Source organism: Eleutherodactylus coqui, chromosome 6, assembly GCF_035609145.1.
Source record: "Eleutherodactylus coqui strain aEleCoq1 chromosome 6, aEleCoq1.hap1, whole genome shotgun sequence".
Classification (NCBI taxonomy): Eukaryota; Metazoa; Chordata; class Amphibia; order Anura; family Eleutherodactylidae; genus Eleutherodactylus; species Eleutherodactylus coqui.
The window spans coordinates 144,851,276-144,995,454 of NC_089842.1; the positions used below are offsets into that span (position 1 = coordinate 144,851,276).

Sequence of the window (144,179 nt, forward strand, 5' to 3'; positions counted from 1 at the left end):
AAAAGGAATAATACGAGCATAAATAAGCGCGAGCTTATGGGTACCCTTGCATGGGATGAATGTTGGGCATTTAAGCACCTGACAGCCATCCCAATGATCATTGCTCCTGGACTTCGACACAGAAGCGATAATTGCTCACTGAGCGGAGGCAGAGTGCAATGCAAATCTCTTCCAGCCGCCCGCCTCCATTCACAGTAAACAGGCAGTCATTCATAGATGAACAACTGCCTGTTTAAATGGGCTCACGGTCGTTTGATCTGAAAAACTTTTCACTCACTTGTCCTGTCTGTTACCATGTTTACATGGAACTACAGTTGCCCGTAATCGGTCTTTTGAGAGATTACTCAGGTGACTATTGGCCCATGTAAAGGTACCTTAAGACTTTGTGCTAAAAAGTATTACCAATAAGCTCTTTAGACTGAGGCTAGGTGCACACTTCTATTTAAAAAAAGTATCTAAAAAATTATTTGTTTTTCATCCTTGTGCAGCTCAATGTGGCCTCTATATTTGGTCCTTATTCGGTCTGTGTGCCCATTTTTTGTGATTTTCGTTTTTTCCTGTGTGCCACCCGTTTTTCACGTCAGCAAAAAAATAAATAAACTGAAACATGTCCAATGCTTTTTTTCTACATCTTCAAAAAAGAACGGACTTCAAGTGTACTGCACACAGATGGCATCTGAGTGCGACCCATTTTTTAATTTTTTTCTATCCCCATTGACTTCAACGGGTGAGTCTCATCCATAAATCAGATCGAAATAGTGTATGCAATGATTTTTTTCACACAGTCTGTATCTACGTGAATAAACTGGGTCGTGCATGTTGCACCACAGAATATTATGGGTCTGTATATTTTCCATGTGTAGGCTGTTTTTTTTTAATGGACTCCACCCAGACTTAAAGAAACACTAGTGTGCCAGAGGCCTAAATGAGTAAAGACAAAGACATTATTGTAGTGATACATTGTCAAAGAGAAATACAACAACCACCATGCTCTGAATCGGAATATCATTTATTATGTACAATTACTGCACATGTTTAAGCCATTTTATCTTCAAAACCATCACCCCTCCCAGAACACCTATCCTTCCGCAGTTCCAGTTCTCCCTTCTGCTGCAAGCTTAATATGTACAATGCATTAGGTTTGGTTGATGACATAGCGGATACCAGTATAAAGATCACCCTATTGCTCTGATCACATGATCTGCACTGAAGACATAAGATATCATAGCTGTTATACTGCTGGAGTTAAATGCTTTGTCTGAGAACTGGAGAAACCTACAGCGCTTAACAGGTTAACATCTGTCATCTTTGGATAAGGTCTGAAAAGTCCAGAAAGGGCTTTGGCATGTGAGTCCAAAATGCTTGGTATTCATTAAAACTGAAACAATGAATTGTTTTGGTGAGGGCACAAGTTACGCCAAATTTACTGCAATGTACAATGAGGCCACACAGAAGACTCTAATGTAATGCACTTATCATTCTCTGGACAAGTGGACGCTGACTTGAACCTTAGAAGTTAGATGAAAAAGCAACAAAATATAGTTGACAAGTAACGTAAATGGTTTGGATTTTTTGCCATCATGTTGGTCCAAGAGAGAACATAGCATGCCATGAGTTGACTCACCATTGCCAATCACACAACAACACACATGTGCCTTATCAATTTCACCAATCACAAAATAAGCCCCACGGCTGGGAAATGACAATACCCACCACAATGGCAAATATACACCACTCATCCCCCACCCAAATGGACATTTACCCATACAGTGACCCATAAGACCTTAGGGGTAAAGAAACAGAGGGATTTTCTTGATATTCAACATGGGATGATATCATATATTGCTCCTTATTCGGAGACGTTTTTCATATACATATACATTTCTCTAGAATTTTTCATATATATCTTTAAATTATATTATATCTTTAAATAATATTTTTTTCTTTATATTTTTTGAAAATAAATAGAAGAAACAAAGAAATGTTCAAAGGTATTTTGGTGCCCAGCCTTGTCAGGAGATGTGTGCACTGAGGGTAGTGCCCATCTTTTTATTTCTGGTTCACGAATACTTATCAGCGACTAACAACCCACAAAAAGTGTACATTAATGTAAGTCAGTGTTCATGTCAATGATAAGCCTCACGCATTCATTTGTTATTGCTTCCACACTTAAACGAGTGACAGACATTTGGAGACATGTGCCTTGTGGCAATCTACACAAGAAACAAGCAAATCACTGATACCAGAAACAGAATGGGCCCTTGGACACCACAAAAAATTATGAGGGTGGTTGTGGGGCACTGAAGGAGGCACTGCCTTTAACCCTTTATGGTAAATAATAATGCAGTAAAACAATAGAAAGGAAGCCACGGTGATCATGTAAAGGGGGGAGGCTTGGCAACACTGGTTACCGTTACAAAATTCTTGCTCACCCTCAGTTGGAGTTGAGACATTGCTATTGTTTTACTTAGACATCTGTATGGGTGTATTTTCATGATAAGTCCCTTTCTGTTGCTGTCCCATATAGGTAGGGGTCTTTGCCCTGGTCCTGAATGAACTCTTCCTTCTTCTCCCACTCTGCTGGCCAACCGCCATTGGCGAAGCTTGTGCTTTTGGTGGCGCCATAGCTGCCGTATCCACCGTAGCCCTGAGGCTGATCTTCACTCTCCTCAGCAAGCTCATCTTCATGAATAAACCCACATTTCTCATCAGTGGTTTCTTCTGGTTCTGCCCATGGCTGCTTTTCTCCCGAAGCAAATAGGCCGTAGAAGATTACTCCACCGTAGTGAACAAGAGAAGCAATAAGGAAGACATACTGCCACTCCTCTCGAGTCTACATTGGATAGGGAGTTGAATTGCAGATAAAAGACAAAAAATTAATGCTGTTCATATTAACTAATCTAATGTTCTCTTTCAGAATATATCTAAAACAATTGAATTTCATGGTCTTCACATCTTTCATTAGATAAATAAGTATAAATTTAGCCAGTTAACAAGTACTAATTACACCTTGAAATGATGCTCTACAAGCTCTAATAAGGATGTGCCAACCAGTGATGGAGGGATAGAGCAACATTACAGTGATGGAGCCAAATGAATGGGAATACCAGTGTAATTATAGACTGGTGGCAAAATGTCAAACTCCATCCATTATTCATAGTCAGAGAGTGTGATTAAGAATTCATGAATTTTTTGCCCTTATTTCCATACCTTGTGCTTTGTCATGGCTCCTACAATCAAGGGACAAACCATTCCAGAAAGGGTTCCCACACCATTAGAAATACCCATGAGAATACTGGCGTAGCGAGGTGCAATGTCCAGGTGATTTACATTAAAGCCTAAGGTATGAATAGAATAAAAGAATGACCACTATGAGTAACATCCTGCTTAGGTTTTTAACTCTCAGTGTTTAACTGCCTCGTTTGTATCACAGTTGTTTCTCAATAGTGCATTCCCTTTTGGATAACCTTACAGAGGCTTCAGAGGACAAATATATAAAAAAAACTAAATGGTCTCTAAAAGTGTATTTTCCAAAAATATGCATGAGATAATTAATGTTTTTGACTCGGAAGTCTACTAACAAGAGATTAAATGGATGTTGCATTGAAGAATATGCATCAAAGGAAAACTCCATCCAGTACAAAAGGCATTCATGCACTCTAAACAGAGCTGCAGTCCCTTTGTATGTAGAAAGCGTGGGGGTTCATAGTTTATGTGTCCCACTTATGTTATCCTCTGATATGCCTGTTTCATATAACATCTGGATGTTGTTGGGTGGGTTTTTCATTTATAGTCTGCCAAATGGGAAGACAGAATACTGCCTCTGCAGAGCCACCTATTGATGGCAGTATTCCTGCAAATCAATTTCAGACCTTATAGCAAGCCTTGTAACAATGACTGGGAATATAAGCCCAAACTTTTATATTTTAGTAGAGAATATAGAGTCTATGTGATGACAGTAATACCTCCACTGGTAAAGAGGTAGGTCCAGACAGGGGCGTAACTATAGAGGATGCGGTTGCGCCCGAGCCCAGGAGCCTTAGGGGGCCCATAAGGCCTCTCTTCTCCATATAGGGAGCCCAGTACTATGAATAAAGCATTATAGTTGGGGGCCCTGTTACAGGTTTTGCATTGGGGCCCAGAAGCTTCAAGTTACGCCTCTAGGTCCAGCTATAGCTACTGAACCATGGCACAGGAGCTTCTAGCTACTTCTTTGTTGGTAGAAGAAGTTGCTTATCTGTTATAGGCTGCTCATAGATCGTTAGGATCTAGATTGTAGTTGGGAAACTGCTATACCAATCAATGGAATACTTGCTTTGATTGTTGGAATATCTGTTTTTCAGCAATAGAGGACTTGGATAGAGTAGGTCTATCATCATTTTTCAGAAGGTGGGCCATTAGAGGGGTTCTTCCAGCTAGACAACCCCTTCCCATAAATATAAATATCACGGAGTGAGGCTCTCTGCTCAGGAGCATCTGTACAAAACAGAGCAGAGGGCTGTGGCAGAGTGCCACGTAATATCTCACTAGCGACCACCTGCAGCTTCCCAAAGGGTGATAACAACTAATCATTGAGGTTCAGAGTTTTAGTCCAATGTATAGGAAAATATAATGAGGTATCTTGTTACAGTATGTGATGCTAAATAATCTTGTACAAAAAGACAGAAGTATCATAGAAGTGATACCTTTGTCTTTTTTATAGAAGAGTATTTAATATCACATAGTTTTAGCCCAAGAAATTAGTAGTCTAGTTACTAGTCCCATACACACTTTCTGAACTTTATAACTAGGGTTGGTGGTTGTGATTGGCTGGGGTAAAATCGGACTGATTTTCACAGAATCAGATCGGGTACGCAAGGCCCAATTTATGATGAAAATTAGCTTTTCCATAATGCATTCTGAATTACAGTAGTGGTGGCTCAGTTGTTAGCATTGCTGCCTTGCAGTGCTAAAGTTCTAGGTTCAAATCTGACCCAGGGCAACATCTGCATGAAGTTTTTCAAGGTCCATGCAGATGTTGTTCTTAATGAGATTTCAACCAAGGACACCAACAATGCAAGGCAACAGTGCCAACCACTGAGCTACCAACACCAATTTCCATGCAATTTGAGGGCATTTGGCTGCATTAGGGAGGCCAAATTAGTGAACTCAACATTTTCTCCTATTGACTTTAATGGGTATCAGATCATTCTGGTACCTGAGTATTTTTGGAAAATCGGGCTGATCACTCTCAACCCGATTATTCCAGTAATTGTTCATCACTATTCATGACTCACCTGATATAGCAAAGCCACTGAATCCTACTGCTAGAACAAGGAAGGAGATAGCTACTCCACGGGTGTGTGAATAGCCAACAACTAGAAGTAGAGTAGCTTCCATGCCAAAGCCTATGGAAAATACAAAGAGATATCAACACACTTATTGCCCCATCTAGCTCACTTGGTTTCTGGAGAACACATAGAGAAAATGGAAATATTCAAAAAATACTTTTTTTCAAAGCCCAAAATGTACATTGATCCCCAGTTATTAGCAAAATGGACTGCATAGGATACAAATAATGGCCTACAACTAGGTGATGCCAGATTTGAGTCATACAAGAAAACATTAGAGCTGCCAATGGGTGCTCCAGTGGTGTGATAGCCTATCACTTATTACAATATGATATCAGGCTAGACAGGTTGGCTTATGCATTGAGGTCCAGAAGCTACTGACTGGGTTACTAGGCATATGTACCTATATTGGCATAGTAAAGAATTTGACATACCTCCACAGTTCATCATCTTACGGACATTGGTTGTAGACATAATTCTCTTGCTACGCAAAAAGTCAGCAATCTGTCCTCCAATGGGCACTATGATTGTCATAACCAAGTGTGGGAGCGCAGAGAGAAGTCCGACCTGCAGGACATATACACTTTAAAAAACAATACTATTCTGTATGATTCAATATATATATAGATTGCCTTCATACCTTTGAAAGTAATGTCCTAATAAGTGATGTACACAGAATTTATAAGGAATACATATAGTGAATTGAGAACTGTGCAACTCCATCTGCAGCCACTGTCATCACCCCACCTTCCTGCATGCATGAAAGTCAGAGGTCACAGGTAATCAGGAAAAAGCCAGGAAAACATCAACCAAGGAATCATTGGATCTGTAAACTCTGGGGCAAAAATCCTGTGGACCCAGTCAGAGGCTGGCCATTGATCTGGGTGCAGACTCTGCATCTAAAACCAGGGCAAAATCTGCTGTGTGAATGAGGACTTAACCTGTTTACCTCTGCCTGCTGTACCAGAACCAAACTCATAACATAATTGCAATACCAAAACCAAGCTCATGATGTAAACACAGCCTCGAACAAAGCTCATAGCATAAATACAGAACCAGAACCAAGCTCATAATGTGAATACAGCTCCAGAACCAAGCTCATAACATATGTACAGTATCATAAACATGCAGATAGCATAAATACAGCCCGAGAACAAAAATAGTTGTGGCCACTATTATCACTTGAAGGGCTTTTCAAGGCATTTGTATTGATAACCTATCCTGAGGATAATTATCAATAGTTGATTGGCAGGAGTCCACCATTTAAGACCCCGGCCAATCAGGTATTCGGGTGCCCACTGTCACCGGCAAAACACACAGGATGCAGAGCAGAAAGCTTTTACCCCTGTGTAGTGAGTGCTGCTGGTAACTGCAGGCACAGAGACCATTAAAAACCATGACAGCTGCACCTGCAATAATGAGCACTGGACACTACACAGGGGTCAGAGCATTCTGCTTCGTACCCTATGATTGAACAGCTGATCAGTCAGGGTCCCAAGGTGCGGACCCCAGCTGATCAACTATTGATGATCCTGAGGATAGAGGAAAGATCCAATTTCCCCAGCAGCACTCCTCAGTTCCAGGTAACTGGCCGGACCAGCATGATGCAGAAGCCACAGTGGAACATGAACCGGTTCCCAGAGAAAGACCAAGATATAATTAAATGTGTCAGCATCAGAGTTACAAAATTGTAGAAAAACCTTTATTTACCCATGACAAACACAAGACAGCGACGTTTCGACCTATTGGTCTTTTTCAAGCTTGAGAAAGACCAATACGTCACAACGTTGCTATCTTGAGGATAGGTCATCAATAAAAAAAATGCCTGGAAAACTTCTTCAAGCGATGATGGGGGCCACAAAGCGGACCCACTATCACTTAATGGTGGCCACAGAGGGGACCCACTATCACTTAATGGTGGCCACAGAGGGGACTCACTATTACTTAATGATTGCCACAAAGGGGATACACTAAGGTGGAGGACTGCAGAGCTGAGGATCGATTGAGGGGTGCAAGAGTGCTGAATGAGAGGCCATAGAAGAGGATGTTACGGTAGTCTAGCTGGGAGATGATAGCATATAATAGTATTTTTTTTTTACTCAGGGTTGAGGAAAGATCATATTGGAGAGATGTCTATGAGATGGAGGTGGCTAGAGCTTGTATGGTTTGAAGTAGAGGGCAGAATCAAATGTTGCATTGAGACAGCAGCTTAATTGGACTGGTGAAAGTATGGAGTTATTAATTGTGATTGATGTCTTATGAGGGTGTTGAGACAGACTGGTGAAAGATGATGAGTTCACTTTTGTCCATGTTGAGTTTTAGAAAGCAATAAGAGAAGAAGGAGGATATAGTTGATAGACACTTTAGGAATCTGAATGGTAGAGCAGTAACATCTGGGCCAGAGAGGTAGATTTAAATGTCATCAGTGTAAAGGTGGTACTGAAAGCCATGGGATTCAATGAATTGTCTTAGATCAAATGTGTAGATAAAAAAGAGTAGGGGGTCATAGGACAGAGCCTAGAGGGACACCAACAGGGAGAGAGTAAAGTAAGTGTGATGGTCTCACATTTAAAGGACAAGGGGAAAATGCCAGTTGACACTGGAGAGTAAAAAAGACGGGTTAGGGTCACGATGTGCACAATGGTAGGGTTGGGGATAAGGTGTGATGGGATTGGGTCAAGTGCAAAGGTGGTGTGGTGCGATTTGGAGAGTAGGGTGGAGAGCTTTTCCTCAGTAATGGTGGAAAAGCAGGTTAAGGGCAAAGAGAACAGAGTAGCTGTATAGAAGAGTTGCAGGGACTGTAGGTTGAAGTTTTCACTGAGGTCAATTTAGTGTAATAATAATGAGGCTTTCACTAAATGATTACCGGTGGCAGAAGTCCTGAAAACTGTAATGAACTGATATGCAAATTAGATTTAAAAATGATTAAACTTTTCAATATTACTGGAAGTGGAATACCTCTTTAACATTAACATTTAGTCTTAGTACTTTAATACCACAAAGAGATGTAGCCGAGAGCTGAAGAGTAAATTAGGGTTGGTAGAAGGTTGTTTAAGAAAAAGCCACAGTATGATTAAAGAGCAAATAGCTACAGAGAATAACAAATCATAGAGTTTATGGTTTTGTTATTTTCCACTATCAATGTAAAAAAAAAATCCAGCACCAGATGATGAAAAGGCACAAGAGGGTTAGATTGCTTCTTTCATCAGATTACATGAGCTGTTGACAGAAGTTGTATCAATCCTGCCCTGAAATAACCCTGTTAAACTGGCTTTTAGGCTGGGTTTTATGACTTTAATGGTTCTCTCTAAGGGTTTAATCAAAACCGCATGATGCTAAAATTATTTATTTAAATAGACTATTGATCTCAGCTAGATTTAGCAAGTCAATAACACATTGTCTACCACAGAATATACATACCTTACTGATTTCAAAGCCAAACACTTCTTCAAAGTAAGCTGGCTGGCTAATCAGAAGAAGATAGAATGTCCAACTGCGGCAAAAGTTGGCGACAATGATTGCATACACTGGCATTGAGGTAAAGAACTTTCGCCAGGGTGCCTTAAATTTCTGCAATTAAGCACAATAATTATAAATAAATAAATAATAACAGCTATAGAACCAGTGAAACTATACGAATGCTTAAAAAATGTACTTTGTTGTAAAAACACTGTGAAGGATAATTTAAAAATTGCCCCATTCATAGACATATGTGCCGTAGAAGAAAAGTATGCAACTCCTATGGGGCCCTTGAAACAGTGACCCCCAGCTTAGGTTGACTTCGTTTCTCCTCTCAATGAGCAATATTAAAGTTTTTTTCCATTGATGGCCTATTCTTAAGGTAGGCTATCAATGACTGATCCATAAGAATCTGACCTCCAGGACTCCCTCCAATTAGCAAAATTGAGGGACTACTTGCTGAAGTAGGGCTTTGCTACAATACCATATGCAGCCACACAGATAAATTACTGTGCTGGAATAAATAATTTTGGGAAACTACCCATCCCTTTACCCAAAGGATAGGATGGGGGAACAATTTGAGCATCATGCTATAAAAAAGATTTAAGCAAAAGTGGGGTTCAAAAGTGGGTAGATCGGTTAGAAACAAATGAGGATCTCTCTTAAAATGGGCTAGTTCAGGTAAAAAAGACCAGAAAGATCCTCTGGTGGATCCTCATTCTGACATATGAACCATAAACTCACTATATGAGATCCAGTAATGGCACATAGTCAGGTATTACAAAGACACAACCTCTGGTAACTTATATTGTAGAATTATATACCAAAACCATGCTATTCCCTACTTGAGCTGCTCTATACTTTACTTATCAGCCTTTAATACTTTAGACTCTTGTCTACTCAATTCGTTACAGTCTATATCATTACATACAGCTACTGTATACATGGTATCTCTTTTTTTCCTCTGTTATTAGTGAACAATAATTGACTCACCACTAATGGGTTCATGAAACCTGTGGATTCTCCAATGCTTTCTTCTATGTATTTCCTTTCCTCCTCTGAAATAGTGGGATGCTGTGCAGGACTTTCATAGGACACAATAATCCAGAACATGTACCAGAAAATCCCAAAGCTCCCTGGCAGCAAGGAGAATATAATTTACTGTACAATTTTAAAAAATGATAAAATGTCTATTCTGACATAATTAGTCTTATTTACATATATTTGTATTTTAAATACATTTTTGTTAATTTATTTGCCCTTTTATTAAGAATTGAATGACTTGTTTGGTGTTATTGTTAAATTAATTCTGAACTTTGGACAATCTCATTTTGTTAGAAAGATCCCTTGATTTGAAGTTGACCATGTCCTACTGGTGGGACCCCCAGCAGTTAGCTCTAATCTGTAGAGGGGACCTGGCAACAAGTGTTCATTTCCTCTGTAGCACCACCACAGAAGAAATAAGGCATTACATCATACTCAGTGTGCTGTTTGTGTAAATCATGTAATTGCTCCTCTTTCTCGCTAAGTGATCAGGGCCTAAATGAGAGACTTTCCTCTATTAAGATCGTATGCACACAGCAGAGCCATGTGCGGAATCCAACCCCAGCGGCAATGGCCTCCGCGAGTACCTGCTTTCTGAATCTTGAATCTGTACTGCGGATGGTCCGCACGGCTCGCCGTCGGGCATGCGCAGTACAGATTTTTTTAAAAAAGACTCCAGCTTTTTCCGCAGAATCTGCGGCCAATCAGCAATGTCAATTGCAGATGGCACGCGGGTCGTACGGCTTCCATTTACTTCAATGGAAACCGTCTGTGCGGACATCGCAGAAAAATGGAGCATGCTGCGATTTTACATCCGCGAGTGTAAACTGCAATTGGTTTCCGCTCGTGTGCGTGAGGAATTACTTTTGCATAGCATGTTGTAAGCAGTATTTGCTGCAGTATCTGGAGGTAGTCGCCCGCCCCTGATTCTGCAATTCAAATCTGCCCGTGTGCATTCGGCCTAACTCAGAATTCCTGACAGAATATTAAAAAATATGTTTTATAAAGCCAGGAAATGCCTTTAGATGTTAACTTACCATAGACATAGAAGACTGAGCTCCATCCAGTATACTGGACTAATACCCCAGCCAATGGCATGGCCACCACTGCTCCAGCATAGGAACCTATAAAATACTGACATTACCAACCTGGAAACATTTTGCCAATGTACAGGATTATTTAGTTATAGCCTTCTTTATACAGTAACAGTAAATGTTAATTAAATATCATTAGCAGGTCCAGCTTTAGCTTTACATGGGTCCGTGGGCAATAAAGTCATAATAGATTACGTCTCAACTTCTTTCATCCATGCAGTATAATATACGCCAATAATGGCATAAACAACATTTGTATCACTTTTTTTGTTGCATTTTGTATGTGTGTTTTTTAAAATGGTAAATACATGTTTCTGTCATATCTAGCAAAGAACGTCAAAACAACCACCAAGTCTGAACCTAGCCTACAAAGGAGAGTAGCAGCCCAGTGCTACGAAGTTTGTAACTTATTCTTTTTACTGCCGTAAATTTGACTGCTGTGCTTGTACAGATGGCCAGAAAAATGTCTTGTTTTCAACTTCCCAAATTCATAGCTTTAAAATTCATAACTTTTTCTATTTTTATGTGAACATCATTGTATGAGATTAGAGATGAGCGAACGTACTCGTCCGAGCTTGATACTCGTTCGAGTATTAGCGTGTTCGAGATGCTCGTTACTCGAGGCGAGTACCACGCGATGTTCGGGTTACTTTCACTTTCATCTCTGAGGTGTTAGCGCACTTTTCTGGCCAATAGAAAGACAGGGAAGGCATTACAACTTCCCCTGCGACGTTCAAGCCCTATACCACCCCCCTGCAGTGAGTGGCTGGGGAGATCAGATGTCACCCGAGTATATAAATCGGCCCCTCCCGCGGCTCGCCACAGATTAATTCTGACATAGTTCTGGGAAAGTGCTGCTGATGCCGGAGCTGCTATAGGGAGAGCGTTAGGAGTGATGTTAGGCTTCAAGAACCCCAACGGTCCTTCTTAGGGCCACATCTGACCGTGTGCAGTACTGTTGAGGCTGCTTTTTGCAGTGTTGCACTTTTTTTTTTTTTTTGTATATCGCCCGTGCAGAGCATTGCGTCCTCAGTCTGCAGTAATTTTACATAGTATAGGGCCAGTAGTGGTGAGGCAGGGACAGTGAAAAAGGTGAAAGAGATATACTGTCTATATAGGCAGTGGGCTTTTTCCAAAAAATTTGGGGAAAAAAATTCTATTTGGGCTGCCTGTGACCATCCTCAGTGTACTGCGTCTCTGCTGGGGGTAGTAGTCCTAATTAATACGCAGCTAAGTGTTACAGCAGGCTTGCGCAAAAGTGTTTCCTGGCTCTGCGTTGCCCGTTACATCACCGCTGTCATCCTGTCCAGAGGGAAACAGTCTGCAGTAATTTTACATAGTATAGGGCCAGTAGTGGTGAGGCAGGGACAGTGAAAAAGGTGAAAGAGATTTACTGTCTATATAGGCAGTGGGCTTTTTCCAAAAAATTTGGGGAAAAAAAATCTATTTAGGCTGCCTGTGACCGTCCTCAGTGTACTGCGTCTCTGCTGGGGGTAGTAGTCCTAATTAATACGCAGCTAAGTGTTACAGCAGGCTTGCGCAAAAGTGTTTCCTGGCTCTGCGTTGCCCCTTACATCACCGCTGTCATCCTGTCCAGAGGGAAACAGTCTGCAGTAATTTTACATAGTATAGGGCCAGTAATGGTGAGGCAGGGACAGTGAAAAAGGTGAAAGAGATATACTGTCTATGTAGGCAGTGGGCTTTTTCCAAAAAATTTGGGGAAAAAAAATCTATTTGGGCTGCCTGTGACCGTCCTCAGTGTACTGCGTCTCTGCTGGGGGTAGTAGTCCTAATTAATACGCAGCTAAGTGTTACAGCAGGCTTGCGCAAAAATGTTTCCTGGCTCTGCGTTGCCCGTTACATCACTGCTGTCATCCTGTCCAGAGGGAAACAGTCTGCAGTAATTTTACATAGTATAGGGCCAGTAGTGGTGAGGCAGGGACAGTGAAAAAGGTGAAAGAGATATACTGTCTACATAGGCAGTGGGCTTTTTCCCAAAAATTTGGGAAAAAAAAATCTATTTGGGCTGCCTGTGACCGTGCTCAGTGTACTGCGTCTCTGCTGGGGGTAGTAGTCCTAATTAATACGCAGCTAAGTGTTACAGCAGGCTTGCGCAAAATTCTTTCTTGGCTCTGCGTTGCCTGTTACATCACCGCTGTCATCCCGTCCAAAGGGAAACAGTATACATATATACGCTGCCTACAGTATCTGTCTGCTGTCTCAGCTCAGCCTTTAAAAAAATAGAAGCAAAACACTTAAGGACTACTAGTGGCCTTCCCATGGAATTCCCATTGCGGAGTTGTACCTGCCTGTGACTATTTATAAAAAAACGTGGTCTGACTGGGGCATGCAGACACCTTGACAGAATGAATAGTGTGTGGCACATAGGTTCCCCATTGCTATGCCCACGTGTGCAGCTCCTGATGGAGGTGGCACAGGATTGGATTTCTCATTGCTTCTGTACAGCATTGTGGGCTATCGCCTCGCCCCTTTTAAAGAGGGTCGCTGCCTAGCCATGCCAACCCTCTGCAGTGTGTGCCTGTGGTTCTTCCTCATGGCAGACGCACTTATAAATAGACATAAGGGTGGTGTGGCATGAGGGCAGCTGAAGGCTGTGCAGGGACAATTTGGTGTGCGCTGTGGACACTGGGTCGTGCAGGGGGGGGGGGTTGGGCAGCATGTAACCCAGGAGAAGTGGCAGCGGAGTGTCATGCAGGCAGTGATTGTGCTTTGTTGGAGATAGTGTGGGGCTTAGCTAATGAGGGCTTTTTAGAAGTAAAAATTGTTGGGAGGGGGGGCCCACTCTTGCCGCTATTGTGGCTTAATAGTGGGACCTGGGAACTTGAGATGCAGCCCAACATGTAGCCCCTCGCCTGCCCTATCCGTTGCTGTGTCGTTCCCATCACTTTCTTGAATTGCCCAGATTTTCACAAATGGAAACCTTAGCGAGCATCGGTGAAATACAAAAATGCTCGAGTTGCCCATTGACTTCAATGGGGTTCGTTACTCGAAACGAACCCTCGAGCATCGCAAAATTTTCGTCCCGAGTAACGAGCACCCGAGCATTTTGGTGCTCGCTCATCTCTATATGAGATCTTTTTTGCAAGACCAGTAAATAGCCCACCTGCCTGCTCTATTAAATTCTTTGTTGCAAGGTGACGCTTTTTATTCTTCCTTTAGCTCTCCTGGCAGCCAATATGAAGGAAGTCTTGGAAGGCAGTTATTATGGAGGAATCTTGGGGTCAATCGGAGGTACAACAACCCCTCTGGGAATGATCAATGGCTCGTGATTGTTCCTGTGAGCACTACTTCAGGGACAGGTGCAAAAGTCAGTGGGGAGTACAGTACTATAGACAGATTGGGATGATTGCTGGGTTTAGCCTCATCTAGTGGCTCGGAGGACATCGCTAGACCAGGGATTGGAGCTTCAGTAAAAAAATTTGCATATTCCCGGTGCATTCTGGGAAGAGTGAAGAGTCGCTGTGAGTGGGACAATTGCTGGGTTTAACCGGGTCTTGCTTGTCGAAGGACATCAGCAGACCAGAGATTGGAGCTCCAAGATGATAATTGGCATATTCCAAGTGCATTCTGGGAAGAGTAAAGAGTCACTGTGAGTGGGACAATGGCTGGGTTTAGCCAGGTCTAGCTGGTTGGAGTACATCATCAGGTGTGCAAAGTTTTGCACTTAGTAGCGTCTTATAGGTTGTATATCCTCAAGAGAATTCTTGAATTTTACAAGTTTGGAAGTGGACATTAACATGGAAGGGGAGAGTAGCTATATGTTTACAGATCTACCAGAGGAAAAGTCAAACTTCACCTCCCAGAAATGCAAGCTTGTGTCTCTATTGGAGGGAAAGGTGAAGAGTCTTCAGGAGAGAATACCTACATTAAAACGCATTAAAGAAGATGAGGATTTCCTTGACAGACTAGAAGAAAGTCTCCAGAATGTTGAAGAAAAATTAATTTTCAGTGTGCCTGCAGAAGCAGAGGAATGGAAGCATGTGACCCAAAGAATCAGGAGGATCAGGAGTCATCAGCACTCATAATGTTCAGGAACCAGTACCAGGCTCTCACGCAGGAGAGCAGAACAGGTACATCAAGAAATGACTTTGCCCACAAAGAACAGTCTAGTAAGCATTCAGAATCCTTTTGGATGCAGAAAAAGAAGTATTGTGAAGAAAAGGAGAGTGGTGGTTGTGGGGGATTCCCTATTGAGAGGAACAGAGGCCGCTGTCTGCAGACCTGACATAACCTCACAAGAGGTGTGCTGTCTTCCAGGTGCACAAATCAAAGATGTTTCAGATTTTTACAGGCTACTGCCTATTCCTACTGATACACGTAGGGACAAATGGCACAGCAAAAAAGGACCTTGTAACTATCTGCAGAGACTTTGAAGACCTTGTCAGGAAAGAAACTAGGAGCACAGGTGGTCTTCTCATCCATCCTTCCAGTGGATGGCCATGGAATAAAGAGATGGAATTGGATTCTGAGGTGAACAACTGGCTACGTTAACGATGCCATCAGCAAAGATTTCGATTTCTAGACCATGTAGTGAATTACCTATAAGGCCTTAGTCACACGGGCATTTTTTCGCGCGATTTGCGGATCGCATGACGGATGTGCATCCGCAAATCATGTGACCGGGGCCCAAAAATCGCCCGAAAAATCTGCTCCTAGCCGCGTTTCATTAGAAACGGGCCGGAGCTGTCCAGCGTATTGAATTCAATGGAGCCGGCAATACAGCCGGCTCCATTGAAAGCAATGCGCTGCGGGCGAGCGCGGGATGAATTGTCGGGAAGGGCTTAAATATATAAGCCCTTCCCTGCAATTCATCCAGAAATGTGTAAAATGTGTACACATTTCTGGATGAATTGCAGGGAAGGGCTTATATATTTAAGCCCTTCCCGACAATTCATCCCGCGATCGCCGGCAGCCCATTGCTTTCAATGGAGCTGGCTGTATTGCCGGCTCCATTGAATTCAATGAGCAAACATCGTTCTTCTCTGCCACAGCTGTTACAGCTGTGGCAGAGAAGAATGATTTGTCTTCTATATGTTCTCAATGGGGTCGGCGCTGCTGCCGCCGGCCCCATTGAGCGCATATAGAGAAGAGAACAGGAATCGCAGATCGCAGATAGGTGCGATCTGCGATTTCTGTTCTATAATTTATCGGACGAGCGCATAAAAAGCGCTCATGTGTCCGATACCATTGCTAAGCAATGGTTTTAAAAAATCGCCGGACGAATGCGCATGCGCAAATCGCGCGAAAAAATGCCCGTCTGACTAAGGCCTATGATGGTGATGGACTCTTTGCTAGAGATTGGTTGCACCTTACAAAAACTGGTAAGCATATATTTGGCAGGTGCCTTGCTACACTCATCAGGAGAGCTTTAATCTAGAACAATATGGGGAAAAAATTTTTCCCCATTGGTGCCCTAAGGATAAAGAGGTTGGGAAACATTGGTGTAAACAAACATAATCTAACTATACGAGAGAAAGAAAAAATACTTCTGGGAAAATGCTGTATGAACACATTAAACAAATGCAGAATGTTTTAGCATGAATGCACAACGCTATGTTTGGAGGAAAAAGAACACTGCACTCCAACACCCATCCCAACTGTGAAGCAAGGTAGAGGGAACATCATAGTTTGCTGCCTTAGGCCCTGAACGCCTTGCGATTATTGATGGAACAATGTTTTTTAAGATGGATCAAAGCATTTTACAGGAGAATGTAAGAGCAGCTATCCCTGACCTCTAGCTGAAGACATATCGGGTGATGCAACAAGACAATTTCCCAAAGCACACAAGTAAATCATGCAAAGAATGGTTAAAAAATAAGTTGTGCACTTTAGAATGCTCCAGTGAGAGACCTGAGCTTAACCCTGTCAAGATGCTATGACATGACCTGAAGAAGGCTGTGTACACAAGGCATTCCAGAAATATTGATTAGCTAAAAAAACATTTGCAGGGAGTAAAGATCCAAAATTCCTTCTCAACGTTGTGTAAATCTTATTTGCTGCAGGAAACATTTCGTAGTGGGGATTGCTCCAAAGGCCAGGCTATTACGTAACCATAAAATGCCGCGGAACCTGTGAGCTACTGCGTAATACGCAATTCCAATATGGCCGTGTGAGCCCAGCCTTAGGGTACAACTGTTTGCATGGTATTAGTTTAGCTATATTATGTTTGTGTGTAATTATGGCTCAAATAGCAAGCAAACCATTCCAATGGGTTCATTTATCTTTTCTTGCAACTATAGTTGCAGTATGTTTGTAGTATGTTGTAGTATATTTATAAAATGTGTGTATGCAGTGTGTGTATATATAATCTTTATAACTTGTGTATGTAAGGAGTTTGTAGTAACTGCAAATGTGTATATATTGATTGCTAAGGCCTTATGCCAACGGTCGTGGCGCACTCCGCTAGCGGAATATTGCAGCAGAGTCCGACATGGCGACCCACAAAGATCCCATATTCACCTCTCCGGATCCCCTGCACGAGTCCCACCTGGCGAGCTAGCGTGCATGCGCAGTAGAGTACATGACACCCCGGCAGTGGGTGATGACGCGGCCGGTCGGTGGGCGGTGATGCGTAATCACGCGATACTTCCGCTGTGCTCATAGCGGAAGTATCGCCTGATGGACGGCTTCCATTGACTACAATGGAAGACGGCCGTGCATTTTTCCATGCCAATTAGAACATCGTTTCTTTCACTCTGCGGAATTCTGCAAGAGAATTCCACAGCGTGAACATTGAGCTATTAGGTCCAATAGAATCTAATAGCTGCGGGATAACGCCGCGGATTTCCGCCGCGTAAAATATGGCAGAAATCCATCCGTGGGCATTAGGCCTAAGGCTTAAACAGACAAGCGTATTACACAATACGCTCGCTTCTGTGCAATTTTTTAATGAGCGTATTTCTGCAGACACTGCTCGTTAACGGATATGTATGTTTGCACACCTCCCAAAGACCTATTTGGGTCTCTTTGGTGCATAAACACACACAAGGTAGAGCAGGTCCTATTTTCTGCGCCCACAAAAGCAGCGAGAACAAAAAAAAATTAAGTGAGAATGAACCCATTGAAATCCATGGGTTCTATTTTCCATGTTTTGCGGGTGGAATTTTCATCTGTTTAAGCCCTTCATAAACTCTTTGTAAAAGTGTGGCATTTATGTATGTACTGTATTAATGTGTGTACATACTGTAGTTTGTAGAGTGGTATGTACATGCAGTATGTAGCGTTTTTAGTGTGTGTGCATATCTAGTGATTGTAGTGTACACATACGTAGTGTTTGTAATTTCTAGATATGTTTCTTAGGGCTCCTTCACATGGGCATATGCGTTCTTGCACATGCCTCAGCGCAACGGATTCGCACTATGAATGCATGTGTATTTTAGCATGCGTATTTTACTGTACTTTTTGTACTCGCAGGGTGTGTTTTTTAGCGCACAGGACACAACCATGCCCGGATTTAAATGGCTATTTAGCCTAATGTGTTCCAGATGTGTTATTTTTCCCATGGAATTGCGCAGAGTATTTTGCCTCCCGTTGCATATGCAAATGTGCACAAAAGTAGAGCACGCTGCATTTTTTTTCTTACGTGTGAAAAGGAAATGTGAGCGAGTACATTGAAATCAATGGATTATATTTTCTGTGTATTGCATGCACCAAATTTTTCACAAGCAAATACACCCATGTGAAGGAGCCCTCAGTGTGGCTCATACATGTGAGTCTGCATCTTCATTAAGGGGAGCATTACTTTTCACACTCTTTAAAAGCCCCTGAGGCAGCCATAATGTGCTCTTTCCAATCAATGCCTGTGCATTATTAATGTATTTATTTTTAGAAGGCTGAAAGGATTTTTCTGCCTTTAACAAAATCATTTTACACAGCCTATTTCCTGGCATCCAGTATGTCCAAATGTCATTCATGGAAACATCGGGAGCCCATTTTAACGAAAGTATAGAAAATGAATTCTGCAAGGCACTAGAACATTTCCCCATAAATATAAAATACATAACTATTTGAAAAGCTAAAATTCTATTCAGTCATTAGCTATACATAGCTATACATTTTTCTGGAAATCTAGGTGAGAGCAGTATGGCTGGCAGTAGAATGCCTGTAGAGGTTGATACCCAACTTTTCTAGAGTCTTGTATAGCAGTGTTGTCTTCATACATAGCGAAAATTAAAGTCCCTGGGTTTCAATACAATATTTGTAAGATGCATCTACCTTGTGCCATTTACAATATCTATCCTATATGCAGAGGAGCTTTGGACCCTCTCATGCCCGAGGCCCAGATGTAAATACTATATATGAACCCCTTTAGCTATGTGTAGTGGCCCAAAGTTAACGGGGCCCCTCCATAATGTTGAATGTGTTTGTCTTGTGCAATCGTATTGTCAGAGTCTTCTGTGTTGTATGCATTTGATGTGTATTGCACCTCTGCAGCACTGAATGGGTTAATGTCTGGGTTATGTCTGGAAAATATATCTTGTTATGTATGTGTCATGTGACTATGTTAGATATATGTGGTTGCAAGGTGAATGCAAGAGAGTCAAGTCAAGGAGCCACTTAGTCCTGAAAGAGTTAGTCAGCAAGAGGGTCTAAGAGCAAGCAAATGAATCCACAGATAAAGATTGGTCTGTGTGTGGACAGAATGGAAAAAGCTGAGCGATTTCCTTCTGCTTGGACTGGGATTATGCCACCTGGGATGTGCCAGTGCTAAGTACTGAGTGAGGCAGGAGTTGTTGCTCGGTGAAGGAAGGCACATGAAGCATGAGTGCGTACCGGTAGAGAGTTGGAGAGAGAGAAAGAGAGTCACCGGGAGTGGGATCACACAGATAATTATGATTGTGGATTGTCCAAATTGCCCCAAACATCCTCCCTGTCACACCACCTTCTCTTGTTGTATCTGTGCTAATCTACTCTTGAACCGTTATCAAGTTACAGTAAATGGACATTACTGACCGTTCGCAGTTTGTCCAGAAAGTTATCCCTGTGTGTGGACTAAGTTATTCCCTACAACAAGTTTCAGCACAGAAGACGGAACGTTGGTCTCACGAGTGACAAGAAGACTGATGGTAACCTCTAGTTGCCCTTTCCCTATGACCTTCCCCAGAAGTAAGTTGGACGGGTCCCGAGCCAACCCCAGGGGAGGAGATGGTAGAGTCACCCGTGACAGAAATCCCTTATCTACCCATCTCCTCGGCTGTGGGCCCGCTCCTCGGACGCTGCATATATCCCTGAAGACATGTATAATTTGGGAGTCTGGCAAAGTTGGTTAGAGAATGTTAATGGCATCTATGTCGAAATCCTTAGCAATTCCATGGCAGATTTGGCAGTGATGTTAAATTACACCCCGTGTGAGTCCACCCTAGAAGTGTTGAAATGTGACCATTTTCCAGTAGTAAAATAGAAGTCATTAGGCTTTTTACCTATGAACAGATTTATGTGGTGTATCTTGATTTCCTGTCACTCTTCACATATGCTGTACATCTTTCATGGGTGCCACAGACTTTTTATAGGGAGTATTAAAGAGGTAGAATGTAAACTTAAAGAAATGACGTTACCACAGAAAGCTGTTGTAGCCAGTCTACTGCGTTCCAGGGGTGGTGCCCACTTGCTCCAGATCCCATGACATGCTGGGTACGTTACTCCCTTCATCATAAAGAAAAAACACAAGTGGCATATGGTTATCAAAGCTGCTAAAATCTAAATTAAATGTTAATATGTTGATGGAACAAGAGGATTAAAATTTTTGAAAGGGCCTATTAATTAGCTGCAATATAGTTAAACATGTGTGCCCCTAGAAATAGGTGAAAGAAGACTGCATGATAGGATAAACTGGGGATCAGAGACATTTGCATGTATTTGCATACTTCCCCCTCAAATACTTGGTCCTTATGTACCTTCCAATTACTGACTTTTCAATCTAACACCCCTTAGAAGAGTTTTCCAATATATTATAAAGAAATGTGCAATGTTTTTGTACAATTTTCCTATTGGATGTTGCTGGTAAGTAATAGGAATGTAACGCACATAACACAATTCTAAGTTGGTCTTGCTTTTGGTTCTGGTTAACACTGCAATATTTCATTGTGCCTGGTTAGGAAGGCTTCTCTGCTTATTTTATTTACCCTCGTGGTGTTTTGTCTGCATGAAGGAAATCGCTACATTTCGTATTTTCGGCCATTTTCACAAATGAGAACTGCACAGAGCAATGAATATTGGACAGCACATGGACGACAATTGGAGTTGTACCCAAGCTTTCCAGACATACAACTCATATACTCCGTCTGAATACAACTTTGAAGTCATACTTTATGGCTGAAAACTTTGGATTTAAGCCTTCGACAGATGGGCGTGTTACACAATACGCTCGCTCCTGAGCAATTTTTTGCGCAGTGAACGAGTGTATTTTGATTTGATTATATTGCTCATGAGTGTATTTGCACAGGCACTGCTCATTAACATGGGCGGGGGAATCACCCTGCCCTGATTAAAATGGCTAATTAGGTTAACGCAGTGCTAATGGTCATAGGTATGTGCAGCGTTTAGCGCATACCCGTGTGTGCGGATGTGCATGTCTGCCCATTTCATATAGACCTCTATAAGGCTCTTTAGTGCGCAAACACACACAAGATAGGGCAGGTCTTATATTTTTACGCCCATGAAAACAACAAAAAAAAGAAGTGATAATGAACCCATTGAAATCAATGGGTTATATTATACAGAATCGCGACGTAAAAGACTTTTTAGTCGGAGCCCTAAAGGAAACTTTTAATGATGTCATATTTACCTCTACTAATCCCTGTAAGATCCTGACGAAGATAACACACCCGTAATGCACCCTGGCAGCTGACGGGATTAACATGTTTAACGTTGACGTAGCAACTATAGCAAATCCAAACACCCTAAAAAGAGAAGAGAAAACCATATAAAGCAGTTTTCTAATATGTGCATCTTAACATATGGACTGTTTTAGTATCAGATCACTTCTAGTAATGCAGACCATATTTGTACATACACAATATATTAAACTATTAGTCAGGTTTTATATATATATATGGACCATAAAATACAAAGTAAATCATTGTAATTCATAATACTAGCTTTGTTCAATGCAGTGGTAATGTTCTGACAGCGGCATTTAAACCCCGTACGGGTGTCATGGCAGCCGGGGGCCTTCTGAAAGACCCCAGGGCTGCCTTAGCAGACTGTCTATCAAGCTGTCCCTATGGGGTGGCTGGCATTACATAATACTGCAGGAGCAATCAAAGCATTGCTAGTTGTGTTCCCCAAGGGAGGCTAAAAAAAGTAAAAATAAGATCAATAAAGTTTTGCTAATTGTGAAGAAAAAAAGTATTAAAAGTTTAAGTCACCCCCCTCCCTTTTTTCTGTAGATGGGTTAAAATCTGGCTTCTCTTGGCTGGATTATTTAGGCCCCTGGAGTTGTATGTACAAAAAGTAAAGTTGTCCATTTCACCAGTCCTGACCACTGAGCCCCTGTCCCCACAAGTAAAACAGTAAGAAGAGGGAAAGAAATATAGGGGAAATAGATAGTTAGGGTATATGTAGCTGGGATAAAACCTGTAGTATTTAGGTTACCTACTAACCGTTGGCTAGCACGCAGACAACCCATAATGTTGTTCATCCTAAATTGGGGGATAGGAGGGAAACAATGAAGGAGCCTCCCATATGGCCCTAGATTATGAACTTAAACCTTTAGGGTAATGATTTAAACATCAGGTGATATTGAGAAGTAATAACATCAACTGGTACAAAAATTACTAATAAGGGAAAGATGGCAGAATGGAGACTCAACGTAGCAGATATAACTCAGGTTAGTGATATTCTTTGTTCAATTAAGATATGTGGCAGCATGACTATATGTTAGACTACAATCTTAGTCCCCAGAACTGCCTCTAACTCAGCTAATGTGAAGGTAGAAGTCATTGTGGAGATCCTCATTTTAGGCTGGTTGATCTTGAGGGTGTCAACGTTCCCTTTGGTGTACCGAGCCCACAGCACACCATTGCTCATTACGTATGGGGACTTGGAGTGATGGAAGAGTCTGCCAATCTGGTAAAGAAATCAGGGGAAACTCGAAAGAGCCTAGGAAATTAGGTAGATTTCCCAAGGACCGAAAGACAGCTGACTTTCCTTCCTTTCTCACTGAGAGCTGGAAAGGGTACCCCCATCTGTAAGGGATGTCCCTCTTACGTAGGCTGTCTAGCAGGGGCCTTAGGGCTCTGCGAAGTTGGAGGGTACATCTCGCTAAATCAGGCATGATGGCAATTGTGGTACCACAATAGGTCAGATTGTCTGAGTCCATGGCTCCTTTCAGGATGGCTGCCTTTTCTTTATAAAAGTGGGTGCTGCAAATGACATCTGTAGGTAGTTTTGGGTTGGGTGATTTGGGGCCTAAGTGTTAGGTTGTGCGTCGGGTACCTGTAGTACTATGGGTTTCCAAGAGCACATTTCCACAGGCATGGCATGTTTGTGCTGCCTGGGTGTGATGTTCTCCAGCCTGCCAATCACCACTGGTCTGCTACACATATAACCCCCCTCTGGCTGGAGGGAGTTGGTTTCCTCATTCCCTCTTGTGTTTGCATTCATGCTTGTTGTTCTGTGGGTATGAGCTGCGATATGTTCTGTAGGTCTGAGTTGGTTGCAGACATGTGGTGTGAACTGTTTTGTTCCATTTTGCATGCATTCTGTACTGTGTTGGTGTGAAGTGTATCCTGTCCTGCTTTGGATCATTTACCATCTCTGGGCTAGTTTGGTCCTTAGGTCCCAGCACGGGGCGATTCTTTATCAGGATCATCGCCTTGCATTCAGGCAGCATCCATGGGGTTAGTTGTCTCTTTAGAGTAGGAACCCGCAAGACAACGAGGACCCTTGAAGTGAACTCGAGGGCTTAAGTATCTTGGCCAAAATATGAACTAATACCTCGTATTGCATCTATTTATATCTGTTTATGCGTGCAGGTATGCTTGGTCATGTTTTAGGCATTTGTCAGTCATTGTGTTATGTCTGCCCGTGAGTCCAGTTTGCAGCTTTCCTGTATTTAGTCTGTGTTCCCTAGGTCATGAGTCAACATAGATGTAACAGAATGTACACATACTTAGGTAAGAGTGACTAGACGTAACAGAATTGTACCCAAACTCACGAACTGGCAAAACTCAGGCGGAACTCGGAAATTGTGGATAAAAATAAGAAGCAGACATAAATCAAGACTAACTTATGCTCAAAACACTCATCTGACACCTGCAAACATAGCCGGATGGAATAACTATACAATGTACAAGGTATTAGTTCGTATTTTGGCCAAGATGCTTAAGCACATGAGACAGTGGGAAGCCGTCCGCGTAGGATCCGCTCATAAATGAAGCATGCTGCAATCTTTCCTCCATGAGCAGGAAGAATCAATTTTACATAGCATTCTATGGACAGTATTTTCTGCGGAACCCACAGGCAGACACCTGCTCCTGATTCTGCAGTGCAAATCCGCCTGTGTGCAGGCAGCCTTACTCTAAGAACGAGAAATAGATTTAACGCTGCCAGATAGCGTGACACATTAACTGCTGTGAACTAAAAGTGCACAACACTTGGATGACTTACAAACATCTTGCCTTGGTTTTGTTTACTCTACTGCATACATGAGTAATTAAACTATATAGGAAAGTAAAGCAATTAATCTACAATTTTATCTAGTTCAGTATAAACATCTCTCAACTGGCAGATGACCAACAGGTCTATGGTGGCAGCTGACAGTAATGACACATCAATTTTGCCTTCTTGGGTTTCTTTTATCTGTACATTTCTGCTATATGTCATGTTTGCAAAATTTTGTGTGTATTCTGGGGAAGTCACTGCAGCTCAGATTTTTAAAAACCTTTCTGAGTACTGCAGTCCAGCAATTCCATATATTACTTTGGCTGTCACCCCTGAACCCATCCCAGCTCTGCTATGTCTTTCTTCTACACTACTGCCCCAAACTGTACACAGTATTCCATCTGTGGTCTGTTTAGTGATTTGTGTAGACAGAGCTACAGAATTGTTCTCAACATGTGCATCTATACTGCTTTTGACATGCTCTTATTTGCCTTGGCAGCAGCTGCCTGGCATTGGTTACTACATTTCAATTATCCGTCTGTAAAATGCCTTTCAGAATTTTACTTTTGCATTTGGATCCTAAACATAATTTAGAGTTTTCAAGACATTTTTGGATGAGTAGGGATTCCTGATTTTGTGTTGGACTAACAAAATTGTGCTTTATCACTCGCATATTTAAAATAAAGGTTTCCATTTAGAAAGTTGTACAGAAAGATGAGATGAAGGTCTTTGACACAGTTGGTAAATGATGGCCACTTGGAAAAAACATTTTTGAAAAACATCTGCTTGTCTTTCAAAAATAGGTCCACACCTCTTTGTGGGTTGTATGTGATATTGTAGCTAAGCCTTATTCACTTCAATAATATCTAAAACAGCACATAACCTATAGAGAGTTGTTGCCCAATTTCTAGATGAAAGTAGCCATTTTATTTAATGCTTTATAATGTTTTTAATCAAAATTGAACATTGTTGTCCAAGCATCTGATGCTACATTTATACCCACTTTTTAATCTAGGTGACCCTGAGGCAAGTACCAAGAGGGTTAGGGACTGTTGGGGGTTGATGTATGGTTTTAATAGGGAAGGGAAATTTTAGAAAGTAGTGGGTTTTAAGAGGGATAAGATGGAGCAGTTAAGGGCTAATAAAAAGGAGAAGTGAGGCATTGGAGTTTGTGTTCCAGGAGTGTAAAGTACACCTACCCACCCTCTTTTGTTCAGGGGATGGTATTATGGGTTTTTGTTGTGGTTTGTCTTTTTTCTATTTACAGATGTCACAGCTGGTGCAGTCCATGCCATGGGAGAAATGGTAATTCAGTCTATCAGCCTGCTATACACCAGACGATTTACTTCAAGTTGAGACGGAAGGATACGAGTTAATGTTTTGTAACAATGCTTAATGTTTTATTAAAACTCTGGCTAACCCCATTTAACCAAACTTGATGGTGTAGTGTGCTTTGCTATAAGGTTTTGTATGTTTTAGGGTGGGTTCCCACGAGCGTGTTTTTGTGCGTGCGTACGCACACATAAAAACACGCTTGTATTTAAAACAATGCATTCCCTATGGTGTGTTCACATGTCTGTACTTTGTAGGTGCGTGCCTGCAAAGATAGGACATGCGTGCACCATTGAGAATGCACGCATTATTCTCAATGGAGCTGCAGCTGCTGCCGGCGACTCCATTGAAAACAATGGTCTGCCGGCACCCCTGCATTGTTTTTCAGGGAAGGGCTTTGATATAAGCTCTTCCCTGAAAAGGAAAAATTTTTGTGTAAAAAAAAACAACTTACCTCTCCACCGCTGCTGTGACTCCCGCGGGCATGAAGAACAGATGTTTCCTTCACCCCCGCTAGTTAAAAGAATTCCCTGCTGCTACATCTGCTACATCTGTGGCAGATGCAGCAGAGGAATTCTTCAATTCTCAACCGCAGCCGGCATCCCCGTCAATGGCTTTTCAGGGAAGGGCTTCAAAAAAGTGTATAAAAAAAAGAAATCAGTACTTACCTCCCTTAAGCTGCCGGGGCTCAGCCGCGACTTCTGGCGCTGTCCCCGGCTCTGTAGTTCTGAGCTACCAGCAGGCGGGGATTTTAAATCCCCGCATGCTGCTAGCTGAGAACTATAGAGCTGGGGACAGCGGCAGAAGTCGCCGCTGAGCCCCGGCAGTCGTCAATGGCTTTTCAGGGAAGGGCTTCATAAGCCCTTCCCTGAAAAGCCATTTAAAATAGTGTACAAGACAAAAAAAAATACTCACCTGTCAGGGCTCAGCCGCGGCTTCTGCAGCTGTCCCCGACTCTGTAGTTCTCAGCTAGCAGCAGCCGGGGATTTAAAATCCCTGCCTGCTGGTAACTCTAATTGTGATTGGCTGAGCGCTTCAGCCAATCACAATCAGAGCTACCAGCAGGTGGGGATTTTAAATCCCCAGCTGCTGATAGCTCAGCAGTGCTACAGAGCCAGGGACAGCGCCAGAAGTCACGGCTGAGCCCCGGCAGCTGAAGGGAGGTGAGTAATGATTTTTTTTTTTTTATGCACTTTTTTAAATGGCTTTTTAAGCCATTGACGGGGATGCCGGCAGCAGCATTCTCTACCACAGTTGTCATGCGTGACAGCTGCGGTTGAGAATTGAAGAATTCCTCTGCTGCATCTGTCACAGATGTGGCAGATGTAGCAGCAGGAAATTCTTTTAACTAGCGGGGATGAAGGAAACATCTGCCGCATGCGGCAGATGTGTTCTTCATGCCCGCGGGGGTCACGGCAGCGGTGGAGAGATAAGTTGTTTTGTTTTTTTTTAACTAAATTGTTTCTTTTTCAGGGAAGGGCTTATATGTAAAGCCCTTCCCTGAAAAAGAATGCAAGGGGCCGGCAGAGCATTGTTTTCAATGGAACATTGACAACAAGCACGCAGCTGTGTTCACGTGTGTTTTTGCTCGTACCTCGGTGAGCACGTATCTACGCACCTAAGTATGCACAAAAACACGCTTGTGTGAACTCCACCCTTAGGGTAAAGAAAAATGTATTTCATTTATTACTTTAGTTGCCCACCTTTGTACCCGCTCAAGCTCTGATATATCCTCCTTGAGTACCGGTGCCCAAAACTGTACACAATATTCCATGTGTGGTCTGACCGATGACTTGTAAAGAGGAAGAACCATGTGCTTGTCATGTGCCCCTAAACCTCTTTTTAGATGCTTACTTTTTGTTGTTTATTGCCCCCTTTATGTCTTTATTGAGCCCCATTGGTTTTCTTCTACTCCTAACCCTTTTATTCCTATAAGGTATGAATCTCTCACAGTAAGTAATTAAGATGTTTTTAAACATTTCCCATTTATTGTACTTAGTGTTCCTACAGTTTAGTATTTTAGTAGCTCCCTGATAAAACTCCCTTTTGAAAGACAAGTGGAAATTATGGTCATATATCTTCCCATAGTGTGGGACTTATACAGGATTTTATATCAAGACAAACCCCTCCCCCTTTGTGGTTTTTACAATTCATTCTGAACAGAATGTAACTCTGTAGCTTCACAGCTTTCATCCAACCAGGTCTCTGTTACTCCCACTATGTCGCATTTTTTCATTAACCTTATTGGTCAGACTTCTAGCATTAGTCACCATACAGTTTGGATGGTTTTGGTTATTTTTTATTTTAAGTGTATCCCTACTAACTGCTCTGCCAGTTCTAACTGTACTAATCCCTCTTACCACTGCACCTCCATCTGATATGTTCCTACACACATTTCATAGTGGTCAATTGGTTCCTTGTACTGCATGTGCTGTTTACTTCAGGGCCATTATGAAGAATAATAGGCAAAATATGAAATAACTGGCCAACTTCATAGTTATTAATTGTAAATTGTATCAGCCAAAGCATGGCACACATTTGCAGAAACCAATCACCTGCCACAAGATAGCTATACTAGAATCCAGTCTGGATTTTGTCTATCTTTTTTTTGCCATTTATTTATCAATGCATTTATTTGGTATTCTTTTTTCTTTGATTATTTTGAAGACTGAAATTCTTTCTTTTCTTGAGTGAGCAGCCAATTGTTCTTTAAATTTTTTGTGCAGTTGTCATTTTTTCTTTATATATCATGAAAGTAGTTTTCTAACAAGTAAGGTTTGTGCAGAGCCTCCTAAATTAAGTGTTCGGTGCCCAGTAAACTGTAATGAGTAAGAAAAAAGGAGAAAATTGCTGTAAGGTACTGCACTGTTGAGTATTATTGATTGAACTTGGTTTTCATTCTACTGCCTTATTAATGCACTGTTCTTGAATTGGCTGAGAGAAAAGGGAAGGAATTCTAAATAGGTAATTAACATACATCAATACCCTCTTGGCCCCATATTATGCGTGGCATGTACCGAAGTGAACAACCACATGGCAGGTCTCATTAACTTGTGCCTTAGAGCCAGTGTATCAACAAACCTATACATAGCATGATCCTTATTCTCCAGGATGACTTCTTACTGTGCCTAGTTCTGAAGCTCAAAAACACAGATGGCTCAAAGGAAAACAAGTGTTAATGGAAGCCTAGTGCCTTGTATGAGATAAACCATATGTACAAGGCAGTCTTACAAGACTCAGCGTTTGCATATCTCAGTGTCAAGATAGTACCATATTCTAGGGATCTGCTGACATCTTATGTCTATAGGGGAATCAGGCAGATATAGTTGCAAGAAAAGTTAGTGAACCCTTAGGATTTACCTGAATTTTTGCACTGATTACTAATAAAATGTGGTCTAATTGTTGTCTAAGTCACAGTAATAGACAAACACAGTCTAACTACGCTAGTAACACACAAACAGTTGTACCATTCACGTCTTTTATTGAGCACATTGAGTAAACATCCATAGTGCACTGAAAAAAAGTGATTGAATCCTTGAATTTAATAATCCATAGATCCCCTTTTAGCAACAACTACCTCCACCAAACATTTCCTTTAGCTGTAAATTAGATTTGCACAAAGTTGAGGAGGAATTCTGAACCATTCTTCCATGGAAATATGTTTCAGTTCATCAATATTTCTGGGATGCCTTGTATGAACAGCCCTTATTAGGTTATCCCACAGCATTTCAATAGGTTTATGGTCAGAACTCTGAGACATTCCAAAACACAAATTTTGATATTTTCTACAATTTTTAGGTTGATTTACTTGTGTGCTTTTGGTTATTGCCTTGCTGTATCACTCAACGTGTCTTGAGCTTGTGTTCATGGACTTCTGCCCTTACATTCTGCTGTAAAATGTTTTCATACACCTTCGATAGTTCATTGTTCCCTTAACGATCCCAAGGCATCCAAGCCCTGAGGAAGCAAAGCAGTGATGATGCTCCATCCACAGTTAGGATGCATTTTTCATGTTGGTGTGCAGATGTTTTCCCCCTCTAAACATAGTGTTGCGCATTTACGTGAAAAGTTCCACTTTTGTTTCATCTGTTCATAGACTTCATTTTCCCAGAAGCATTGTAAAACATTTAGCTAGTCTTGGGCAAACATGGAACAGGCCACAATGTTTGTTTCTTTTGGACAGCATCGTCTTCCTTTACAGAATCCTTCTACAAGCACTATTCTTCTTCAGTGTCTTTCTAACAGTGGACACATAAACAGAGGCTTTTGCCATTTGTAGAGTCTTCTGTATGCCTTTTGTTGTCACCCTTGAGTTCTTTCTCATCGCTTTCAGGATTTCAAAATTCAAATGCTTCTTGCCAATTAGCTTGTGGTCAAGTCATTAACACAATGGTTCACTTATATTTTTTTCTCCCTCCACTGGATATTTACTCAATGGCTCAATAAAAGACATGAATGGCACAAGTGTTTGGGTGTTATTAGTTTAGTTAGATTGCATTTGTAGCTAATTCTGACAATCAGGTTGCACTCTGGAATCAGTGCAGAAGTCCAGGTAATTCAAAGGTGTTCACTTACTTTTTCTTGCAATGGTATTTCTTGGAAAACAATTAGAGAGTGTTCCGATTTGGCCTTTAGGTTTATATCCTGCAATAAATGGTATTTCAGGTGTTTAGCAACGCTTCATCACACTCACCTTCTTGGAGGTTGCTAAATGATGTGTAATAACAGGATTGGCAGGCTGAAGTGCTAGGTATAAGTTATCAGTGATTCTACTGTATGTTGGATTAGAGTGGTTTTACATTGCTTTCTTAATAAAAAAAGAATCCATGAGCCTAGATATAGCTTTATATACATTGCCTGCTCACTTCAGCACTGTACTCCCACAGATCTGCTCTAAGTAGCATAATGTGATTGCTGTATGTTAGAAAGTACACACACATTATACACACACACACACACATACAGTATATATATATATATATATATATATATATATATATACAGGGGGTGAACAAAAATATGACAACACCATACAAAATGCATGGGATTTTAACCATTAGCACTGAGCTGCCCTTGTGACCCCTGCTTGGCTGAGAGCTTTCCAGCCAAATTTGTATTTACTTCACCTCTTGCCCTGCTCTGGGTGGTTTTGAGAGCAGCTGGTAACAGCAGATGAGAAGCTCAAACCCCTGACTAACTGAATCTTTTTGCTCGGGCACATGTATTTATAGGAGCTGCATGCCCTCTTTTTCACTGATGACCTATCCGCTGATTGGATGTGACCAAGTGTGGTCAGATCCACTTACATCCCTTGTAAACCCAGAGTATTCCAACACAATAGTTATTATTCTGCATGAATATGTACTGTATAATACTGGGAAAAATCCCACCCAGTTTTGCATTTTTTTGTCTAGTAAGTGTGCGCATAGATTACGTATAAATAGCAAAACCGAAATCTTCACAATGTAAAATTGTGAAAGAAACAATCGTCTGCAGCTGGAGATCATTGTGGATGTACAAAGGTAAAGTATATGGACTCTGGAGAGTTTGCTGATACCTCAGAATTTAATATCTCACTGCTGATTTTCACCTCATCACCCCTCCAACACCTCCACCAGCATACTGTGCGGAAAAATAAATTAGGTTCTGTATGACGAGACTTCAACTCAGTCTTTTTTTGATTAGGAAATGTGTCAAGAATACTTTACTGTCTGAGGGATTCAGGAAGATCCAGTGTCATGTGTTTCACTGGTAAAGCTTAATGAAATGACTCACCTGGCATCAGTCTGCTATTATTAACTTAGTAGCCATTTTGGGTCCAATAATACTTATTATTAGATAATGAATATAAATATAATATAAATGCGCAAGAGAAGTAATTGTTTGTTGTATAATACGCGCAGATAATTAGTAATAATGAACAGGTCCGTTCAAGGTTAAATAGGAATTATCACCCTAGCGAGCTTACATGTTGGTATAACAGAAATAGTGGGCATCTGCCCCAGTAGATAAACTGGCCGTGTAGTAGCTGACAATTAGAGATGAGCGAGTAGTGCCTTATTCGAGTATCTGCGCGCTCGTGTCTAAAGATTCGGCTGCCGGCGCGGGTGACAGGTGAGTTGCGGCGGTGAGCAGGGGGGAGCATGGGGGCGCAGGGGGTAGAGAGGGAGAGAGGGATCTCCCCTCCGTTCATCCCCGCTCTCCCCCGCCGGCACCCGAATCTTTAGACACGAGCGCGCAGATACTCGAATAAGGCACTACTCGCTCGAGTAGTTAGCCTTAGTGAGTATGCTCGCTCATCTCTACTGACAATATTTAATGCACTCATGAATTACTCCTGCCACTTGTAATACAAAAAGAAAGAAAAAGAACACACAATAGAACTGCATATCCTGCAATGAACATCATTGAAAGCAATCCCCCGCCCCTGGACAAGCAAAGATGGCCGCACAGCTCCTCTGACTACCTGATGCATTAGTATGTATGAGTAGTCTAAGACACTACATGCTGCCCCTACCCGCCAGCACTGCTTATGTGGGCAGCATTGGTCAATCAAAGCAGGTGTAATGTCTTGGACTAATGATGCATACTATACACAGTGTGCATCAGGTAGTTGGAGAAACGGTGCGGCCATCTTTGTTTGTCCAGGACCAGACAATAACTTACTGAAACCACAATTAAAAAGTTTTAAAACAGTTTTAAAGAGAGAAAGACCTATGTGGTGGTCCATGATGAAATCACCAACAAGTTGTAGAACTCGTAAAAGTATCCGAGCCAGACTTTTATTAGAATAGAATGAATTTTGCATTTCTATAAACATTCGGTGCCAATGATAATAATACAGAATTCTAAATAGTTATAAAATTACAATAATTTATCTGCATCAAACCATAAAGTGATAGCAAAATATAAGAAAAGGTGACCAAGCACAAAAAGTTTGAAAGCTCCATCCAGCAAAGGGGTGTACTGACCCTACTGTGCCCAAATGTATCACCAGAACAACTGCCTTCCTTAAGACCAATCTCACACAACCGGATTTGAATTGCGGATTCCGCAATCGCCCTCTGTGGTAAAACGCGGGCATAGAAAGGCATGTAGTTTTGAATTTATCTTCACACCCACTTGTACAGATTGTGTAAACATCACAGCATGCTCTATATTGCTCAGCCTAAGGCCTCATGTCCAATAACATTTAAAATCCGCAGCGTGATCCGCGCCCCATAGGGATGCATTGGACACCCGATGGTAGTTAAATACCTGCGGATGTCATTTTCCCCTGAGGAGCGGATTGTGTGTGCGGGAAAACACCCGCAGCATGCTCTATTTTAGTGCGGGTCTCCCGCAGGCTTCTATTGAAGCCTATGGAAGCTTTCCGGCACACCCGCAGCTGAATTTCTGCTGTCCGGCGTGGGAGAGCAGGAGTTACGGACAGGTAAGTAATTCTTCTTCGTAGGCCTCACGTCCGTGGGAAAGGAGGGACCCGCTGCGGGATTCTGCATCGAGAATCCGCGGCGGGCCTGATTTTCCCCGTGGACATGAAGCCTAAGGGTCTCAAATCAAATGGAGTCACCCTAAAAAGGCTTGTGGCACAAGTGTAATAGAAATAGTGGGTATCTATCCCAGTGTTTCCTGGTAAATACTCCATTGAGTTCTATCATACTCCTCCTGTCTCTGTCAAAGGGTGCTTTCACATGAAATGATTATCACTCAAAAAATCTCTGGATCGTTTAAGTTTGAACAATAATCGCTCAGTGTAAACATGGACATTGATTGAATGATGAATGCTATTCGTTCGGTTATCGTTCATCATTCATTTTATGCAAGCATAAAAATCACAATTAGCTCATTCACTTATCATTCGGTTTAAACACTGACCGTTCAGTCATTCTCATTCACTGGTAGAGTCAACTGAGCGATCCTGTAGGAAAAAAGCTAACAATTTATGTTTGTCTTTAAACTGACCGCCCAACCAAACGAGCAAACTGTGTCATCGTTTGCTTAAGCGAACAATTTCTCGCTATGTGTAAAAGTACCCATACAGTTGATGTGGCCTCTCTTGTCTCTGTAATACCCACCACCCTAAAAACCAGGAGATGAGATAGCGTCCATAATGTCGGTGTCCTATAATTAGCAGTAGAGTTTTGAGATTCTAGCACTGCCCTTCACCCCGTCCACATATCAAAAAAATGTTCATTGGTTTTTGGCAGGATTGGGTATGGCTTCTTCTGTGATCAATCAGCACACACTTTAAACTCAATATTTGGGCATTTAATGGATTAGATATAGACAGTTTCTAGCAGGGGAGGCACACTCTCATATGGTGCCTAAGGCAGGGGCTTCAGAGTGTAGCCCACTACATTTGCTGACATTCAGTATGTTAGCTGTCAGCTGGACAGTCATTCATTTTTTGCCCCATACCATCCGATTTTACCAACAATCCCTAGTAATCTTCTTTATGCTACATAATCGTCATTTCCCTCCAGCTCCATCCTCTGCACACCATATACCAATGTGCAGTTCGCAATGACAAAGAGTCTACCTGTTGTCCTGCAGGTCTACCCCTCATATATATATGTACTCTTACCTAATGCTTGTTCTCTTCATTCAGCTGCTACTCTCTAAAAGAAACTCATATACAGTGGCTAGTTGGTTGACCAAGACATTTAAGTCTGGCTCCCTCTCTCCAAAGGGTCCCATACAGGTGCATAACTAAAGGCTCAAGGGCCCAGGTGCAAAAGCTCAGCTGCCCCCCTCCCCCCCCCCCCTCCATCTGTACAGATACATATATGCCTCATTCTAATAGGATATGGATACTCTCGTCTGTGTTCTTTTTAGTGAACTGTAGGTGCATCGCCCTTACACTGCATCTATATATTCACATCATCCACAACCTTCTGCTTCCCACAACCATATACTGATTGGCCACTTCATGAGAGACATCTGTCTTTTGACAATTGGAGCTTCCCTATATGCAAATTATACTTGTGATTGTTGAGTGCAGCAGGAAATAAAATTGAGCAAGTTTTCCGTAGTTTCAGTGCGAATCTACAACAGAATGGGAAAACCAAGTGAACTAGGCAACTTCCGAAAAAGCCTGGTCATCGGTGCTAGACTAGCTGGGGGCAGTATTTGCCAAAATTGTGGTGTCTTCTCCTGCAATGCTGTTGAGAGTATACCGAAAATGGTGGGATCAAGAAAAAGCATCTGGAGAAAAGGGATCCTGTGGACATAATTAACAGAATCATTCTGATGAATAGGTGGTACACAGTCAAGCATATTGCAGCTAAATACAATGCTGATACTCCAACTAATGTGTCCACATGAAGAACCCATTTCTCCATAGCACAGATGGCTATAACAGCAAAAGACTAGTTTGAGAGCTATTACTGTTTAAGGGCTTCTTTAGATGGGCGTGATTTTGTTCCATTATGCAGCCATGATAATCATGGCCGCATGACGGGACAAAACCACTGATTTCAATGGTTTCGGTTTGATTTGCGGTATTCTCGCTCGTTATTAGTATGGGAAAGAAATGATAGGTCTTGCCCTGTCATTCTCGCACATAGTTAATACTACATGTGGGAAAGATAGGGCGGGACCTACCTTTCCGCAGTTTTTTTCAAACTCGCATGCTGTAGCGGTGAGTTTGAATACTCCGAGAAAAAAAACAAAAAACTCAGTTCATGTGCAACTACGCTCCAGCCATGTGAAGAAGCCCTAAGAGAAGCAGAAAGACCAGACTCCAGTAGGCAAATATTGGATCACTGAGCAGCGGAAATACATTGCCTGGTCAGAAGTAACCAGATTTCTGTTGCACTTGGTTGATGCGAGGGTCAGAATTTGGTGCAAAGCCCTCCCTACTGGCACGCGCCACTGTCGGCCACTTACCACGTTAGTAAATACCGTCAGGGGCCGCGGCTCCCCTGCCGGCATTCACTCAGCAGCGCTGCTAGGGGGCTTGATCCTGATGCACACTGTGATGTCAGTGTGCAGCCGAGATCCTCCTCCCCCCTCCCCTGATGTCTCCTCTTAGGTTCCGCAAGAGCAGGGGAGGAGGTGTCCGGCAGCACACTGACATCAGTGTGCACCTGGGATCAGAGCTGCTAGCAGCACCGAGAAGAGGAGCAGTGGCGCTTCCATGAGGAGGAGGGGGTAAGTATATGGGTCTCCGGGGGGCACAATTACTAGCTGTGGGGTGTCACTTTTACTAGCCACTGTGGGATGTCACTATTACTACTGGGGGCTGCTATGGGATGGCACTATTACCACTGGGGCTGCTGTGGGATGTCACTATTACTACTGGGGGCCACTGTAGGGTGTCACTATTACTATTGAGGGCCGCTGTAGAGTGTCACTCTTACTAGCCACTGTGGGATGTCACTATTACTACTGGGGGCTGCTGTGGGATGTCACTGTTAAACTGGGTGCCGCTGTGGGATGACACTTTTACCACTTGAGCTGCTGTGGGATGTCACTATTACTACTGGGGCTGCAGTGGGATGTCACTATTATGCTGGGGGCCGCTGTGGGGGGGCACTATTACTGCTGGGGCCACTGTGGTATGTCACCATTAACGCTGGGAACTCTGTGGGGGGTCACCATTACAGCTGGGGCCACTGTGGGGGGTCACTATTACCGCTGGGGCCACTGTAGGGGTCACTATTAATAGCCACTGTGGGATGTCATTATTACTACTGGGGGCTGCTGTGGGATGGCACTATTACCACTGGGGCTGCTGTGGGATGTCACTATTACTACTGGGGCTGCTTTGGGATGTCACTATTATACTGGGGGACACTGTGGGGGGGGGGGGCACTATTACTGCTGGGGCCGCTGTGGTATGTCACTAATACAGCTAGGGCCCCTGGGGGGGTCACTATTACAGCTGGGGCCGCTGTCGGGGGGGTCACTATTACCGCTGGGGCCGCTGTGGGGGGTCACTATTACTGTTGGGGCTGCGGTGGGAGGGTCGCTATCACCACTGGGGCCGTCGTGGGGGGGGTCACCGTTACCACTGGGGCTGCTGTGGGGGGGTCACTATTGCTTCTGGGGTTTGTCTACAAGTGGCGGAAATGCTGCAGAATGTCCTCAGCTGAAATTTTCATGGAAAATTCTGCAGCATTTCCTCATTCCAAAAAGCAGTCAAAATCTGCACCCGGTCCATCTTGAAGCAGCCCAGTCCTTTTTATAACGATGGAGGTGAAAATCATACGTTGTGATAAGCCCCGCCCCCTAACATGTTGGCACTTTGCATTAAATAAGTGGGGTTTGAGTTGCAGCTTGGGCACTCGGTCTCTAAAAGGTTTGCCATCACTGACCTAGTGGAATCTAATCCACAATAACTGCTGAAGTTCTGAATGCCAAAGGAGGTGGGTGTCCCTAATAAAGTGGCCATTCAGCTGTCATGTTGTTTTATTGCAATTTGTTCTTAGAAATGAGAAATGTGGTGATAATTTATTTCTGTGAGTTCAATTCGTCGACAAACGCTAATAAAAGCTGGTGGTGAACCTTGACACAGTACACTCGTTTACTGTAATAGATGAAGTTGCCAAAATAATTAAAACCTGCACACAGAACATAGGCCTCCAGACAAGGAGTAAATAAAATGGCTAAATCAATTTCTGTAACATTGCTGCTTAGGGAACATGTGGCAGAGCAACAGTAAAGATAAAATATGAGATGTTCAGTCAACAATGGCCAAAATAAAACTATATTATATAGGGAGGAGCTGGACATAGCTATAGCTAAAAAATTTAGAAAGGTATGGCTGAAAATGAATTATTCATAAGTATAATTAACCAACAACATATATATCGAATTACTTAGGATTAGAGATGAGCGAATATACTCGTATCGAGTAATTACTCGATCGAGCACCGCGATTTTCGAGTACTTCCATAGTCGGGTGAAAAGATTCGGGGGGCGGGGGGAGGCGTGGCGGAGGTGGGGGTAGCAGCGGGGAACAGGGGGGAGCCCTCTCTCTCTCCCTCTCCCCCCACTCCCCGCTGCAACCCCCCACTCACCCACGGCGCCCCCCAAATCTTTTCACCCGAGTACGGAAGTACTCGAAAATCGCGGCGCTTGGGCAAAAAGGGCGTGGCCGAGTAGGTTCGCTCATCTCTACTTAGGATAAGTCATCAATAGTAGATTAGTGGGGGTCTGTCACCTGGGACTCCCTGCTGATTAGCTGTTTACCAGGTCAACGTGCTTGTGCACAGAGCTGGTTTTTGAAGGAAGCAGACAGCTCTGTTCTCACTGCAATGGCCAGGCTTGGTATTACACAAAAAGTTCCAATGGAGTGAATGGGTGTAATACCAAGTCTAGCCAATGCAGTGGAAACAGAGCTGTCTGCTTCTTGCAAAAATCAGCTCTGTGCGCAAACAGGTTGACCTAGTAAACAGCTAATCAGCAGGGAGTCTTAGGTGGCAGACCCCAGTTGATCTACTGTTTATGGCATAGCCTGCAGATAAGCCATGAATAGTTCACAACTTAAAAACCCCTTTAACAACATACGGAAGTTGTCTATGATTTCAACTTCCTGAGCTTATTTAGAAAAGGAAGAGCAGCTCTGCAGCACAAACTGCTACCCAAGTAAGTGAAACATTTTTTTTAGATCTGAACAATGTATATATTCTTATTTGTCGTGAAAATGTATATGATTACAAAATATATCTATTTTGAGCTTTTTTGTTGTTATTATAACCCTACATAAATATGTATATATCAAATGCATAGACATTTTAGGAATGAATACAAAATACTAAATAGTATAACAAAAGGGGTTAAAAGATGTTCTTCATAGCCCAAAATTCCCATTATTCTCAGCCAACGGTGGAAGCTTTCACCTTTGCACACAGCCTTATTAGCTGGCACAGCAGCACTGTCATATGCCTTTGTGCTAGCGGCTAGCGCTGTTCTATGTATAAAGGTGTCAGTAACAGCATGACATCTCCTTATTGTACCTGGATTCCTCACTGATGAAAGTGCATGTTCACAACTTGCTGGAACCTCTTCTCGTGTTGGGAACAGATAATGGTCGGAGACAAGTTATTGTTCTGTGTGGTACTTTGTACATTAATAGGGCTTGTTAAATGTATCTATAACACGTATCACCCACAATCTGTAGAGCTCACTCGCTCATTCTATTAGATTTTTTTAAACATTTATTTTTTTATATATATTTTAACTCCTAAAATCGTTTTATTCACTGGTCTGATGGTACAAATGCTGCCCAGGAACAAAACTACCTAACGAGGGTCAGTCAGTCAGGAATAGACAGGGGCATGTAACTTTGGGGTCCTATAGCAAAGCTTAAAATGATGCCCTGTTCCACCACGATCTCCAGAACATCGACTATCTGATATATGTCTCCTCTTAATATAAGGCTTCTTTTGGATATCGGCCAGCCGATATACGCTATGTTGGGAGTGAATAATCTGGTGAATGGGCGCACAAATCAAACGTTTGTGCGCCTGTTCATATGGCCTGATGAGCTCGGAGAATTTGTGCTGGCCTCATATGACCTGGTGAGGCCGGCGCAAATGTGCCAAGCTCACCAGGCCATCGTCCATTTCCCCTCCCTCCCCATCGCAGGCTCACCTCTCGTTCCTCCCCGCTCGTTCTGTGCAATAGGAGGGGGCGGGATGGGTGGTGGAGCTAATCACCAGTCTGCCCCGCCTCCTCCCCTTGATGGCTATAGACAAGGGGCGGAGAGAGGGCGACTGCTTAGCTCCACCCACATCCCACCCCTTGTCCATAGCCATCAGTGGGAGGAGGTGGGGCAGACCGGTGATTAGCTCTGCCCCACCCCGCCCCCTCCTATTGCACGGAACAAACGGGGAGGAATGAGAGGTGAGCCTGCATGGGGGGGAAGGAGGAGAACAGAGGGAGGGAGTTTAGCAGCCATGCTGCTAAACTCCCTTCCACCTACGGCTGCTGCCCGACGTATTCCGGCCCAAAAGATAGTTCCAGGACTATCTTTTGGGCCCAACGTAAAAACGCCTCGTGCCATATTGGCTTGGCCTGGCATTTTTACGTCTCAGAAATACGCCCATGTGATCTGATGCATTGGAATACAATGCATCAGATCACAGCGCATATCAGCCGGCCGATATGCGCTCATGTGAAAGAAGCCTTGCAAAGTAATGTGGTGATGCCACAGGACAAGTATAAAGTGCACACAGCATGAGTTTCAAAATAAATGGATAATTAGTATAATTAAAGGGCCACTCCGGCAAAAGCACATTTTTCCATACTTGCCCCCTTCTTGGCTGTCTGTCACACTCTGGAGGTCTCCTCTGTATATTACAGCCACTTCCATGCAGTGCAACCTTCTTTCTGATGACTATCAGCCACCATCTTGATGGTGAAATTTTTTTTTACCTTTACTTTTAAATCAATCCCATGATGCATCAGTACAGCATTAGCCAGAGCGCAACTATACTATTTCTGCCTGCTAGGGGAACCGTTTAATTATCATTACCTTCTATATTGACCTAAATAAGCTACAGACCATAAGTATACAGTCAAGAGGATGAGCTGTGATCTCCTCTATTATAACTCTGTGAAGGAGATGTGTGGTCCTCAACAGTAAATCTGAGTGCTTGTGTCCTCCTCTAGATATTTTATGTAGCAGGTTCCATGTAACATCATCACATAGACTAAGAAAGTGACTAGAAACTGAATACATAACCCCCAAGCAGATCTGAGCTGGTCAGAGTTGAGATAACATGACCATCTGAGGAAAAAGAAGCTGGGAGCTTACTGTACCCCTAAGGCCGGCTTCACACGAGCATGACGGGCTCCGCCGCGTAATATTCCGCAGTGAAGCCCGTCACGGCGCCCCCCAGAGACCCCATACTTACCAGCGGAAGATAGCATGAAGACGCTTCCCCGCCCACCGCCGTCGCGTCATGTGACACGCCCATCGCGTCACATGACGCGGCCGGCCGTGTCACGTGACGCGCCGGCCGCGTCATATGACGTGCGGCGGTAGGCGGGGAAGCGTTTTTTCACGCTATCTTCCGCTGGTTGCAGCGGGAGATAGCGTGAACGGACAGCTTCCATTGACTGCAATGGAAGCCGTCAGCGCGTACACCCGCGGCAAATAGAGCATGCCGCGGGTGAGGACAGGAGATTTCACGGTGCGAAATTCCGCGGTGGAATTCCGCACCGTGAGCATTGTGCTATTAGGTTCAATAGAACCTAATAGCAGGGGGCACCGCAGCGGATTTTTGCCGCTAATTTACGCGGCGTAAATCCGTTCATGGGAAGGAGGCCTTACAGTGAAGAGGAGACTGAATGAAGCCATAGTCCAACCCCATAGACATCGAATGTAGTGTCAGGGACCACTGCTCCATACAACCTCTTTCAAGCTTTGGCCTAGTCTAGTCTGAAATATATTACCTATCCAGTGGATAGACGATAAATGTTTCAGGCTAGAATAACCCTTTAAATCTTATTCACAGACCCAATAAAAACTTCAGAACTCTGCTTACATGTATTCACTGATTACATTTCTACAAACAGTAAGATTCTTCTACCAGGGAGAAAGTATAAAGACGCTGATAGGTGATAAACACCGTTTCTGTTTTTCCATTTCGATGCAACATGTATTTAAAAGTAATCAGCCTTCAAGCATATAGCCAGTGAATCCCATGAACTGGTGACTATTGACCAGAATACCAAGGACCATAGATTAATCCACTGAGTCTGCAGTTATCTACGGACTGCATCTTGCTCTATGACCAACAGGGCAGCAGAGTACATAGAGGTAATTTAGCCCCATAGCAGAAGACTTTATAAGGCCATTTCCAAACAATTTGGAGTCCATCATTGTATATGGAGAAATTATTTACATTCAAGACAGTTGACAATCTTCCCAGGAGTGGACCAAGGAGTGGACTTCCCAGGAGTGGACCTCAGTTCACCTCAAGGTCAAACAATGCAACGCTCAGAGAAATTGCCAAAAACCCAAGAGCAATATCTCAGACCCTTAAGGCTTCAGTTAGCATGCTAAATGTTGAATTTCACTACAGTACAATTAGAAAAACACGTAACGAGTATGGATTGTTTGGAAGGGTTGCCTAAAAAAAGCCTCTTCTTTCTAAAAAGTACATGGCAGAATGACAAAACTTACAGGGAGCTAGATGATGTGTTTTTTACAACAAAACCCCATCCACCTGCTTGGCCAAGCCTAAAGTAAAAAGTGAGGGTATACTCGCCTGTCCTAGAGCCCCAGGAAGTAGCTGAGAGCCGCCAGTGGTATCACCGGGAACTTCCGGGTAGACGGCCGACAGAAGTCAGGTGTCATCTGCGGCCAATCAGAACCCCTTTAAATGCAGCAGTGAATGCTGACCACCATGTCTAAGCAGCTAGCCACAGGTGGGTAGCCTATCCCATCGACTCCTCCACAACACAATCATGGGGTGCCAATGTGTTGCCATGGCAGACTGGGGCTTTGTCAAGGCCCCCAGACTTCCATGGATTTTAGTCTATTAAGCCTTGCCTCTGGGGTGGGATGCCTACCTCATCCTGTATATGCCTTTAGGGGAAATAACCCTTTAAACCTTAAAAAAACCTCTCTAAGATGTAAGGGGTTTGTCAAGAAAAGTCTACACTGTCTACAACTGCAATCAGCAGAATTGTAAATGCAGATATGAACTAAAATATAGTATATGCGACCCGAACAATAAAAGTAATGTATGCAGTTAATATTACCCAAACCTTTTTGTGGATTACATCCATATAAAATTGTGTCTCATATAGACAATACAATTACATTACGATACACATATAAACAGAATAGAGCATAACAATAAAAACCACAGATTACCTATTAGCTGCAAATTTTTGCGAAATATATCCTCCCGGAATCTGCGTCACTATATAGCCCCAAAAGAAGGATCCATGTATCATGCCGACTGTTTCAGGGTCCCAAGAAAATTGTGCTTGCTGATAAAATACATTTAGAGATATATTAGATATAGTATAAAACTAAAGTAAAAATGTTTGTAAATGCATAAAGGCTAACATGACACAACGTCTGTTTTCACGGTTATGGGGCAGATAAATTACCATGAAAGTCAAAAGGATGATAAAAAATAACAACATAAGTTATTCAAGAAGTTTGAAAGTTTCCGGTTATAGTTGGGCTGGTGTCACAAAATTGCTTTGCCGGTTTGCATTTTCACCGTTTACATGCTCCCTGCAAAATGACCTTGGAAGCCCCACAAGCATCAGCAATTCCCAATCCCTTCATACACTTTAATGATAAAAGTTCTTACCTCCATGACAAGTTTGTTTCCTCTGTACACTGTATTATTATTCACCATACTGACGATGGCCACACCCAGGTTACATCTGATGCCAAAAGAGATACAGAACCCAAGTCCACTCATAATGGCAATAATGTAACGTCGGGGCAATCCAAAGCATGTACAGTCTACAACAGGCTGATATTTCTCAGTCGTAATCACAGGCCTTCCTTCTTCTGTCAGCTCGATTGTTTCCGCATTTGTCTGCCGTTTTTCCAATATCCTGCAAATATGTATATATTTTAGTTAAATTGACATTAAATCAATATAACATTTCTCTTAAAAATGTACTTTTTTATTTAAAAAAAAAAATGTAACTGATAGGGAAATAATCATTCATATAGATTTCACTGATAACTACTAATACCCTGTTTCCCTGAAAATAAGACATACCCTGAAAATAAGACTTAGCATGATTTTCCAGAATTTTTGAGGATGCAAAATGATTTTTCAGGCTTTTTGAGGATGCTTGAAATATAAGCCCTACTCCAAAATTAAGCCCTGCTAACAGTTAATTAAAAAAAGTCAATTTAAATAGTGTCCAGGCAACTATACATGTAAAAAAGTTAAACCTTTTTGAACAAAAATTAATATAAGACACTGTCTTATTTTCGGGGAAACACGGTATATGTAGGCAAGTTTAGCATGACTCTAAAAAGTGTAAAGATAACTTTTTTTGGAACTATTTATTTGCCCTTTTATTAGCTTTACGATTAGAGTTGAGCGAACGTACTCTGCCGAACTTGATGCTCATTCGAGTATTAGCGTACTCCATGGTGCTCGTTACTCGAACGAGCATCAAGGCGTGTTCGACCCCGCCTCAGTTTTTTGCCCCTCCCCGCTACAACGCATAGAGAGAGAGACGGACGAACCTAGAACAAAAAGAAAAAAGCTCGGGGACCCGGCGTCCCACATGCAAAAATGCTCGAGTCTCCCATTGTAGTCAATGGGGTTCGTTACTCGAGTAGAGCTCTCGAATTTTACGAAACGCTTGACTAGAATAACGCGGACCTGAGCATTTGGGTGCTCGCTCATCTCTATTTACGATGTGTTTCCCTTTATTTTTATTCAAATTTAGCATTTTACCATAAGGAGAAAAAGACATTGACCGAAGCATAGAAAATGGGAAAACCACACTGAAAAGGAACAAGACAAGAATCAGGGGACTATCAAGTGTATTGACTGTTTGAGCTGTAGTAAGCAGAATTGTACACCGGATCTAGTGATCACAAGTGTATTGAATAATAGTGCAAGTTCAAAAATTGAAGAGGGTCACAAGAGAAACCAACCAGTAGGGCCATACAGATAATCAGGGAAATAATAGGTAAAAAGGGGCAAAAAGGGGAGGTGAAGGAAAGGGGACCTTTTATTGCGAGATTAAGGGCAAAGAGAAATTATGTGGCCAGGGTCAAAACTAAAGCTCCTCTAAATGAAAAGTAAAGATGTGTTTTATGGAAAGGGAGTGCACAGTCCACTCATAAAGTCTGGACTACAATGGGTTTTGTTGTGATAAGATTACAATAACTTTTTAATGGCTCAAGAAAACTTTTCACAGATAGATATTAGAGTCATTCTACATTATGCATGTAATCCTAATGTAAACAGATTGTGCTAGGTTTTGGGGAATATTTTCCCCCATGTACATACATAACTCAAGGTTTTGTCTAGCATGAGGGTCCGAGTGTTTAATGAAAATAATCCAATGGGACTAAGAATGTGTCAATTATATTAACTCATCCGTGGTGGGCCAGTAACATGTAAAGTGGTTATTGTGGGCAGTAAGCCCTTTCCCGCATGGGGTGAAAGGCAGATTTCTCGCTACCTCTCGCAAGAATCTTCAAAGCCATAAAATGTACGTAAAAGCTTTTAAAAAATTCTAAGTGAGGTGGAATGTCAAACAAAAGGTAATTGCATTATTTTAGAGGAAGCGGGATGGGGAGTTGCTTTTACAGCATACACAATGCAGCAAAAATTTTAACTTTGCCTCATGTGGTGCAGAGTGTTAAAGGGGTTGTCCCGCGCCGAAACGGGTTTTTTTTTTTTCAACCCCCCCCCCCCCCCCCCGTTCGGCGCGAGACAACCCCGATGCAGGGACTTAAAAAAAAAACAGCACAGCGCTTACCTGAATCCCCGTGCTCCGGTGACTTCTATACTTACCGGTGAAGATGGCCGCCGGGATCTTCTTCCTCCGTGGACCGCAGCTCTTCTGTGCGGTCCATTGCCGATTCCAGCCTCCTGATTGGCTGGAATCGGCACGTGACGGGGCGGAGCTACACGGAGCCGGCATCCTGCACGAGAGGCTCCATTGAAGAAAGCAGAAGACCCGGACTGCGCAAGTGCGGCTAATTTGGCCATCGGAGGCCGAAAATTAGTCGGCACCATGGAGACGAGGACGCCAGCAACGGAGCAGGTAAGTATAAAACTTTTGATAACTTCTGTATGGCTCATAATTAATGCACAATGTACATTACAAAGTGCATTAATATAGCCATACAGAAGTGTATAGACCCGCTTGCTGCCGCGGGACAACCCCTTTAAGGCAGCAGAAATGCAGTCCTAAGATCTCACTTATGACCTAAATGTTGGAAGTTCAATCCCCGCTTGGTTCAGGTAGCCGGCTCAAGGTTGACTCAGCCTTCCAAGCGCCCCAATTACTTTATGTCCTCTATATCCTGCACAATTTCCTGGTCTGGCAGCCACTTAAAGGGAACCTGTCATGACCTTTGAGCCCCATTCTAGAGATGAATGACAGCATGCGCACAGAGCTGGCTTAAAAGAATCACAGTGTGTGCACATGGCAACTTCGCGAGGACACAATGTAGGAACAGATTGTCTGATGAGTATAAAATAACATTCATCTGGGCTTCACGTTTCATGACCTTTGAGTCCCATAACATATTTTGTATGGGTCAAAGATCATGGCAGGTTCCCTTTAACAGGATCTACCAATTCAATTCCCTCTTTAGAGACTTGGTTTGAAAAAATTAACAACTGCAAATTAAATTAGAATATCTATCTATCTATCTATCTATCTATCTATCTATCTATCTATCTATCTACAGCTGGTATAAGTTATACTGTATAGAATTGCACACTTTACATACAATTAAAAACACACGCAGGTTTTAGTAGTGTATACAGTTTCTTAAAAATTTACAAGGTCTTTGAATACCGCATGCAATTTTTTAAAATGTGTTTTTCTTAATTGTGTTTCAAAAGTACAACAAAAAACATGAACACAGCCTAAGGCCACTCTCACACATGCATTCAGAAAATGCAGCTCGAAATCGTGGCATTTTTACCGCAATTTTGAACTGCGTTTTTGAATGCATGATACAGCATTTGACAGTGCTTTTATTGCACCCTATCTTTGTGATGGGTGAGGAGGTGCATTAAAAAATGCAAAAAACGCAAAAATAGAACAGACAGCTCTCGAAAATTGCGGCGTTAGAAACACCGCATTCAAGCTCAGGTCTGAGTAACCCAATTAAACTCAATGATAGCCTTATACCGTGGTTAGAACAGCGCGTGGAACACCTCACTTATAGTAGTGAAAAGCTGTGTGTGTGTGTGTGTGTGTGTGTGTGTGTGACAGTGGCGTAAGGGGTTACAAACAAATTTTCATGTAGTCCTGGAAATTAGTTATGTTTGGAAAGATTACGCCAAGGGGCTAGATCATGTATGGAAATTCGTTTTGCAGCTGTATGCAGCATGATTTATGTATGGGTACAGGGTTACTATTGGGGTGAGTTTGAGGGGTGGCAACCTGCAGGTGTTTCTTTTGTCCATCAGATGATCAGCGGGTATCTTTAAAACATATGAGTAAATTCCAATCAGAATTTAATTTGCCACACAGGTACTTCTTTCAGCTGTGAAACACTTATATTGCACAAAGTAGGAGGATGGATATATGAATACAGAAGAATGCGAGATGGATTTATTGGTGTTGAAAGGTTTTATCTAGGGCATTAGTTCTTTTATAACAGCTGCAGAGGGTGCAGTTGCACCTGAGCCCAGGAGCCTAGGCTACCTGTCCATGGCGTTGCGAGCTGCCGCCCCGGGAGCAGGAGCCAGCAGATGGATCTCTGCGGTGAGCCGATCTGACAGATAGGCTCACTGTGGAGAATTGCAGCAATTCACAGCATGCTGCGATTTGCCGGCCGTGAGCGGAGAATCACTATGATTCTCTGCTTGTAGACAGGGGGGCTGCGCTTTCCATAGCAACGCTATGGAAAGTGTTCACTGCATTCCCCGCAGCTGGATTATCGCCATGGGGAATGCAATGCAAAAATGCCCGTGGACAGGCAGCCTTAGGGGGCCCATAAGTTTTTTCTCCCTCATATGAAATGAACAGTACTATGAATGAAGCATTATAGCTGTTGCAGATTATTCATTGGGGTCCTGCAGCTACAAGTTATGCCACTGATCATCACCAACTACTCCCCTTAAAGGGGTTGTCCCACGAAAGCAAGTGGGGTTAAGCACTTCTGTATGGCCATATTAATGCACTTTGTAATATACATCGTGCATTAAATATTGGCCATACAGAAGTTATACACTTACCCCCTCCGGTGTTGGCGTTCCCGTCTCCATGGCGCCGACCGAAGCCTTCTTCTCCCTCGATTAGACGCGCTTGCGCAGTCTGCTCTTCTGTTGAATGGGGCCGCTCCGGCGTGCTCGCGCCGCACAGGTCTTCTACGCATGCGCAGAAGTATGATAAACAGTGGATTGCAAATGTGCTGGAAAGGTGGCAGCAACTTCAAACTTCATTTTTAGATTTTCAAAAAAAATTCCTAATGCAAGTATATTATAAGATTGATGCTACACATAGGCTGCTAAATGAGCATGAATTATGTAAAAAAAGTTTGTGTTCGTTTAAATTAACTCTTTGGTTCATTCTCTTTTTTATTTTTGATTATGTTTTTTGCATTCTGCATTTTCTTTTATTTACAAGCATTGTGTTCCCAGCTACTACGGTAAGTCCTCCCTCACACAGACGTTTGCAGAAGTATTTTTCAGTGCTGCGTTTACTGCGGTTTCAGCAGCGTTGAGATCCGTTATGCTAGCATTTTGGCTGTGTTTTCAGCTGTGCTGAAAAAAAAAGCAATACTCATCTTGCAGGTGCTTTCAGCGTCCCTCCCACTGCTCTCCCGCACTGCTCCAGGCTTCCCCTGCACTGACAGATCATCTGTAGCAAGCTTTGAGAACCCCGCTTCCAGCAAAAGATTGCTGTGATTGGTTCTTGGCACTGGCTCAGCCAATCAGAGCCGGCGAGATCTGATTCGCTGAGCTAGTCAAAGAATGGCTGTGATTGGTGCCTGAAGCGGCAGCTCTGATTGGCTGAACCAACACTGAGAACCAATCACAGCAATCTCTTACTGGAGGCGGGGTTCTCAAACCTCGCTACCATTAATAGATGATCTGTCAGTGCAGGGGAAGCCTGGAGCAGCTGCTAGGTGAGTATTGCTTTTATTTTCCCATCTAGTGTAGCTAGGACTGATTTTAGGGGTAGGGTTTATACGTCAAGGACCACGCCTCCTCGGTTAACACTGACAAAAACAAACTACCAAGATAGAACACGGATTGAACAAGATAGAACATACATTGCTGTCAAAGCGCGGCGTTGAAGACTCTAGGGGACACTAGAGGAACAGCCCTAAACACTGTACAAAAAAGTCTCTGTGAGGGAGGCTTAAGGCCCAATGTCCACTGGCAAAATAGAATTATTAAATCGGCGCAGGTCTCCCGCAACGCATGATCCCCCCATAGGGAATCATTGGGAACCTGCAGGTAATTAAATACCTGTGGATGTCATTTTTCCCTGGTGCGTGGATCGCATGTGCGGGAAACCACCCGCAGCATGCTTTACTTCGTGTGGTTTTCCCACATGGACGGCTCCCATGGCTTCCATTGAAGCATATGGAAGCCGTCCGTAGGACTGCAGGAAAGCAGGAGTTAAAAAAAAAAGTATGCATGGCGGGCCCAAATTTCCCCATGGACATGAGGCTTAAGACGGTAACAAAATTTTGTTTAACAATTGTGCTTATATAACAAACAAAAGAGGGGAGTTGATAGGTAAATAATTATTCATATAGCTTTTTGCTGAAATCAATTGTTAATATTTAGGCTGCCTGTCCACGGGCGATTTATCGCCCGCGGATCACGCTCTACTAAGCTTTCCAGCGCTTCTCCACTTGCGGGATTTAAATCGTGGCATGCTGCAATTGTCACGATTCTCCGCGGTGCTAGATAGGCTCACGGAGAAGACCTGTCAGCTCTCCCCCCTCATCCTCCGTGGCGATATTCGGCCTCGGCCGTGGACAGGGGGCCTTATTCTCCTTATAATATGGATATGCCATTGCACTGTACTACCTGCAGTAAGAAATGTCATGCAATTCTAATGTACATGAATTTTACTAGGCCTTGGGAAATGTTCTTTCTCCTCCTCTCTCTACATACGTATTTCAAGCTTTTGTCTAGCATGAACATCAAAATGTTCAACATATTCTTATTCTTACTACTTATTTATATTTCTAATACTTTTATTTGCAGCCGTCATTCTAAAAAACTTGACTGCTTTAATTCTTCACTGTGCGACTTTGTTGAATGAATTTCCTTAACAAAAGGTTTTACACCTTTTGTATTTTGGTTTTGATAATAATTTTAAAGCTAAGTAAGGCTGCCTGTCCACAGGCGGGTTTTCATTGCGTTCCCCGTGGCAATAATCTGGCCGCGGGGAACACAGTGAAAAGCTCTCCATAGCATTGCTATGGAGAGCGCTTCCCCCCTGTCCACGAGCGGAGAATCATTGCGATTCTCTGCTCGCGGGCGGCAATTCACAGCATGCTGCATTTTCCCGCGATTCTCTGCGGTCAGCCTATCTGTCAGATAGGATGACAGCGGAGATCCGTCTGCAGGCTCCTGCAACCGGGCGGCAGTATCCTGCGGCGGATCTCCGCCGCGGGATATCGCGACGCCCATGGACAGGCAGCTTAAGTGTGACTTCATCACAGATCAGGCTGTACAAGTGAGTTGTAAGGTTCTTTTCAAATTCTGTTATAAGACTAGTGTGCTGATTCCATCTCGGTTTCTGTCTTTTAAGCAACAGAACTGCACATAGATGAAGAGCACGATGGAACCATACGGTTCAATATGTCAGACAGAGGTGTCTTTGGTTCTTGTCGGTCTTTTAAGCTAGATAGAAAAGCACCGTCCTTGGGGCATTTCTATCCAATGTAGAAAACTGACAGGGACGGAAACTATGTATGAATAATCAGAGACCAAAGAGTCCTCTCTCACATATTGAACACTATGGCTCCATCCTGGTTTCTGTCACTATGCAATACTCTGCATAAAAGATGGAAGTCAGGAAGGAACCAAGGCTAAGGTGTTAAAGCGTAATATGAAAAGGGCCTAAGACTGCATCTTTACATAATGTACTGATTAGTGGATTTCTTACTACAGAAAGAACTTCACAGTGCACAAGGATGAGCTATCTTATTAATATAAAGGGTTGGTTATTTGGTTAGTTGGCTGTTTGATTGAATTACATTAACATAGTAACTTAGTAGCATAGTATATTAGGCTGAAAGAAGATGTCCATCTGATTCAGCCTGTTTCCACCCCCCCCCCCCCCTTCCATGTTGATCCAGAGGAAGGCAAAAAAAACCAATGAGGCAAAAGCCAATTTAGGCCATTTGGGGGACAAAAATCAACAGTTGAAAGTTCCTACTTGATTCTAGGACCTGGATCAACAACCCCGCTGGTTATTTAATGTCTATATCCTGTAATATTATAGCGCTCTAAAAAGACGTCTAGTCCCCTCTTAAACTCCTCTATGGATTTTGCCATCACCACGTCCTCAGGCAGAGAGTTCCACAGTCTAGCCTCTTCTATGTTGGTGATTAAACCTGCTTTCTTCTAGACGTAGCGGATGTCCTCTTGTTACTGTCACAGTCCTGGGTATAAACAGATTATGGGAGAGATCCTTGTATTGTCCCCTCATGTATTTATACATAGTTACAACTGTGAATGGCTTTGATAGACTAAATGTTTTCAAATGCATAGTATAAATAGTCATAATAAGTATACAAAAAAGTTACAAGTAAACTGTCAAATCCTTTGGTGCCCCATTTGGATCACCGCTTGCAGAATTTAATATCAGTTATTTCTGGAGCTCTTAATTGACCTGCATGGGTAATAACATTACCTGAATTAAAAAATATGGGATCGTAAGAAAAATTACATGTTATTCAATTCAGGATTCTATGATATATTATTCTAAACATTAGTGTTTTCGTAGGGCTCGTTCACATGGGTGTATTTACGCTCAGTACTACAAACACACTTTCTGTGTATGTAATATGCAGTGAATAGAACCCATTAATTTCAATGGGCTCATTCACATAAGCATACTTTTTCACGTGATATGGCATTTCCTATTTTGGTACAGATTACGCACCACAATAGGCCATTGAAGTAAATGGGTCAGCGCAAGTATGAAATGAAACCTGTGTATTCACTGCGTATTTGCACAGCATATCAATGGACCTAACTGCATTATTTTTTTGTGACATATTCCAGTTTCCATACCAGGCACTACAGCAGTAGGCTGATGCTTCCTATCCTTGCAGCTGACTTATGAACTTTGCAGTGTAGACCGAGACAGGGTCTGCAGAGGTATACAGATAATACTGGAAGGAAGTGAAGGCTACCAACATGGCCAGCCTAAGGATAGTTTTTAAAATAAAAACAAATTGCTGCAACATTTGAAAGACTCTTACATTATTTCTACATCGGTATCCTGAGGAAACTAAAATTAAGTACATGTTATTTCCTTTAATATATGCTCTATGGTTTTCCAGAAATTGTAAATTGTCCTCTATACAGATGAGCGAGCGTACTCATTAAGGCAAAATACTCGAGCGAGTATTGCCATTTTCAAGTACATGCCCACTTGTGAGAAAAGATTCAGGGGCCGGCGGGAGTGAGCAGTGAGTTGCGGGGGCGAGCATGGATGAGCTGGGGGGAGAGGGAGAGAGAGAGATCTCCCCCCCCCCCCCCCCGTTCCTCCCCGCTCCCCCCCCCCCCCGAATCTTTTGGCGCGAGCAGGCATGTACTTGAAAATGGCAATACTCGCTCGAGTATTTTGCCTTAACGAGTACGCTCGCTCATCTCTAGTCCTCTACTTTTTCTTTACCTAGGAAAAGAATATTAATATGAAGTAGGGGACAGATGAAGGCAGCATGACTGCACGGTGTCTGTAGTCTGTAACCATGGAAACATAGAGATCTGCAGAGGGGCTATAGACACCAAAATGTATCATATTTATTATCAAATTGCTTACTTTTCTTTATTCTAGAGGCATTGGAGGAATAAAAAATGTATTACAAAGCTTGGCATAATATTTAAGGAGTGTTATTAAGAGGAAACAGCGTGCTTTTTAAAAAAAATAGTGGGATAAAAATGGAATACATAACAACCAGCATAGCAAAGGATACACGTCTCATCAGCCATTTTCTGACTCTCTCACTATGAAGCACAAAATGGTTCTCTGATCAATTCCGAATGACAAGTTTGGAAATGTTAACTTTTTTTGCTGTGTTTCAGTGTTTAAAAATGGCTCATTAACAGCTGTGAAATTTTGCACTTCCACATTATAGCTGAGAAAGAAACCTGAAAGACATTATCACTTCTCCAGCTCAACTATTTATAAAGCTGATTAAATGGGCAGAATGAAAACATCCACCAGTCTATCTGGAGATAGTTTCTATATTTAATCATGGTTCATTGGCCATAGCAAAATCATCTATATTTCTTTAATTCACTGTCCCGTTCATTCATATCTTTACATTTCAAATTATGTAAAAAGTTCTAAATATACTGATCTATATAGCCTGGTCGTATACAAATAGATAAAGGGTGCTGTAAAGCCTGCAGATGATCCACTGTAACTGCATTTATGTCACAGCTAATTGCTGGGTGGCACCAGGATTTGCAGTTATGCAACCCAGCAATGAGTGGTGATCTGCATGCAATTACATTGGGATCAACCATATTGTGTATCGGCACCAAAATCAGCAAAAGAAAGTTAATAAAATATTTAATTATCCCAAATCTATCTATCTGTCTGTCTAAAAATTACTTTAAAGTGCTGGTCACTACAAATCCATTTTCCTTTTTACTTCAAGTGAGTAACAGAGATGAAAAGAAAGATTACAGGAAGTGGAGGAGTGATATCTCATGCTGCTCATAGAAATCTATGGAGTGAGGAGGGTGGGAAGACGAAAAGAGAGGCAGAAGCAGAGACGCATGCAGACATGGCTGCTAGAGCTAATAGTGACTTATTTTATGTGATATGGTTACTGGAATCTACACATCTACACTGCTCAGTACTGCTGTACACTGCCTCCATGATGCAGTAATTTTTTTTTTGTTTTACAGAGAGTTGAAGAAAACATCAGATTCTGTTACCTATGTGTAGTGTATAAAAGACATGATAACAGCAGTCTCCTCCCACCAGCTCAGAGAAAGCTGAAAATTGCATGGAGTCGGCAAATGGGGAAACTGGTGATAAATGCAGGATACAAGTTATATAATGGCCAGAAATAGCATCAGACTAGGGCTACATGATCACCCCTGTCATAAACGAAGATTGCAGTGCAGCACTGTGACATAGCATTATCATTGAACTCAGTGGACTAGCAAGGTGGGGGGTAGATTGCTGCAGGCTGCCAGAGTCACCACGGTCACTAAAAAGTTCCAAACTTTATCGCACTTATTAGGCAAGTATCGTTGCAGCCAAAATTGCCATATGTCCCTAGCCTTATTCCTGAGGGACACACATAGCAGATTACTCTGAAGATTCACCAGACAAGTTAGGTACACTTTTGGCCCCTTTCACATTATTTGGTTCTGTATTTGAAGTCAAACAATAAAAATATTGGAACCACCAGATCTGGCACATGCCAGACCTAAATGGCAACAGAAAGATCTCAAATGACTATATTTGGTTTCTGGCATACTGGCCAAAATCTTCTCAGTACAGTATTTTGTCTGGGATTTCATGCTGGAGCAACACCAGAGGCTCCTAATGGAGCTCCAAGTACAGAGATAACTATGGCCTAAGTTGTATTTGACAGAACCAGTGTTTGCAGAGTAACCTTTTTGCAACTTGCAGATAAGACAAAATCCTTTTGGAATGAGATGGTCTCTTAGATCCAATAAAAAATTAGCTCTAATAATATTTAACCCCTTAAGGACATGGCTTAGTTTGATACATAAGGAGGATGCAGCAATTGTTAGAGTTTTTACATCTCCGATTTCAGAAGTTTTTAGTTGCCTGTTGACATAGCCATGAGGACTTTTTCACTCGGTGCGCTGTAGTTTTTATTGCCAGTATTTTTGGGGTCCATAGAATGCATTGTTTAACTTTTATCTGTTTTTCCGCAGGTGATAGGGAAAAAAACAAACATCAAAACTGTCATTGCTTTTTTTTGGGGGGGGGGGGGGTCAACACCATTCACTATGCAATTTAAGTGACACACATTTAAGTGGTCACAGTGCTCAGCCAATCAGAGGCAGCACTCACTCAGCCATTCATAAATTCATGAATGGGTGAGTGAGTGCTGCCTCTGATTGGCTGAGGGCTGGGACCAATCAGAGGCAGCCCATTCAGCAGGCAGGGATTTTAAATCCCGCCTGCTGAATACTACAGAAAGCAGTTCAGAAGAAGAGCCGGCTGGACGTGGCTGATCCCCGGCAGCTGCAAAAAGGTGAGTACATATATATTTTTTTGTTTTTACACTTTTTTGGGATGATTTTCAGGGAAGGGCTTATATTTGAAGCCCTTCCCCAGAAATTACTACAGTGCTTGAATTCAATGGGAGAAAATCGTTCTCCTCTGCCACAGCTGTGGAAGAGGATAGCGGGCATCGCTCTTTTTGAGCGTAAAACACCCGTGTGACCGAGCCCTTTGGGCTGATAAACGCTGCTAGCAGCATTTTTTTCAGTCGTGACGCCGGCTTCGGTCACGTGATTTTTTTGTGCCCATCAGGTTTGCACACAAAAAAATCGCGCGAAGAAACGCCCGTGTGACTAAGCCCTCATTGTGGCTTTTGGGAGGCGGAATAAACAAAAACAGCATTTTGGCTTTGTGTAAAAAATATGTTAAATTTATTGTACGGATTGATACCAATTATGTATTTTTCTTTCTCATTTCTTAACAAAATGTGCACAAAATAGAGGAGTTCATTATTTTCTTTATTTGGATATTTTTTCCCCATTTTTTTTCTTAGTATTTGGTTTCTATGTTGCTGTAGGGGACTTGAAGATGCAATCCTATAAGCACTCAGGTAATACACTGCAATACTTAGGTATTGCAACGTTTGATTTGTATTCTTTTATACTACCAACCATGGCAGACATGGAGGTCTCTCTTTGGCCTCTAGTTCTCTTGGCAACCCCTTCAGTAATTGCATTGCAGGGGGTCGATGATGTGACAGAAAGAGCATTTTCCCTCTGTTAACCTCTCACATGCCTAGGTCAACTTTGAGTCATCTCTGAACTGGTTATAACAGCAGGACCCTGGCTGTCAGTTATAGTTAGACCATTGCATCCTAATACGTCAAATCGTGTAATAGCAGCTCATGGGGTGGGAAGCAGTTATCTGATAAACTTATTGAACTATGCACTTGTGTCAATTGGACATGGTTGAGACAGACACTCGGCCACTATAAACAGTAATGTTTCCATTCACAGACAACAAGTAGAGATTTTGATAATGATGGGGAATTGAAACACCAAGTATATTAGAAAATTTAAAAATCTTATATTTTACTTCAAATAAGCACTGTCAACATAAAACTAGTAGACCTTTTGTATCTTGCATTTGTTAGCATTTCCCCTCTTCAGGCTGTGAGAGGAGCTTGATGCTGTGCTGTACTTATAGACTATGCACAGAGAAAACTGCAGATTCTGTTCACTAACTGTTTGTAAGATAGTATTGAGACATAACATCATTATGCAGTACAGTGTACAGCAGTACTGAGCAGTGAAGATGTGAATAAATAGACTTTACTTTATATTCTGCCATCATGCTGTCTCCAGTAACACACCTGACAGCAGGTGGTGGACAGCAAGTTAGAAGGAAGAGAGACCCCTATTTTTTTGCACAAAAAGGTTATTTTAGGTAAATAAAGTAAATTGCACTTTTGTCAGTTATCACATTGGCAAGCATATACAGTAAGCAGAAGCTGTGTGAATGGTTAGCAGCTATTTAATCCAATAATGTGATCACCAGAAGGCCAGGCTTCATATGAAATATGCATAGACCCAGGCCTAATCTGACATGGGATCATTTTAGAATATTTTGCAGTATATAATCAGAATTATTTACAATTTTCAGACATGCAATCACAAACTTACTTGCAGTAACTATGAGAACTATGTAGACATATAAGTTAATAGAAAACAATGGACTATGGGAGCTTAAAATGTACATCCTACCATTGTCATAAGCATTCAACCATTACAACTACCATGTGCATGAATTTAGCCAATTAAGCCCACTGGTGCTTATCAACAAGAATCACTCCTCACAGTTTGTACAGAATTAAATACCATCTGTCAATAATTACAGTTAATTAGCAAATAATCCACATAATTTACAGAATTTATAATGTCCCAAAAAACCTGAATGTCTGGGCTACAAGTTCTAATGGTAAAAGAGGAGCATAAATGAAAATTGGTAGATTTGGTTTTCAAGCTGTAATAACCGTATGCTACCAAAAGCTTACCCTCCCATGACAGCCAATATCTGCATGATTATGCCAGTAATACTGTTTTACCAGCCAAATTATAAGGCCATTGGCCACCACAGGTAGGTGGAGTTTTAGCCACATGCAGTTATTTCAGTAAGGAAACCCAAATTTAAGGCTGGGATCGCACTGAGACTTTTTGCATTGTGGATGATTCATTTTAACTATAGAGCTACAGCTGCAGTTCAAAGGCATATTGCTAGTAGAATTTAGGAAGGGCTTTACATTAGTATTGTGGTGTTAAAAAAAACATAAATCATAAATGCTTAGTGGCCTCATACAACGCGAGGAACCGTGAAGTGGTTAGTGGGCTCATGTATCTTGGCCAACATCCAACCAATGCCTTGCATTTATTATCTATCATTCACATGCAGTGTGGCATTAAGACTCCAGGGGGAGCCCAGGGTGGCAGTGCCAATGTGGATCACTGATGGGTATGCAGGGCAACCCGCCGAATTATCATGGCGTCATTAATAGGTTGCTGGTCTGCAAGGTGAACTACATATATCAGAATGGTCTGGCACCCTGTATCCACTATGTGTGGGATTGTACACCAAGCAGCCACCCCCCTCATTATCAAGAGGCAGTGTGAGTGGCTGTCTTATTGGTGTCCTGCACAGGTGTTATTGGCTCCTCCATTTGGTAGTCAGCTACCTGCATGGTGAGAGGAGGATGCATCTATATGCACTCCTCAGTCAGGAAGTAACGCCCGTTTTCTGTGATTGTTTTTAATTCTTGATTTCCCCTTCTGTGATGCATTTATATTAGTGTAGGAACCCACTACAACGCAAGGAACCGTGAAGTGGTTAGTGGGCTCATGTTTCTTGGCCAACATCCAACCAATGCCTTGCATTTATTATCTATCACTTACATGCAGTGTGGCATTAAGACTCCAGGGGGAGCCCAGGGTGGCAGTACCAATGTGGTTCACTGATGGAAGTGCAGGGCAACCCGCCGAATTATCATGGCGTCATTAATAGGTTGCTGGTCTGCATGGTGAACTACATATATCAGAATAGTCTGGCACCCTGTATCCACTATGTGTGGGAGTATACACCAAGCAGCCACCCCCCTCATTATCAGGAGGCAGTGTGAGTGGTTGTCTTATTGGTGTCCCGCACAGGTGTTATTCGCTCCTCCATTTGGTAGTCAGCTACCTGCATGGTGAGAGGAGGATGCATCTATATGCACTCCTCAGTCAGTAAGTAATGGCCATTTTCTGTGATTGGTTTTAAATATTAGATTTTGGAGCATACTGACTAAAGCGTAAAATGTCACACAATTGTTGCCTGCGAACTTTTTGATGGCTACATCTGGTCTGGGCTGTCTGAAAGACAGTTTGGTGTTAATAACACTGTCGGACATGCGCGGAGACTTTCAAAAATTGGCAAGCAGTGTTATAAATCGTGAAAGTGAGTATGCTATTTTCAATACCAGATCTACTTCAATAAACTGTTTTTATACATGTGCCTCACTTTGTTTAATACATTGATTTTTACAACATGGTCAGGTACTGGCACAGCATATGCCATGGGCACTGAATAGTGGGGTGGTGGGATTTAGATACAGGCTAGAGCAACAGACTGAATGTTTGCTTCAGGTAAAAGAAGGCCTAGCTAGGTCCATGTGTTGAGAAAGCTGTGTGTGATACTATATCAGGAGAGAATATCTTCCATCTAAAACTCCCAATTTTTATATAGTGACTGAAAACAACAATGCTTGGTACTGTGTTAGCCAGTAGAACAAAATGTTACTGATCTATTTATTAAGTTTTTTAGAATTTTTATGGTAGCTTATAGAAAGTAAATTTCCGTAGTTCAAGGTCGGGTTTATGGTGGGGTAAAATTCATTGAATCTTTTAAGGAATTTCATTAGTTCTTGTTCAGAGCAAGATATAGCTATTCATGAATGAATAGCTAAGGGCAGTGTGTCATTGGCTGAGTGCTCAGCCAATAGCTAAGCAGTAGCTGCTATTGGCTGAGCCCTCAGCCAATCTGCACAGCCCTTTCAGGAGGTGGGGATTTTTAAATCCCCGCCTACTGAAAGAGCTTAATAGCAGTGCAGGGGAGCCACCAGGAGGATGCGTCTGAGCACTGGAGAGGTAAGTAAAAATTTTTTAAATTTTTTTACACACTTTTTACTGATTATCGGGGAAGGGCTTATATTTCAAGCCCTTCCCCGATAATCTTACTGCGGGGCTTGGCAGAAACCATTGCTTTCAATGGGATCGGCAGCAGTGCCGATCCCATTGAAAGCAATGGGATAGAATGCCGGGGACTTCTGCCACAGCTGTGACAGCTGTGACAGCTGTGGCAGAGGATTCCTTCATCCCCGCGGTTCCTGCGGGGATGAAGTAAACTCTTGCCACAGCTGTCACAGCTGTCACAGCTGTGGCAGAAGTCCGTGGCATTCTCCCTATGTTTTCAATGGGGCTAGCGCTGCTGCCGCTGGCCCCATTGAAACCACTAGCGAGATGCCGGTTCTATACTGGCGTCTTTCTTGCACTGCGTGGTGAGAGTTTTTTCATGCTCTCGCAGCGCAAGAGAGAAAATATCGCTAGTGAGTGTCCACCCTTAGTCCAGATGATTATGATGTCATCACTGTTGCAAAAGTAGACCAATAGTTGGATGGAGCAGGATGCCAAATAGTCACTTTCCATTTCTGAGAAACAACAAAAGGAACTTATCCCTATAATGTAAGGAGCTGTAAGACCTGCTGTAATGTACGGACTGTAGACAGGGTACAAATCTCCAATATACAGCAGGGCTATAAGATCCCGGGACATGCACATGTTCCATGTCTGATGTTGTGTACCTGATCCAGTGCATTAAATGTCTTATTGGTGGTCTTGATTTTGGAGAAACGGGACAAAAAATAAAGCAAGGATGAGGTCTCATCGCCACACAATTAAAGACAAAACTATTCATTTACCTGTGGCTAAATATTTTGTAGCCAAGGACACAACATAGAACATATGAGACTTGTCACATTAAAAAACGTCAAATCCCAAAGAGACAGGAAGGCGCGGAAATGTGAATTTATATGGATCTGCGATACTCTCAACACAGGACTGATTCTGTCACAAGGACGTATTGCAGGCTGCAGCATCTAGTCCGGGGATAGTGGGGGCACCAGACCTCTGATCCTACAGCTATTTAGAGACAATAAAACTCTTACAATCTTATCTGTAGATTAATGAATGATTTAGGGCTTAAACCGACAAACGTGTTCGCACACGTGTTCGCTTGTGTGAAACTCACGCCCGCAAAATGTGATGAATTGAATTAATTGATTTCAATGGGTTCGTTCCCATGAGTGTGTTTTTTGTGCGCAATTCTTGCATGCGAGAAAAGATAGGATTCGCCCTATCTTTCTGGGTTTTACACAGAAAGCTGCCATAGAAGTCTATGCTAAAAGGATCAAGGGGAAGGGTGTGACACTGCACAAAACGCAGGGAAAAGAAGGCAGCTGGCCATTATTAGACTTTAAATAGACATTCAATTCCATGGAAAGGGAATATCACACAAGTGTGAACTGATATTTCAAGTGCAAAAATTGCATTACTATGCACTGGCACGCGCGTATCTACCTAATTATTGCCATTTCAAAACCTTGTTCATGCACAAATATAAAAATTAATGAATAAATCTTGCTATTTGTATAGTGCCAACTTATTGCACAGCGCTTTCAAGTAATTTATTATTTATTACCCTCCACCATTTTACCGACCTCGGAAGGATGGAAGACTGAGTAAACCTTGAACCAGCTACCTGAACAATGTGGGGATAGAACTTGCAACCTTCAGGTCATGAGCAAGGACCTAGGACTGCATTTCTGTTGCCTTAACACTCTGCACCACATGAGGCAGTGAGCATGTTGGCATGCATGCATGCTTGCCTGTCGATGTTCTTACTCTCTAAGCTCAGTCAATGGAAACCTGTAGTGAGGGGAGGGCAAAGTGGATTCAATCAAGTATCAGGAAATCCTAGAAGAAAGTCTGATGTTTGGGCGTCACTGGATCTTCCAACAGGACATTGATCCCAAGCATAGCCCACAGTCCACAGATACTTCATTTCAAAAGAGTTTTGCTTGAAAAAGGGGCTACGCAGCTCAGAAATACGTTGTGTATACTGAGTTCAATAAATCTTGTGCGCTCCCTATTGAGTTTCTCCATTCGGATGCGCCACAGATGTCTTTTTCATCCATGTGGGATTTTGCTGTTCAAGTGGTTTCAGAAGAAGTTCTGGAAGACTTTGGAGTGGCTGTCACAGTTAACTGAGTTGAACCTTATAGAAAATCATTGTGATTTGAAGAAAGCGGTTGTAGCAAAAGGAATATTAGTGAACTGGTGGCCATTGACCATAAGAAATGGGCTAAGACTCCTCAGGAGTGCTGTCAGAGGCTGACGTCTGGCTATCCATCACATTTGCAGCAGGTCATAGCAGTAAAAGATGCTCTACAAAGTACTAAAGACGCTCGTCATGAATAATTCTGGAATAATTCTGAGACTGCAATACTCATTAAAAGTAGTATTTTGTATTGAATTTGGAGAAATCACTTGTTATATTGGTGGAATTGAGCTATTTAAATTGCTCTTGTTTGATTGGTTTCTTGCAAACAGCTGAAAGTTTGTAAATTCAGCAAATTTGCCTAATTTGCAAAGGGGGTTAAATATAAATAATCTTGATTGTAGCTGTATGTGTTTCTTTGGGTAATTTGTAAAATCGTATCTGATGAAGAGACCTAATTATTCTTGAACTTGCTATGTAACACCACTTCTTTTTGTTAGCCATTAAAAGCCATCATATCTGCAAGATTACGTTGCTGCTTTTACTAAAAGCAATAGCATTTGAAAGTGATTGGATTGGACTAAAGCAAGAAGCAGATGTCCAGCAAAAGCATCACTAAAGCTAAAAGCAATTTGGGGCAAAAAGGGTTTCCAATTCTAAAAAAAAATGAATTACACGTATCAATTTTGTTTCCTATTAAGATAAGTTTTAGGGTGGTTTCACATCTGCGTTGGAACTTCCAGTTGGAGATTCCACTTCAGGTTAAGCTCAAAATACCAGAAGCAAAAGCACTGCATGCAGGACTTTTTCTTCCGTCTATAAGCCGGACAGCTGAGGGGAAACCGAACGGACCCCATTATAGTCAATGAAGTCCATCCGGTGCTGGTCACATCCATCCTGAGATGGAGCTGTTTGGCAGCAGGGATTCCCTTTCCGAGTCCCCTAACCAAGCAGGAAATCGGAACCATGGGTGCAGGTGTGAAACCACCCATATTTAACTATCTTTCTGCATTAGGGACACAGTCGTTATGCCACTCTGATGGGTCATCTACTAAAATCCTTACACATGCATGTCATCAATTTATACTGGGCAACCTTATGGTACTCCAGCTTCACACTACACATACAGTAGCTTCTGACTATGTTGTCCTGTGTTTCAATTATCGTATTAGTGCATTCTGAGTAGAGATGAGAGAGCGTACTCACTAAGGCAAACTACTCGAGCGAGTAGTGCCTTATGCAAGTACCTGCCCGCTCATCTCTAAAGATTCGGGTGTCGGCAGGGCGCGGGGAGCGGCCGGGGAGAGTGGGGAGGAACGGGGGGAGATCTCTCTTTCACTCTCTTTCCCCCGCTCCTCCCTGCTCACTCCCTGCTCACCGCTCTCCCCCGCCGACACCCGAATCTTTAGAGACGAGCAGGCAGGTACTCGCATAAGGCACTACTCGCTCGAGTAGTTTGCCTTAGCGAGTACGCTCGCTCGTCTGTAATTCTGAGTTAATAAATGGGCCATATTCAGGATTCCCATCTATTAGTCACTGCGAAGAGCATCTACAAAGAGCATCTCTCACTCTAGGATCCAGCCCTTCCATGCATTACATTGATGTTTGTGAGAAATGTGTAATAACTTGTATTTTGCTTGGTGGAAAACTAAGACTTTTTCCCACACCTATTATGTACCCTTTGATCAGGTTATGGGTAGGACACCCTTCTAACTATCCAAAGTGGACAGCTCCTTTAAGTAATATAGGAGGTGCTGAACTGATGACCCCAAGAGGCTGTATGGTAAGGGAGTAGTTGTCAGCTGACAACCCCTTTAAGAATGAGAGGCTGGTTACAGCTCCTAAATACCCATAAATATCTGAAGATGTTCTACTGATATGTGGCTCCACTTCCCTGTGAATTGGTGACATTTCTTGTCTTGTTTAGTCAGCAGCTCTCAGATGGAGTTGTTAATTGAGTGTTTCATTATTTTTCCTCTTGCAGGGGTCCTGCCTTGCAGGGAGTGTGAACATATGGTGCTGGCACCGAGATCTTTAGGAAGTGGAGAAGAAGTGTAGCAGGCCCCCAATCTCATAAAATATGCATCAGTACAGCCAGCAAGCCCCTACCCATCCTATAAATAAATAATCTTACATGAAGGCGGGGGGCTTCTCTTACACATTGGAGCCAAACTCTCTCTCTGTAAGGTTTCAGTGTAGGAAGGAACATTTTCAGTGGACCTCAGATGTCCAGTCTAACCTAACCACAGCCTGCACTTATATCCCAGAGGTTATTACACAGTAAGGCTAATGTACCGTACATTGAACTGTAATGAGAGGAGCAGCAAACTGGCACCACAATCTGTGTTGCCAAACAGTGACGGGGAAAACCAAAGGGAGATGAACACTAAGTGGAAGCAGGACTGTAGACAGCAGCTCCCAAGTCACCCTTTTCTCTGCTTGATGAAAGAATTCATAATTGTCTATAATACAAGGTTCTCCAATCTGTGGCTCTTCAGTGCTCGGAGACATTCTGTGGCTCTTAGTGCATAATGGGAGTTGGAGATTTGCAAAAGCTGGAGAATTAACTGTTGCCATAATGTAATATAGTTAAAGGGATATTCCAAGCTTTTATTATAATAGTGGATGGCGGTGGTCCCCCATTCAGCTGATCCTTTGGCCCACTGTATCACAGCAGGGCCGGACATCATCATCAGGGGTCAGGGTCGGAAATGTAATAGACATCTTAATTGAAATCAATGGGAGCAATGCCTTCCGTTACACTTCTGGTTCCACTAAGGTTGGATTCGGAGGTGTAATAGAAGGCAACACTTATTTCAGTGAGAGTGAAGCTGTTTATTATACGTCTGGTTCTGACCGCTGATAACGATGTCTGGCCTCACTGTACTGACAGTGGACTTGAGGATCAGTCATTGGCGACGATCCAGAGCAACCATAGTAAAGGCCCAGAACACCCCCCCAATCCTATTTTTACTTCCAGGCACTGGCGTAACTATAGACGATGTGGTAGCACCCGGGCCCAGGAGCCGGGCCTATAAGGCCTCTCTTCTCCATATAGGGGGTCCAGTACTATGAATAAAGCATTATAGTTGGGAGCCCTGTTACAGGTTTTGCATTGAGGCCCAGGAGCTTCAAGTTACGCCTCTGCTTCCGGGTATTGCTTTGCAGCATTGAAGTTTGGATCCAAGGACAACATCTGCATGGAGCTTGTATATTCTCCCCATGTTGATGCGGGTGTTTCTCAGGGGCTCTGGCTTACTCCCACACTCCAAAAACATACTGATAAGTCCATTGGCTTGCTATGATATTAGTGTTAGTATGTCTGTCAGATAGGATTGCAAACCCCATTGTGGGAAAGTCAGATGTAATGACAATCTCTGTACAGAATATGCTGCCACTATAGAAGCAACAGGAAATAAATACATTCTATAAACTCATTCATGATTATAGATACGAGGACATCATGGATAATCTAATGCAGACGTACATAATAGTCTAGTATATTTATGAACTCAAAGGTTGAGTAGTTTCTTTATTATAATCTCTTATAATTAAATATAATCTCAACACAAGCTTATAGCAATGGTGGACTGGTAGGACATTTGCTAATGTGCTGGTTGTGGAGGCTCCACTAGTACCAGCAGCAAGAGCTAGGACTGGATCACAAATACGCATCCATCCAGTCTTCTTCAATCTAACATAGTACAATAATGCTAGAAGCTGATGCCATAGTTTCTTCCTATGGGTATAGTTTTGCATCTGTCACCATGGGTTTTTCTACTGGACATTTTGATGAGTCAGACAAAGAAACATTGTGAAACATTTGTCCTGCAATACCAAGCCTGGCCACTGCAGTAATGGTGAAGCTGTCTGCTACCTGCCAAAATAAGCTCAGTGCACCAGCCCGACAAACTGCTGTACAGCAGCACCCCTGCTGATCTACTTTTGCTTAAATGTCTTGAGGATAGGCCATCTATAGTTTCCAACTGGACAACCTCTTTAAGGCCTTGGTCAGACGAGTGTTTTGTTTTTTTTTGCGTACCTATGTGCGCAAAAAAAATAAATGTGCTCCACAGATGTGCAAAAAGCGTGTGACCGAAGCTCCATACTACTGGAGCAGCTGTGCTTGTAGAAGCACAGCTGCTCCACAAAGGTTCCCCCATGAATGAACACCGTGACAGTACTGTCACAGTATTCAGCAATGATGGGAGTCCCCACGGGGGTTAAAGAATCCCCTGCCACTGCTGTGACAGCTGTGGCACAGGACGGCAATGCTATCCCATTGCTTTCAATTGGGCCAGTGCTGCTGCTGCCCCATTGAAAGCAATGGGATGAAGGCAACCCCTGCAGCAATGATTTTCAGTGTGGGGGGAGTGGGGGGTGGGGCTGAAATATAAGTGTTCAATGAACAGCTGAGTGCTTCCTCTGATTGGTCACAGTGCCAAAAAGAGGCAGCGCTTTCTGGAGGAGGGAGTTCTCAATCCCTGGCCACCAGAATACAGGGAGAAGATCCGGACAGTGCTTCTAGATGAGTTAAAAATATATATTTTTTACAGCTAGGGATCATTTTCAGGGTAGGGCTTATATTTCAAGCCCCCTTCCCCCTGAAAATCATTGCTAGAGGGGTTGCCTTCACCCCATCGCTTTCAATGCAGCAGTAGCAGCACTGGCCCCATTGAAAGTAATGTGGCAGGGGATTCTTTCATCCCCGTTGGGAGCCCGAACATCACTGAACACTGGGACAGTGCTGTCACAGTGTTCAGTGATGTGGGGACTCCCCACGAGGATTAACGGAACATTAAACAATGTCTTTACACGCAGCACGGACCTTACCGGCGCACATTACAGGAGCGCATGTCCTATCTTTTGCAGGTGCGAATATTTTGTGCCTCAAAAAAATGGACATGTGAACACTGCATAGGAAACCAATGGTTCTAATAGACACGATTTTTTTGTGCACATAGGCGCGCAAAAAAAATTGCTCGTCTGACCACGGCATAAAGATGTTGAAGAGGTGCACAAAGTACACATCAGTTGGGTCTGATTCTGGCAGAAAAACAACTAGCTGGACACAGCTCTAATATGTTGGCCTAACCTTATGTGTGATTGTTCTTAGTGAGAGAAACCAAGTAATCTTGTAGATATGATACCTTTTAATGGCTAACAAAAATACATGATGTTACAGCAAGCTTTCGGGGATATTGCCCCCTTCGTCAGGCTAACGAATGAAACTAGTTTGGATGGCACATAATTATAACATACAGATGCTGAGGGGAGGAGAACACACTCCTCTTGATCTAAATAAATGTTCACACACAGAAATTTGAGACTGTTTTGCACTCAAAACTTAAAACAACAAACAAACTGAGCCGAGACATAAATCGTAAATCAGTCCACTGAGCTCAGGACAGTTTTATGATGTGTCTTATCTCTCCCAACCTTAGTTACTGCTTTACTGTACATCAGCATAGGAGATTTATACACAGAAGTAAAGGTAAGATTGTTTTTATATCAAAACTAAATGCAAAGTTTCTCCATTTTTTTATTTTCTAGGAATAACAAAATGGCTGCAGAAGTGCATATATCTTGTCCTAACTAGCTACAGTATATGAAATATTAAAAAGGGGTAAACTGCACAAACATGCCGCAATGATTTAATGATTTTGCTGCTGACACCATTTAAACATTGTGTACCATGAATCATTTTGCTATCTTGAAAATCTAGGTATGAGCAAAATATCCCTTTATCTCACCCTCTCAAGTCTTGAAATCCATTTACTCTAAAATGTTATCAATAAACTATTAATCAGGAGGAAAGACAAAAATATATTATTAGTAACTGAAATTGTACATTATTACTATCAGTTCAGATCCTGAAACTATCATTTGAAAGTTATTAAATTGTTAAATATTGTTACAATTCATCTAATAGTTGAAGGGGAGCTTTCGGATAAAATATATTAAGGCATATGGGTTACGTTTTGATCTCAGATTTCTGTCATAGAATAGTTGTAAATTATGGTACACATCAAAATTTGCGACTTTTTGCCTTTTTGTGTGAGCATCTGCCACTTTTCTGACAGTAGATGGGACTACACTAAAAAGGGACGTGGCCTAATGGGCCGTCAGATTTATTTTAACTTATACCAGGAACTGGCTCGTAGCTGGCATAGGTTTTAGGGCTTAAGTAGATGGCCATGACTTTGTCCCATTATGCGGCTGTGATAATCATGGTCTTGTATTAACGGGCGAGAAAAGTTAGGACTTGCCCTATTGTTAATTGTACATCCAAGAAAGACAGTGCAGGACCTATCTTCCTGCTTTTTTTTTTTTTTTGAATAGTCCGAGTTAAAAAAAACCTGGTTCAACTGCAACTACGTTCCGTAGCAGCGAGTGTATTTGCTCATACGCTCATCTGAAGAAGCCCTTAGGCTGATGCACGGAGATGCTGCTGACACAGTTTGACCATTGTGAACCATAAATTATGCCAGTTACAACAAATGTATTAATAGACGTGTGCCTGTTACTACAGAAACATTTGCTACAATTATGCCGGGACATATTTTACTTAGACCGTCGTATGTAATGCTGCTTTAAGTAAGGGCCCATTTACTAGGAGTGATGATCGCTCAAAGATTGCTCAAACGACAGTTTGAGCGATCATTTCGATAAACTATTAAGTAGTTACTCAGCTACTTAATAGCTATTTAGTGTGCAAATGAAGCCTTAGCTGAAAGCAGTTAATAGCTGGAGGGCTCTTATCTGCTTTCAGTTCCTTTGTTCTCCGACAGTAAAACAATACCATCAGCACTCCCCGTGAAGAACTGCTGATAAGGCTAAATGACGATTTTTAGGTTGGCCTGAATTTAACGAACAGCTAGCAGTGTACAAAAAGTGCACGATGGCCGCACATTTAGCCACATTGATGATTGCTCAAACGATCACTTTCGAGCGATTTTTGAGCGATCCTCGTTTTGTGTAAATGGACCTTTAATATGGGCTATTGTGTATGTAGTCTTCAAATGACAAAGCAATAGGCATTTATAATGCATGCTTATCCAAGGATATGGGAATATCTGTAGAAATGTATGTCCAAACCCATCCATATGGATGAGACATAATGTAAGCATACAGCTGAATCATTGTCCCTCATGTGCAACACTGGAAGCTGTGATATACACTGTAGATACTGTATGTCTTATTTATATTGTTTTCCTGTAAGGTGTCTGGAGGGACTTAGACCTGTGACCCAGCCTTTCCAGCAGCGGAGCCTTCATCCACCAGATATTAGTTAGCTGCTGTGAAATTTCTTGTCTTTGTCTTTTGCTGTGTCCTGATGTTTTCTGCCTTTGTGACTTCTTTCTTATTTTTCTCCCACCTATAGATATAGGGTCCACTACAAAAGATACTAGCTATATAACCCAGAACTCATAGCAATGCTACTACAAATGAGCCATGACCATGTGTCCAACCCGAGCTCTGTATATCTATAGATGTTGTAGAAGCTTTGTGTTCCTGGATATGGGCAATCTTTGGTCTTTGCAGTACTGTCTATTTATCCACTATCACAGAAAACCTTATAGTGCCCAAATAATACAAATATATATATAAAAAAGCAAACCAGACATTAAAATGATACTTCCCAACAGCTGTCTAAATGATACTGCCCGATCAATAAACTAGGGAATATAGCCTGATCCAGCAGAGCTGCCTTTCCATAGATTCTGGCACCAAGTGTGGGTTCAGGGGCATATGCCCAAAGTTCTCAGACCATTAAGACCAGCTCCCACCCCAATTGGACAGAACTGCATTAAGAGCAAGGGCTGGGATCAGCTGATCGTCGGTGGTCCTGAGCGTCTGACCTCCGCCGATCAACTTTTGATGACCTGTCCTAAGGATAGGTCATCAATACTGCAAGTGGTTAAGTGCCCGGAATACCCCTTAAGTGCTCCTTCAGACAAGCATATTTTAGCACACTTTTGCTCGTGAAAAAAATCCCACAAAACGCATAGAATAGAACCCATTGATTTCAATGAGTTTATTCTCATTTCTTTTTTTTTGTCCACACAGTTCTCGTAGGCACAAAAAAATAGGACCTGCTCTACTTTGTGCACATTTGCGCACCAAAAAGGTCCATGAGGTGTATGGGACGTGGACAAATGCGCACGTGTGGGTATGCACAAAATGCTGCGCATACTCGCGAACACCGACACCTCTTTTGGCTTCATAGCCATTTAAATCAGGGCAGGGTGATTCCCCCATCCATGTGGACTAGCGGTGCCTGTGCAAATACACACAGTATTTGTGCAGGTACGCACGCAAAGTACACTTGTTCACTGTGCAAAAGAGTTGCGCAGGAGCGAGCGCATTTAGCAATACGCTCGTGTGTCTCTGTCTTTAACGCTAGCCATGTTTCAATAGCTCCATCTTGAAGCTCTGCGTATGTGAAGCTCTATGTTGTTGAAGGCCTGTTTTACTGAGGCTCTGTACTTCTAAGGCTCTGTGCTTCCTGTTGTGCTGGAACCTATAGGTTTCTTGTATCAGCAGTCTTTTGTCCACCCCAAACTTATTGATCCTGAGGCTACAAGATCTTGATTCTATGTGCTTCTTCCTTAAAAGCTTTCCTGTTGTTTGTATCCAGCCATGTTGTAAGCTTCTCCTTGGTCTTGGCCCTAACATTCCTATCTGGTATCATCATACCTCCACCTGTTATTGCACTCAATGTTCAGTTTCCAGGATTTTTCCTGCTGATTCATATAAGAACCATGCCCTAATTTTAAGCTTTATTCATCATATGGCACCACCAGCACTTCATAGAATGGTAGAGTTGTAAGGGACCTCCAGGGTCATCGGGTCCAACCACCTGCTCAGTGCAGGATTCACTAAATCATCCCAGACAGATATTTGTCCACCTCTGTTTGAACACTTCCATTGAAGGAGAACTCACCACCTCCCGTGGTAACCTGTTCCACTCATTGATCACCTTCACTGTCTAATATCTAATCTCTTTCTTCTCCCTTTCAGTTTCATCTCATTGCTTCTAGTCTTTCCTTCGTGTCTCTAGAGTTCATTACACTTCTGGGCAGTTTTATCTTCTTTAATTTTTTTGCTATAGAAATATTAGCAGATCCACAACCATTGTGTATCTATTGATGTATTAAGATTGGAAATCATTAGAGAGACACCAGTCTAATGCCGCTTTCACACCGGCCTCTTTTTACAGTGATTAAAGCGGCATCCCAAGCACCGCATTAATCGCGGTACAGTGCTCTCTTTGATTTCAATGGGGCCTCGCAAACCTCGTTAGAAACGCCACAATTTTAGAGTGCTGTCTATTCTATTTTTCTGCGTTTTTGCATTTTTTAATGCACCTCATCACCCATCACAATGATGGAGTGCGTTAAAAAACGCTGTCAAATTCTGTGATGTGCGTTCAAAACCGCCGCTCACAATCGTGCACAATGCCGTGTTTAACTGAATGCATGTGTGAGAGTCGCTGTATGGAAGAACCCTAAAATATGGATTTCTTACTATATTCTATTTGAAATCATTCACTAAAAGTGAAGACAACAGCATTTTGATTGCTGCATATAATAATCAGCTGCATTATTTCAAGTACAGGTAATGTCATTTATTGCATAATATAAAGATAAGCAGCTTATGTACATCTCTGCTTGCATTCTGTGAATTGAAACAGCGCTTTAAGGCCTCTTTCACATGGGTGACAGCACCGCACGTCTCCTCTGCATCTCCGGCACTTGTTTGAAGTGTTACGGCAGAGCTTCCTGATCACTTCCAGGAAGTGCTGCCTTGATTGGTTCTCGAGCACTGCGGCTCAGCTAATCAGAGCCAGCGCTCGATCAACCAATCACAGCCATTCAATGAATAGCTGTGATTGGTTCATTGAGCGCTGCAGTGATTTACTGAGTTGCGGTGCTCGAAAAGCAATCACAGCCAGCGCTCCCTGGAGGCTGGGATTTTGAACCTCCAATCAAGGAAGCACTGACAAAAGATTTCAAACAAGTGACAGGGACCTGCGAGCAGAAGTGCGGCGGACCTGACAGCAGCGGTTGAGTGATGTATTTATTTTTTATGCACATGGGGCTTATTTTAGGGCTTTTACAGTAGAATTTCCTACTGTAAAAGTTGCATTGCACCGTACGAAAACCGCTTTTTCGTGCGATACAACAGAAAGGAAGGCTCTGTACGGAAGTAGGGGCTATAAAACCTTGCAAATCACGGCAATATTTAGCAACGCACGATTTTTTTTTTCTCGTAATGTAGCGGGCTACAAAATTGCCTTAGCGGGCTACTACATCGTTAGTGTGAAGGAACCCATTGGAAAGCAAGGGCTTCTACCCACTAGCGTTATTTTTAACGCTGCGATATCGCTACGTTTTTTTTTCAATGGGACTTTCGAATGTTAAAATCGCATCACACAAAAATTGTAAAAGCACAAACTTACGAATTTTGTGCAATGTGATTCTAACATTAGAAAGACCCATTGAAAAAAACTGCAGCGGTATCGCAGCGTTAAAAAAACGCTAGTGGGTAAAAGCCCTAAGAGCAGTCATATTGGTTGTCACTTTTAGGCCTTAGTCACACGGGCGTTTTTTCACGCGATTTGCGGATCGCATGACGGATGCGCATCCGCAAATCGCGTGACCGGTGCGCGCAAGTCGCCCGCAAATCACCCGAAAATCTTCTCCTAGCCGCGTTTCATTAGAAACGGGCCGGAGCTGTCCAGCGCATTGCATTCAATGGAGACGGCAATAGAGCCGGCTCCATTTAAAGCAATGCACTGCGGGCGAGCCCGGGATGAATTGTCGGGAAGGGCTTAAATATATAAGCCCTTACCTGCAATTCATCCTAAAATGTGTAAAAATAAAATATATATATGTATACTCACCTTCTCCCGGCAGCCGGAGCTCCGCGTGGCCGTCCTGCAGTGGGTGTGAAGGGGGTGTGAGTCAGACCTGCCCCCTGATTGGCTCAGCGCTGAGCCATTCAGAGGCATGTCTCACTCACACCCATTCATGAATTCATGAATGGATGTGAGTCAGACCTGCCCCTGATTGGCTCAGCGCTGAGAGGCAGCAGTCACTCACCCATTCATGAATTCATGAATGGGTGTGTGAGTGAAATCTGCCTCTGATTGGTCAGGGCTGTGACCAATCAGAGGCAGATCATTCAGCAGGCGGGGATTTTAAAGCCCCGCCGGCTGAATATTGCCGAGAAGCAGTTCAGGAGAACTGACAGCGGCCGCGGCTGGACTCCGGCTGCAGCGGAAAGGTGAGTATACAATTTTTTTTTATTTTAACACATTTTAGGATGAATTGCAGGGAAGGGCTTATATATTTAAGCCCTTCCCGACAATTCACCCCGCGCACGCTGGCAGCCCATTGCTTTCAATGGAGCGGCTGTATTGCCGGCTCCATTGAATTCAATGGGCAAACATCGTTCTTCTCTGCCACAGCTGTTACAGCTGTGGCAGAGGAGAATGATTTGTCTTCTATATGTTCTCAATGGGGTCGGCGCTGCTGCCGCCGGCCCCATTGAGCGCATATAGAGAAGAGAACAGGAATCGCAGATCGCAGATAGGTGCGATCTGCGATTTCTGTTCTATAATTTATCGGACGAGCGCATAAAAAGCGCTCATGTGTCCGATACCATTGCAAAGCAATGGTTTTATAAAATCGCCGGACGCATGCGCATGTGCAAATCGCGGCTAAAAATGCCCGTCTGACTAAGGCCTAAGGGTGCATTTACATGGGCGAGTCTCATGCGCGAGTTTCCTCTGACTGTGATATGGAAGGAACTTGCAGCTAATGATTTGTATCCGGTTATTTACATGAACAGTTTTTCTCTTGGACTAATGTCCTACTTTTGGGTGATTCTCGCTTAAGAATCAACTATTAATTCCTACGTGAACAAAAAAAAAAATCGCATTACTTTTACAACCTCATCAACCTCATTCATGCACAAATACGTTGCGCTTATTTTGTCAGACCTATATTGCACTCGCCTGTGTGAATGCACCCTACATTTACTACTAATTGATGATTGTGTCTGAGAAGCTAATTTAACCCTTTCCAATCCACTGTCTGACATCTAAAGACATTCTGATTGAAGGCTGTACAGCTACAATGTCGAAAGATGTCCGGCAGGGTATTCTTACTGTAGATTACTGGCCGTTCTGTTGTTGGTGGCTTCTCCAGCATGTCACATACCACAGTACTGGCTCTAGCCAGCAGATGGGGCCATTGTATAATGGTAGAAGGAGAAAGAGCCCCTAGGAAACCCTGAATGCAAAATTGGATTGCAAGGGGTTAAGATCGACAAACCTTGTACTTCCTATTCTTGTCGTCACTTTTGCAAAAATAGGCCGCCATAACTGAAGAGGAAAATGTGAATTTACGTAAAGCTTTATGAAACAATTAACTCTTAACAATGGCTTTCAGTTTTATGTAAATGAAGCTAAATCATGGTGTAAGGGTATGAAGTCCTGCAACTTACTGGGTTTCAATTCCTCAGAAGTTTGCGTTAGTAAATGGAAAAATACATCAATTATATATGTAACCTATGGAACTTCTGAAACCCTTTCCAGACGGCAGTCACAGCTGGGAGGTCGGTACAGTTGCATACACTCTAGGAAATCCAGAACAATCTGGACCACGAGCTAATACATTATATAAAACTGATATCCTGTAGCAAACGTTCAGCACCGAAGAAAGCTTTGTACTTCTGTATTCAGCTCACTATTTCTTGGATTGGATATAATTGAATCAAGTATTAGACCTGTACCAGCTTTTAGCCTCTAGTTGCAGACAAGTTCCATTTACTGACAGCAAATAGGAGAATAAAAGAACAGACAAAACTTAGAAATTGCATTCCTTCAATATAGGATCATAGCAATGCGTTTACTGATGGTGAAAGCTATTAGAAGCCACTCTGTAAGCATTAAAACGGTTGTCTCATGAAGACCACCCCTGCCCATATACCTTATCAGGTCATATGGATGTCATAAAGGGTGTCCCCTCAGCCCAGGACCGTCCTCTGTGAGCTACAATTGAGAGTCATCCTCTAAGAGTATCTCCTGTTCTGGTGTATTTAGGCTGTTCTTGTATTACACAGATGGTAGTTCATTGCAATGGCCAAAATGCAATTCTGCATTCTCCTACAACAGCTGCTGGTGGGAGAACGTCTAGCTGGCTGCAGCTTTCTGGACGTTCTTGAACGTACTGAAATGGACTGTCTTACATAATGTGCTTTTGGACCTTGTGTGCCTTAATTAGTATTAAAATGTTGCCTTTTTTAAACTACACAGTCATTGAAGGGAATGTGTCATCAGAAAATGACTTGCTGTTTTGAATAAGTTTTTATGTTAAAAAATTTTTATTAATTCTTGGTGATTAATTTTTCTTTTAATTTTGCATATTTGTATATTTTAAAAAAGTCTTTGATGATAAATACTGTTGCATAAAAAATTCAAAAGTAGTATAGATGTGATATCTATCTATCTATCTCCTATCTATCTATCTCATATTTATCTATCTATCTATCTATCTATCTATCTATCTATCTATCTATCTATCTATCTATCTATCTCATATCTATCTATCCATCTAATATCTATCTATCTCTCTCATATCTATCTATCTATCTATCTACCTCATATCTATCTATCTATCTCATATCTATCTATCTCATATCTATCTATCTAATATCTATCTATCTATCTATCTATCTATCTCATATCGTTCTATCTAGCTATCTCATATCTATCTATCTCCTATCTATCTATTTATCTCATATCTATCTATGTATCTATCTATCTATCTATCTATCTCTCTCATATCTATCTATCTATCTACCTCATATCTATCTATCTATCTCATATCTATCTATCTCATATCTATCTATCTAATATCTATCTATCTATCTATCTATCTCATATCGTTCTATCTAGCTATCTCATATCTATCTATCTCCTATCTATCTATTTATCTCATATCTATCTATGTATCTATCTATCTATCTCATATCTATCTATCATCTATCTATCTATCTCATATCTATCTATCTATCATCTATCTATCTCTCTCATGTCTATCTCTCTCATACCTATCTATCTATCTATCTATCTATCATATCTATCTATCTATCTATCTATCTATCTATCTATCTATCATCTATCTATCTTCTATCTATCTATCATCTATCTATCTATCTCATATCTATCTATCTATCTATCTATCTATCTATCTTCTATCTATCTATCTATGAATCTCCAGCAGTTTTCACTCTGACCACTAATAGTCTGACACTTCCTGTTCTGTAGAGGAAACATTACAGCAGTCATCTCATCATCCTCACAGACAGGCTTATGTACAATAGGTAACATCTATGTATAGATACCACTGAATCAACCATTCACAATAGGTGGTGGTCATGACTCACTGTACTGTATGACTTCAGACAGGTTTCCATATGCTCAGTGTCCAGCTATTTTTTTTTCATTCAGCTTAGTAGTGGAACACAAGAGGGAAACAGATGCCAGAATTGATCCCATAGTTTTCTATAGGACAGTTCATGGCATCTGGCACATCATTTTTTATTCTGGATGCCTTCCTGCCTCAGAGAAAAACACACATTGCATGCAGCATTCTTCTGTCTGGCTATGGACCTCAGACCAGTGCAAAAAGTGCACCAAAATGGTATCCATTGTTTCTGTCTCTGGTAGGAAACAAGGAGCTTGACCCAACTAATGAATGGAAACCTAGCCTAAGACAACATCTCCCATGGAGGGGCTGCTGTTGGGCATTCAGTGGCCAGTTAATCCAAGGCCGGACCGAGTTCACTAAAGCAGGATTGGACAGACTATTATACTGGAGTTCCGGAACACATTTACTGCAGCACTCTTTTTCTTACACAGGTTTTACTCTACCGTCTGTATTCTGTATTGTACACTCTTAGATTTTAGATAGCTACAGCTGGTGTTTTTACAATATCTATATTAAATTGAATGTTTGCCGACTCCTTAAAGTTGAGTAGGGACAGATCATCTTTCCATGTCCTATATTGATCACACAAATTCCATGATCATTAAGTTCATCTAATAATTATCCTAAATAGTAATTTGCTCAAGGTCAGAAGAATAGCCACCTGGGGGACTGGTTTTAAATGTCATTCAGAGTTATATCTATTTCCCAGTCATATTAAGAGACCTGAAGAAAATATTATAGTACGTGAAGATTTACTATGAGAAGGTCTTATCTTTACAGTATATTCATAAAGTGAAAATGATATCCAAAATATGGGTGAGCAGGACAAGAATACGCACACAAGCACTTGTTTAACACACAGATTTTGGGGGGCACTTTTCATAAAGTTTTTAAACCAAAACCAGAAATAGATTAAAATAGAATGGAAAATATGAAGGAAATCCTTATAATTAGAGATGAGCGAGCATACTCGCTAAGGCAAACTACTCGAGCGAGTAGTGCCTTATGCGAGTACCTGCCCGCTCGTCTCAAAAGATTCGGGTGCCGTCGGGGGGGTAGGAGCGGTGGGGGAGAGCGGGGAGGACCCGGGGGGAGATCTCTTTCTCACTCTCTCCCCCCCCCCCCCACTCCCCCCTACTCACTCCCGCAACTCACCGCTCTCCCCCGCCGGCACCCGAATCTTTTGAGACGAGCGGGCAGGTATCCACATAAGGCACTACTCGTTTGAGTAGTTTGCCTTAACGAGTATGCTCGCTCATCTCTGCTTATAATCCTTCCTGCTCCATCCACTTCTGGGTCTGACTCAAAAACTACCTCAAAAACACCACACAAAAAAAACTTGTATGTGAAACAACCCAAAATCTGTCTTTATTCTGAAGTAAATAAGTGAACTAGAAGCATTAAACCACAAAAGTTATATCCACCTTTGCAACCATTTTATTGCACTATTACACCTACAATAAAAATGAAGCAACCTTGCCCCTGTACAGCGCCATATGTTTCCATGGTTACAGACTACAAAGAATTCCTGTGTAGTCAGATCCTGTAGTTATACTTTTCTTTGATCCCCTATTTCTTGCTGACTTTTTTACATTAGAATGGAATATGACTGCAGGATCAGACAGTTCATGGTCCGTTTGACTAAAGATGTAGCAAACATTAACTTGATACTTAATACATTAAATGCACAGCTTCGATAAACTTTAAATTGACACTTAACACAACGAAAACCATTGAAAATGTCAAGTTAGTATTTGCTACATCTTTATCCAAGATCATTTGCAAAGCTGCTTCTATTTTGGATGCATGGGAGCAAACAAGCATATATGAGAGAACTATACAGATGTGCAATAATGGTGGCCTGTTCTTATACTAATTCAAAGAAGATTAAAGAATTACTCCGTATCTGAACTCATTTAGGCTGTGTGAGGAAGCTCAATGTTTGTCCTTAGTGATTGGAGGCTCAGAGTTGTGCAACCAATAGTTTCATGACCATTATTGTCTTACATTCAATGATTGCTGATGACACATACATGGAGTCCTGCGTTATACTGTAGCAGCTTTCTTGCATTGTATATGCTCATATATAGCAGTAAACAATATCCTTCATATACAATGCATCATAACATGGCGGCCTATCAATGATAGTCTATCTATACCATTTTCTGTACTCAAAGCTTGATTATTTTCAGTATGTGTACTACACCTCCCATTACTGCAGGAGTATAATATTATATGAAATCCCTTTTGGTGCAACCCCTGACGTCAGAACTGCTCTCTAGTAATCGAATCGTGTGCTTATTCTGCCAACAGACTGACACTCATCAAAGTGAGGAGGGAATTGGGCACTAACCAGATTTGAAAGTAGATTTAAAGGTGACATCTATGAAAGAAGCTTTAACTGCTTGATTCCATTAAAATATCATAGTCATTCACTAACATGCCTCTGCTAAACTCCACAACCACCTCATACAGCTACAATGGACATGAGGAATATCATTACAAGGCCTTATCATTGGTTATATGAAGAATTCCTATGTCTATGACCATGGGGGAAACTTTGAGAAGTCACACGCAAGGCATAGAGCCTTAGTCTATATTGACATGGCGTATTTTACTATGGATCTGATGCGGAATTCACGTGAAATCTTGATGATTCCATGTGGATTTCACATCAAATCTATGGTGAAATCTACATCCAAAGTGACCCATTGTTTTAAACTGGAATCCCTGTTATAGTTTACAAGGAACAGTTGTGGAAATAAAACTGACATATCACATTTTTTTTAAACAAAGTTTTTATTACGTTTTTGAAAGTATATACACGGAATTCGAAAAGAGAATGCATACAGGTGCAAGCAATGTCAGAATGTATAAATGGAATAAAGAACTCATACTCAATTTTTATGCATACGCTCTGTATAGATGGATTAAAGTAAATGTTTAAAAAACATCCAACAAGAAAAAAACAACCATAAGGATTTTCTAAATTCACATTTTTGACATATAATACTAGTAATCTTTATTTGTATAGCACCAACTTATTCCTCAGCGCTTATCGCTTGTTGACATGGAATCTATGTCTGAAAATCCACATGTGACTTTGTCTCAATAACTAGTCTATATCCATGTTGGATCCACAGCTGCAAAAAAAGAAAACCCACGTCAGAAATCTGCAGAAACTACGTAGATTTCTAATGCGGCTTTTCATCGATCTGTCTGTCAGAAAAATCCAACATGTATTAGTACTGGGTGAGCATGGCCTTAGGGCCCAAAAAGTCCCTATGCCCCACATGAGGAGAACAATACTGTACTGTATATGATATAAGGTAGTTTGCAGCCATGTTACAGATAAGGGGGCCTGGGAGTTTTCATATTACTTATCTATGGTCAGCAGGTGATGAAAGGAGGATGTTGTAAGACTTTACAAAGTAACATAGTATGTAAGGCTAAAAAAAGATGCATGTTCATCCACTTCAGTGTATTATCCTGCAGTGTTGATCCAGACGAAGGTGGGGAAAAAAATACCTGAAGTAAAGGACAACATTCTTCATTTTAGGGAAAAAAAAACTCCTTCCTGCCTCCAATCTGGCAATAAGAATGACTCCCTGGATCAGCAACTCCAGTAATTAGTAACTATATTATGTAATATTGTTACACTTAAGAAAGACATCCATGCCCCTCTTGAACTCTTTTAGTAAGTTCATCATCACCACATCCTCAGGCAGAGAGTTCCATAGTCTCACTGCTCTTACAGTAAAGAACCCTCTTCTATGTCGGTGTAGAGAGCTTCTTTCCTCTAGATGTCGAGGATGCCCCCTTGTTACAGTCACAGTCCTGGGTATAAATAGATGATGGGAGAGATCTCTGTATTGTCCCCTGATATATGTATACATATAGTTATTAGGTTGCCCCTCAGAGGTCTTCTTATCTAAACTAAATAATCCCAATTTCGAAATCCTCTCAGGGTTTTGTAGTCCGCCCATTCCATTTATTACTTTAGTTGCCCGCCTTTGTACCTGCTCAAAGCTCTGATATGTCCTACTTAAGTACCGGCGCCTAAAACTGTACACAATGTTCCATGTGTGGTCTGACTAGAAGAAGAACGATGTTCCTGTCACGTGCCCCTAGACCTCTTTCTATGCACCCCATGATCCTATTTGAGGCCAGATTGTAATTGCTGGATAATAATACCATGACTAACTGTCACTGACCATCTTTCTTATAATCAGCAGTTATTATGAAACGTACAGGCTAGAATCAGCCATATTTACAAAACCTTCATTTCCTCTTTTTAATCTTTCCTGCTTTTCTGGATTTCAAAGATAATTCCCTAACAGTGAAATGCTTTTCCCATTGGATTACACGACTCACATGGTAATCTGTAGAACAGGGCAGTACAGATCCAACAAAATCTTGACCCTTACTATTATCCATGAACATGAAGACCAGTTTTATTATAAATGCTATGTACTTAGATTAGAACTCACCTTTACATACATATAATAGCATTATATAGATTCACATGGCAGTGGCCACAGTGTGTGTACATCTCAAATAGGGATATTAGATTGAGTGACTTCTCCAGACAGGAGCGGTAATGATTGATATGTACACAGCACTTCAATATATTTGTATAAGTATATAGGTAGATATGGCTGCTGGCAGTGATATTTGAGTCAATGTGTCTCTTTGCAGTGATACTTTTGTAAATGTTAGTGTAGGGACTCACAATATAGTAAGGACCCTTGTTGTGGGCTTGCGAGTTTACATATCTTAGCCAAAATATTAACTAATACCTCATATTTATTGGTATATATCATTGTTTTTTGCAGCATGCTGAGGGAGCCTGGAGTGTCGATCCAGTGTGGTTCACTTTGAGGTGCAGGGCAACCCACTGAGCTGAATCATATGGGGCATCATTAATAGGTTGTAAGCCTGCATGGCACTCTACACATATCAGTGGGACTTGACACTGTTTGTATGTTTTATCCATGTTCAGGTATAACACTAAGCAGCCCCCCCACCCCCCAATATACGGTGTGTGAGGTGGTTGTTCATCAGTATTTCGTACATGTGCAATGCTCCTCCAAATAGCAATATGCCTGTCTGCATCGGAATGGGTGTTTGTACCTGCCCTTATGTATCATTGTATTAGTATATTGGTTAATATGGCGGCTGGCAGTGATATTTTATGCTTTAACAAAGGTCTAGTAAGGCTAACACATTACAAATTTGAGAAAAGGTAATTAATAGTCAAACAGTCCTTGCCTTTGGTGTACTTTTGCTACATATGCGGAGGTTGGAGGTTGTAGATGAATTTCAGAATGAAGCGGATGGTGATGTTGGACGATGATCAGAATTAACCAACAAAGATTTACATTAACTTTTAATAAGAAACTTTTTCATATTTCTGGATTGTGACATGAATTGATGTTTTAGAATATATATTTTCCTAGGAAATCAATAAAAATGTAATATTTTTCTTGCTTCTTTGCAGTAAACAAATTCAGATTTTTAGACTGTTGGGGTTCTAATTCCACATCCTTTGCAGCACATTAGAAGACCAATGCAAATGGGCATAAGGATCTATTGTGCTATAAGTGCGGTTCAGAATACGGACAGCTAAACACATGATACAATACACCCATCTGAATGAGGCCCGAGGTAGCACAAGTGTATTTATCTGATTTTACATTTCATTCTACCAAATACTTTTTCCACAGGTTTTCCTGGGCCTATAATGATATTTCTGTACATATGGTAAATGTATCACATCTTATTACAAAGTGCCTTATAAAATATCTCATGTTTCCTACAATACATCAAAACTGGAAGTAAAGCCAATGATAAACAAATGTGAAGATGGGTGAAACACTGTGGGAAATGACTGCTATACTTTTAATTATACTGTCTTAAAGAAGGCATTACACAGTTGGAGGGTGGAGGTGACAGCGGAGACCTGAGCCATAGACTGAGCTTTCTCTCTCTTTTTTTGTGACTCTCTATTTTCTTTTCTCTTCCTCTCTCTTTTCTTCTCTATGTCTCCATCAGTTTGACCTTTTTCTGTCTTCCTCTTTCTCAGTTTTGCTTCTCTTTTTTTTCCATTTGTCTCTTACCACATCATTTTACAATTGACAATACAACAATCTCTCTAATTATCTTTTTATATCTACAAATTTAGTAACTTTACACTTAATGGGTTAGGATAATTTAGCTACAATTTGCTACAAATACTACAAATGAAGTTATCAAAGTGTGTCCATCATGTTAACAATTGCTACATCTGTAAGCCTGTAAACATGACAAAAGGGCATACTCTAAATCTAGAGGAAAGAAGGTTTCACCATACAGGATTCTTTACTGTTAAAGCAGTGAGACTATGGACTCCTCTGCCACAGGATTTTGTAATGGTTGATTCATTGAAAGATATATAAGACAGGTTTTGTGTGCGAGAAGCTTGAGATGTGGGTTCCGAAATAAGAGAGAGTGGAACAATCCAGTAGCATAAATAGGGCCTAAACATTATCTGGAGGTCATGACAAGAGCAAGAGCTAAAAGGATGATATGGATGATGTGGAGGTGCCACCCACCATGTGGACGCTTCAATAAATGGTGCGAGTCAGTACAGGAGGATAGGCAAAAAAAAAAAACTAGTATAAAGGCACAACTTTCCAAAAAAGACCTTAGGACACAAAGGAGTGAAATCCAACTTCTCTTTTATTTAAGTCGTTGTCAACCAGCAATAAAACGCATGTCGGGGCATAAAGTCCCTTCTGCAGTTAAGCTGGGGTATGTTCTACAGCAAGTGAACTTAAAATACAAATACGGGGAATAAAATACAAAATGCAATGTGTGAGGAGAAGAAGAAGAACTGCACAACTGATTCATTGAAGAAGGGGCCTTGTGCCCTAAACTTTGTTTTATTGCTGCTTGATAACTACTTAAATAAATTTCTCCAGAAGCTGGACCGGGGCTTATTCTGACTCGCTATTTGTAATCTGGAAGGAATTTTTATCCCTAATATAACAAAATTTTGTAGCTAGTTCATGGGGGGTTTGCCTTTTTCTGTATCAACACAACAGTAGGTTGAACTTGATGGACATGTGTCTTCTGCCCACCTTATAATGTTACTGACTTTCCATTGCTTATTCTCTGTCTTCTTCTGTCTCTTCTTGTCTTCCACCCTCTATGGTACTCACATTTTGTTTTGCTGATTCTTTCTGTTCTTTTTATTCTCCCAGTCTCTTCCTCATAATCCTATTTTTTCATCACTCTTTCCCTCTCTCTTTCCATACCTAGCCCCTCCTCTCTCTCCACTTTCTCTCTCTTCCATCTCTATATCTATCATTCTGTTTATAGCTGGTTTATGGATGGAATCCTATGGGAGTACAGAGAAATACAATTTTAATTATAATTCCCAGCATGCCCAGGTCAGTCTGGGCCCTAGACTGAAAGGCGGGATCACCTGTGATGTCTTCATAATGTAGGCTAACATGAAAAATAACCGCTCTCCACTAACAGGCACTGCTGAGCTGAATGCCAAATGCTGAACCCCTTTTATGTCTGAGGGGTCTGAGCTTCATTCAGAGCAATGAGAAAGACGTAAACCCTAGAGCAGCTTCTAATGATGCAGTGGATGCTGCTCATGTATTATTTATTGTAGCCATCTGCAAAGTAAATCAAATCAATCTTAGAGATTATAGAACAATGCAGACACAGAAAGATACTGCAGATATGGAGGATTAGAATATAGCTAAAAGTGGGATGGTCTTGAAGCAAGTCGCGACATTTAGGCCCCATAGAAATATCTATAGCCTGCGCACAGAATAAAGTACCGTATACCGCATCTGTTCCCTACATAAATGCTACTGCTATCATGGCAACACTCTGTGTCCCTCTCTTTCATAACCACATACACAAGCACTATGTACAGAGGAGTGAACTGTTAGGGCGGCTTCAGATATTCCAACATATTTGCGCACCAAGGGTCCAATAGAAATCTATGTGCATGCAAATGCGCAATACAATGCGCAATTCTGTAGGAAAAAGAACACATCTGTACCTCATTAGGCTAAATAGCCTTTTAAATCATTGAAGTGGCATCCATGTGAACTGGCCTGTGTGCGCAAAAAGTGCAGTACTATGCACCGATACACACGCAAATCTGCGCAAAACAAACTTTGTTGACAGCGCAAATATTTTGTGCTGAAGCATGCTCAATTGCGCATATGGTCGTCTGAAACCGCCCTTAGAATGTATTTACACTGGTGTTTTTCATGCACAGAACTCATACATGAATAGAAACCATTATTTTCAATGGGTTAATTTACACAAGTGATTTTATACTCGCACCAATAGTGTAAGAATGGAAAAATTGCAGCAGGTCCTATTTTGGAGTGATTTTATTCAAGAATCGCCCATTATTTCCTATGGGAGCCAAAAAAATGGCATCACACTCGCATGTAAATACAATTTTCGTATGAGTGTGATGCGCTTTTTCTATTTTTGCTACTGTAACAACATGTGATTTTCATATGTGAAGATGCTATGCCATCTACTTTTCTAACAAAATGCATTGCAATCACGTGTAAAATCGCAGGTTTATGAGTGCGATATCGCACTCATCCGCATAAATACAGCCTCAGAGGAGCGTAAAAAACACATCCATAATAAGGATCTAGATTACAGACGTGTTGTAAAACATTTTACATCCGAATGTCAACAATTTTTCAGCCGTATTTGCCCCTTTTTTTTATTATTTTTTATTTGGCAAATACTGAACTGCATTTACTCAATAGAAATGAATACAAATACAGAGACAAATATGCAAAAAATAGATTATGTTGTGTTTTTTGAAAAATAAAATTTAGAACTACAGTCATGTGATTAGTCCTACAGATTTATATTTACACCATATTACAGTCCCCTCAACATGGACCAAATATGGAGCATAAATACACTTTTCTGTAAATGGCTTTAAGCTGTAGAATGGATAAATATGAAATAGATAGATATGAGATAGATAGATGCATATAAGATAGATAGATATATAGATAGATATATAGATAGATAGATAGATGTGAAATAGACAGATAGATAGATAGGAGATAGATAGATGGATAGATATGAGATAGATAGATGCATATAAGATAGATAGATAGATGTGAAATAGACAGATAGATAGGAGATAGATAGATAGATAGATAGATAGATAGATATGAGATAGATGGATGCATATAAGATAGATAGATAGATATGAAATAGACAGATAGATAGATAGATAGATAGATAGATAGATATGAGATAGATAGATAGATGCATATAAGATAGATAGATAGATGTGAAATAGACAGATAGATAGATAGATAGATAGATAGATAGATAGATAGATAGATATGAGATAGATAGATAGATGCATATAAGATAGATAGATAGATGTGAAATAGACAGATAGATAGATAGATAGATAGATAGATAGATATGAGATAGATAGAAGCATATAAGATAGATAGATAGATAGATAGATAGATAGATAGATAGATAGATAGATAGATAGATAGATAGATAGATATGAAATAGACAGACAGATAGATAGATAGATAGATAGATAGATAGATGGATAGATATGAAATAGACAGACAGATAGATAGATAGATAGATAGATAGATAGATAGATAGATAGATAGATATTATCTCACACAAGCCAGAAGGATGAGTCTATGATTGAATCAGTAATGAACATAAGGTATCAAACATGCATAAGTAAGATATGAAGCATGAATAATATTCCTTAATATTAGCTACTTGGATCTTTTTGAGTTGCAGATGGACTGAAAAAAACAACTTACAAAATGTTTGCCAGTGACATGAAACCTACTTTCTCAACGCTGGCATAAAAAGTCCCTGATATTTCTGAAGAACATTAAGCACATTGGGGCTTATTTACTAATACTGCCTAAAAGTTAGTCAGTGCAAACTTGGACTACAAGGTCTTCAGGCCAGCTGCACACAATTGGGTTGGATTCTGCATGCGGGAGCCAGCAGTGGAATCTGACCCTGTGCCCAGCTGGCATCAGTGTGTACCGGCTTCTCTTCATCTTCTTCGCCCGCTGTACTGCGAATGGTGCATGAGCTGTTGGACATGCGCAGTACAGTGTTCTTTTTTTTTTTGTTTAAATCCCAGATTTTCCTGTGTCGTCGCTAGGCAATGAATCAGAATCCGCAACCTTTCCGCAACGTTACTGTGGAAGAGCCGCTGGTCGGATGGCTTACATTGACTTCAATGGAAGCTGTCAGTGCAGAATCCACACAGAAATAGAGCATGCTGCGATTTTTTCTCTACAAGCAGAAAATTACAATTGATTTCCGCTTGTGTAGAAGAAAAAGCGTTTTGCCATAGCATGCTATGGGCAATATTTGCTGCTGAATCCGGGGGCAGACGCCAGTGCCGGATTCTGCAATGCAAATCTACCCCTGTACAGCTGGCCTAAAATGCACCAGATTTATCACAGTGGCTTTGCTGGATGATAAACCTGTTACATTTTAAGACTGTCTACTCTAAATTTAGACCATCTATTAGTTGGCTTAGTTTATGCTATACATTCTGTCAAACTTTTGGTGCAATTCAGTAAAATTTGCCCCAATTTCTGTCAAAATTTAGGCCACGCCCCTTTTCTGGACAATCCGACAGTGCCTAACAACACATGGTAAATGTGGTGCAAGTGGAAAACGGTTTTCTGGCATAATTTAGACCAGAAAACTGTCATATTTTGAATAATAAATAAACCCCATTGCTGGTAGATAGATAGATAGATAGATAGATAGATAGATAGATAGATAGATAGATAGATAGATAGATAGATAGATAGATAGATAGATATGAGATAGATAGATAAATAGATAGAAATAAGATAGATAGATAGTAGAGATGAGCGAGCACCCAAATGCTCGGGTCCGCGTTTTTCTAGTCGAGCTTTTCGTAAAATTCAAGAGCTCTACTCAAATAACGAACCCCATGACTACAATGGGAGACTCTAGAATTTTTGTATGTGGGACGCCAGGTCCCGAGCTTTCTCTCTCTCTCTCTCTCTCTCTCTCTCTCTCTCTCTCTCTCTCTCTCTCTCCCTGCCAGCCAGCCAGCCAGCCAAAAATTTTGCCATTGACGCGCGCTGCGTCGCGGCGGGGAGGGGCCAAAGCAGGCATGTCACAGTGGGGAGGAGCCAAAAACTGGGGTGGGGTCGAACACGGCGTGCTGCTCGTTTGAGCAATGAGCGCCATAGAGTATGCTAATACTTGAATGAGCATCGTGCTCGTCAGAGTACGTTCACTCAACTTTAATAGATAGATATGAGATAGATAGATAGATAGATAGATAGATAGATAGATAGATAGATATGAGATAGATATAAGATAGATAGATGTATAAATAGATAGATAAATAGGAAATAGATGATAGATAGATAGATAGATAGATAGATGATAGATAGATAGATAGATAGATAGATAGATGATAGATAGATAGATAGATAGATAGATAGATAGATAGATAGATAGATGATAGATAGATAAATAGGAGATAGATAGATAGATAGATAGATAGATAGATAGATAGATAGATAGATAGATAGATAGATAGATATGAGATAGATAGATAAATAGATAGAAATAAGATAGATAAATAGATAGTAGAGATGAGCGAGCACCCAAATGCTCGGGTCCGCGTTTTTCTAGTCGAGCTTTTCGTAAAGTTCGAGAGCTCTACTCAAGAAACGAACCCCATGACTACAATGGGAGACTCTAGAATTTTTGTATGTTGGACGCCAGGTCCAGAGCTTTTTCTCTCTCTGTCTCTCTCTCTCTTTCTCTCCCTGCCAGCCAGCCAAAGATTTTGCCATTGACGCGCGCGGCGTCGCGGCGGGGAGGGGCCAAAAGAGGCACGTCACAGTGGGGAGGAGCCAAAAACTGGGGTGGGGTCGAACACGGAGTGCTGCTCGTTCGAGTAACAAGCGCCATCGAGTACGCTAATACTTGAACGAGCAACGTGCTCGTCAGAGTACGTTCACTCAACTTTAATAGATATGAGATAGATAGATAGATAGATAGATAGATAGATAGATAGATAGATAGATAGATAAATAGGAGACAGATAGATAAATAGGAGATAGATAGCTAGATAGATAGATATGAGATAGATAGATATGAGATAGATAGATAGATAGATAGATAGATAGATAGATAGATAGATAGATAGATAGATAGATAGATATGAGATAGATAGATAAATAGATAGATGTGAGATAGATAGATATGAAATAGATAGATAGATAGGAGATAGATAGATGATAGATAGATAGATAGATAGATAGATAGATAGATAGATAGATGAGATAAATAGGAGATAGATATGAGATAGATATTAGATAGATAGATAGATAAATAGATAGAAATAAGATAAATAGATAGATAGAGAGATAGTAGAGATGAGTGAGCACCCAAATGCTCAGGTCTGCGTTTTTCTAGTCGAGCTTTTTGTAAAATTCGAGAGCTCTACTCGAGAAACGAACCCCATGACTACAATGGGAGACTCTAGAATTTTTGTATGTGGGACGCCAGGTCCAGAGCTTTTTCTCTCTCTGTCTCTCTCTCTTTCTCTCCCTGCCAGCCAGCCAAAGATTTTGCCATTGACGCGCGCTGCGTCACGGCGGGGAGGGGCCAAAACAGGCACGTCACAGTGGGGAGGAGCCAAAAACTGGGGTGGGGTCGAACAGGGCATGCTGCTCGTTCGAGTAACGAGCGCCATCGAGTAGGCTAATACTTGAACGAGCATCGTGCTCGTCAGAGTACGTTCACTCAACTTTAATAGATAGATATGAGATAGATAGATAGATGTATAGATAGATAAATAGGAGATAGATAGATTATAGATAGATAGATGATAGATAGATAGATAGATGATAGATAGATAGATAGATATGAGATAGATAGATAGATAGATAGATAGATAGATAGATAGATAGATAGATATGAGATAGCTAGATAGATAGATAGATAGATAGATATTAGATAGATAGATAGATAGATAGATAGATAGATAGATAGATAGATAGATGAGATAAATAGATAAATAGGAGATAGATAGATGAGATAAATAGATAAATTGGAGATAGATAGATAGATATTAGATAGATAGATAGATAGATACATATTTTTTGCAGTACAGTTTGCAGCAGGAATGACTATAAACCGAGCTCTCTTCTTTTCTTCTTTGTGTATTTCTCACTCTAGAATTAATCTAATAATTTTGAGCAGCATCGGTGTTTAGTGGACAGTATACAGCTCGTCGTTTTATTCATACTGTGTACCGTCTCTTGGCTATATAACGTTGTCTAGAACGGGAGTATGAAAGAATCACATATACAGCCATGGTGCCGATAGATTTAGGCTGCAGCACATTGCACTGGTAATCTGGCTGTGAGAGGTGGGTGAGATAATCTGCTTACAATGTGTTCTGCAGAAGTGTCCCAGGTAATTAGTGGTTTATTGTAGACTTGTTTCATTTCCACGAGATGATTGAATCATGTGCCATACACATATTAGTATTCACAGGACCGAAAGTAAAGATCACTGACAGAAGAGAGAAATATCAATATACCCATGTAACACCCATATACATTACTGTTCAATCCTGGGTTAACGTGCCGGTAATTGATCCCGCTAATTATACAGGTACTAGTTAAATAACATACGCAATGCTAAAATTAATCTGTTTGTACAGGAATATCTAGAAAATGTCCAATGTCCTTAACCCCAACCAATTCGTTAAATTGGAGGAGATTGGACATTGGGCATATATTACAGATGTGTGTGCTGTATACTGTGTATGTGTGTGTTAAATAGAAAATCCATGCTGGTGATAACACGATTACTAAGTACATACTGTACATGCAGTGTATGTAATGTGTGCATATTGTATAGTGTATGCAGTGTGTGCATAATATGTAGTATATGTAATGTGTGCATATTATGTGGTGTATGCAGTGTATGTAGTGAGTGCATAATATGCAGTATATGTAATGTGTGCATATTTTGTAGTGTATACGGTGTATGTAGTGTGTACAGAATGTGTAGTGTATGTAATGTGTGCATATTATGTAGTGTATGCAGTGTATGTGATGTGGGCATATTATGTAGTGTATGCAGTGTATGTGATGTGGGCATATTAGTTCGTGTATGCAGTGTATGTAATGTGTGGGTAATATGTAGCATATGTAATGTGAGCATATTGTATAGTGTATGCAGTGTGTGCATAATATGTAGTATATGTAATGTGTGCATATTATGTGGTGTATGCAGTGTATGTAGTGAGTGCATATTTTGTAGTGTATACAGTGTTTGTAGTGTGTGCAGAATGTGTAGTGTATGTAATGTGTGCATATTATGTAGTGTATGCAGTGTATGTGATGTGGGCATATTATGTAGTGTATGCAGTGTATGTAATGTGTGCATATTAGTTCGTGTATGCAGTATATGTAATGTGTGCGTAATATGTAGCGTATGTAATGTGAGCATATTATGTGTATGCAGAGTATGTAATGTGTGCATAATATACAGTGTATGCAATGTGTGCATAATATGTTATGTGTAGTGTATGCAGTGTGTGTAATGTGTGCATATTAAGTAGTGTATGCAGTGTATGAAGTGTGTGCATAATATGTAATGTGTGCATATTATGTAGGGTATGCAGTGTATCTAATGTGTGTATATTATGTAGTGTATGCACTCTGTGACATTAATGTATGCAGTATGTGTAATGTGTGCAGTACATATAACGTGTATGATATGTCTGATGTCATACATGTACTGTATAACGAGTGATTTGGTGTAACATTGAGTGTCTAGGAGATAGAATATTATGCAGTTTTCCTATTTCTTGTATTCGGCTACTGTATATTTTCAGAATCATTAATGTATCGCATATGATATTATCTTATTATCGTGACGTTTTTATTTTACTGTTGCCTTTATTCCGGTTGTTTCATGCTGTATAAGACAATATAGATCTGCCCTGTGTCTGTAGAGTCTGAGCTTTTTCCTGATACAGAATATTTTACTTGCTTTGTCGTCAGTCCTATGTGAGTAAACTGGTTTATGCACAGATTGTGAGCTAGCAATGGCAAAGGCGATGTTTAATTGTATGAAATATAAATGAAGAGTCTCCATCTATCTGCTGCACTGATCAATTATTCAATCTGTTCTCAGCAAGATTTCGTTCAAAAGTCAACTGAGCAATGACATACTGGACTACCCGGACTACTCGGACTGCCCAGACTATCCGGACCAGTCTACCAATGCAGAACTAAGAGAACGTGGAAGAATGAAATTATATAGAGAAAGCAGGGTTATAAGAATGGCTATATATATATATATATATATATATATATATATATATATATATATATATATATGGCTACAGTATTCCTAAGTGCATTTGTGTGTTTAAAACTCGTGTGCCTGCGTGTAAAAGTGAGTGTGCGTCCTGCACGTACAGGACATATATGTATTCATGTATGCGTGTGTCTATTCTGTATGTATCCATATATATAGTGTGTGTGTGTGTGTGTTTAAAGAGAAATGAGTATATAAGAAATTCAGTAATACAGCAAAAGCTGAAGTGGGTTAGTGTAAGCTCTCAACAGAATTGTATGGTACATTTCAGCCTTATAGCGTACCATTTTGAACACTTATTATAATATATCGGAAATATATAAATATCGTAAAATATATAACATTAATTTTTCGGAAGCTTCATGTTATGGTTTATGTGAAAAAAATCTTTAAAAATATAAATAAATTGGTTCTGAATTCCCTCTTATTTTACAAGTTTAAATGAGTTATAATAAGTATTATGCCATACAGTAATCCATAGGCTAGTAAGGGAATGTATGCATTTAGAAGTGCAGGGGTTAAGGGGGAGGGGTGTGGTTGGAGATGTCTGGGCCACCACACCTTCTGATCAGTCATCATCCTGATTCAGCAATCAATGGGACAAGGTTATGTACAAGGTGACTTTGGGAACAAGGAAAAATGACTGCAGTATGGTGAAGTGGAGTTATAAGGGGGAAATGCAGAGAACAGAACTGCCTGACTACCCTGTGAGGAGGAAGTAGTCCCTGCACCCTTATACTCCATTTATACATACAACCAGTGCATAAGGGGCTAACATATAAAATCCATGACAGACAGATAGACAGACAGACAGATAGATATGAGATAGATAGATAGCAGACATATATTTAGTAAGTCAATACATACATATAAGCAAATATAATAGAGGTATAAAATATGAGATAGATATGAGATAGTAGATAGATAGGTAGATAGATAGATAGATAGATAGATAGATAGATAGATAGATAGATAGATAGATAGATAGATAGATAGAATGCACGGGTCTTTCCCTTGGTCGGTTCGCATTTTTCTATAGCTCATGTGTCCTTTTTTAGTCAGGTCTAGAATAGGGGATTGAAAAAACCCCTCCATCAAATTATCCCTAACCTCACAGTGGGATTACAGGATAATATACTTTGCAGGCCATCAACGTAATCACTTCTCCCAGTATTTCACCCTCCTAAACCTATAAGCACATTAAGATCCTCTGTGCCCACTCATAGGACAAGCAATAGAAATTAATCAAGATAAAAAAGAAAAAATACCAGGCCTGTGAATGGAAAATCCGCTTTGATTTTGCTCGGATTAATGTTGTTGGAGGAAATGAATGAATGAGTAGAGAGGCATTAAGAGGAATGTTTCTGCAGCCCTCACCTACCTCCTGGGGTTACCACACTGCACAGGGGCATCCAAATGCAGTGATGAATGGCACAATGAGATTTTGATTAAATTTTAGGTTACAACCATAAATCAAGATTTCTAGATTCTAAATAATTCAGGGACGCCGAGCAGATCTGCGATGTATTACTATGTAAGGACAATAGAGAACTGAGGACTGTTCTGTCCCCTCGTCCTGCTACGAAAGTCACATTAATCAACGAAAATATACTGTGAAAATGTTATATAATATGTTATAATGAATATTAACGCTATTAATTAAAGGGACATTGCCGCTATTGTCTGTGCATGAAACAAATGCCGGCTATACTGTACGCTGTATATCTCTATACGGGGATGCAGCTAAGCTGAATTTACTTGTTGTAAGGGAAGATAATGCAATATAATAACCTGCAATGCTGTATAAAACTACATATAACATAGTATTATCATGAGCATGATTTTTTTTGCAAGCGCGACTCTATTATGGTCTATAGATATTGCCAGTAATTTGGTGCATTGGTGTAGCAGTTCTGTACATACCTGTGCAGTTGTCCCAGGGTATTACCCGCCAGCTTCTTGAATTCCTCTTTTCTAAACTCCATCTCGATCCTTCAATAAGTCCAGTTATTGAATTTGTGCTTTCAAGAAAAAGTTCTCATTACGAATTTTAAGGTCAAAGGAAATAATCGCTGGTTGACTATTATCACTTGTCCTCTTAATCCGGATACATGGAGCATTTAATGAAAGAAATAAGAAGGTAGAATGTCTATGGCGTGGCCTTGGAAGAGACAGACATAAGTAGGCATCGGCTTATGTAGTAATGAGGAAAGCCATAGGAGTGATAGCAGTGCAGCTCAGGCTGTGCTATGCAGTATAATATCCAATAAATATCCTGCTTTCTTGCGTGGGATGGCCATGGACCAGAGAGGAAAAAAGCTTTAGAGTCAGAGTTATGCTGAGAAGATTCTAGTAGTAGTCAGGGCTCTTCTGTCATTTAACCATTAGGGGGGATGTCTTGCAGGACCATGGACAGCTATGAATCTTATTTCAGCACGGAGGACAGCAGAGACTGTGCAGCCAGGTAATCAGGACTATGGGCAGCAATGACAATCAGCACTATGGGCAGCAATGACTGTGCAGTCAGGACTATGGACAGCAGTGACTGTGCAGCCAGGTAATCAGCACTATGTACAGCAATGACTGTGCAGCCAGGTAATCGGCAATATGGGCAGTAGAGACTGTGCAATCAGGTAGTCAGGACTATAGACATCAATGACTGTGCAGCCAGGTAATCAGGTCTATGGACAGCAATGACTGTACAATCAGGTATTCTGCACCATGGGCAGTATTGACTGTATAGCCAGATTCAGGACCATTGATAGCAGTGACGTTGTGATCAGGTTCAGGGTGGGCAGCAGCTACTCCTTGCTCAGGTCCTTCTGCACCATAAACAATACTTCTTAGCTAAGCACAGCAGTATGCAGTAAGGATATACAGCTCCAGGAACAGCCTCAATATTGTAGACAGGATAGCCAAATCCACAAGCCTCAACGTCTTTCTTCTCCATTCATGCCATTGTTTTCTAAATCCTTATCACACACCTAGAAGCACAAGGTGTAAAGAAGATGAGTCCTGTAGACTCCTGTAGACTCTTCACCCCACCTCTTCCTCCCAGTCTTTAGCACCATAGACAGCTCCACTCCAATTGCTATATTTGGAGGTGGATTAGAAGACGTTTTCCTGTTAGTCCCAACAGAGTTCTAGTGAGGTAGGGGATGAGGAGATGGGGGAGGGGGAGTTAGAAGCAGGAGACATTGCTTATAATAATCTGTAAAGGTACTTAGTAAGGGGGATGGGTGCAGGTTGAATTGTTTAGGAGTGTGGTGTATGGAGGGTGGTAGTGTACAGCTCAGGAATTTACAGTATATTATCAGTTCATTGGGTTGTGTTTAACACTTTCAGTATCAATTAAAAGTAAATAAGAGGAATGAATGGTGAAGGATTTGAATGAATATTATTCTATTTACAAGAATATTTTCAGGCAACATTTATAAAAAGAATATATTTTCAGAACTGCATATTTCAGCAACTGCAGCCATGAATTCTAATTTATTTTAGTGATTAAAAATTTAGTTTAGGGATATTCCAGGTAAGGACTAAAATTTTAAAATCTAATGTACATCACCACAATAAGTCATTCTGTAATGGGTTCACTGTACCTGGTCTAACTACTTTTTTCATTCTCTATCTGTCACGTGATTCTCCACCCGAACAATATTTCCACTTCCTCTGACATCTTATCCACATTTGCTACTTTCTCCTCTGCCCGTACCCTCCGACATCCTGTGAGCAGTGCATGATGGGAGGACAGGAGTGGAAGTGCTGTACTAGTCATGTGCAGCCCAGAGTGCTGGAGGGTCCGGTCTGCCTCCATAAACAGGCTTTCTCTGGCACTCTGAGTGAGAGGGAGGTTGGTGCTGGTAAGTTTTAGGACCTGTGAGCTGTGGGCGGAGCTACAATGCTCTATGCATGCTGGAAGTTGTAGGTAGCAGTCTGTTGTGTTTACTGTAGAAGGGATGCATGTAAACATATTGGCAGATCGGCAGGTGCAAGGGGCAAAGAGGAGGGTCTAGAGTGGAACATAAAAGGTTCAGGTTGCCGCTAATTAGCTGTACCTCCTAGATTTCAGCATCTTCAGAATTTCCAATTTTTGCCTAGAAAATTCCTTTAATTATATTCCAAATGGGGTACAGATATTAAGCATGTATTTTAAGTTTTGTCTTACTACATGTGATAAAAATATAGATTAATCACATTTTTGTTAAAGGGACTTTTCTGAGCAGTAAACATAATTCCCCATCTGAATCACATGAGTACAGTAGCTATCACTACTGATGTATAATACCATTCAGCTCTGGTTGCAACAAACTTGTGAATTGCTGTACAATATTTTCATAAATATGTTGCAAATTTTGAGACATTATAATTAAAACAACAAAGTCAATATTAATATTAATTACCCTCATATTAAATTTTCATCAGTCAGAACACATCCCTGAATACACAGCAGAGCATTCACTTTTTATGCATAGATTTGAAGTCGCTTAAAAAAGGCTAACTTACATAAGAATAAGACAGCTCACCTACAAAAGAAGAGTAACCTGTCAATTGCTTGCCTCAAAGACTATGGCATTAAACAGCGAAGACCACAACATCCAGATGTTACATGAATACAATTTTCAAAAATTTGAAAGCCAGCATACTGTATTTGTTTCAGTTTTTCAGCATTTTACCCATTGAGTTGGAGAAACCAGCAGCATAGAAAGCCATGATCACATTTTACAAGTGGTACCAAAATTATGTTTTTTTAATAAAAGTAGTTCTAGGAAAATTTCAGTAGCACAAGAGCAAATTGAGGTAGAACTTTAACAAAAAACACAGTCACATTAACAACAACATTTTAATAGCATCATATGTACTACCACACCATAATTGTCACAAAATTGTAACAAAAACTTCTATATTTTGCATGCATTTTAGCAATTGTATTTGCAATGCAGCAATGGGGCTGCACTCTTCCCTACTATTAGCGCTGATTATCATATGCAGGTATGTCCTGGTTTCACACATTTCTTGAGCATGGCTTATCAGAAAAAGGGGTATGATGTAAATGCGACATCATGCACCCAAAAATGCACAACATTTTTGGTGCAAAAACTGTGTGAACTAAAATGGAGCATGCTGCGGGTGTTTTCCCGCACACACAATCTGCGCCTTAGGGAAAAATGATATCCGCAGGTATTTATTTACCTGCGTGTGTCCAATGCATCCCTATGGGGCGCGGATCATGAGTGCGGGTGATCCTCTCTGGATTCTAAATGTTATTTTAACAGTGGACATGAGGCCTAGGGCTGAGCCCACATGGGCAGAGTCCAGTTGTAGAATCCGCGATCAGCATCAGCACGGAGGATTCATGGCAAAACAGGGGCATTGAAAAGCATGTAAACTCACTTTTTCGCTCATACTCGCGTATACGAACTGCATATTCCGCAAGTGGAGTAAAAATTGCAGCATGCTCTATTTTGCCATGGATTCCATGGAGACGGCCTCCATTAAAGTCAATGGAGGCCGTCCATATCACAGCCCATACGCAATTAACATTACATATGGGCTGCAGGTACCCACGTCATCGCTTAGCATGTGGGTACCGAAATACAAGCATTAAAAAAAACTTGTACTGTGCATGGCCTACGGCGAGCCGCAGCAGTCATCCCCATCACAGTAAATTCAGGTATGCAGGGTTGCCCATGTGAGCCCAGCCTAATGATTTTTCCATGGTTTCTGATATGCAGTGTGAATCTGGCCTTAAGGTATATGAGATATAATGCTCTTAGGGCTCAGTCATTTTTTTGTGCACCTATGAAATATATAATTTAAATTCAATAATTGGCTGAGCGCTGCCTCTGATTGGATGAGCGCTGTGACCAATCACAGGCAGTGATCAGCTGTCATTCAATGAATGGCTGAGCACTGCCTATGATTGGCTGAGTGCTTAGCCAATCAGACACAGCGCTTTAAGGAGGCGGGGATTTTTAAATCCCCGGCCAGGAGAAAGTGCTTCAGAACAGTGTCGGGGAGCCTGGGAGAAGATGCGCCGGAGCTGCATAGTGGCGGAGAGGTGATGAAATATATATATATATATATATATACACACATACATACACATTTTTTTTTACAGCAGCTAGGGATGATTTTCAGGGAAGGACTTATATTTCAAGCCCTTCCCTGAAAATCACTATGGGGTTTGCCTGCATCCCATTGCTTTCAATGGGGCAGCAGTAGTGCTGGCCCGATTGAAAGCAATGGGAGAACATCACAATCCTCTGCAACAGCTGTGGCAGGGGATTCTTTCATCCCCGCTGCAGTCCCCTCATCACTGAACACTGTAACAGTGAGAAAAACGGGTGAAAAAACGGGAGATTTAGCCACGACTTGGTCCTGCGTTTTTTAGCCGTGATGCGGGCGGCCTAGAATCGCTATGCTTGTGTGAAAGAGGCCTCAATAGAAGATCAGGATAGAGAACAGTTATGTCTATGTTCAGCATTCTGCATTTCAAAGACAGTGTCATATCACCATTAAATCAGAGTTGGGGAAGCTATTGTACTTCTGTATATGGAATGTAGTTGCCATCAATAATAGTGAAAAGTGCTAGGGCAAGTTGCAGGGTTGACTGTGAATGTCACTAAATTAAAAGGCACTTCATTTATTTCCTGTGACTTGTACAGCACCAGCACTGTGCAGTCATGCGTATCAGTCACTGTCCCAAAGTTTTACTATTCTATCCCAAATTGTAGGCTCACAGGTACAGGAACCCGCAGCAGTCTATGCCCACCACATTGCAGATACAAGTACATACACAAGAAGTACGGACTTCAAAGTATCATGTATGGAACTACTATATTTATACTGCATTTTGTATTCAACACATCTGCTTTATCCCACAATGGTTCAGACATGTGCAATATCATATTTACTTCCCTGTGCATTAAACAGGGATAATACAATTGTAGAATGATCCGCTGACAGAATATCCATTCCAATTTAATTAGGAGCCATTACAGAAGTCCTGCACATTTCAGACGCACATGCTTCTGATCCGAGTATGTTAACACTGCCAAGTGGAGATAATGAGATTTGCACACTACATGTTATTGTGACTCAGATGGATCCCTGACAAAAAGAGGAAGATAGTTACAAATTAAATTGCCAATTCCTGGAATCGAGCCAAGTGGTTTGCATTGGTAGTAGTATGGATATTTGCTTATTGTAATATTTAATTAGCAGGTCCGGAAGACTGAGATGATTTGTCAACTAAATCCTGTTACACTAGAAAGCACCAATTGGAAACTAGCAATTCAGCAGGGAATTATGGGACACAATGGACAAGCTTTTAAGGTGGTATAGTTCTTATTTTAAGTAATTTAGTCCATATATAGGCTTTTACAAAATTTATTTTGTCCAATAAGACAAATAAAGAAGCCAATTCCATTTTACGCTGTAACAACACTTATTTGTGTTCTAGGTGCCTAATTGTGCTATGACCATGAACAACACTTTCTGTCACTGCCTCTTTAAGAAGACTTGAACCATGCAGACCCTGACAATTTTTATGTAGCTGAACACAGAGAGCAAGGGTCTTGGTGACAACTGCGATCTCTGTCATGGTTCAGCTACATCTGAGACTCAATTAAAGTGTACTGATAGAAAAGAGGCAGATGCAGCATGCCTTACCTTCTGTCCCCTTTAACCCCTTAAGGATGCTGCCCTTTTTTCACGATTTTTGGTTTATCCTTCCCACTTTAAAAAAAGTTATAACTCTCCTACTTTTACATCATTTAGGCTTGTTTTTGACAGGACAAGTTTTATTTTACTATTCAATGTAAAAACTTTTAAATATTTCTAAGTGGAGAAAAATAGGAAAAAAACACATTTTCAACATCTTTAGGGCGTATTCACAGGAGCGTATATCAGCCGATGTTTTCACAGTCGGCCGATATATGCTACCATCTGATGCATTGGATTCCAATGCATCAGGCGACAGAGACGTATCCCCGCGGTGTAAAAGCGCCCGGTTGGCCAATATAGCGCAGGGTGCTTTTATGCCGGGCAGAAAAGATAGTCCTGGAACTATTTTTAAACCGGAATACATCGGCCGCTGCATGGGCTCCTATGGGAGCCAATGACAGTGACCGGAGAAGGGAGGTGGGAGGGAGTTTAGCAGCATGATTGCTAAACTCCCTCTTCTCTCCTCCTCTCCGGCTGTTTGCAATGGGAGGGAACGGGGTGGGGGCAGAGCTAAGCTCCGCCCCCTCCCATTGCTGGCTGCGGACAAGGGGTGGGATGGGAGCTTAGCTCCACCCCTGTCCCACCCCATCCCATTGCAAACAGCCGGAGGGAAGGAGAGGGGAGGTGAGCCGGCGAGGGGGAGGGAAGGGGGAGACAGCTTAGCAGTGTTAAGCTGTCTCCCTTGCCCAATGGCATTGAGGCCTCGGCATTTATGCGCCAGGCCTAGGCTGTCTGAACAGGCGCACAAGCCTTAGATTTGTGCACCCGTTCACAAATTTTTTCAGCGCTGGCGGGTGTACGCACAACTGCTTACGGCCGTGTGAAAGAGCCCTTAGGAGGATGTAATGTTTTTACAGAATACACACTACAGCAAAAATGACATAAGAACTTTATTCTGTGGATTAATGTGATTCTAGCGACACCAAATGTAGTTTCTTTTTTGCTGTACTGCGTTTAAAAAATAAAGTGTTTAAGAAAAAATATTTTCTGTCGCTATCTTCTGACCGCCATAATTTTTAAATTTCTATTCACAGGGTTGGGTGAGATGGCATGTGGTCTCGAATGGTACCATTTTGATCACTTTCTTTTAACATTTTTTTTTTATTGGAGACAGCGTGACCAAAAAAAAACGCAATTCTGGCATTGTGTATTTTTTCTGATGACATTCAATGTGTGGGATAAATAATGCATTATTCTAATAAATCACACTTTTACCAATGCGACTGCATCAAATATGCTTTGGAGTTTTTTTTCTTCAGTTTTTTTTAAAATTTTAAATAAGGGAAGGGAGATGGGGTGGGGACTTTACTATTCTTTATTTTTTACAATAATTAAAACATTTATTTTACACTTATTCTTACTTTTTTTCTAGTTCCCACAGGGGACTTGAAGTTGTGCTCATATACTGCAATATTAAAGTATTTCTGCCAGTATTCTACTAGGACAGGTGACAGGCCCTTTTTAGGGTGCCTGTCCACGAGCATTGCTATGGAAAGCGCCGGCACCTGTCCACGAGCGGAGAATCATTGCAATTCTCTGCTCGCGACGTGCAATTTCCCTGATTCTCTGTGGCCAGCCTATCTATCAGATAGGGCTGACCAGCGGAGAATCGGCGGCGGCTCCTGCTCCCGGGCGGTGACTACCGCGGCGGATCTCCGCCCGTGGACAGGGGGCCTAAATAGACAGAAATACATGGCAGCTTTGGAGGCCTTTAAAAGATATGCTTTTTTAAACACACATACCAAAATAACTTTGCAAAAGACAGGATGTTCATACTTCTAGCTCTGTTCTTTGCTTAGTTTGGTAAAGACCGATAGCAGGTTCCCCTTTAATGTCAGTTGAACTTACATACTAAATGAATATATGCATGATGTAAGTCTACATAAAGCATGCTAATATCATCACTATTGACAGCTGCTGCAGACATCACAACTTGGCTTCTATGACTAGAAACCATAAATAAGTGATGATGCAAAAACTATGAGAAATAAGAATATTTATGACTGCTTTATCTGCACTCTGCTGGTAACAGAGTTTCAGCAGGATATATTGATTATCCGATGCAAGGGCATCATCCCAAGAAATGTGGCCCCGTACATCCTGGAGAGCAAGGTCCCAATGGTAGTAATGGCTCATCTCTGTGGTGAGTCTAAGCAGAAGATATCCAGAATAGCAATTTCCACATAGAGACGTATTACTGCATTAACTAAAGCACAAGGTTGACCTTGGCAGAGGTTACACAAAGTAAGAATTTTTTAATAATTAAAACCGGATACCAATACCTATTCATTTTTCTAATCGATTGTTTCCTGTACATAATTATTTGGGCTGCCATCTTGTCTGAGCAGCTGCGCTGCTTTATGAACAACAGTTAAGAGATTTCCTTTACATTAAGCAAATGGACATAGATTTTTGTTAACTCATTGACTTTAATGGGAAAGTGTTGCAATCCTACTCTGTGACCTGTGCAGAGGTTATTGTGCAGGGAGGAGGGGGAGGAGGTAACCTGTGACCATCACCTACTGTGAGTCACCTTTCAGTGTAATCCTGCCTGTGATGATAATGAGATAGCTACTGAAAAGTGATTTTTGCTGAACAGGATGTGCCTATTATGAGGCTCCGTGTAAACTGCAAAATTTCAGGATTGTTTTTAGTAAATATAGTGACATGACAAATTATAAACTTAAAAAAAAACACCACCGTCTAGAACAAAAAACATACAGGCAAAAGTCTGGACACACCCATTGAACTGGTATAATAATGAGAACATTGACTTCCTATGTGTAAAAGTATAAATTGGGAAGGAGGAGATGTTTTCGGCTGCCATTTTGAATTCAGCTCAGTTTTTTCAAATAGGAAGGGGGTCATGTGATATATCAGCCTTTAATACAATATACTCAGAAATACACTGGAAGTGCCCCTTTTGCTCTATCTTCACTTGTTTAGGGCTAATGCCCATGGCTGGATTTCCGCTGCGTAAAACGCTTCTAAAACGGTTCTATTGAGCCTAATAGCTTAATGTACATGCTGCGGAATTCCACCACGGAATTCGGCAGCGTGAAATTACCCGCAGCATGTCCTATTTGCCGCGGGCATACGCGCAGACAGCTTCCATTGTAGTCAATGGAACCCGCTCGTCACGCTATACTTCCGCTGTAGCACAGTGGAAATATAACAGGAATACGCGCCCTGGCCACTGCCAGCCACATCATGTGACACCGCCGGTGAGTTATGCGCTGTACTGCGCATGCGCGCCGGCAGTGTCATGCGGGAGCTATGCAGTGGATCTGGAGGTGAGTATGGGGTCTTTGGGGGGCCGACGTGACAGACTCCGCTGCGGCATTCTGCTTGCGAAGCCCGTCACAGCCCTAGGCTTTAGGCCTTAGAAGTGAAGTGAGGGCAAAGTTTCACAAAGTGCTTTACATATGACACATGACGTATTGATGTGTTCCCCATTCTGCTGGATGCACATAGTTAAATATTTTATCCAGTTTTCATGAACACACTGAAGAACTGCAGGTGATATTTCTTCACAGCTCAGTAGGGTTCTCTATTTCAGGTGAACCAAATAGCATATTTTTCCCCATACACAAGGAACTTTAAATGGCTCCAGAGATAAAAGTCCAGTGCCCAGGAAATTGCACATCCAGCCATCTGTGTACAGCCACAGCAGAGTGTAGAGATGCATCATCCTGTTGAAAGTAGTGTGGGAACTCACTGTTCTCATTAAGCACAGATGTGAATTTGATCCTGTAACATCTGAACGTACTGCTCACTGTTAAACGATCTGTCCAACTGCCGTAAGTTTATGGCGCTTGCAATGTAGCAGGAGCAGGTCTGGTTCTCGGCTATTACTCACAGCTGAGGCCCCAGAGGAGAAGGCAGAAGCAGTTGTTAACCGCTTCAGCCTTTTCTCTTGCAGGCTACATAGCTCTCAATAAAAGCTATATAGTGATTTGAGAAAGAGGAAGTGTCGACCCAGCGATCACGTTATCACTGGGTGCCCACTGGAATGGCAGAGCTACAGGGTATTAGAAGACCCAGATCAGCTCTGCTAGTGACTACTGTCACTACAGGGGTATGTTTTCCCCTGTAACTGGGGCTCCCATGGATGCTCCAGTTACAGTGGTGATATGTTAAATTAAAAAAAAAATATAATCTTGATGACCCCCAGAGGTTTTATACGATGTCATGAGGGACATGGATGTTAAAAACTGAGTTACAAATATAAGTAAAAAAAATGACAGAAAAAAAAAAATACATATATATATATATATATATATATATATATATATATATATAATTTACAGGAAACGACCGACCACTGACGCCAACCAAGGCACCCTGTAATACGAGACTATACAAATTATATATCAAAACGCCCACTGCAGAATGAGGAACCCATTCCTGTACTTTATTTTAGAGTGAATATGCTAATCTAAAAAAATAAACAACTATAAATAAAAAAAATCTTTTTTTTATCTTTTAGCCCTAATAAAACAAAAAGGAAAAAAGAATAATAAAAAAAAAATATATATAACAATAGCCTTATATGTCATGTTAAAAAATGCAGCAAAAATAACTTTGGTAGCTGAAAAAAAAGTAGGGCAGTAAAACCACCACATGGGTAAAATCTCTAAAAAGAGTCTTCTCCTTTAGGACCAAAACACCCAGGTTCCCTAAGGGGTTAAGAAATAGGATAATCTAGCTGATTTGAGTTAAAATTCTATCCATATTTTTTGGGCTGGGTTTTATTACAGGTAGTTGATTTATGTGTATATCTACAGTACACCTTATGCACAATATGTGAGTTCTTTATACCAAAGTTAGTAGCGTTTTTCACAAACATCTGCTGATCAATGCTGCTGGCCAAAGATAACATCTCTTATGGCACGGTGGCTCGTGCTCTGCATGTTTTATGCCAGTGCTGGCGAACCTATGGCACTCGTGCCAGAGGCGGCATTCAGAGCCCTCCCTACTGGCACGCGCCGCCATCGCTGCTCACCACTAGTAAATAATGGCAGGGGCCGTGGCTCCCCTGCCAGTATTCACACACTGCGCTGCTAGCCGTGCTGATCCTGGAGCACACTGTGACGTCAGTGTGCAGCCGGGATCCTCCTCCCCCCTTCCCCGACGTCTCTTCTTAGGTTCCGCGAGAGCAGGGGGAGGAGGCGTCCGGCAGCACACTGACATCACAGTGTGTGCCTGGATCAGCAACACCGAGCAGAGGAGGAGCGGAGCTTCCAGAAGGAGGAGGGGGTAAGTATGTTGGTCTTGGGGGGCCGCTGTGGGGTGTCACTAATACATTGGGGGCCGCTGTAGAGTGTCACTAATACATTGGGGGCCGCTGGGGGGTGTCACTAATACATTGGGGGCCGCTATAGGGTGTCACTAATACATTGGGGGCCTCTGGGGGGTGTCACTAATACACTGTAGGCCGCTTTGTGGTCTCACTCTTACACTGGGGGCCACTGGGGGATGTTACTAATACATTGGGGGCCGCTGGGGGGTATCACTAATACATTGGGGGCCGCTGTGGGGTGTCACTAATACACTGGGGGCCGCTGTGGGGTGTCACTAATATACTGGGGGCCGCTATATTATAGCGGGGGGAGGTGGTCACTTTTATACTGGGGCCGTGTCCCTACTATACATGGGGTGGTGTCACTATTTTCGCTGGGGGGGTGTCACTATTATCGCTGGGGTGGGGGTCACTATTATCGCTGGGGTATGTTTACATGTGGCAGAAGTGGGCAGGGCTGTTTCAAAATAGGCAGCATGCTGATTTTGACTGCTTTTTAGATGCGGAAATGCTGCAGAATTTTCCACAGAAATTTCGGCTGAGGACATTCTGCAGCATTTCCGCATCCAAAAAGCAGTCAAAATCTGCACCCTGTCTATTTTGAAGCGGCCCTGTCCTTTTTAGAACGACGGGGGGGGGGGGGGGGGGGGATCGTGCATCGTGATAAGCCCCGCCCCCCTGAAATGTTGGCACTTTGTGATAAATAAGTGGGTTTTGGGTTGCAGTTTGGGCACCTGGTCTCTAAAAGGTTCGCCATCACTGTTTTATGTTATTCAGTTCCTTTCTTCTGAGCACACCAAGACTGATAGCAAAAAGCAAAGTTGCTTAGTTGCCTTTTCAGAATGGATATCTTTTTCCAAATGCAAATAAATGGATGATGCAATGCAAAACACAATCCCTAAGTTTACTGACATATACATAAAAGGCGAATGGGCATTCACCCATCAAACAAGGTAAATTTCACCTTTACATATTTTGAATCTACATCACTTTCATCAGCTACAATCTTCATTGTTGACCTGTCCTTAAGGTGACTCTTCCAATAAATAAATGATTGTGGCTATTTGAAGTGTGTCAGATGTTCAATCTGAGTTCATGCATGCCTAGTTTCTAAAAAGAATATAGGTTCTAGCTGTTCCTAGAAAAACAGTTAGAAGCACAGTTCCCAAGCACTACATGGACATGGCAGAAAGGGAAAGCTGTGACTGACTGCCACCAAATTCCTAAGGGAGGCGGGTGATCAAAAACCCTTGAGTGACTACAAAAGATCTTTAGCAAGTTTTGGTGGCATACAAAAAATAGCAGAGAAACAGCGTGAGTAATTTACAAGATAAGTTTGGGCAGTACAAAAATTATCTTGAGATTTAACACATTATGGTAAATTTCTGGGTGTTAGTGTGATATGTCTCCACCAAAAGTGTGAGTGGAGGTGATGGCAAAGCAGGACGCCTGTCTCTGGTGTTCTGTCGCCATGGCAACCCGTAGGCCCTACGTGATTTTTCTCATGGGGGTGCAATGACCTCACGGAGGGAGCGGGCACTTACTCTATGAAACCCTTTACATGCCACGATCTACATAGATCGTGGCAAGTAAGGGGTTAACAGCGGCGATCACTGCTCCGATGCAACAGGAGGCTGGCTATCACTTGCTCCGATGCAAGCTGATGCAACAGGAGGCTGGCTATCACTCGTGGCCAGCTCTCCCGCTGCCGGAGCTCGTCAATGTCGGGGCTGATGGCAAACCACAGTTGTGAACTTGTGCTGTGTTACTCTTTGTAGAAATGTGTAATTGTTTGAGTTCCTTTCAGCAGATGTTGTGATAACGTCTTTGTCCCTAACCAAACAGCCAAACATGTAATCTGATAAAAGGTGCCCATACCTTTTGCATTTATAGGTTACAGGCAATGTGTGAAATAGGCAACTGTATAGAATTCCTGGGCAATCTATAGTATGCCAAGAAAAGGACTTCAAAGTATCAAATGCTGAATATTTCACACAATGCCTAGGCATTCTATATAATGCCGAAAGGTGAACTGGTGAATATAAAATACTCCCTCCACTGATGGACTGGGCCTCCCCTTCCTCAAGACACCCTATTGTACTCTACACCGAAAGATATGATTCCACCCTTTGCATTATCAACCCCCATCATCTTCTTCCAATGTTCCACAATCCAACCCCCAACTTCTTCCAGTTTCCCACAATCCAACCCTCATCCTCCTTCAAGGTGCACTACTGCAATCCTGCAGTCAGTCACTACTGACAGAGCCAGCCCGTGCCCCAGATGTCTCGCTTCTCCACTGCACTCACATGGATAGTCCAGACACCGGAGACCATAGCGCCTCAGGCTACATGCAAGACTGGACAGGTCCAGCTCTCCATCTACCAATGTGACAATGCTATCACATGGTGTCGTCACGTAGGTCCTCTTTGGCTCCTCTCCCTGAGGACCCTAGGCACGGTCACCAATTCTGCCAACACAGGGACCTGTGTCTCCAGTGGTGCGGCGGCTGTTGCCTGGGCTCATTACGAAGAAGTCAGGACCCATCCAGCTCTGCACCATTCCTGGCCGTCATCACCTCACAAATCTGAAAGAGAGGGAGACAGAGAAGGGCTCACCTTCCTCCATGGGGTTCCCAGAGGGCTCAGAGACACAGGCACTGCATGTTGTTTGGTCAATACTGTTTTTTCTCCTTTTTTCAGTCCTGCACGTTAGTTTTGTATTTCTTGATACATTTACATGAACATCTTTTTTTAAATAAAGGCTTTCTCATGACTCTCTTTTCATACTTTGTCTAAATATTATTTGTTGTTCTGTATAACCCCAGGTAGTCTATACAATGCCCAGGGCAAGTATATTACATACAATACACATTCTATACAATTCCCTCTTTGCACATTGCCTGTAGTTTATACCATAGAATGCTACACATTTTTACAACACTCTTGCAGTAAGGCCTCATTAAAAAAAAGGAGGAGTACAGAACATTTTTAGGGTTGTGTTAATGGCCTGTGCCGCTGTTCCACTGAAGGATTCTTCTCAGAAGTTTTCTGTCATGTTTTTCGTTGGTTTTCTTTTCATTGATAGAAGAAAAAAAAGGTGAAAGCATTACATTTCGGGTCAGCAAGTGCCACACATTTTCATCCTCTCAGTTTCTGTATGGAGCAAAAATTGCTGATTTAGTGAACAGATTATATCTTTTGAGCGAAGGAGAAAAAACACAGCATTACATAGACTATGAATAAAATGTGTTCAAGACATTAAAATGGCTTATATAAAATTTATAATCATTATATAAAACTTTGTTTGCAATTAAAATTTAGGAAGTGCTGGAAAAAATGCAATATTTAGTTTTGAGCGAACCAAACCAGTCGAACCTTGTTTCAGGTTGAACTTTGCTAAAAGTTCCTCCCACATGCCAAAAAAGCACACTAATAGGGGAATATAAATGGTTAGCCCCAACGAGGACAGAAAATACCATATGATTTAAAGTGCTGCATGATATGTATATGCTATATCAATAAATGTCATTATGAAACATAGGGAGAACATACAAGCTCCATGCAGATGTTGTCAGATTTTAACCTAGGACCCCAGTGATGCCTGGCAAGATCACTAACACAGGATCACCATCACAGCTATGTCCATTTTAGGGATGTTGGGGAGTTTCAGTTAATAATCAATTTTAGGGTTATTGTGAAGTTCCAGAAAAAATGAATGATAACTAGAGATGAGCGAGCATACTCGATAAGGCAAACTACTCGAGTGAGTAGTGCCTTATGCGAGTACCTGCCAGCTCGTCTCTAAAGATTAGGGTGCCGGCAGGGGGCAGGGAGAGCGGGGAGGAACGGAGGGGAGATCTCTTTCTCCCTCTCTCCCCCCTGCTCCCCCCTGCTCACCGCTGCAACTCATCTGTCACCGGTGCCGGCAGCCGAATCTTTAGAGATGAGCGGGCAAGTATTCGAATAAGGCACTACTCGCTCGAGTAGTTTGCCTTATCGAGTATGCTCGCTCATCTCTAATGATAACCAAAATGACTGCATTGTAAATACCACAAAGTACCTAAAACCCCAAATTGCAAAACGATTAAGAAGTTAAACTATTCTGCTTGTTTAAAGGAGGACAACTCATAGTTTCTATTAACTATTATATTTTCTTTAATGCGTATATATATATATATAGAGCTCATATATTAATTACATGAGGGGGGTACCCAAAAAACACAGGAGTCTTCTTTTGGTTGGAGTGTTACTAGTACAGATGTCTGTTGCTAAGTGAATGTCTGCAGAGCCCTTCTGAGGCGGTGTGCAAGGTTGTGTTTGGCAAGTTGTTCAGTTTTTCGCCAAGTTTTATGATGATTGATGTATCCAAACAATGTGCAGCCGTAAAATTTTGCTTCCTTTTACATTGCTCAAAGCACTTGAAAAAGATATGTTACACTGAGCAAGATTGGGTAAATACGGAGGGAGAGGCAAGGGAGTCATGCAGTTTTTCACCAAAAATTGCTTAAAGGGATTCTGTCATCAGATTCAGGCTGCCCGAACTTCTAAGAGTATTTATTCTGAATGGCTGCAGCACTTCAGTATAAAGCACTAAAACAGGAGCAATAGGCTTCTCTGTCTCGGGTTCATGCATCAATCTGAAGGCAGAATAACACTCAGTGCTGTGTGGGCAAACAGGTGATTGGTTCTTCCATTATGACAACGCACCTGCCCACACAATGCTGGGTGTTAAGCAATTTTTTACAAAAACCGGCATGGCACTCTTTCCTCACCCTCCGTATTCACTCCATGCAACATTTTTTATACTTTGTGCTGTGGAAAAGGAAACAACATTTCATGGCTCCACTTTGTTTGTATAAATCAGCCATCACAAAATAGGCGAAAAACTGAACAACTTGTTCAAAAGAAAATACTGTAGTCAAACACAATTGTCCCCAACAACGTCTGCTGAGGGGTTCTACAGAAGCCTGTACTAGTAAAGCTTCCTGTTTCTTTTGTATTTTTGTAAGTAACGAAATACAAAGCAAAAGAGAAATCTAAGTCAAATCAGTATTTGCTGTAACCACCATTTGTCTTCAAAACAGCATCAGTTCTTCTAGGTACACTTGCACACAGTTTTTGAAGGAACATCTTGTAGGACCAACCACAGATCATCTGTGGATGTAGGCTTGCTCACTGTACCAGTGAATGAGAACAACTGAACAATCGGTATTTAAACTGAACGATTAGCGAATAAACCAATGATGATTTTCATACTTGCATGAAATGAACGATGAGTGAACGAATTATCGTTCATCATTTGATAGTTGGCTGTGTTTACACTGAACAATTATCATTCAAATTCGAACGATATAGCAATTTTTTGAATGATAATTGTTCAGTGTAAATGTACCTTAAGACATACCAAGTGATACCTCTTCAAAACACCACACTGTGAAAAGAAAATTTCTGATCTAAACTAGATTTTTTGGGCTTCAGGGAATGCAAATGTAGTGTAATGGGGGTCCTCCAGAATAGCCACACAATCATGGTCCTGTCACACCTGCCTATGTGCTTCAAAGAGGCATAGGAGGTGCAGTATGTCGGAGAAACCTTGATCCCCTTCTTCTTAAGCCTAAAATCTTGGCAACAGCTGGCTGCTTATTGGCTGTATGTCATGTCCCCACTGATTAGTAAAGGGGTGTGGTAGGAGTTCAGAGCAGGAAACTACACAGTGAGCTTCTATATGAAGGGGAGAAGAAGAGAGAAAGTGCGGGAAAAAGACAGGAAGTGAAGGAGGAGTTACAGGAGAGTCTGCTTAGGAGGTCGTTGGAGGAGGACGTGTAGCAGGAGGTCAGCAGAGCTCTGTGGAGGAGAATCTGGGACCCAGTCCACTTAAACAGTGAGCTACACAAAAACAAACCCTGTGAAGTCAAAGCTAGGGATAGCATAAATGCCCACTAAAATCTCCATCTTAAACTGCACCATCAACTTTCTAGTAAGTTCGACAATTAACTAGGCCTGTGGGAATTGTTATGTGTCACCTATAGAAAGAGAGCATGGAAGTACTCAAGAGTTCAACTGTTTCGCACCATGTTGTATACTGCAGGATCAATTGCTCTGCTTAAGACTGCTTTTGTTATACTCTGTTAATTATGTAAATGCTTCAGTAAACCAAACACTTCTCATTTACTACAAAAAGCTACCAGGAATCCTGTCAATTTATTGACTCTTACAGTTCTGGGTGAAGTCCTGGCGTCACGTGACAAACCACCGTTCATTAACAAGACTGTATCTAATAATTGTGCCATTGTGCGCAAGTGAGCAGGCACCTTGCCACCATTGTTATAAAAGATTACAGAGTCACCCGTGACATCCATCTTACAGTTCTGGGTGAAGTCCTGGCGTCACGTGGCAAAGCGCCGTTCATTAACAAGACTGTATCTAATAATTGTGCCATTGTGCAGGTACCTTGCCGCCATTGTTACGAAAGATTACAGAGTCACCAGTGACATCCATCTTACAGTTCCCATGGTCTCTCCTTCTTTGGTGCATCTGGCTTGGGCGCTGCAGTAGCAGTAGAATATGGGCCCCGGTGCCTAGGGAGAATCAAAGACCCTTCTGCCAATTAAGATGAAATCATTTTTGCGGAGCCCTGCTTAAGATTTTGCACTCTGGCCCAAGAATTTCAAAGAGCTCTCATTATAGCCTATGTATATTAGTCATCTTTTTTGATAGCGAAAAGGATGTGAAAAGAACTGGTATGGAGGCGCAACACTCTAAGCTACTAGAAGATGTAGATCAAAGTCCAATGTGTGATGGTGAAAGCACTTCTTTTTTATTATTTTTTCAGAAATTAAAAACCAGAAATGGAATACGCGTTTCGGGGAAGAACCCCTTCGTCAGTTCGGCTGGATAGGACAACAGGATGCCTAGGGGTGACACGATTCCAAAGATGTATTGAATGTGTCGGAGGTCCTGTGTGCAGGAGGACAGGGGAGAAAAAAGTGCTTTAATCTTTTTTGATAGGACCACCTCTCTGTAAGACAATTCTTTGCTGCAGTTATGGGAGGTCGTCTTAGAGGTTTCACTGTATATAACCTATCGCTCAATCTCTCACTACTCACAAAGATTCTAATGGGCAGCAAAACTACTAACCTAAAAATATTATGTCCCATAAAACACAGTTATTTTATTCCATTCTTGTTTTTTTCTTCTTTCTTTAGACATTTCTTTATTATTTTGCGGCAATTACTTTGTTTTATGTCTTAGCTTGATACACACTGCGGCTCGCTGTTCTTTGGAGGCATGGCTGTTGTATACTTCATTTAAGGCAATAAAACATTGCAGTTTAGAAGATCAATTGCTCAACGAATAGTATTTCCGGCATTGGTAATTGAGTTGTAATGAAAAAAACCTGCCGCCTAGCCCCTCTTAGATATTTATTTTCTCCATTACAGGAAGAGAGATAAGTCATTTCCTCAGTTCCTGTGCCCTATGTAAAAGAGACATTGAGAGTGTAATTGCGTGTGCAGGTCATCCTCTGGGGAATAGTCTTACATGAGGGTCACGGCATGACAAGTGCTATATTAAGATGAATGGATCTCTTGTTCCTGGCAGCTGACATTAGACAATATGTTACCCTGTCCGTGTGTCAGTGCATTGTTTTCTTCTGGCCGCTGCTATGTAAAAGTAAATGATGAAATAAAGAAATTCACATCTTCATTCTATTTCCTATGGGGTGAAAGTGTTCATGATGTGGGATATTCTAAAAGATTTTCTTCGCCGGGCTCACTTTGTGCTAAAAAGCAATTAAATGTCATTCCATTGTGCAATATGAGCTATCTATCTTTATCCGTTTAGTCAGGGCCGCCTCTTGGACACTTTATGAATCAGCCCTCTCATTTGCATGTTGATGTCGGCTTTGATTGTATCAAGCCAGAACGTTCTTTGACGGCCAGGTCTTCTTTTGTCGCTGGTCTATCTCGAGATACTGTATGTACCAAAGAGTCATATGGGGAACAGTTTCATTACTATACAATAAAAAAGTATGGCTACATTCACTCGGGCGAGCATGATATGGGGCTGAGAAACTCGCCCTGATATCCCACTTATCGAGGTGAGTTTTACTTACGAATGTGAAGTATGTTTCATTCAAAAACGCCTCCCATCACTTCTGTGAGCGTATTTGCGCAGGCATGAGCGCAAGATAAACTCTTCACTGTGCAAAAAATATGCGCAGAAGTCAACGTATTGCGTAACACATTCCGCTGTTTAAGCTCCAAGATTCAATATTTTTCAGAAATACATTACTGAATAGAAAAAGTCTCAAAACCACCCGGATGGGTCAATTCCACCACTTTACAAGGGGAGCAGTCTGCATGCAGGGGGAGTAGTCTGTGAGATCGGCTACAAGTAGAGTCTGTGAGATTGGTAATAAGGGGTAGTCTGTGAGAGAGGATTGCATGGGGAGCAGTCTGTATTATGAGGGGAACAGGGACAGAAGACTGTATGGAGGGGGAAGCAGATTGTGTGCAGAGGGGAACAGTCTGTAAGAGGGGCATGGGGAGTGGTCTATGTGAGAAAGGGGGGCAATGAAAGCAGTCTGTGTGAAGAGGCCATGGGGAACAATCTATGTGACAGAGGTGGTGAGGGGAAGCAGTCTGTGAGAGAGAGGGGGCATGGGGGAGCAATCTGTGTAAAATAATGTGGAATGGGAGAGCAGTCTGTGTGATAAAAGTTGCATGGGGAAGTTTATGTGAGAGTGGTTGGCATGGGGTGCCATATATGTAAGAGAGGGGGGCATGAGGAGCAGTCTGTAAGAGAGATGGGGATATGGAAAGCAGTCTGTGTAGCAGTAGGGGGCATGGGGAATAGTCTATGTCGGAGAAGGGAGCATCAGAACAGTTTGTGCACTATCACTGTGTGTGGGCACTAGTACTGTGTTGGTTACGAAGGGAGCTACTTTTATTGTTGCTGTACAAAAGATAATACTATTACTGACTGGGGTGCAACTAATGTCTGTAGCACAATATGGGGCACTGTCTTTTTGGCACTATTATTCTTGGTGACAATATCTATTTGGCTCTATTGCTTTGAGGGGTGCTGTCTTTGTGGCACTATTTTTTGAGGTAACTGTAGTTACATTATTTGTGAAGTACAGTATTTGGGAGCATTGTGCCACACAACATGTATAGTAATAGAGGCAGATGAAGCAGCACCAGGCACAGAATTGGGGGACATCAACAGGATGGGGAATTTGTGTAAGGTTAAAAAATATTAAGAGGTTGCTGAAAAAGGGAGAATCCAAAATTGTCTGGACAGATAACTCTACAGTCAAGGCATATCTGGAAGACGTCTTCACAGTGGTCTGGGCTAGATGGAAAGTATGGGAAAAGTGAATGACTACAATCAAACATTTATTTAGACCAGTGTTTTCCAAACTCCAGTCCTAACGGACACCCAACAGGTCATGTTTTCAGGATTTCCCCAGTATTGCAGAGGTGATGTAATTATTGTCGGTGCCTCAGACATTGCCACAGGTGTTCCTACTGTAGAATATCCTGAAAAAATGAAATGCTGGGGGTCAATGAGGGCTGGAGTTGGGAAACACTGATTTAGACGGTCTGCAAAGTACCTGTGTACAACTGCTAACTGATGCCGGGGCCAAGAGGGCTTCTCCGAGTTCACTGCATGGGCCAAATTGCTTTTACGAACAGATATTACATCACAAAATAGGAGTATACAGAAAGAGTTATTGTGTTCATACAGCATTGGTTAATACAATAATTTGGTAATTCCTGTTAGTAAAGTTTTAAAAGTGAAAGAATGCACAGATGCACAGAGATATAATGTTATCTGTAAATGAGCAGTTTGTCACAACTGCTTCTGTGAGAAACATGTGTAGGAGGCAGATACAACATGCTGCTTGCACATACCAGTGTATAATATTGAACTAGTTAACTATTTAACTGCTAGAAATTGCCTATGAAGGTAGATATTCATATATATATATATATATATATATATATATACACTACCGTTCAAAAGTTTGGGGTCACATTGAAATGTCCTTATTTTTGAAGGAAAAGCACTGTACTTTTCAATGAAGATAACTTTAAACTAGTCCTAACTTTAAACAAATGCACTCTATACATTGCTAATGTGGTAAATGACTATTCTAGCTGCAAATGTCTGGTTTTTTGTGCAATATCTACAAAGGTGTATAGAGGCCCATTTCCAGCAACTATCACTCCAGTGTTCTAATGGTACAATGTGTTTGCTCATTGGCTCAGAAGGCTAATTGATGATTAGAAAACCCTTGTGCAATCATGTTCACACATCTGAAAACAGTCTAGCTCGTTACAGAAGCTACAAAACTGACCTTCCTGTGAGCAGATTGAGTTTCTGGAGCATCACATTTGTGGGGTCAATTAAACGCTCAAAATGGCCAGAAAAAGAGAACTTTCATCTGAAACTCGACAGTCTATTCTTGTTCTTAGAAATGAAGGCTATTCCATGCGAGAAATTGCTAAGAAATTGAAGATTTCCTACAACGGTGTGTACTACTCCCTTCAGAGGACAGCACAAACAGGCTCTAACCAGAGTAGAAAAAGAAGTGGGAGGCCGCGTTGCACAACTAAGCAAGAAGATAAGCACATTAGAGTCTCTAGTTTGAGAAACAGGCGCCTCACAGGTACCCAACTGGCATCTTCATTAAATAGTACCCGCAAAACACCAGTGTCAACATCTACAGTGAAGAGGCAGCTGCGGGATTTTGGGCTTCAGGGCAGAGTGGCAAAGAAAAAGCCATATCTGAGACTGGCCAATAAAAGAAAAAGATTAAGATGGGCAAAAGAACACAGACATTGGACAGAGGAAGACTGGAAAAAAGTGTTGTGGACGGATGAATCCAAGTTTGAGGTGTTTGGATCACAAAGAACAACGTTTGTGAGACGCAGAACAAATGAAAAGATGCTGGAAGAATGCCTGACGCCATCTGTTAAGCATGGTGGAGGTAATGTGATGGTCTGGGGTTGCTTTGGTGCTGGTAATGTGGGAGATTTGTACAGGGTAAAAGGGATTCTGAATAAGGAAGGCTATCACTCCATTTTGCAACGCCATGCCATACCCAGTGGACAGCGCTTGATTGGAACCAATTTCATCCTACAACAGGACAATGACCCTAAACACGCCTCCAAATTGTGCAAGAACTATTTACAGCAGAAGCAGGCAGCTGGTATTCTATTGGTAATGGAGTGGCCAGCGCAGTCACCAGATCTGAACCCCATTGAGCTGTTGTGAGAGCAGCTTGACCGTATGGTACGCCAGAAGTGCCCATCCAACCAATCCAACTTGTGGGAGATGCTTCTAGAAGCGTGGGGTGCAATTTCTCAAGCTTACCTCAACAAATTAACAGCTAGAATGTCAAAGGTGTGCAATGCTGTAATTGCTGCAAAAGGAGGATTCTTTGACGAAAGCAAAGTTTGATGTAAAAACAATGTTATTTCAAATACAAATCATTATTTCTAACCTTGTCAATGTCTTGACTCTATTTTCTATTCATTTCACAACGCATGGTGGTGAATAAGTGTGACTTTTCATGGAAAACTCAAAATTGTTTGGGTGACCCCAAACTTTTGAACGGTAGTGTATATATAATTTTTTTTTTGCCTGGACTGATGTAAGAAACATATCTATAATTACTCTAACATAACTAAAACTGTATGATCACTGTATAGTGGTAATATTGATCTTGGTGTATATCTTTCTTTAGTTTATTCACTTTGCATTTTGTTAATTGACAATAAACCTATTACTATTTCTATTTTTGAAAGCATTCTTACTTTGCAGCATTTTTTTCACACCTGCCTAAAACATTTGCATAGTAATGTATAATACACTCAATGCAGCCATGAAGATAGTGCACATACACATATGAGATAAGGGGATTTTCTAGCCATGAAGAGATAGGTAGGCGGCTAGATAGTGGTAATTACATCTATGTTGAATACATATTATAGGATACAGGAATATCACGCACAATGTTATTATCATTAATAAACATATATTTACACACTAAGAATGCAGAATTATGGAAAAAGGAACAGTCACCAAATCCAGGGACCTCACAATGTGCATGGATATCATGTCACCAGCCCACTTATCTCTCCTTCCTTTATAGAACAGAGAGATGAAACAGATTGCAGATTGGACGCTACTCATGGGCCAATGTTGTGTGCTTGCTCCCCAGGTTCAAAATTTGCCAGCCAACTCCTGTCTTAAAGATGGTAAGGTGCTGACAAATCACTGTACCATCTGGTGGCACAACATTGCCAACTAGGATAAGAGATATTTTAATACTCATATCTATCTATATAGTCATTAATCCAGCATTACTAATCGTTTCAGGATGACCTAAGTAATGATTCACCAACCTTTTGGAAAACCACTGAATGAGGTGTGAAATCTAAAAAGGTTGCAAATTTTTGCACAAAAAAGTGCTACAAAATTTGCAACTTTATTACACCAAGACATTGGCACCAGTGCCTTGAAAAATTCCCACCTATATATTTGCCAATACTTTTTAAGACCATGATTATTCTTCCTGCATTATAAATTTAAGCATATTCTGCATCTCAACTAAAGCCAATTAATCATATTAAGTGCATAATACGACCACAGTAAATACAACTAATAAGCACACAGAAGAATGTGAACTCATGAAGCAAGAATTTCAGATGATCATGTTCCTTTAAATTAAACCGGAGCCATCTGTTCATGTACTTAATTACAAATGCAGAAAGAATATAATTCACAATCTAATAGCAAGATGGAAGAGCTCACATTCTATGTGAATGTTCCCTATTCCCACGGCAGGCATCTGCTACCTTTTCTCATCTGTCAGAAAAAAAAATCAGGGGAATAGTCTCTGCTTGGGTTTGGGAAAGGGTGGGAGCGTAAAAGCCATTAAAATGTCAATTTCTCTTTATTAGAAAAATTACTCTTCTACAAATATTTTCTAAGACTAGAAAAACACAGCTTGGCGGCACGAGAGCTACCATACAGATTGCTCAGCTGAGAAGGTAGTTTCCTATCAAGTACAATGCTTTAAACTTTAAAAAAAATATAGACATTATGAGGGGAGTCATTTAAGGGGTTTTCCCACTAATGACATTTATCCTCTTTCCACAGAATAGGGGAAAATGTCTGATCGCTGGGAGTTTGGGGGTCTGGGACCTCCAGAAATCCTGACACCTGCATATCCTGAGTCCCCATGCAATTGGAGCAGTGATGCACATGCGTAACCACCACTACATTCACTCCTATCAGACAGAGGAAGATTGCTTAGCGCATTGATCCCCCTTAACCCCTTGAGTGGCAGGTTTCCTACCACCCTGTCGTGCCCACCAGGGCAGGTTTTTTAAAATGGTCTAATCATTGAATTTCAACTAATTTTGCAGTTGCGTCTCAAGAGCCATAACTTTTTCATTTTTCCATTGACATGGCCATATGAGGGCTTGTTTTTTGCGGGGCAAGTTGTGATTTTTTTAAACAGGGGGGAGGAAAAAAAGAAATGGGGGAAAAAAGAAAAAAAGGGGCCATGTCATTAAGGGGTTAAATAATGTATTAACTTCCTTCTCTGGGTCATTACGACGCACGGATGCCACATGTGTGATTGTATTTTTTATTTTTTTACAAAGTAAAGGGAGACAAGTGTTTTTATAATTTTTTTTAAATAATTTTTTAACTTTTTTTTTTTTTTTAACTTTTTTTTTTTTTTGTCCCTTTAGGGGACTTCCACAGGGACCCATCAGGACCCCCTGATCACATTCCGGGGGTCTGATGGTGACAGCCCTTTACATGCTGCAGTCACATAGACTGCAGCATGTAAAGGGTTAACACAGCAGAGATCGGAGGTTTTCTCTGATCTCTGCTTTAAAGGGGTTGTCCCGCGCCGAAACGGGTTTTTTTTTTTTTCAACCCCCCCCCCGGTCGGTGCGAGACAACCCCGATGCAGGGAGGTAAAGAAAGCTTACCGGAGCGCTTACCTTAATCCCCGCGCTCCGGTGACTTCAATACTTACCGCTGAAGATGGCCGCCGGGATCCTCTGTCTCCGTGGACCGCAGGGCTTCTGTGCGGTCCATTGCCGATTCCAGCCTCCTGATTGGCTGGAATCGGCACGTGACGGGGCGGAGCTACACGGAGCCTGCATTCTGCACGAGCGGCTCCATAGAAGACTGCAGAAGACCCGGACTGCGCAAGCGCGGCTAATTTGGCCATCGGAGGGCGAAAATTAGTCGGCTCCATGGGAACGAGGACGCTAGCAACGGAGCAGGTAAGTAAAAAACTTTTTATAACTTCTGTATGGCTCATAATTAATGCACAATGTATATTACAAAGTGCATTAATATGGCCATACAGAAGTGTATAGACCCACTTGCTGCCGCGGGACAACCCCTTTAAGAGCTGGTACCTAGCTGTCCTCTGATAGCCAAGCACCAAGCTCTCCCTGTCACAGAGACCATCGGCTTGCTTCTGACAAGCCGATGGTCTCTATGGCAACCTGTAAACAAAGCAGGACATTGCCGATATGCCGGCAATATCTTCTGCTGGTTTTTCAAAGCCCTTGCTTTGTTCTCTGTGGGTCTGTGCAGGCAGAGCACACTGTCACAGCTTGTGGCATTGTGCTCTGCAGCTCCCATAGTAATACATAGCCCGGAAATCTTCCGGGCTATGTCACTATGAGCAGTGGAGCTCGTCCCGGAAAATTTCCGGGCGTGCCACTCAAGGGGTTAATCCAATAGAAGTGTATATAGAGGGGTGGTCATGCTTGTGCACCACAGTTCCATTCTCATGGGGAACTTGGGATGACCAGATGTTGGGATTGCTGGAGGTCCCAGTAGTCATACCCCAAGTGATTAAACATTTAGCCTCTATCCTGTGTAAGGGGATAAATAATATTAACGGGGAAAACCCCTTAAGACCAGTATTTCATTCATAGGATAGTTGATAAGAGTCTGATCGGTGTGAGTCTCAGTGGTGAGAGCCCACAGATCCTGATAAAAAGGGGTTCCATGTCCCTCTCTTTTCATCACAGTGGTGTCACTGCACTCATCCACAGTGACCTGGAGATTGAATACAGCATTAATTATGCATGCACAGTGCCACTCCCTCCATTTCAATAGGGGTAACAGAAATAGTACAAGTTCTCCACTATCTACGGCAGTCCTACTGAAAATGAATGAAGCGGCACATACATGCACAACTAATGCTCCATCCGGCATTTAAAATAGGGAAAAATCTTTTAATAAAGGTTGTGTGAAGGTCCTAGCCTTATATGAATTATATTTTCAGAATCGGGCGGGCCAGCTGAACAAAACATACCTAACACACTGGGATCCAGGGCCCAGAACACCCCAAAATGGCATATCTACGTACCTGGTTATAATTTGCATGTCATATTTGATATCGCCGAGTAGATAAAATCATGACCAGAAATATGACGGGCATATATTCCCGATTGGAGGATGTTTTGCGAAGATATGGCCGAAATGGGGATTTATTGTTTTTCCACAGGTCCATACACAGTTACCCGACCCTTCTCTGAATTACCTGAAAAGGGGTGGGGGAAGATGTGTCTTAGGGAGACATTGAAACTAAGGGTCTCAGAGGGACGCACTGTCAGACCTTTAGAGATATGCCTCAGAGTAAGGACTCTCCCTGTGCTTAGTGGCTCAGCACAAATCAGAATCTTGGGCTGACATTCCAAATCTGGTACCTTTCATTTATTTTTCTCCTTGTTTTATTTTAAAACACTGTCTTGTTGTGTGTGTATATATATATATATATATATATATATATATATATATATATATTAGTGGCTAGTTGGGGTCCCTTGCCTCGGGATCACTGACCTCTCTTACATGGAGATGGTGCACCACACCTGTAGAAAATGCTCGTGAGACATGTATTTCTTTATCTGGCTCTTGCCAGCCTTTATTTCACAGCACATCACACAACGTCAATATATACAGTCCAAATAAGCACCCCAACTTGCGTGTGAGTCCAGGGGTGTCATCCCTGTCGGACTCTGGCCTTTGCTAGGCCACCAGCCTGCAGCACCTCAGCTCTGCTGCACTGGTCCTCTCTGGCTCTGTCAGCCAACATCTTCCTGGCTGTAGCAGGAATGCACCCTTATATCCAACTTCCTGACCACACCTGGGGGTGTTTTCCCTTTTTTCAAGCACCAGAATGCCTGTCTGTTGGCCCCTACAGGCCATTCTTTCTAGTGCACCTCTACAATATATATACATAAGCTGGAACCCAGACTATGAATCATAAAAAAAACTCTTCAGAGTTATGGTTCATTATAAAATGGACAAGGATCGACTAATAAATTGCAGATTCTAAAAAACTTAACAGTGCAGATATGTATGTGTATATAAATACACACACATATCTGCACTGTTAAGTTTTTTTAGAATACACACACATATCTGCACTATTAAGTTTTTTTAGAATCTGCAATTTATTAGTCGATCCTTGTCCATTTTATAATGAACCATAACTCTGAAGAGATTTTTTATAATTCATAGTCTGGGTTCCAGCTTACCTTTAAAGGTTGGTGGTGGCAGCATGTGTACGAGCAGCATTGTAGAGTGCTGGAATGCGTTAGACCGGATCAGGTTGTGATTTGTGCTTTTGGTCTGCAAGAGCGCATGAAAGCTGGTTACAAATCCCCCTCTGGTCTGGCAACTCCACATGCGCAATCTCGCTAGAGCAATTGGATTCTGCTGTGACAAATTGAACGCAATGGTTAGAACGATCTCTCTTCCTCCTCCCTATCCGTGACACACCCTACAAGATCAAAATGACTAATCCAATTTCCGCAGTAGAGAGGGACCACAAAATGCTGCAATATTAGGATAGACTGTTAAGCAGCTTGAGCAGAGCATTTTCCCATGATCATAGTGATGCATCTGCAATGGCTCACAGTTCTGCAGCTCATGGAAGAAGAGCAGGAACCAAGTGCAGCAGCACCACCAGAGGCAGGGGAAGTCTAACAGAGGTGTTGCATAGTTTTTTCAGCTCTTCGCAGCCTGCAGCAAAGAGACATATAGGACTGACGATCACAGGCAGCTCATATCCATGATGGTTCAAAAGTATGTCAGTTCCTGTGTGGATATACCCAAACATGGCATTGGTCCTGTCAGGATGGGCAGCTATCGGGGTCGCCGTGCCCACACAGCTGACACTGTCACTCCTGCGGCAGGTGTGCGGCGCAGGGGGACTCTGGCACTGGTCACCACTCCTGGCCGCGCAGCTCCGATACACTGCAGAGGTGCTAGGAACGTGGCGGCTGCTGCCCGGCGCGGCGTTCCTGTTGCTATGGCAGCCTGCTGCATCTCCTCTGATCTAGTTTGGTCTGCTAGTGCTGAGGGAGGTTCTCCCAGCACTCTCTGATTATCCTGCTGCTGTCAGGTGCTCCGCTCCAATCAGCTGTTGGGGCTGGAGCTCTGACAGCATTTAAACCCCTCAGTTGCTACGACAGCATTTAAACCCCTCAGTTGCTTTCTGACACTGCCAATGTTTGAATAGGCTTCCTGTCACTTACTAGCGTTACTCTGTATTCCTGATTGTTAGTGTATTTGACCCTGGCTTTCCCTCTGACCTGACTTCATCTCCTCCTGCCTGTACTGCATTTTCCAGACTGACTTTTAGTGCTTGACCTTGGCTTGCTCCTGGACTGGTTTGCGTTTTTCCCTTTGTGCTTCGCTCTGGTTGTTTGTTTGTCTGTCTATTCGTTTTGTTTCCAGGGATTGTGGTTCTCCCCATCATTTTCCCTAGCCAGTGTAGGGACCGTCGCCCAGTTACCGCCCTGGGGCTTAGCCAGGGGGACAAGTAGGCAGGGACAGGGGTTGTGGGCTACGTTGCAGGGACCCCTGACTTCTGCTTTCCCTGGTATCCTGACAGGTCCTTTTGACTTTTGGCTATCTAAGCTGGATGAGCTTGCACAACATGGTACTTGCCTGCCCTGCTGCCAGTGAGCTGTCAGAAAGGGTGTTCAGCACAGTTTGGGGTATGATAGCTGACAGATACATCCGCCTGTCCACAGACAAGGATTACCTGAGGTTTATAAAAATGAACCCGGCATGGATTTCACCTGACTACTGCACTCCCATGGCAGATTCTACTTATAAGTTAGCATGCTGGCAATTTTCACTCACTTATAATTAAAGGGGTTGTCCCGCGGCAGCAAGTGGGTCTATACACTTCTGTATGGCCATATTAATGCACTTTGTAATGTACATTGTGCATTAATTATGAGCCATACAGAAGTTATAAGAAGTATTTCACTTACCTGCTCCGTTGCTAGCGTCCTCGTTTCCATGGAGCCCGTCTAATTTTCGGCGTCTAATGGCCAAATTAGACGCACTTGCGCAGTCCGGGTCTTCTTCTTTTCTCAATGGGGCCGCTCGTGCAGGATGCCGGCCCCGTGTAGCTCCGCCCCGTCACGTGCCGATTCCAGCCAATCAGGAGGCTGGAATCGGCAATGGACCGCACAGAAGCCCTGCGGTCCACCGAGGGAGAAGATCCCGGCGGCCATCTTCAGCAGGTAAATAAGAAGTCACCGGAGCATGGGGATTCAGGTAAGCGCTGTGCGGTGTTCTTTTTTAACCCCTGCATCGGGGTTGTCTCGCGCCGAACGGGGGGGGTTGAAAAAAAAACAAAAACGTTTCGGCGCGGGACAACCCCTTTAAGTATCGATTTATATCAAAGACCACATTGTGCCCTCAAGCTGCTGTTGCCGGTGCTACTGCTGCTCTCCTTCTCCTGCTTCCACCAGGTTTCCTCCTTCTCCTTGTCCCAAAATGAACATTTTTGTTAGGTCCACAGCTGTTCTTTGGATAAGGCCCATGCTTCAGTGTTGTGTTCACCTAGCAGAATTGTCCTTGAAAAGTTTATGACATTGCTTTTAAAACAAGCAGTCCACCGGCTGTCTTGCGTAGCAAAACTTTTGGTCACTCTACACTTGTTCCTTGAAGCAGGCCCATGCTTGAGTGTTGTGTTCCTTGCAGAATTCCTCTGTGTAAAATTTATGACATTTCTTTTAGAACAAGCAGCACACCAGCTTTCTTCCTTGGCGTAATTGTTAATCTAGGAGACCCTATGTGGGCCTTCTTTTATTTTCAGTGACACCCATGTGCTACAAATGACCCCTACACTACTGTATACTATTTTTGCCCATATTTGGGAGGAGCACAGTGTCCCCCAGATATGTGTCTGTATTCCCAATCAATTTGGGGGGGGGGGGGCTATGGCTGCATTATTGACCTTCTGGAGGACAAAGTATTGAACTCGATTTTACTCCCATTGACTTTAATGGAAGTCGGAATCGGACATCCTAAGGCCTTATTCACACAAGCATTTTTACACGGCTTATTTAGCCCATCCATCTTAAGCATTAGCTTCCAATGTGTTTGTTCAGATGGACGATTTTTAGCCATGTTAAAATATCACGGTTGGGATAACAGTGCATTGGCGACCAAACACGGCGACTGATTTTATACGCAGCCGTAATCGATAGATCTTGCCCAATCTTTTGGGCAATATATGCTGGTGGTTTCTATAGACTCCTAGGGGAGCTGATAAAAAACGAAGGGGGAGATTTATCCTGACCTAACGGATTTCGGGCTGCGGTGTATATACGTTGCATCCGCACGTGTGAATGGATGAGAAAACGCTAATTTTACTGTGATTTGATCATGGTTTTTTCTTGTCCATGCGGTTTTCAGGCCACGATGTGGCCGACGTAAAAACGCATCACCCATGTGAATGAGGCCTAATTCACAATGATTTTAGTGAAACTGGCCCAAAAGTGACACACACCAATTATTTCACTAATTGCCCATCACAGATAAAAAGATAGATAGATAGATAGATAGATAGATAGATAGATAGATAGATAGATAGATAGATAGTAGAGATGAGCGAGCATACTCACTAAGGACAATTGCTCGAGCGAGTATTGTCCTTAGCGAGTACCTGCCCGCTCGGAAGAAAAGGTTCGGGTAGAGGCGCGGGTGAGCAGGGAGTTGCGGAAGTGAGCAGGGGGGAGCGGGGGGGGGGGAGAGGGAGAGAGAGATCTCCCCTCCGTTCCCCCCTGCTCTCACCCTCCGCTCCCCGCCCCCCGCCGGCACCCGAACCTTTTCTTCCGAGCGGGCAGGTACTCGCTAAGGACAATGCTCGCTTGAGCAATTGTCCTTAGTGAGTATGCTCGCTCATCTCTACTATCCAGATAGATAGATAGATAGATAGATAGATATGAGATAGATAGATAGATAGATAGATATCATCCTTTCACTGACTGTATTATATACCCCATACCATTCACAGACAGCGCCACATATTCCCCTGATGGCAACATTTGGTACTATCTTTTTTTTAACAGAAATCTACACCCCATACCCCACTGAGTATACACCCCAACCTTTATTGGGTTCTGCCCCATAGATTTTTTCGCAAGAGACCTGTTAACACCTCTGGTTTAATTATGATGGCCCTGTAGATAGATTTTGCCTGGGATATACAGCCACTTGTGCTATCTGTTGCCAAGTGCAGAAGACTGATGTGACTCAAGTCACAGGATGTTACACGCCTAAAATTGCGCGCTGAGTCAATGTTTGTGACTTTGTGTTGCTGTGCTACTGCTGCTGCCAAGAGCTTAGAAGGCATGGGGCTGTTGAGCATTAGCAGTTAAAGGGATATAACTGCTCCAACAAATAAAGCATATTCATTGTATAGCAAAATGTTCTGCAGTTTCCAATGCATTTTGTTTCTATACGTTTTCAAGATCTCTGTTTGCTGTCATTGGATGAAAACTCAATGTAAGACAACAGACAACTAAGGACAGCAAGTAGTGCCCCTACTAGAGATGAGCGAGTATACTCGGTAAAGGCAATTGCTCGAGCGAGCATTGCCTTTATCGAGTACCTGCCCGCTCGAGATGAAAGGTTCAGGTGCCGGCGCGGGGGAGCGGTGAGTAGCGGCTGTCAGCATGAGGGAGCCGGGGGGAGAGAGGGAGAGAGAGATCTCCCCTCCGTTCCGCTCTGCTCTCCCCCGCAGCTCCCTGCCGGCACCCAAACCTTTCATCTCGAGCGGGCAGGTACTCGCTAAAGGCAATGCTCGCTCAAGCAATTGCCTTTACCGAGTATACTCACTCATCTCTAGCCCCTACACATTCCTATTAAATTAAGAAGTACATATTTACAGGATTGTTAAGATTGTGAAGGAACACAACATGAACACATCAGTCGGAATTGTTTTACTTGACATTACAACTGCACTTTGGTTTAAAACCTTAATATTACAAAAGTATCAATACAACTTTGCAAGATTTGGACATTTTCTGAAATAAAAATGTAAAAATAAAAAAAACTTTGTTATATACTTACTGATGAAATTCTTTTCTATCCTCTCCTTCTGTAGTCTCTGTAAGCCCTTGTCTATCGCATGTGTTGCCTAAGCCCAATTGATATTACATTTCTAGTGACACATCACTAGGTTATTCAACCATTGCCACAAGATGTTATGCCGCTATGTCTTTGCAGTCTTCTGGCATTGGACAATGTGGTCATGTGACATAAGGTTACTAATAGTGTTGAGCAAACAGAATCAGTAGAACTGTCACATTTGTGCTCCTAACACCTATAGTACTATGGGTTTCCAGAAGCACAGTGCTGCAGCTGTGGTTGGTTTGACTGGCTGATGGTGTGGAGTTCTCCAGCCAAACAATCACCACTTGTCTGCTGCATATAAACACAAGCCCCTATTACTGGAGGGTGCTGGTCATTTATCCCATTCCCTCTCAGAACCTTGGTGCCCTGCATGGTCTGCTTTGGTGTTGCTTGCTTACTTGCATGCATGCATGCGGTTCTGGGTGGGATTACTTCATCTGTTCAGTTTGGATGTTGTTTTTCCCCTGTCTTGTGTTTCTGCATTTTACCATCTAGGGTGAGCCAGGCCCCTAGGTTCCAGCATGGAGCCATCCCTATAGGGGCGATCAGCCCTCTTGCAAGTAGGACTCCTTTTGGGTTTTAGTTGTCTTCATAAAGTAGGGACTCACAAGGCAATGAGGACCCTTGATGTGGGCTTGTGAGCTTCTGTACTTTGGCCAAATCACTAACTAATACCTTGCATTTATTAGTTATTCCATCTGCTGATGTGTGTTCATGTTCTTGGTAAGTGTTTTGGCGTAGTTTGCCAGTCATTGTTGGATATTTGCTCGCATGTCTGTTTACCTGTCTTATCATTACAGTTTGTTGTTGGTTGTTTGCACGCACGTTAAGTTTATTTTTTGCTGGTGTCCTGCGTGCATGCACGTTCAATTCCCCTCTCCTACTATTCCCTTCAGCCCTTATTTGAGTTGTGTCCATGTAGATCATTCCCACCGCCTTCTATTTGCGTTTGCTCTGGACGTAGTGCGTGCTATGCTCAGAGTGACAAGAACCCTGTTTTGAGTTGAACTTTGCAAAAAGTTTCGTTTGGCACAAACCTGCACTGAGCATTTACTAACAAAACCTGAGACAGGGCTCTACTGGTTCAAATCACACAACACTAGTCCTGAACACTGGTATATAACACTTATCCATATGAGCGTTTTTATGCGACTATTTTGCCACGAAAAAATGTTGGCTGAAAATTGCAACCATGTAAAGCATGGGATTCCAATGCATTCATTCACATAGGCGATTTTCGGGCATGTGAAAAAATCACACCATTAAAACATCGATTCGGTGACCGTTTTCGGTTGCCAATTTTTCCTGCTGCAGCAGAAGATAGGTCTTGACCTTTTCTTTTGCCAAAAAACACTGCAGACTCCTATAGACTCGTATGGAAGCTGAGAAAAAAGGGAGGGAGAGGGAGTTTAGCTGTGTCTGGCGCTCAGGAAAGAAGACAGCTGACTCTATTTAAGCATCAGATGTCATTTAGTTGTATGGGGGAACTTATGGTTTAGCTAGAACTAATTCATACCGAATTAAACTTTTTGCAAAGGTTCAGCAAACCAGCCGAACCCAGTAGACCAACGGGATCTGTAGCAGGGGAGAGAAGAAAAATTTCTGCTGCAAGTAAATTACAACACTTTCATTTTTCTATTCGGTACAGGCTGCAGGGGATTTCAGAGAATCTTGGAAAAGATTTAAAAAGGTAAAGGAAATGGTCTGCTTCTTGTTTCTAGAAAAAGTGCCTCTTTTGTCTATGGCAGCAGATCCGCTTCATTCAAGTGAACGGAGCTGAGTAAGAATACCAGACACAGCCCATGAACAAGAATGACACCATTTCTGGACAAAAGTTTTGAGATTTCTGAATTAGGCATTAAGTTCTCTGCGACCTCTACATACGACTGTCACCAGTCATTCAGTGCAGGAACTCTGTATATGCACTAAAATTATCCACTTATACTGACCATGCTATTGTGACCATTATCTACATTGGAGACATTGGATGCATAATTCAAACTTGCACCGAAATATATCTTCTCCTCTTTTTTGTGTTAATGTATGTTAGTACTGTTAGTCAGCCTGTATATGTTTTTAAGAGTTTCTAATAAACTATATTCTTTTAGTCTATACCTGTGAAGGGTTCTGAATTAGGCATGTATTGCCCATAGGACAGTCACTGGAAAATCAACTTCTACAGGCAGCCAACAACTATAAAGCATTAAAGGCCATTTATGGAATTTCAGGGAGTGGACTGTAATAAATAAAATGGCGGCTATACAATATTTAGCATCTTGAAAATTTCAAAAATATATGATTTGGAATTAATATATGCTTTGTCCGTGACTAGAGATGAGCGAGCACCAAAATGCTCGGGTGCTCGTTACTCGGGCCGAAATTTTCGCAATGCTCGAGGGTTCGTTTCGAGTAACGAACCCCATTGAAGTCAATGGGTGACCCGAGCATTTTTGTATATCGCCAATGCTCGCTAAGGTTTTCGTTTGTGAAAATCTGGGCAATTCAAGAAAGTGATGGGAACAACACAGCAACGGATAGGGCAGGCGAGGGGCTACATGTTGGGCTGCATCTCAAGTTCCCAGGTCCCACTATTAAGCCACAATAGCGGCAAGAGTGCCCCCCCCCCGCACTGTCAGCATAAAGATCGTTCTCCTCTGCCACAGCAGTAACAGCTGTGGCAGAGAAGAACGATGTTTGCCCATTGAATTCAATGGAGCCAGCAATACAGCAGGTTCCACTGAAAGCAATGGGCTGCCGGCGATCGCAGGATGAATTGTCGGGAAGGGCTTAAATATATAAGCCCTTCCCTGCAATTCATCCAGAAATGTGTTACAATAAAAATATATACCGGCGTATAAGGCGACGGGGCGTATAAGACGACCCCCCAACTGTCACCTTATACGCCGGCAATACAGTGGAGCAAAGAATAAAAATCATTACTCACTTCTTCTGACGTTCTGCGGTGCTCCTGCAGGCTGTCGCTCCCTCCTGGTCCATGGCAGAGCATTGCTTTCTGGATGCAGGGCTTGAAATCCCCGCCTCCAGAAACACAGCCAATCACAGCCATTCAATGACATCATTGTCATTGGCTGTGATTGGCTGAAGGCACGTGTGTTTCTGGAGGCGGGAATTTAAAGCCCTTCGTAGAGAAAGCAATGCTCTGCCGGGAACCAGGAGGGGCGGTAGGGAGCGGGGGGGGGGGGGGGAGAGTGAGAGAGATCTCTCTCCCCCCCCATGCTTCTCCCCACATGGTGCTCGGTCTAGTAATCAGTTACCCGACAAGACCAATGCTCGATCGAGCATCAGCCTTAAACGAGCGTGCTTGCTCATCTCTAATTGTAACATATAAGGGCTTAAACTACCGGGATCTGAGTTTTTTTCTGTTCCTGGCTGTTAGAGCAAGAGCCTGGCTGTCAGTAGTCAGCCAAGCTACTGCCTTAAAAAGATGTATTTGCAGGTCCAGAGCCCTTTAGTGACGTCATTAAAAGGGCGTATAGGCTGTCTCGAAGGAGTTAACAAGAAGTAAATGCCCTTCTTTTGAAGATGAGCCCACACAATGCATGTTTTGCTTCTACCTATAGTCAATCATTAGAACAAACATCTTTTAGATAGAAAAGAATAACCTCTGAACCAGGACACCACAAAAAGCATCACAAGCACAGTATGTCGCTGAGAAACACTAAAACATAAAGTCATAATGCTGCAGTCAAACATGAAGGATGACCTAGATAGTGAGGCCGACGAATGTTCCAGCAGCTGCAAACAAATCCTTTCCACTAAATAAAAAATGTACCTCATCAAAGAGAAAAGTCTTTTATGGCTGGCGTTCTTGTTTGGTTCTTTGTGATTGCTACTTTCCATCATTTATTTCCAACTATAAAGCTGAAATGTATATTCAGTAGATTAGGAGGATATGTGCAGATAGAATGTATACAGCACAGTGTAAAGTACTAGATCTGCACAATAGACATAGGGGTCTTGGATTTGGTGTTGCCCTGTAGTAGGTGTAACCTGCAGCAGAGGGCACACAAAAAGAGGCCTTCAACCCTCGGGAAAGAGTTTTGCAGACAGCAGGAATTGAGCGATGCTCAAGCAGGAGGTGCACATGCAACAAAGAACTGCATAGACGCACCATGCAGGGGGAAGGGAGCAAGGGGATGCACTAGTGGAGTAACAGCAGACTACCAGCTATAATTTGGTGGGTTCCATACCTATAGTTTCAGGACCACAGACTGTGGAGTTAAAAAAGTCAGCATAGGAGTCAACAACAAGCTGATCGTAAGTTCTTTTACACAGCCCAATTGGCAAACGAACAAGCTCATGACCCCCTACTGGATGCAAAAGACTTAGGCCCAATGCACATGGCCGTATTTGGATTGCGGAATCCAGAGCAGGCATCCACCACTGGATTCCATAGCAAATACTGACCATAGGCATGCTACAGAAAATCGTTTTTCCATGTCCATGAACAGAAATCAATTGCGATTTTCTGCTAGCGAAGGGAAAATTGCAGCATGTCCTATTCCAGTGCAGCTTCTGCGCGGACGGCTTCCATTGACATTGCGGAAGGGTCGCAGATTCCGTGTCATCACCTAGTGACAATGCGGCATTTTCTGTATTGTGCATGTGCGCCAGCGCGCCGGCCAGCACATCCGCAGGCAAGATGACTGCGGACAGGTACACAGGGGTCTATGGCCAGGCACAGGGTCCACACGTATGGAATCTGACCCGGCTGTGTGCATTTGGTCTGTGTTGAGGAATACCCTGTAATTACAGCTAAATTCATCAGGATTGGACTCAAATGTTTAGTGAACACCGGGTCCCAGGTCACAACTATAGCTTACTAAACTTTTGAAGAAAGACTTCTCAGCTCTGCTGTATGAAGGTAGTGCACCTTAGGTAACTCTTACTGCCGCAAACAGCCAGCTCATACGCAGAGTCAGAGTGATACAATAGATATTTCGTTGTGTGGCCGAGAGCTTCAGAGGAAAGGAGCAGTGGTAATGCAGACCATCAAAGACCCAAACGTTCCAGTGAACCTTGGAATGAACATCTTGAGAGAATTAGATAGATTCTTGGCCAGTGAACTTAAAGGGGTTATCCCAAAATAAACTTTTATAGCCTATTCACAGGTGCTATAAGTCTGATCAGTTGAAGTCTCAAGGGCCCCATGTTCCCTCTCCTCCTCACTGTATACTCGCTGCTCCTCCCACTCGTCTAATTTCTTTCAGGCTCATTGAAATGAATGGAGCAGCACCACACATTTCCTTCTTTTCCTTCTTCCTCTTCATCTTCCTTCTTCTTCATTAAGGATAACATTTTTTCTAAAAGTGAGTCATAAGACTGAATGCTCTTTTACACACTCTTATTGCATACATATTTATACTCACAAAAATACACAGACCTTAAATCCTACTCCAATTTGCACTGTTTTAATGAGCATTCACAACACCTATCAGATCTACATGGTAGGTTTTAATTAGCATGCAGAGACAGAGGTGTGAAATTTCATCTTAGTTAGATTCCATTATCATATTAACCCAAAAACATGGCTTGCTAACTAGCTTTGATGATCAAGCGAGGTTCCTCGACCCATAAACATCTTTATTCTTGGGAAGTCTTTAGCCGATCTCATACGGTAATAGTTTATAGTTGGATGGTAGTGAGTGGTAGCTAGATGTGGGCAAGTCTTTAGAAATGTATCATTTTATATATTGATGAATGAATACTAAAGAAGTATTTATGTCCTTAAATTCTCAAAAGACAAGAAAAAAGTGGAAGACGTCTGGGGGAGATGGGAAGAACTGGAAAGAATAGGGAAACCTCACATTGCCGAAGAAGGGACTTAAGCAGGCCACAACATTTGGATCAAGATTCTCCAAATGAGCCAGTGGTGTAATATGTATCAGGTAGTTCTATGCTCCTCTAAGGAAGATGTTGGCGAAAAGAAGGATTTATCATGTAGAATTCCAACATGCCCGATCCTGCAAGTGCCTGGCAACAACTAATTCCCTTCTCCCTATTAAAATAAACATGCCTGATGGAAAGCATACCTTTATGGAGAGCTCGGGGAGATGGCTGTCAACCACTCTTTAACTACCGGTAACAGCTATCTAGTGTGTATAATGCCTTTAGTTTTAATAGGCAAGGGACTTCTATGGTGCTAAAGCTTCACAGTGTAAAAAATTGGTTCCAGAAGAGCCCTATATTGTAATACAAGAACCAGACGCAATGTTAGAGACACAATAGTGGGGATATAAGAAGAGGGAAGGAGAAGTGGATCTTTATGAAGACGGGTAGATGAAGGAGAGAATGCAATGAAAATGAGCAAACTCATCGATACCTTCCTGTTGAGGTCAAGGACATAACTACCAGGGTAACAGACTCCCCAGGGGCCATGTCCACTTAGAATTCAGCTACATTTAAGGGTCACAATCAATAATGGAAGAGACAAAGCAAAAATTGAATGGTCGTAATCAATGAAAGAAGACTGCACATAGAAGGGAGACTAAAATTATCAAAAGCTTTTCATGTCATGAACATTCTTGATGGAGATAATGACGATGGGGTGAGGTCCTATTATAAGCTTTGCTATAAGGCCCCTTGATAACTTGTTATGCCTCTGCTGGGGGTGAGAGCAATGCATTATTAAACAATTTGCATCTAGATAACAATTGTATGTTGGAAATAGTGATGAGTGATTCATGGAATAATTGGTTTGTGTTGGGATCGGGCCAATTTCACCAAAATCAACGTGAATCAGGACAGCTGATTCTGACTCCCGTTAAGGTCAATGGCAGTACAAGTCATGTTCATTAATTTACCCTTCAAAAGGTCCCTAATGCAGCCAAAGTCCCCCAAATTGTATGGGAATATAGCCAGAAATCTGGGGAACACTGTGCTCCTCCCCCAAAAAATAGTGTACAGTAGTGTAGGGATTAATCGTAGCACAGGGGTATCATTAAAAACAAAAGTAGGCACACATAGGGTCTCCCAGATCAAAAATTGCACCAAGGAAGACAGCAGGTGGGCTGCTTGTTCTTGATGTCATACATTTTACAAGGAGAGATTCTGCCAGGTGAAGACAACACTCAAGCACGGACCTGCTCCAAGGAGCAGCTATACAGACACCAAAAATTAAGCTATGCAAAACAGAGAACCACATTTCACAAAACCACATTGACGTGTCTTATACTGTAAATGCTGCAGATTTTTCCATGCAGCAGGTCCGTGCAGAAGAAAAGCAAGAAACCCGCCCCGCGTGAAGCCAAAATACAATTTTATGGCATACCAAAAAATATATAGTATGAATCTGCTTGCAAATATGATATGTAATATAAACATCATGAAAATAAATAATAAGCAATGCCAAAAATTAAAATTAAATACATAAAGCACCTGCAACAGACCTACCCCCAAAAAAACAAATATTTCTAACTCCACATTTAGTCCTCTAGGAATCTCCGACTCAAACTCAAAGATCATTTTACACTCTGCCTCTAACATCTTAGTAATAAAATTAATTTGGCTGAACTTCCTGTTTCATCTAATCTTTCTTTAAGATTGGGTTCACACATCCGCATTGGAATTGCATATTACGCAGGCTCTGTATGCCCATGTGATACACGGTAGCTCGCAGGCAATCAATTGCATTCCCTTATGTATTTCAATTACATTAGCATGTCAGAATTGTAGAATCTGTGAGCACAAAATAGAACTGAGCATGTTCTATTTTGTCATGGATATACGTGATATAGAGCCATTGTTCTCTATTCGTACATGTATACATGTAGCATATACACAATTGCATTGCACATGGACTGCAGGTATGCTCATCATTGCTAAATCCCCATTTTCACGCAAAGATGATCGCTCAAAATTCGTTCAAAATATATTTTGAGTGACAGTTTTGAGCGATCATTTTGCATAAGCTACTAATGGGGACTAATTGCCATTTGTAGCTTATTAGCTTCATTTGCATGTATTTAGAGAACAGCTGGTGATGTGTTCTCTAAATAGATTTCCTTTGTTCTGCCGCGGTCCCTGCTATCGGAGACAATGGATTTTATGCTGACTTGAAGTCAGCGATGAACAAACAGTGAACGAACAATGCACGATGGGCATTTACACACAATGGCTATCGCTCAAAAGCCATCATTTGGACAAATTTTGAGCGAAAATCAATGCGCGCACATGGGGCTTAAGCAATGGCACACGAAATATAAAAAAAGGCCACAGTTCACAGCTGTCAAACGCTGCAGGAGCCCAACGGTGTTTTACTCTTACGACTGTGTGAGCCAGGCCTAAATTTGATTTATTTCTCCACTTATATAGAGCTTGTTGATCACTAGACACCTCTAAGATTTCATGCAGTTAACAGAGTTTGAGAGGGGACACATTATTGCAATGTGAGAACTGGCTGAAGGACATTTGATCCCACAGCGCTCATTTCATGTATTGCCTTTGACCTCCATCTACTCTCACCTCTGTTTGCAGTGGTGTCGTGAACAACAAAACTGGATGGTACGGAGTGGAACTGGGTTGTCTGCAGTGACAAATCCAGGCTTAGTTTGGGCACTGACAATAGCCATGTTCGTGTCTGGAGACGTAGGACTGCATGCCTCAATCCAGCCTTTACTGTGGAGTGCCACACTGCACCCACTGCTGGTGTAATGACGGGGGGGGGGGGGGGGCATCGCATACGACAGTCAATCAACTCTAGTTGTGGTAAGCGGGACAATGAAAGCTTAGCATATATATTCAGGGCATTCTGCAGCCACATGTGTTCCTCTCATGGCGACTTTCAAGAGGCATTTTCCAGTAAGATAATTCTCGACCGCATACAACAAGGGTGTCACAGGAATGCCTCCACAACATTGTCACACTTCTATGGCTGCCCAGTGGCCATATTTATCCTCTATAGAATATGTATGAGATCATCTGGGACACCAACTTCAACAGCCTACAAGTTTGCATGATCTAGAGGCTCAGTTACAGCAAATGTGGAGTTATATAAAGCAGGTTATCATATGGGACCTGTATACCTCTATGCCCGCATGTATCACATCTTGTAACCAAGATAGAGGCGGCCCAACAGGGTACTAGAGCCTCCATACCTGCCTGTATCACATCTTACATCCAAGCTTAAGGCAACCCAATAGGAGGGTACTAGAGCCTCCATGCCCACCTGTATCACATCTTACATCCAAGCTAGAAGCAGTACAACAGGGTACTAAAGCCTCCATGTCTGCCTGTATCACATCTTGTATCTAAGCTAGAGACAGCCCAACAGGGTATTAGAGCCTCCATGCCCAACTGTATCACATCTTACATCCAAGATGGAGGTGGTACAACAAGGTACTAGAGCCTCCATGCCTGCCCATATCACATCTTGCATCCAAGCTAGAGGCGACCCAACAGGGTACTAGGGCTTCCATGCCCACTTGTATCACATCTTGTATCCAAGTTAGAGGCAGTACAACAGGAGGATACTAGAGCCTCCATGCCCGCCTGTATCACATCTTGTATCTAAGCTAGAGACACCCCAACAGGGTACTAGAGCCTCCATGCCCGCCTGTATCACATCTTACATTCAAGATAGAGGTGGTACAACAAGGTACTAGAGTCTCCATGCCTGCCCACATCACATCTTGCATCCAAGCTAGAAGTGGCCCAACAGGGTACTAGAGCCTCCATGCCCACTTGTATCACATCTTGTATCCAAGTTAGAGGCAGTAAAACAGGAGGATACTAGAGCCTCCATGCCCGCCTGTATCACATCTTGTATCTAAGCTAGTGACACCCCAACAGGGTACTAGAGCCTCCATGACTGCCTGTATCACATCTTACATCCAAAATAGAGGCGGTACAACAGGGTACTAGAGCCTCCATGCCCATCTGTATCACATCTTACATCCAAGATAGAGGCGGTACAACAGGGTACTAGAGCCTCCATGCCCACTTGTATCACATCTTGTGTCCAAGCTAGAAGCGGTCGAACAGGGTACTAGAGCCTCCCTTCATGTGTTCAGTTTCCCGCAATAAATTATCCTTTTGTTCTGATATTGTAATAACATATTAATATTACAATCACACACAGAAAGTTTCATTTGACTGTGACAACTTCTTCTAGGGTAGGGATTTTATTTTTAAATTGAGAGTATTTGCATAATTTAATTTTTTCATTGTTTATTATTTATTTGCATAATGTTTGTATTATATATGTTTATATGTGTCAGCAGATTCATACTATGTCTTTTAGGTATGACATAAAATTTTAATGAATGCAATTCCACAGATCCAGTTCATACTTTTTATACAACTCAAAAGGGAATAAATATGGAAGGAGTTTAATGGAGGACTAATGGCCACTGAGGAAGAAATAAAGTTCGCTTAGAAACACGTCTGTAGAGAAATTAGAACAGTGTAACTTTTAAGTGGACTTAACAAGACCACAAAAGCATATGTAACTAGTGCCCATCATATTATTGTTTGTGGAGAGGAGGCCTGGAGCTGCTAGAACACAGCACAGCAGAAATATCTTCATACAAATGCATTATGTTACGATCGTGTGGGCAAACTAAGAACGGGACTAGAGATGAGCGAACGTACTCGTCCGAGCTTGATACTCGTTCGAGTATTAGCGTGTTCGAGATGCTCGTTACTCGTGACGAGTACAACGCGATGTTCGAGTTACTTTCACTTTCATCTCTGAGACGTTAGCGCGCTTTTCTGGCCAATAGAAAGACAGGGAAGGCATTACAACTTCCCCCTGCGACGTTCAAGCCCTATACCACCCCCCTGCAGTGAGTGGCTGGCGAGATCAGGTGTCACCCGAGTATAAAAATCGGCCCGTCCCGCGGCTCGCCACAGATTTGTTCTGACATAGAGGAGGGAAAGTGCTGTTGGTGGTGGAGCTGCTATAGGGAGAGTGTTAGGAGTATTTTTGGCTTCAAGAACCCCAACGGTCCTTCTTAGGGCCACATCTAACCATGTGCAGTACTGTGGAGGCTGCTTTTTGCAGTGTTGCACTTTTTTTTTTTTTGTATATCGGTCGCACAGAGCATTGCGCCCTGCAGTAATTATACATACTCCAGGGCCAGTAGTGGTGGTGAGGCAGGGACAGAAGACATATATTGTGAGGCAGGGACAGAAGACATATATTGTGAGGCAGGGACAGAAGACATATATTGTGAGGCAGGGACAGAAGACATATATTTATTGAATATAGGCAATGGGCCTTTCCCAAAACATTTGGGGGAAAAAATCTATCTGAGCTGCCTGTGACCGTCCTCAGTGTACTGGGTCTGTGCTGGGTGTAGTTGTCCTCCTAATTCATACGCAGCCAGCTAAGTGTTACAGCAGGCTTGCGCAAAATTATTTCCTGGCTCTGTGTTGGCTGTTACATCACATTCCAGTCCACAGTGCAACAGTCTGCAGTTATTTTACATATTCCAGGGCCAGTAGTGGTGACGCAGGGACAGAAGACATATACAGTGTATATAGGCAGTGGGCCTTTCCAAAAACATTTGGGGAAAAAAATCTATTTGGGCTGCCAGTGACTCTCCTCAGTGTTCTGGGTCTGTGCTGGGTGTAGTTGTCCTCCTAATTCATACACAGCCAGCTAAGTGTTACAGCAGGCTTGCGCAAAATTATTTCCTGGCTCTGCTGTGCGTTCCGTAAGCGAAGTCAGCCTCCAACCACAGGCCAATAAGCGGCACATTTAATTACAGCGTTCTGTTTCTGCACTACTGGTAATACACCATGCTGAGGGGTAGGGGTAGGCCTAGAGTACGTGGACGCGGGCGAAGATGCGGAGGCCCAAGTCAGGGTGTGGGCACAGGCCGAGCCAGTGCGGTGGCCAGGGGTAGAGGCAGGGCCAGACCGAATAATCCACCAACTGTTTCCCAAAGCGCCCCCTTGCGCCATGCCACCCTGCAGAGGTCAAGGTGCTCTACGGTGTGGCAGTTTTTCACAGAGACGCCTGACGACCGACGAACAGTGGTGTGCAACCTTTGTCGCGCCAAGATCAGCTGGGGAGCCACCACCACCAGCATGCGCAGGCATATGATGGCCAAGCACCCCACAAGGTGGGACGAAGGCCGTTCACCGCCTCTGGTTTGCACCACTGCCTCTCTCCCTGTGCCCCAACCTGCCACTGAGATCCAACCCCCCTCTGAGGACACAGGCACTACTGCCTCCTGGCCTGCACCCACACCCTCACCTCCGCTGTCCTCGGCCCCATCCAGCAATGTCTCTCAGCGCAGCGTCCAGACGTCGCTAGTGCCACTGTTTGAGCGCAAGCGCAAGTACGCCGCCACGCACCCGCACGCTCAAGCGTTAAACGTGCACATTGCCAAATTGATCAGCCTAGAGATGCTGCCGTATAGGCTTGTGGAAACGGAGGCTTTCAAAAGCATGATGGCAGCGGCGGCCCCGCGCTACTCGGTTCCCAGTTGCCACTACTTTTCCCGATGTGCCGTCCCAGCCCTGCACGACCACGTCTCCCGCAACATTGTACGCGCCCTCACCAACGCGGTTACTGCCAAGGTCCACTTAACAACAGACACGTGGACAAGCACAGGCGGGCAGGGCCACTATATCTCCCTGACGGCACATTGGGTGAATTTAGTGAAGGCTGGGACAGAGTCAGAGCCTGGGACCGCTCACGTCCTACCCACCCCCAGAATTGCGGGCCCCAGCTCGGTGGTGGTACCTGCGGCGGTGTATTCTTCCTCCACTAAACCACCCTCCTCCTACGCAACCTCTGTCTCGCAATCAAGATGTGTCAGCAGCAGCACGTCGCCAGCAGTCGGTGTCGCGCGGCGTGGCAGCACAGCGGTGGGCAAGCGTCAGCAGGCCGTGCTGAAACTACTCAGCTTAGGAGAGAAGAGGCACACGGCCCACGAACTGCTGCAGGGTCTGACAGAGCAGACCGACCGCTGGCTTGCGCCGCTGAGCCTCCAACCGGGCATGGTCGTGTGTGACAACGGCCGTAACCTGGTGGAGGCTCTGCAGCTCGGCAGCCTCACGCACGTGCCATGCCTGGCCCATGTGTTTAATTTGGTGGTTCAGCGCTTTCTGAAAAGCTACACACACTTGTCATACCTGCTCGTAAAGGTGCGCCGGGTCAGCGCACATTTCCGTAACTCCAAGACGGACACTGCCACCCTGCGGACCCTGCAACATCGGTTTAATCTGCCAGTGCACCGATTGCTGTGCGACGTGCCCACACGGTGGAACTCTATGCTCCACATGTTGGCCAGGCTCTATGAGCAGCGTAGAGCTATTGTGGAAAACCAACTCCAACATGGGCAGCGTAGTGGGAGTCAGCCTCCTCAATTCTTTACAGAAGAGTGGGCCTGGTTGGCAGACATCTGCCAGGTCCTTGAAAACTTTGAGGAGTCTACCCAGATGGTGAGCGGGGATGCTGCAATCATTAGCGTCACCATTCCTCTGCTATGCCTCTTGAGAAGTTCCCTGCAAAGCATAAAGGCAGACGCTTTGCACTCGGAAACGGAGGCGTGGGAAGACAGTATGTCGCTGGATAGTCAGAGCACCCTCATGTCTATATCTCAGCGCGTTGAGGAGGAGGAGGAGGGGGAGGAGCATGAGGAGGAGGGGGAAAAGACAGCTTGGCCCACTGCTGAGGGTACACATGCTGCTTGCCTGTCATCATTTCAGCGTGTATGGCCAGAGGAGGAGGAGGAGGAGGAGGAGGAGGAGGAGGATCCTGAAAGTGATCTTCCTAGTGAGGACAGCCATGTGTTGCGTACAGGTACCCTGGCACACATGGCTGGCTTCATGTTAGGATGCCTTTCTCGTGACCCTCGTGTTACACGCATTCTGGCCACTACGGATTACTGGGAGTACACACTGCTCGACCCACGGTATAAGGAGAACCTTTCCACTCTCATTACTGAAGAGGAAAGGGGTTCCAGAATGATGCTATACCACAGGGCGCTGGTGGACAAACTGATGGTAAACTTCCCATCCGACAGCGCTAGTGGCAGAGGGCGCAGTTCCGAGGGCCAGGTAGCAGGGGAGGCGCAGAGATCAGGCAGCATGTACAGCGCAGGCAGGGGAACATTCTCCAAGGCCTTTGCCAGCTTTCTGACTCCCCAGTAAGACTGTGTCACCACTCCCCAGTCAAGGCTGAGTTGGCGGGAGCACTGTAAAAGGATGGTGAGGGAGTACGTAGCCGATCGCACGACCGTCCTCGGTGACGCCTCTGCCCCCTACAACTACTGGGTGTCGAAGCTGGACACGTGGCCTGAACTCGCGCAGTATGCCCTGGAGGTGCTTGCTTGTCCTGCGGCTAGCGTCTTGTCAGAGAGGGTGTTTAGTGCGGCTGGGGGAATCATCACGGATAAGCGTACCCGCCTGTCAACCGACAGTGCCGACAGGCTTACACTCATCAAGATGAACAAAGCCTGGATTTCCCCAGACTTCTCTTCTTCACCAGCGGACAGCAGCGATACCTAAGCAATACGTAGGCTGCACCCGCGGATGGAAGCATCGTTCTCTATCACCATCAAAAACGGGGACATTTTTGCTTCATCAATCTGTGTATAATATTCCTCCTCCTCCTCCTGCTCCTCCTCCTGAAACCTCACATAATCACGCCGAACAGGCAATTTTTCTTAGGCCCACAAGGCTCAGTCATATAATTTTTGTAAACAATTTTTATACGTTTCAATGCTCATTAAAGCGTTGAAACTTTCACCTGAACCAATTTTTATTTTAACTGGGCTGCGTCCAGGCCTAGTTACCAATTAAGCCACATTAACCAAAGCGATTAATGGGTTTCACCTGCCCTCTTGGTTGGGCATGGGCAATTTTTCTCAGGTACATTAGTACTGTTGGTACACCAATTTTTGGGGGCCCTCGCCTACAGTGTAATCCAATTAATTTTTAGCCCACCTGCATTACAGCTGACGTTACATCAGCTGTGTTGGGCACTGCAATGGGATATATTTATGTACCGCCGGTGGGTTCCAGGGAGCCACCCATGCCGTGGGTCCACACGGAGTTGTAACTGCATGTGTCCACTTCTAAAGAACCCCAGTCTAACTGGGGCATGCAGTGTGGGCCAAAGCCCACTTGCATTAAACATGACATTACCTCAGCTGTGATGGGCACTGCAATGGGATACATTAATGTACAGCTGGTGGATTCCAGGGAGCCACCCATGCTGTGGGTGCACACGGAATTCCCATTGCGGAGTTGTACCTGCCTGTGACTATTTATAAAAAAACGCAGTCTGACTGGGTCATGCAGACACCTTGACAGAATGAATAGTGTGTGGCACATAGGTTCCCCATTGCTATGCCCACGTGTGCAGCTCCTGATGGTGGTGGCACAGGATTATATTTCTCATTGCTTCTGTACAGCATTGTGGGTTATCGCCCCGCCCCTTTTAAAGAGGGTCGCTGCCTAGCCGTGCCAACCCTCTGCAGTGTGTGCCTGCGGTTCCTCCTCATGGCAGACGCACTTATAAATAGACATGAGTGTGGCGTGGCATGAGTGCAGCTGAAGGCTGCGCAGGGACAATTTGGTGTGCGCTGTGGACACTGGGTCGTGCAGGGGGGGTTGGGCAGCATGTAACCCAGGAGAAGTGGCAGCGGAGTGTCATGCAGGCAGTGATTGTGCTTTGTTGGAGGTAGTGTGGTGCTTAGCTAAGGTATGCATTGCTAATGAGGGCTTTTCAGAAGTAAAAGTTGTTGGGGGGCGGGGGGGCCCGCTCTTGCCGCTATTGTGGCTTAATAGTGGGACCTGGGAACTTGAGATGCAGCCCAACATGTAGCCCCTCGCCAGCCCTATCCGTTGCTGTGTCGTTCCCATCACTTTCTTGAATTGCCCCGATTTTCACAAATGGAAACCTTAGCGAGCATCGGCGATATACAAAAATGCTCGGGTCACCCATTGACTTCAATGGGGTTCGTTACTCGAAACGAACCCTCGAGCATCGCGATAATTTCGTCCCGAGTAACGAGCACCCGAGCATTTTGGTGCTCGCTCATCTCTAAACGGGACCCACATGATTGTGACCAAAGGAGTATGCACACGGTTTTCAAACAACTGGCCCTGTGCTACAGGGAAGTGACAAGGCCCTACCTAAGCGGGGACATTGCCCCAATAAAGGGCAGCCCAGCGGTCGTCGAATCTGGGCCCTAGCTGTTCCTAGGAACCACACACCAGAACAGGATACATACACATGCCACAAGACAGGGACAGAACGGGACACACAGAGCCAGAAAACACAGCATACAGCAAGCAAAATGCAACCACTAGTAACAGATAATAAGCTATATTTAAATACCAGGTATTAGTTGACATTTTGATCAAAACGTGGAAGCTAGCAGGCCACTTCACGGCTCTTAACTATACCGCTAGTCCTTGCACTAACCAGGAGTCCAGCAGCACCAGACACAGTTAACACAGCAAGCTGCAACAGGACAGAACAGAGCACAGATCACACAGCCAGCTGAAGTAACATGACTGCTCACCCTGAACACCAGACAAACACTGACAGGAGCTGGGTTTATATATGAGCAAAGATCCAGGGAATTAGCTAGCAGGATATCACCACACCCAACCAGCTGAATCATTCAACACCTGTGAGCTGTGCTGCTAGAAACCCAAGTACTACAGGTCCCAGCAGCACAATGTAACACATATGTTTCCTACTCCTTGCTCTGCAGCCTGATCGTCAATTGCCGAAGAGACATGCTACTGCCCCTACACAAAACTGCCTCTCAGTGCTCAGAGGCTGCTGCATGAACAGGGAGGAAGATGGAGGAAGAGGCGGCTACAGCAGTGGAAGATGGAGCAAGATGAGGCTGACTCTTTGCCTTCTGGCCCAGGTAGGCTCTCCAAGGTAGCGGGTCGTGGGAGTTCATGTGACTGTTCATTAGGGTTATAACTTTTTTACAATTTCATATTCCTGTATCCTAATTTGATGAACCTTTACCTAAAAACAAAGAATTTAATTGTTATTTCAATATTTTTTCAGAAAAGGTCACCCCAAAATCATTTTTTTAATGTAAATGATTATTTATTATCTGATATGCATATATTATAATACAAAAAAAGAACTGGCAAAGGTTGTAATGTTCTAATACTTGTACATAACTTCCTATTGCTCAAAATAAATTGAAGTTACAGTTTGTCATTGTTTCTGCAGGCAGCATACTGTTCCTGCACCACTTTGATTGTTTGTTCTGTGCACTGCTTACTTCTTGGTATGTTGAGTATGGACGGCTCCGGCTTCCAGTGATTCTCCAATCAGTGTTAACCTTTGTATTTTCTGGCTGGTTGACAAGTACTTTCATCTTCATATTCGCTGTTTTTAGATTCAGTATCACTACCACTAGGTAATCACAAATATGGATCCGCGCCACCACACAAATGAACCGAAATAAAGGGGATTTTTACTCACCTGGTGCACAGCGGGATTCTTCGTGGACGCAAAGAACCCGCTTGCACCGATGATCCCCGTTTGCCTGTAGAAATAAAGATGTTTCTTCTTGCAAAAAAGATCCCCAGTGATCCTTAAAGGAGATGCAGCAGTAGGAAAAAACCCCAGTGGGTGATAACACCTTACAATGGGGAAAATACAATCTGTAGAAGACAAGAGAAAAAAATCCTCCTGCGCTCTTTGTTTGGGGCTTTTTGCAATCCAAAATAGGGACTTCCAAATCACCAAAATATACAGTCAAGTATATTTTATTTATACAAAAAGACTATAACAGTCTTGCAACGCGTTTCGACGCTATTCAGAGCGTCTTTTTCAAGCATGACATCACACAATCTTAGTTGCTTTATATAGAGTCACTTACTTATCCTCCATGTGCGGAGTCCGGGGCTCGTGGCATGGGAGCCGTCATATCAAAACTGCCGTCGCTTGAATAGTTACGTCAGCAGCGACGAGACCGGCGTCCCATGCCACGAGCCCCGGACTCCGCACATGGAGGATAAGTAAGTGACTCTATATAAAGCAACTAAGATTGTGTGATGTCATGCTTGAAAAAGACGCTCTGAATAGCGTCGAAACGCGTTGCAAGACTGTTATAGTCTTTTTGTATAAATAAAATATACTTGACTGTATATTTTGGTGATTTGGAAGTCCCTATTTTGGATTGCAAAAAGCCCCAAACAAAGAGCGCAGGAGGATTTTTTTCTCTTGTCTACTACCACTAGGTAGTGAATCGTAAGATGTTGATGCTGAAGCAAGACGTTTTCATCTTTTTGAAGGGTGAATTATTTTCTCACTTGTAACTTGACCTATTGAGTTACCCCACTTCTCCTTTGCTTCCCACTGGTAGATAGTGAAGTTGTTTGTCTTCAGTGGATAACGATTGGTCGTTAACTTTTGTAACATGAAACACTTC

General features: G+C 42.5%; 1 protein-coding gene across 1 annotated transcript; it reads right to left on the reverse strand.

Moving 5' to 3' along the window:
- Positions 1–1,004: 1,004 nt before the first annotated feature.
- Positions 1,005–94,294, reverse strand: SLC17A7 (solute carrier family 17 member 7). Its single transcript, XM_066607817.1, has 12 exons — positions 93,178–94,294; positions 43,168–43,420; positions 42,717–42,835; positions 21,732–21,846; positions 20,503–20,590; positions 10,871–10,957; positions 9,783–9,925; positions 8,751–8,900; positions 5,765–5,897; positions 5,277–5,387; positions 3,211–3,338; positions 1,005–2,833 (listed from the first exon to the last, which is right to left on the reverse strand). Exons 1-12 carry the CDS (start codon positions 93,237–93,239, stop codon positions 2,492–2,494), a joined length of 1,731 nt encoding a protein of 576 aa, XP_066463914.1. The 5' UTR covers positions 93,240–94,294; the 3' UTR covers positions 1,005–2,491.
- Positions 94,295–144,179: the final 49,885 nt, after the last annotated feature.

Bases quoted from the DNA above. Each gene is read 5' to 3' on its own strand.
- SLC17A7 (XM_066607817.1), bottom strand. From the start codon at position 93,239: ATGGAGTTTAGAAAAGAGGAATTCAAGAAGCTGGCGGGTAATACCCTG. The intron at 42,836-43,167 runs GTAAGAACTTTT...GTATTTTATCAG, and splicing joins GAAACAAACTTGTCATGGAG to CAAGCACAATTTTCTTGGGA. The intron at 2,834-3,210 runs GTATGGAAATAA...TATCCAATGTAG, and splicing joins GAGCCATGACAAAGCACAAG to ACTCGAGAGGAGTGGCAGTA.